The sequence below is a fragment of the Microcebus murinus genome, chromosome 23 (genome assembly GCF_040939455.1).
Source record: "Microcebus murinus isolate Inina chromosome 23, M.murinus_Inina_mat1.0, whole genome shotgun sequence".
Lineage (NCBI taxonomy): Eukaryota > Metazoa > Chordata > Mammalia > Primates > Cheirogaleidae > Microcebus > Microcebus murinus.
In genome coordinates this window covers 6,485,535-6,629,713 of record NC_134126.1, presented here as the reverse complement: position 1 = coordinate 6,629,713, position 144,179 = coordinate 6,485,535, and the positions used below count along the sequence as shown (strand labels likewise).

At 35.1% G+C, this 144,179-nt stretch overlaps 1 long non-coding RNA gene across 1 annotated transcript; it reads right to left on the bottom strand.

Moving 5' to 3' along the window:
• Positions 1-47,134: 47,134 nt before the first annotated feature.
• LOC105856704 (uncharacterized) lies at positions 47,135-138,014 on the bottom strand. Its single transcript, XR_012914471.1, has 5 exons — positions 137,975-138,014; positions 125,175-125,274; positions 52,272-52,332; positions 47,887-48,072; positions 47,135-47,376 (listed from the first exon to the last, which is right to left on the bottom strand). It is a non-coding gene; the product is annotated as an uncharacterized LOC105856704 (long non-coding RNA).
• Positions 138,015-144,179: the final 6,165 nt, after the last annotated feature.

The window sequence follows — 144,179 nt, the reverse complement described above, 5'->3', positions numbered from 1 at the left end:
CTGTAGTGCACTCTACTCAGAGACAGACAGAGAATTCAGTGAAATGTAGTTCGACCAAGTCAAATTGACATATTACAAAGTCACCACGCTAGTACGGAGTTAAAGAACACACTGAAGCAGAAAAGGAGGAAAAAAGTTAAAAAAATAAAAAAGAAAAGAAAACACTAAAGTAAAGAAGTAATGATGAGACCTTCCTTAGAGTCTAAGAAGAATAAATTCCCTTTTCCCAAAAGTTGAACATAATATTTGACTCATACAGAGTCAAATGATCTCTACCCAGTCAGGGGTCAATTAATTCCATGTGTCACCAAACTTAGCTCATGTTTGTTTGCTTGTGTTTTTGTTTGTTTGTTTGTTTTGTTTTGTTTTCAGAAGAAGTGAGATAAAAAGGGGTAAACAAAAGAAGGTCTAAATTGTAGTGTATGATTTTGAATTTTTTCTATTTCAGATTTTTATAATTTATTATTAAAATGATTCTATTACCATCAAGTTCATAAAGAGATAGCAGTTTGACAAAGTTCTGTAAGGACACCAACTAAACATGTTATTGAATGTATGTAATTATAATAAAATTTGACTTACAAACAGATAAATTAAGCCAACCACTGTTTTATTTTTTAATTCAAATTTGTTTTTGTATCCCCAATATTATTCTTTTACTATCATGAAATAAAAAAATGTATCACATATGGAAAACTATTAGTTTTTTATACTGGAAATAAATGATTCTCAAGACCAAACAATTAAAAAAAAATCTCTTCCTTTTCTTCTAGTTTCGAATAGATTCCAATTTAATCGTACTCAACAGATTGGCAGAGAGCATTAAGCAGACACATTCTTAAGAATATTCAGCCCCGACCATGTTTTTTTGCTGTGATAATTACAACTGGGTATAGCAATAGAATGGTTAGCTTGAGGCTCAATCAAATAAACTGACTCATATTCTGCTCTCTAGGTAATAACACTGTTGTTTGATTCTCTTTCTTGCAAAAGCTTGACTACTAACAAAACAGTATTATTTTTCTCATAATGTGTTCTATCTTCAAGACTAAATTTACCATTAAAAAACATTTCCCAATTTAAAAAAAAATTATGATTTCCAGGAAATGGCCACAATTAAAGTTGAAAGGACAGAGATTCAGTTCCATATTCCCCAGAGAGATTGAAACCTACTTTTACTGAACATGAAATGACAGTGAAGACTGTGCTAAGACTGGCCACTCACACGGTAAATGGAAGCTTTACATTCCTCTCACCAGGGATTGAATTAATATGGGGGATGAAACAGGGCAAGATGATGAAGCGAAAAAGTAGAGGTTAAATCACTAATCTGCTACTTAAAACCATGAAGATTAGTTTCTTCATGACTTGTGGGACAATGGTTAGGGCGCTAGAGAAAAAACCCTTAAACCATTAGAATGGATTATCCCATTCCTTTATAAATTGACAAAACAGCCAAACTTTATTGCTTCTTTCTTTGACTTCAAGCTCCAGTAATAATTAAAGATAGCTATTGTTAAAAGGATAATCATAGCATAGATGAATTTTATAATATTATGGGTAGAGTTTCTTAGTGCACTGAATTTTATTTCTGTTACTTAATCATATATACCATAATTCTTGGTATTAATTTGAAACTAAGAAATTTGTATTATTGCACATTTTTGCCCATGAGGCAATTTCTTTGCATTGAATAATACAGTCTAGTGAAGACTGATTTTCTAGAAAAAAATTAGTTTATTTAAAAGTAGAAAAACAAATCTATTAAATTTCATCTATTACAATTAACACAAAAAGTTACTTTGTGAACAATAAGAATTTCCATAGTTTTCTTTAACAGGGATAAGAATGGTTTTTATATTTTTACCGGTAAGATGCTTTTTAATTCCTGATATATCCCTGATATACCTGAGTTTATTTAAATATTAGAATTTTGTCTATAAAAAAGCAGTAACTTTTGATGGAATCAGAATAATTCTTATATTGTTTAATTTGAATAATTAATATGAGACACTTGTTACTTATTTTTCTTGGTTATTACCTAGTTAAGAACAAGGGAAAAGGAAGATGTCATCTTGGTTTTGAGGAAAATAGCAAACTGGATAATTCTCAAAAGCAGAATTTTGAGGACAAAGAACAGGTTGCAAGACAATAAATATAGTATGCTATCTTTTTTTGAAGCTTAAATTAATGCAAGAGACCTTATATTGTTTAATTATGGAAACAGTTTAGTGAACTAGAATTATAAACACAAAATCAAAGAAGGAGTGAAATGAAGTTGGGAAAAGTAATTGGAGGTTTCAACATTATTTAATGACATATTAGTTTTTATTATATTTTACATAATTGTTTTTCAGATTTAAGAAATTTTCATAGTAGGTTTTTGTTGTTTCTTTTCTTTCTTTTCCTTTTTTAAATAGACACCTGCAAGAATTTTCTAACTGTGCAATTAGAAATCAATAACAATTCTCATTTCTGACCTTAACCACAAGTTCACAAAACTTCTTTGAGGTTTGATCATTCCCTACAAAACTCATTGAAAGCTGTTGTATTAAAATCAGCCAGGGAAAAGGCATATAGGGAGGAGTCCAGAAAAAACACCAGATGTGGAGCTTTCGTTGTCCTCTCTCTGTGGAGTCACAGACATCTGACTTTCACAGCACCAATGTGAGGCAACGCCCCTGAAGTCGCCAACTAGAGAAGCTCACCTGAGCCTTGGTATTCAGAGTCTTTCTTATTCAGAGTCCTTATTAGACTCCAAATAGGCCCAACTGGCTATCCACCTGGCTGCTCAATTTCCAGAGTGTCAGGAGATCTAACAGGTATCAGGAGACTCAAAAACCACATCCTAAATCACATCATTGCTATCTGGCTAGCCCAGGGCCCTCAGCAAAGAAAGATACTCCTAGTGGGTATGACATTTCTAGGGCTTAGTGACTACCTACCAGAAGCCCAGGACAAAGGCTAGACCTTTCTCAGGGCAAAGTGAAATTAATTCTTAACTACACAGCATCTCATCAGAACAACAAATAACTTATAAATTCCCTGGGTGGTTGACTATGGGTAAGTTTAAATTTCTGGAATTTTTCAATGTTCATAATGAGCATATATTCTTTTTGTAGTAGAGAAAAAAGACCTTTTAGAAAAAGAGAGAACGTTACGTAATTTTGACATTGGTCATCAGTTGTCATCTATTGAGAAACACTAGTCTAAGGCCTTTTGGCCTGTGGCTTTTGCACCAGTATTAATAATCAAAGACTTTACTTTTGGATGTCATTATCTGCATGAAATACTTCCAGAATTTACTCTTTTAACAGACACTTAGTGATTTAGGTACTGGCTTTATAGAAAGGAATGTATCTATTTGAATGAGGAAAAATTAAAAATGGATTTGATTTTTTAATATAAAATTAAGCTGTGCATAGCCATTACATTTTAATTTTCTTTTTTATCAATCCTATGATTTCTTGATATTTTTAATAAGATTCTTCTAAAGGGCAAGTAATGTTTTTCTACCTGCTTTTTTCCCTCTTTTTTCTTTCTTCTTTTTCTAATTACTCCCTCTGCATCTCTGTGTGTGTGTGTGTGTGTGTGTGTCTGTGTGTGTGTGTGTGTGTGTGTGTGTGTCTGTGTTTCTAATTCACGTACATTAGTCTTTACAGCATGGAAAGTAATATCTCAAGGGCTGATTCGTTGCTCCACTCTTAGTAGATTCAAATCTTAATTAGAAAATGCATTCATTGGTCTTCTGCACCAAAGAAGACAACAGGAAAAAAAAAGGAGTTGGAAAAGTAAAACTTGTAGGTAATGACTGATAGGCCAGAATCATTCAGTTTGGAATTTGAGATATTACATAAACTGGTATTTTCTTGGGATCAAGTACATTTATAAATAACTTTTATGGACCAAAGAGTTACTAAAAATATATTCTACATTTTTTTTGTTGTTGCTACTGTTGTTTTGTTTGACTAAATCATGTCAAATATTTATATATTTATCACAATGAAAAAAATAGTTCATTGCCCTCCTCAACTTGACATTATCATGTGATGCTTCTTGGGTGTCTCTGTATGTGAATAAAAAGAAGATAATCACGTTTTGCCTTTCCCAGATGCTAGAACAATAAAGAAGCAGCATGACATATTGCCCTCAGTAAATACGTTAAATATTGAACTGAGGTGCTAAAATTTCTTTCTCTTGAGTACTTAAAAATCCATGATAAATTTAAATGGCTTGAAAGATTTGTAAGTCTCTTTGGATGAAGGAAGGACTAAAGACCTCTTGAGGTATCTTCTACAATCTCCTATCTTTGGAAAATCTATGATATACTAGGAAAAGTGAAGTAGAGAGGAAAATTGATAGGGAACAAGGGTGCAGAATTTAAACTAGTAGATTTCAACAGGCAATTTAACACTGTGCTGATAAATTCTTGTAGGCATTTGCAATTCATCAGGGATTTTGTAAGAAAAAAGCCCTTGTATGTTCTTTGAGGGTTCCTGGTGCAATACAAATAAATCTCTTTAAGATTTTTTGGGCCCAAGGTAAAAAGGACAAGTGTGTTGACTTGGATCGTGGATCTTCTTATAGAAGAAAGAAAAATATTAAAGTAGGAACTACTATCTCCTAAGAGTTGCCCAGTAAATATCTGTCAAACAGAATAAAAGAATAGAATAGCATAGAACTGAATTAAATTGACTGTTACTTGTGAAGTCATTCAAATTGTATTCTGCATAAGATCAACTGTCTCTTCTTGGCTTTTTGAATATGTCTTGTAGTTTCTACAAAGTGTGGAATATGCTGTTAATATATATCATAGTTCATACTAAATATGTTGGGGTTTTTTGAATAACATTAATTCAAAGTGTACATAGAGAAAAATACAAAAGCAATTATAAAGCTAGTAAATGTGCCTTGAGATATTTTCTTAAAACTTAGTGCCAAAAAGTAAAACTGCAAGCCTATAAATTTTGTTCTTAGATGCTTAATGTAGACCCAGCTGATTATAGATAGCTACTATGTTATTCTTGAATTCAGTTACTCAACTTATTAAAGTTATCTCAGAAACAGGTTAAGTGGAATAACAGGATAATAAATTTTATGAACAAAAATATAATATTTTCAATGGATACCATAATTAAATTTTAAAGAAGAAAATATAAAACAGGAATATATCATGCAATTTGTTAAATATTTCAGAACCATTATTTTATAATAAAAGTAAATTTTTTTAAACTAAACAATTATATATTGTGCCTACTCTTGGTAATTTACTGTAGTACTTTTTAAGCATTCAGGAATAAAAGATAAAGTTTTATCTTTTATTTATTCAATTATATAAAAATCAGTCCTTGAGAATACAATAAAAGACAATCAGTTTCTTATCAAGAAGCTTACATTTGAGAACCGCAAACTCACAGCACAAAGCACCCTGTCCCCTACCCTTCACACACACACACACACACACACACACACACACACACACACACACACTCTAAGAGACCAGGTTTTACCGTAGATATATAGGTTCTGTGTCCCTAAGATAACCCCAGCTCCTTAAAAATGTCTTTCTGAGAAAGCTGAATGTTGCCAAAATAATTTACTATTTATTCCAGCCAATACCTGACTGTAGGCCACTGACCTCCCTTTTCTTACAGCATTTACTCTAGCAAACTTGCAATTATAAATCTGTTCTCTGCCCCTATAAGGTGTAAATCTTCTATAACCCAGAAATGTCGTCCTCAAGGTCCTGGGAGCCATCCCTTTGAAATGTAGTCATCTAGGGGAATAAAGGGTTCTCTCTCCTAATCTCTGTGAGACTATTAGAGGACAACTTCAATAAGGGACAATTAGCAAGCACAGATGGCCTAATTACATTGACCAACCTCTCCTTACCTCTAACGTCCAGCATTTTAACTTTTACTCCTGTCAATGTCTAAAATGCTTCCTGGCCTTTGTTTCTGTGGATTGAGTTCAGTTTATATGGCAGTCTCTCTCCTCTACTGCAGCAGTCAGAATAAAATCTCTCTTACTAGTTTTAATAAATGTCTGGCTTTGTTTTTCTTTGGCACAATTCATTGGGCTAAATAGACATTAACAAACCAACCTATATAATGCCATAACTACACTGGTAAGAAATGCTTATTTTGAAAATGACAGGGCGTTATAGTGTAGAGTCAAAGAAGTACTTTTCTGTGTTAGATTCACCAAAGAGGTGATGCAGGAGTTGAAACATTAAGAAGGAGAGAAATTTTATAAATAGGTGGATGAATATTTTTCTAGGCATAAAGAAATAAAATAGACAAGAGACTTTAGTATGCCAGGAATGATAGATGATCGTGTGCCTTGAGCATAGACAGAAAAGGGGCACAGTTAGCCTGGATATCTTAAGTGGGAATCAGATCATAAAGCACCTTCTTGGTCATTGATGGAGTTTCTATTTTATTATGAATGTTTCATAAACCATTGAGAGGAAGAAGTGTAGAGAGGATAAATCATTTCATCTTCAAATTTTCACAGTAGGCCCAGTGTGCAGAAATGCGTGGAAAGAGAACAAATAAATAAGCACAAAGATAGTTTGGAGATACATATTTTTTTATTTTTGTTTTTGTTTTTGGCCAAGAAATTTCAATTGACTATTCAGGGAAAGGAAAGGATAACATTTAAGATATTTCTAAAGTTTCTAACTTTCATAACTGAAGAGATGGTTATTCCAATTCTTGAGATGTAGAAAAAGTTTAGCTTTCAAGGGACGAGAAAATAAAGCGTCCAATTTTGGATAGGCTAAGTTTAGAAGTCTATGAGCTATCCAAGTGGAAATATCAGTAGCTCAGTGAAAATATCTTGGCGGGAGCTCTACATGTTAAAGTGTATGGATGGCATTTAAGTGAATGAGATCATTCTCAAGTGTTAACAGAGAAAAGAAATAGAGAAAAGGACACCTATTATCTGAGGATCTGAATAATTTAGAGAAGAGAGACGCTAGAAAAGACCGGAACAGGTAGTCAGTGAGGCAGGAGGAATACCTGAAGAGGAAACCTCTACAAAGGTCTGGAGCAGATTTCTAAGACTGAGCACACAGTCACCTCTGTCAAATTCTACTAACTAGTCAAATACAACAAGAATTTAGAAATATGCATTGAATTTGATTAAAGCAGTAATAATCAATGACCTTGGTAAAAGCAATTTCACTGGAGTTGTGGACACTTCACAGACGGTGAAGATTGGGAGAGTAACTAGGAAGGGTGTTGTAGCAATGTATTTTTTGCAGACTATTGTAACCTGAAAACCTCACATAACAAATACTTAGGAATATCACAAATTGTTACTTTTTACATTATTTATCACTGTTGGCAAAAAGAAATCAAATGCCAGAAAAAAAATACAGAACTGAATACCGGAGAGGAGAGTTCATGTTCTAGTTATGTAGTAGGGTACAAAGTTGAGAAAAGGAGAAATATACTATTTTTGTAATTACAGAGTTGCCTTTTAATGTTACATTGAAACACACCTGCCATTTTTTTGCATGACTGTGGAGTATCTCTTTATCTTCCCTAATTTCTTTTTTCTTCTTCTGTTTTACTTTCAGAAAGAGCTATTGTGAATTCTGAACTTTTTTCAGAAGACCTCTGTGTCATTACACTAGTAAAGACAGTCCTTATTTATGGCCTGGACAATATGATAGTCTCCTACCTACTCCTACTGCCAATGTTCATCATTATGCACTTTCTTAAACCGAGGTCTCCCTTTTGCCTAAACCCCACTGTAACACCATCACACCCAGCTTAAAATGGATTTGCTCATGAGGCGGCTCCTGCCCATTCCTGCAAGTCTCAACTCCCTTAATCTCACTGTGGCATCTGTGATAATAATTTTATATGTCCACTTCACTGGGTCATGGGATGCCCAGATAGCTGGTAAAACACCACTTCCAAGTATGTGAGTAAGGGTGTTTTCAGAAGAGGTTTGCATTTCCATCAGTAGTCTGAGTAAAGATCTCCTTCATCAGTGTGGGCAGAAATAATCCAATCCATTGAGGGTCCAAATAGAACCAAAAGTCAGAGAAAGAGTGAATTTCCCCTCTCTGTTTGAACTGGAACATCCATCTTCTCCTGTCTTCGGTATCAGAGCTAATGGGTTTGGGGACTTCAGATCCAGTGGTCCTCAACCTTTTTGGTACCAGGAACCAGTTTTGTGGAAGATAATTTTTCCATGGACAGAGGGTGGGTTGGTGGGATGGCCTGGATTGGGGAAGGGTAGTGCAGAGTTCAGATGGTGACACAAGGCCCATTTTCTAACAGGCCATGGACCATGGTGTGGGGGTTGGGGACCACAGAATTACACTGCCAGTTTTCCTGGCTCTCCAGTCCACAGGGAGCAGACTGTGGGACTGCCCAGCCACTATAACCATGCAAGTCAATTCCCATAATCAATCAATGTATCTGTCTGTCTATCTATCTATCTATCTGATCTCCTATTGGTTCTGTTTTTCTGGAGAAGCCTAACATAGTATCTCATCCAGTCATATTAAACCATTCTCTAATATCAGAATCATTTTATGTCACTGTTCTGTTTGCTCCTCATGCTGTATTGTCTTCTTGTAAAGTTTGTCTGCAGCTAGTCCATCCAATAATCAGTTTCACTTCTTCATAATTCATTATTAACCTTTAATTACTTCATTTTAAAATATTTTTCTGACACTGATTTCTTCCTCTTGAAGGTTAAATCCTCTTCTCTTCTTAATGACTAAGGCCCTTTTGTTATAGTAACACTTATCACACTTTGTAATGTTAAATTACGCAAGTAAACTATTGCTTCCTTCAAAATAAGATATGTTCTTTTGGGTACAACAGATTATAATAAATTCTGAACAAATGTTAAATGAATAACTAGTATTCACTTGAAAAATCTGTTACTTAAAAAATGTTTGTTAGAATATTGATTTAAAAAAATGTTCAGCATTTGTTCATTCATTATATGTATATGTCAAATTGGTCTCAGTTGAAATCATTGTCTTGTGTCATTCAGTTATTCTTAAGTCTATATTTGTTTCAAGCAATCCTTAAAGGTATTTCTGTTTTGTTACAGCATTTCAATTCACTTGTAAATTCACTTTTATCTGTTTGGAAACCTTTGGTTGAAGTTAGAGACATTACATAGTTTTAAACAATAAGAGAAATCCACTGATAACAAAATTGGAATTCTGACAAGGAATATGTTCAAATGCTGTTGGATCAAATTTTTCAAGATGAAAAAATATTAGTCAATCTTCGGGGTGGGGGGTTCATTGATATAAATCGAATCACATGTCAATTCCTGTTGCCAGAGGCACATAATGAAATAGTTGGCTTAGGTGTGGTTTCTGAACAAAGTGATTCAGAGGGAGATGGGGTTAGAATCATGAGGGACCAACTTTGCAGCTGAGTCCTAACCTCTAGTGGTTCTAAGTAACACCCTTACTCTAAGCCAAAAAGAGAGGTTGGGAATTTTATCAAAGAGATATTACAATGTCTACTACACCTAAGACTTTTTACTTCATTCTAGATACTTACACACATATGTAAGTGCATGTATATTTTGTTTTTTAAATACATATTTAAAATTTATCAAAGATCAAAATGCACCTGCATTATTAAAAAACAACAGTTTTAAAACACAACTGATGCCTTGTTATTTCTTTTTGAGATTACTATAAAAGAAAAATTATGTTTATTAAACAAAAAACAAAATTGAATTGCACGTGTTTTTTATCATGTGGATGATTGGCAAATTAATCTTAGGAAAATAAAACATATACTTTTTAAAATATAAAATACTTAATTTTAACATGTTCCCCAGTTTTGTGTAAGTGGTTAACACATTACTAACATAAAGTTGGTAATAAAGCAACTGTGAAAAGAAAGCAGCTACAAGGTAAAGTCATGTGTTTGCTTGGGAATGACTGATTATTTATTGCAAAACGTTGACTATTGTATATAAAGTAATACAAGTAAAACCTAAGTTTTACTTAATATTTTACTTTTGTTGTGCAGTTTTTCTTTCAAATGATAATAAGATTCCTCTTATATTTAATTTGAAAATGAAAGATTATTAAGAATTCAAAAGCCAAGTATTATAAGATAAGAATTAGATCAATAAAATACATAAAATTGAATGTGTTTTTATTTGAGATCTTTTGATAATTTGTCTCTGCCAAGTAAATTTGTTTGTTGTGTTAGTAGCAAAGATAGGTTATTATAAAATAATTATTTTACAGAAAATCTACTTTCCCAATAAACTACAAAGCACCAAAAAAAATCAATTTATGCTTTATAAAATAATATTATCATTTTATAGTGATTTATAATTTACAAAGCACATTCAAAATAGGACCTTATTTTCTTGTAAAATCACAGAAAAAGAGGTATTTTTATTCATATATATGAATAAGAAAACTGAAAATCATAGTGATTAAATTATGCATGTGAGATAACAATAATAGAAAGCAGAGCCAGAACCTAAGTTTAAACTATTGATTCTTCATCTTGGGCTCTTTCTAACCCTTTATGACACCAATTTAGATCTCTGAAGAGGATTTATTTTAGTATCACAGACAAGATTACTAGAAAAATTGGGGATGACACTAATAGAGATAAGATGCTGGCTTCTTTAATGGTGGTGTAGGTAGGGAAGGACAAGCGAATACAGCAAATACAAAATGTCAGAGGTATGAATAAAAGGGAGTGAAGATTATTGCAGGTGGATCTAGGGAGTACAGAGCAATTAAACCAATAACTCCCACATGCTTAATCATAAATTCTACCACTAGGGAGCCCATGCTAGTTCAGCAGAGAACAAAACAAGTGATTTCACTTCTGTAGAATTTCTTTGTAACTTGGCTTTCCATTAGATATGAGTTTCATGAAGGATGGGGATTTAAGAGACCATCACTAAGATAATGTGAAACTATTATAATATCTGATTTGAAACGGTTAAAAGGTGATGTACGTTAAACACTTATGATCAGAATATAATATTTAATACTTTAATCTCATGAGGAATGCTTTGCAATCCTTTGCAAAAGGATATTCCTAAGAAAGTGACCCTTTCTTCCAAGTAGAGAAAGATAAATGCTGTAGATCTGGCGGTAGTAGAAATAGGGTCCTGAAAGAATATAAACATATTCAAGTAGTGAAGATAAGTTTGAGTACAAAATTGCATACATGTATTTTTCAAGCAAAAGAAGTAATTAAAAACAGACATTTGGTGTCTCCTAGTTGTGAAGGATTCCTAGGACAAAAATCAAGGAGAAGCCTAGTAAATTTCCACTAGATTTGTGTAAGAGTGAGAACATCCAGATAATAATGAACAGGGTCATGACTTGAGCAAATACAACAGTCAGAATTTCTCATCCAAATTCAATTCGTAGGTCAATTCACATACCCTGAACCCCTGTAATAACATAGAGGTTAAGCACCCTTTAAAAAGAAATTTATAGTTATTTTACAAGTAGCCTTTGTGAATCTCCTTCCTAACCTTCTTTAAAGAGACATCACATCATTTAAGATAACAGTACCAGGATTTCCTTTTCTCCACATCCTTTCCAACATTTGTAATTATATTTTGCCTTTTTGATCAACGCCATTCTATCAGATGTGAAGCACACTGTGGGCTTATTTTGCATTTACCTAATGATTAGGGATGCTAAGTATTTTTTCACAGATCTGTCGGCCATTTGTATGTCTTCTTTTGAGAAATGTCTGGTCAGGTCCTGATATGGTTTGGATGTTTGGCTCCTCCAAATATCACGCTGAAATCTGATCCCCAGTAATGAAGGTGAGGCTGGGGGGAGGTGTTTGGATGATGGGAGCAGATCCCTCATGAATGTCTTGGTCCCCTCCTCATAGTAATGAGTGAGTTCTTCTTGTATGAGTTCACCCAAGAGCTGGTTGTTTAAAAGCAGCTGGCATCTCCTACTTTCTTTCTTGCTCCTTCTCTCGTCATGTGACATATCTGCTCCCCCTTCACCTTCCACCTTGATTCGAAGTTCCTCAAGCCCACCAGGCACTGGCATCATGCTTATACAGTCTGAATAACTGTAAGCCAAACAAATCTTTTTTCTTTATAAATTACTCAGCCTCAAGTATCCCTTTATAGTAATGCAAAATGGACTAACACAAGCCTTTTGCCGATTTGTAATTAGATTATTTCTTTTCTTGCTACTGAGTTGTTTTAATTTTTTATATATATTGGATGTTAACTCCTTTTTGCATGCATAGTTTGAAAATATTTTCTCCCATTCTGTAGGTTGTTTCTTCACTTTGTTAATAATTTTCTTTCCTGAGCAGAAGTATTTAGTTTAATACTATCCCATTTGTCTATTTTTGCTTATGTTGCCTGTGCTATCCAGGTCATATCCAAAATATTGTTCCCAGAACAATGTTGTGGAGCTTTCCACCCCACAATTTTTTGAGCAGCTTTACAGTTTCAGACTTATGTTTAAGTATTTAATTAATTTTGAGTAGATTTTTTATCATGTATGAGATAAGGAACCAATTTCATTATTCTGTATGTGGATAGCCTGTTTTCCCAAAATAGTTTGTTGAAAATACTGTCCTTTCTCCATTGTCCTTAGCATATTGTTGGTGGGAATGTAAATTAGTACATCCATACAGAAAATGTTATGGAATTTCCTCAAAACACTAAAAATAGAACTACCATATAATTCAGTAATTCCACTTCTCAGTATATCCAAAGGAATTGAAATCAATATGTTGAAAGGTAACCTACACTTCTATGTTCATTGCAGCATTATTCACAATAGCCAAGATAAGGAATCAACCAATTTACATATGTTGTTCTATATATGGTCTTTTTCTTGGAGCAATTTAATATCACACTTTTTACCTCCTATGTAGCAATGATCTGGAGAACTCTTTCTTACTCTTACAAAAAGATGTTTGCTTTTATGTGACAAGAAGAGCAGTATACCTTTGTGATCATAACTCTCAAATGCATCAACTCTGCAGCATTGGTCCACATTAAGACTGAAGTGTCTATGGGACATTTTTTTTTATTTATTGCATTGATGATTTCATGCTGAAATATAGTTTAGAAAGTATAGCTATCTAGGTTGCTTGAAAATATACAAATGTAGGTATATATGTATAATTATCAGGAAATAAAATGCCCATTCAATTAATTTATCAGTAGCAGTAATTTGAGAAATGTTAGGATATTTCCTCCAAGAAAAAGAGCAAGTTATTGTCCCTTATATCTCTGATGTATCTCTTATATCGCTGATAAAGCCAATATAATTGTTGGGTCTGTAGTCTTTGGAGAAAATATAGATCACATTTGGGTTTGTACTTCGACCTAATGACCAGGTGAACTTGCCCAGGAGTGGGGAACCTGCAGCCTCAAAGGCCATATGTGGCTCTCCAGATCCCCAAGTGCGGCTCCTCCACCGAATTCAAACTTCACAGAACAAATGCTGAAAATCTGGATTCAGTCAAAAGACTGCACTCAAGGATTCAGAAGGCCACGTGTGGCCCCAAGGCCCCAAGGCTTCTAAGACCCTGCTGATGCTCAGCCTAAAGTATCTATGGTGATCGTGAACTCTGCACAGTCGATAGATAGCTCTGTAATCCACAGAGTTTTGTAACAGAATTATGTTTTCTTGAGCTGTTGATTTTTTGGGAAGTAACCCTTAGCGTCTGCAAAGGCATAATGCTGCTCATGGGATTTCAGGTAACTAGGAAAGCTGAGGTCTTCATAAACTTTGTATTATCTGATTGATCTAGCGTGTCTCCACTGCGTACCAGACTGTCAGGAAGGGCTGTGCCTCACACCACAAGAAACAAAAGGGCAAGGGTTTGCTTTTCCCTTTCTCTAGGCCTTAAGAATGTACACGTGACCTAGGCTCAGCAAATTAGATGTTCGACCCATGTCCCAGAGACTCTAATGGCATTGCTCATGGTGGTGGCACACAATGTCATCATGGCAGGGACACTGGGAGGTCAGTGGCAGTGGGGTCAGGGTGACAGGAGGGAGTACCAGGAATGCATCCTATCGGGTGCTCCTGAGCACATGGCCTTGGCTCTGTCGTACCTGGAGCCTAGTCTCCCTTAGGTCTGTCACTTTTCTACGCTTTGTTCTCCTGTCTTATTTTTATACCAATAATTACCCAGTCTTATTGATACGTATCCATCCTCTGCTACGTATCCAAGTTTAGGTGCTACTGCTTCAATCCAGTAATCCTAACTGAAATGCCACTTTTTCTAGCCCAATCTCATGTCACATGTGCTTTCACTTTATGTCAGACTCCATTTCCTTATTTCGCTGTATTCTTATTTCAGTCTTTTTGTACTTGCTATTCCCCTTTTCCAAAATAATGTTATTATCTTCTCACTTCACCTAATAAATCAAACTAATTTTCAAATTTCAACTAAATTTGAGCCAAGGCTTAGCATCCTGGACCTCTCCTTTCTCATACTTCTCACTGTTGCAATTTAAATTTTTTTCTATTAATGGTTAAGTATTCAGTGAGACTATAAATTTTATTAGGATACAATTATCTTTTTTCCACAATAATATCCCCAGAATATGACAGTATTTTATACAGAGAAAGCACTCAATGAAAACTTGTTGAATAAATAAATGACTAAATCAATGTAAAAATACATACATATATTTATTCTCAATCTACAAGGTAAGATGTGTAATTTATTCTCTTATTGTTCACTTACTCTCAATGAATATCTTTTTGTGGCTATAAATCCAGAGTTAAAGATCTCCTTTGTATTATTTCATGTGGATGAACTCATCTGCCTGTTAAAGTCAAGCTGATAGCAGCCATGGCAGTAAAAATCTATTAAAGAGGAACAATTAAAAATTTTCCTTCTCCAGAGTCGTTCAAAACTCTGCTCTCTTCTCCTGTTTCATCAAGGTGAGGAGCAGCGCTAATCAGAGCAAAGGCAGCCCTGGACCACTGTTATAGGAAGAATAGAAATGAATGTTTCTTGTACTAAATGTCTCTCAACTGGTCTTTGCAGGTATTTGGATGCAGGGATATATCTTAGTTACTTTTCCCATGTGGGTTTTTCCTTCTTTACTTGGAATTTCTTAAATAGTCAAAAAGGTAAAAGGGTATAAGTCACCTCTTCCTTTTGGGAGAAAACATCTCTCCCACCACCTTTGAAACCATTTTATACATTAAGTGGGTCCAAAAGGTTAAAGAGAGGTATCTAGTTTAATTATTTCAAGCTTTCTTCTGTTTAAATAGCACAAGTATGTTAGTTTGCCTATGAATCAAATCAGCCCTCCAGGGAAGAAGACCAGGCAGAGCTCAAAGGTCCATGTTAAACAAAAATTTAAAAAAGCACATTAATTTCTTGGCATGGCCCTTCCATTGGGAATTTTTGATGATTATAGGCAATTTTCAGGGGAGGGGTGCCGCGCTGACTATCTCAGCCACACACGTTTAAGTGGCATGTGACGAGTAAGAAGTCTCATTATCATCCCTACAACTCATTATGAAGCCATTTTTCTCTTCATAAAGTACTTACCAACAGATGCAAAATTAAGAAGATATTAAAAAAGACTTCAGTAGACCATAAGTATAACAAATTATTGGGAAACAATGAAATTATCAAAGAAAAATAAGAATGCAGCATTAACCCTAATTTCTATCTGAACAAATTAGATCCATTTCAAAGTATGAGTTAAACCTACTTTTGATTTGTTTGGGTGTGTATGTTTTGTTTTGCTTTTTATTTTTGTTATCCTACTTACTTAACTCTTCCTCTCAGATATAACTTGAACACTATATACTTTTCAATATCTCCAAGCCAATTAAATAAGCTACATTCAGAAATGAGAAGGCCAAAAGGAGAAAAAATAGAGTACTGATAAGGGACTGTTGCAAAATAAGTTTTAAAAGGAGAATATCCTTTACAAAATGAGTTTATATTTTATTATACCTTGTTGCCTGTAGATTTTCTATAACAGGATATATCATTTTAATTGATTTGACACCAACAACTGTTTATTCAACCCAGTTATAGAAAAGCTATTGATATGTTTTAATCAATTTACATATTAAAAGTTATTTTTAACTGCAAATGCCAACTTCTGTTTTTGCAAACTTCTCACTCTACATTCCTTTTCCTTTTATTCTCACTTAAGGCTTCTTCCCCTATTTCCTTCTCACTATGCTTACCCACCTTTCTTCTTATGACCTATAATTTCTTCCTGTGTCTATGTCTCTATTTACCTTCTCCTCTACCATCTCTTTCTCCTCCTCTCTCACTCTTATACTCTTTCTCCTTAACTATTCATTTTTTCCCTATTCTACTTTTTAAGAGTTGCATCTCCTTTTCTAATTTTCAAGAGAGGAAGAGTATGAATTATTTGGGGATAGAGTGCCAAGAAAAAAAAACCTTTAACCTCTCCTCACCTGAAAATAATTGAAAATCTCCAAGAAATGACATTATTTGAATTGTATTCTATATTGAGGTTTATGTTAAGGTCAAAAATCTTGGCTGAAATTTTTCTAGCTTAAAGCAGGAGAATGAAAATGCCAACCTGCCTCATGTCTTTGCTTTGAATGTAATCTTAACTTGCTTACTTTTAGGATGTTTGAATTATCTGATATAAGTTTCTAATTAGAATGTCCCAAGTGTGATACATTTTTGAATGTGTAAAATCATCTCCATTTCCTGGCATTAAATTAAAACCATCTCTGCCTGTAAGTGTCATCCCCTCCTTCCTACAATAGACAACATATTTGATTATAATCTAGGGACAATTTTCCTAACATCAAACCTAGAAATGGAGGTTATATCATCATCTACTATGTCACATTTACATTCTGAAGCCTTTTCAGACAGCTGTTTATAGAATATAAATTTGAACAAAAAAAATCTTAGGTCACTACTTGTATTTTAATGTTTTGATTACTACTTCTATTCCATAGTGATAGAAAAACTTCATTTCACATAAGTTTCATAGCATTAATAACCACTAACTTTTGTCATATAGTGCAGGCTTAAGTACCTTCATACATAGTATATATATATATATATATATATATATATATATATATATATATATAGTTTTATGATATTCATAGGTCTCTAGAAAAGCTAAGAATGAATACCACAAGTACTAACTTGGGCTCAATCATAATATCAGGGTGCAGAAGCTCCAAACAAATTCATTGCAACCTATTTCAGTGAACCAGGATTTAAACAAAACTAGATTGAACACAGACAATGATTTTAACCATCTCTCTGCCACCTCTAATATATACTTCCACATCCATTACCAACACCACCATCAATAGAATTATACCCTAAAAGTGGGAATGATTGTATGTACTTCCAAGCAAGTAAAATATGAACATAATATATATAATATTAGTTTAGTTATTATAATCTTATATTATAAAATAATTTTAATACATTTATTTAAGGACCTAGATCTAGAAATATGGAGTATAAAAGAATTCTTTCATTCTGCAAAAATCTTGAATTTTAAGATAAAAATCTAAATAGTATAGCAATTATGTATATTGTCTCAGAAGCATCCTTTATAAAATGGTCCCTAGAAACAATACAAACAAACCTCAAAAATAACTTCATTCTCAAACATAAAAATGAGTAAGCATTTTCTGAAGAAGTTGGAGGTAAATTATGATGCAAACCTTGGAGGTGGACATTTAATTTACAAGTTATACCATGGTTAAGTTATTTAGTTACTGTAAGTATGGGTTTCCTTATCACTAAAACTGGGTCCATAATATCTAATTTGGACGTGCTTTGAGAATTAAATACAATATCTGTAGAGCATACGAAAGCAACAGAGCAAAAAAAAAATACTATCCATTAAGATAATGATTTTATTATGATGAATTCTATCACATCAACTGAAAAAAACTTCAAGATTTTTAATAAATCAGGAAATGAAGGAGTTAAGTCAGTGCCTAACTAAGTTACATACACACAAAACGTGATCAAGTTAAAATTTTTCTGATGTCTGATAACAAAATTGATTTCTGAAAACATCTATGAAATTTGAAAATAATCACCATATTAAGGTGAATGTGACAATTTATACCAAAGTGTGAGTGCATTAAAAATGAGACAAAAACATAAATTTGTTTTCAGATTATGATGAGAATATTTCTTAGAAATATTTTTAAAACTCATAAATGGATTTATGGCAAAGCTCTATATTTACAAAGGCTTTTCCAAGGATTAGGGTAGAATGCTGATAACCAATATGATATAGTGTAAAAGTCACCATAGTCTATGCTTATCACAATATTGAGAATTCTGAATTAAATCCAATTTTTCTAATAGAGTGAATTAGACATATAGCAAATAGATTAAATTTTCTTCTTTGTCCTACATTTGCTCTGACTGTATAGTGACATACACTAAGAAACATGTTTCTCTGAGTGTAATCAGTTTTTATACCTACATATAGAATGTATCTCACTAATACATTCTGTTTGTAACAACACTAGTTAAAAGGAAAAAAAGCTGCTAAATGTTTATGAATTTCAGTGAAACCTATGGAATCATGGCATAGAAAAACTTCAGTGCTCCAGCTCCTGAAATCGTTGCAGCATTTCTGGGTCAATTTAGCTCTCTTAGATGGACAAGTCAGAATCATCTAAGAACCGGGCTCCGGTTCTTAGTAGGCTAAGACTCTGGGAAATTTTCACATGTTACACTTATGTAAAGAAGTAAAAAGCTGTTGATCTTCTGAGTTGACCACGTGTTCTAGACACAAAGAATAATGATGACTAAAGCAGTGAATTAAAACACACACACACACACACAACAGTTAACATTAAACAAAATAAAAAATATAAACTTAATGAACATTTAAAGGTAAAATATAGCATGACAAATAGTAATAAATGCTATGCAGGAAAAAATAAAAGGGGCCAGGGAATACATTGTGGTGACGTATTATAATCTAAAAATGGTGATTATACAAGTCGTTGATGAAGGCAATACTTGAGTGAAGCCCCCATGGAGAAAAGGAATTGAGGAGGGAGATACATGGGAGGAAGGCCAGGGCTCGAATCTAGTGGCCATCAAGGGCAAAGGCTCCCGGTGTGGGCTGAGCCGAGACAGTCTGAGAAGCTGAACAGTCTGAGGCCAGTGTGACTGGACTGAAGGGAAGGAAAGCAAGAGAGGCTGGCGTGGCTTGGGGTGATGGCTACTGAAGGGTTTGCGGATGCTGCTCGAGCGGGCAAGACTGACACATAGATTTGGTGGAATGAAACCCTTATTTACAGCCACCCAGTCAGGAGCACGGGTAACACAATTATTTGCGACTGGCATCTGAAGGAGGAGCTGGCGTTTTCCGGAACTGAGTCCTCAAACTGAGGGGTCTCACACGGCGTCCAGCCAGCGTCAGACGGAAAGGCAGTGGAGGCCCGGCGGGCGCCCTCTGCAGCCGGTGGCTCGCTCCACCTGGGCGCCGTCCTCTGTGTTGGCCGGAGTGGCATGAGAGCACAGGGAAAATAAGTTTGTTCTTTCCTCACGGTATGTTTCTGCACTATAACTAGCTATAATTATAGTAATATAATTATGTATATAACCTCTTCATAGCCACAGTTATATTTGCACTATTGAAATTACCACACAAATATCTTGACAGCACATAAACATGCAACGTAAGCCACATTAAGTTCATAATGTTCCTTCCAAACCTACTCTCTCAGTAAATAAAATGGACATTGACATAGAAAATCCTGTTTATCTATTTCAGCATCCATTCTCTTAATCACCTTTAAGACAAGAACCCAGAATTCAGTACGGCTCATTCTTGTTCTCATTTCCCTAGCCTCCTTTTCAGCTAGCTTGGCAATGGGACTACATTTTGGCAAATTAGGTGTAAGCAGTAGTGTTGTGTCAACCTGACTGCTCAGAGCGAGCCCATTCAGCCTGCACTTCTGCTGTTACTTCATGTCCCTGCAATATGGATGTTATAAATAAGGTTCTTGGACTGGTTTCTTAAACTATGTGGTGGAAGCTTGAATATTGAAACATCATACTAGGGTGCTGGAGCAGAAAGATGGGAAATCTGATTTACTGATATTAATGATATTGTAAAGCCACTATGCCAGGGGGCTGCCTTCCTCATAATTAATTTTATGTGATAGAAAAATAAACATTTCTCTTTTTAAGCAATTTTATATGAATGTTTATGTCATAATGAGATGAACTTATTTAAGAGATTGAATCATTTTTACTGGTCCATGTTTAGAATAATCTTTTATTTAATTTTATTTAATTTTCATTTTTTTATTTCATGTTACAGAAGGACAAATATTTGTCTACATAAATTGCTTTTGTATCATTTGATTCAAATTTATAAGGTGCTCATGCCCCAGATAGTGTGAATTTACCCATACCCTCCTCCTCTCCCACCTGCTTGATTTCCAATGATTGTTTTTTATATATTGGTCGATTTTTTTATTCTGACTTAATTCACCCCATCCAGTTCTAGCAATTAGCCTCCATGTTGAAAGAGAAACAATCACTGACTTTCTGCTTCCAGACAGAGCAGCAGGTAAAGAATCCCAAGAAGATCATGGCAGTTTTTATGAGTCAAGGCAAAGATCAAGGATCAGGAAATCTAAGGTAGCTGGAAATTTCCAGGCCTGCAAAAAGGCAGGACACAGACAGTAAAAAAGGCCCAGAATGCAACATCGTGGTCTGCTTGTATCTTTGCTGAAAACTAAGACATAAATGTGTTGGTAAAATTCCATAGTATCAATCACAGAGAAAAAAAGGGAACTGTGTAGGACTGGGATGCATTTAAGATCCTATAAGCCATAGTGACTCTTCTTTGATTACTTATGCCTGTAGTAGAAAAGTGGAAAAGAAAGACCTTTAGTGGTAGGGCTAAATAATTGTCAGAGTAGAAGTTATGCTAGACCTGCACACACAAAAAATAAGCTGATTAACTAGACTTAAAAGAATACTACTGAACCACATGTAATTCAACATAAGTATTTGGAAAAATTTGATATACTGATTAAAAAAAATAACTGTCAACCTTTATCTTATACTCTACATACAAAAATTAAATACCAATCCAACATGGACCTAACTATAACCAATAAAACTATAAAATATAGAAATAAAAAATAAAATACAGAAATTTTCTGCAAAATAGGAGCAGAAAAATATTTCTTACACAATAAACACAAAAATAAAAAATGAAATATTGATAAAATGAATTTTATTAAAATTAAAGACTTCTCAAAAAGTGACCATTAAGCAAGCTGCAGAATGGAAATAAAAATGTTTCTTCATTTTTTTTCTTTTTTTCCCTTTCTTTTTTTTTTTTAAATTTTTATTTATTTATTTTTTTTTCCCAAATTCTGTGGGTACAAATATTGTTAGGGTTACATATCTTGCCCCTGCCTCCCTCCCCACCCCGCTCTGCCAGAGCTCCAAGCGTGTTTAGTCTTCAAGTGGTGCATCCTGCACCCACCATGAAAGCGTGTACCCTTTCCCTCCTCCAACCTTCCACCTGTTCACATCCCATTTTTTTTTAGACATTTTGGTTACAGTGTGTTTCTTTGCCTCTCCCTAAAAAGGGATACAGGTAATCCTTTCCCCCCTACAATGCTCATCACATCCTTAAGATGTGGGACTCCCCCCCACCAGATCCCTGTTGAACACTACAATTATTTGAACACCATAGTTTTAGGCTGTCAGTACCAATTTGATGGCGAGTAGATGTGTAGCCCATTTTCCAGGTCTTATGTTGTCTCGCTTTGTATTACAGGCTTAAGCTTAATCCATGATAGCATAAATGGTGTTAGTTCACTATCGTTTCTTAGGATTGAGTAATATTCCGTTGTGAGTATAAACCACATTTTAGTTATCCATTCATGAATTGACGGGCACTTGGGTAGTTTCCATGACCGTGCAATAGTGAATTGTGCTGCTATAAACATTTGGGTGCAAATGTCTTTATAATAGATTGAATTATGTTCTTTTGGATAGATGCCCAACAATGCTATTGCTGGATCATTGCTGGTATTCTATTTCTAGTTGTTTGAGGTATCTCCAAATTCTTTTCCACAAGGTTGCACTAATTTGCAGTCCCACCAGCAGTGTAAGAGTGTTCCTGTCTCTCCGCATCCTCACCAGCATTTGTTGTTTTGGGATTTCTTGATACAGGCCATTCTCCCTGGGGTTAGGTGGTATCTAATTGTGGTTTTGATTTTCATTTCTCTAATGATTAGAGATGTTGAACATTTTTTTATATGTTTGCATGCCATTATTCTGTCTTCTTTGGAGAAGTTTCTGTTCATTTCCATTGCCCATTTCTTGATGGGGTTGTTTGATTTTTTCTTGCTTATTCTTTTAAGTTCTAGATAGATTCTTGTTATTAGACCTTTATCGGAAGTATAGAGAGCAAATATTTTCTCCCATTCTGTGGGTTGTCTATTTGCTCTAATAATCGTTTCCTTGGCAGTGCAGAAACTTTTAATTTGATCAGATCCCATTTGTTTATTTTAGCTGTGGCAGTGATTGCCTTGGGGGTCTTCCTCATAAATTCTTTGCCTACACCAATATCTGATAGGGTTTTCCCAACATCTTCTTTTAGAATTATTAAAGTTTCATGTCTTAGATTTAGGTCTGTTTTCCATCTTGAGTGAATTTTTATGAGGGGTGAGAGGTTGGGGTCATGATTTGCTCTTCTGCATATTGCTAACCAGTTTTTCCAGCACCATTTATTGAAGAGAGAATCTTTTCCCCATAGTATATTTTTGTCTGCTTTATAAAAGATTAGGTTACCATATACAGATGGTTTGATCTCTGGAATCTCAGATCTATTCCAGATATCGATGTTTCTGTTCTTGTGCCAATACCAGGCAGATTTTACTATTACTGCCTTATAGTACAGCTTAAAGTCAGGAAGACTGATCCCTCTCAGTTTGTTTTTCTTACTTAAGATTGCTTTGGCTATGCATGGTTTTCTCTGGTTCCATACAAAGCAAAGGATTATTTTTTCTAGATCTGTAAAGAATGCTGGTGGAATTTTGATGGGAATTGCATTGATTCTGTAGATCACCTTAGGTAATATGGAGATTTTAACAATATTGATTCTTCCTAGCCATGAGCATGGTAGATTTTTTCATCTGTTTAAATCATCTGAAATTTCTTTTTTTAGTGTTTCATAGTTCTCCTTATATAAATCTTTCGTATCTCTCATTAGATATACTCCTAGATATTTAATTTTCTTTGGAGCTATAGTAAAGGATATTGCATTTTTTATTTGAGTTTCTGCTTGATGGTTTTTGGCATATATGAATGCTTCTGATTTGTGTATATTGATTTTATACCCTGAAACTTTACTGAATTCAATTATCAGATCTAGGAGTCTCTTGCATGAGTCCATGGGGTTTTCTAGATATAATATCATATCATCAGCCAAGAGTGACAGTTTGATCTCTTCTGACCCAACTTGGATGCCCTTCATACCCCTCTCATGCTTGATTGCTATAGCTAAGACTTCGAGTACTATGTTGAATAGGAGGGGAGAAAATGGGCATCCTTGTCTAGTTCCAGTTTGAAGCGGGAATTATTTCAATTTTTCCCCATTTAGAATGATGTTAGCCGTTGGTTTGTCATAGATGGATTTGATAAATTTAAGGTATGGGCCATCTATGCCCATTTTGTTAAGGGTTTTTATCATAAAGGTATATTGGACTTTATCAAATGCTTTTTCTGCATCTATTGACAGAATCATATGGTCTTTGTTCTAGGCTTTATTTATAAAGTGGATTGCATTTATACACTTGTGTATGTTTAACCAGCCTTGCATGCCAGGAATAAACTCCACTTGGTCATGGTGAATTAATTTTTTGATGTGCTGCTGAATTCTATTTGCTAAAATTTTGTTTAGGATTTTTGCATCTATATTCATGAGGGATATTGGTCTATAATTTTCTTTTTTTGTTGCATCCTTTCCTGCCTTTGGTATCAAGGTGATATTGGCTTTATAGAATGAGTTAGGAAGGGTACCATCCTTCTCAATGGCGTGGAATAGTTTCTGTAGTATAGGTATGAGTTCATCCTTGAATGTTGGGTAGAACTCCGGGGTGTAGCCATCTGGCCCGGGGCTTTTATGTTTGGAGAGGTTTTTAATTACTGCTTCAATTCCTGAGCTTGTGATTGGTCTGTTCAGGAACTCATTTCCCTCCTGGGTGAACTTAGGGAGGTTGTGTGATTCCAGGATTCTGTCCATTTCATCTTCATTCTGTAGTTTTTGGGCATATAGATTTCTATAGTAGTCAAACATAATGTTTTGTATTTCTGTGGAGTCTGTTGTGGTCTCTCCTTTTTCATTTCTTATTGAGGTTATTAGAGTCCTTTCCCTTTGAGTTCTTGTCAACCTAGACAGAGGGCTGTCAATTTTGTTGATCTTTTCGAAAAACCAGCTTCTGGTTTTGTTGATCTTCCATATAGTTCTCTTATTCTCCATTTCATTTAGTTGAGCTTTGATCTTAGATATCTCTTTTCTTCTGCCAGGATTGGAATTGGTTTGCTCTTCTTTTCCAATTCCTTGAGTCTATTCATTAGGTTGTCAGTGTCTAATCTTTCTGTTTTTTGGATGTGAACATTTATTGCTATTAGTTTTCCTCTCAGATATGCTTTTGCTGTATCCCAAAGGTTTTGGTAAGATGTGGCTCCATTGTCATTTTGTTCAAAGAAATTCTTGATTTCCCTCTGAATTGTTTCCTTGACCTAATAGTCATTCAACAGTAGGTTGTTTAGTTTCCATGACTTAGTGATGTGGTGTGTATTTCTGTTAGAGTTGAACTTTAATTTTATACCACTATGGTCAGAGAAGACACAGGGTATTATTCTTATTTTCTTGAATTTTTTGAGATCTGCTTTGCGGCCTAGTATGTGATCAATTTTTGAGAAGGATCCATGGGCTGCTAAGAAGAATGTAAATTCAACTTTATTTGGGTGAAATGTTCTATATAGATCTGTCAGACCTTTTTGTTCAATATCTTTGTTTAAGTCCCTTATTTCTTTACTTAATTTATGTTTGGAGCATCTATCCAGTTCATTTAGTAGTGTAATGAAGTCCCCTGCTACTATGGCAGTATTGTTTAGGGTGGTATTTAGCTCCGACAAGGTTTGTTTTATGTAATTGGGTGCTCCTGCATTGGGAGCATAAATATTAAGAATTGTTAGGTCTTCTTGTTGGATCTTCCCTTTCACCATTATGAAGTGGCCTTCTTTATCCTTTTTAACTTTTGTTACTTTAAAACTAACGCAAATAATATAGCAACCCCTGCTTTCTTTTGACTTCCATTTGCTTGGATGATAGTTTTCATCCCTTGATCATCAGCCGGGAGGCATCTTTATGGTTAAGGTGTGTTGCCTGTAGACAGCAAATACTAGGCTTGTGGAATTTTATCCACTCTGCCAGCCTATGTCTCTTCAGAGGACAGTTAAAACCATTTACATTTATTGAGAGGATTGAAATTGGAGGAAGATTTCCATTCATATTGATGAGTGAAGTCCTATTGCTTTGACTTAGAGATTGAGTCATCATGAAGTTCGAGATCTAAACTTTAATTCTTTGTGGATTTCATTTTGAATAGTGTCTATTGCCCTGTTCACTGTGGAAGGCAGACCTGAGAATTTCCTGTAGTACAGATCTGGTCTTTACATATTCCTTCAGCAATTGCTTGTCTGAGAAGGATTTTATTTCACCCTCATAGATGAAACTTAAATTTTGCCAGATAAAGTATTCTAGGTTGGGCTCTGTTCTGTTTTAGAAGATTAAGGATAGGCACCCACTCCCTCCTGGCTTGTAAGGTTTCAGATGAGAAGTCTGTGGTTAGTCTGATAGGCTTTCCTTTGTAGGTTATTTGTTGTTTACACCTTGCTGTACGAAGGATTGCTTCTTTCACATTTACTTTGGTCAACTTATTAACCACATGATGAGGCGATTTCCTATTCGCATTGTGTCTTCCAGGAATTCTGTGCACTTCTTGAATTTGGATATCCAGATTTCTAGCTAGGCCTGGCATATTTTCCTCCAGTATGCCATAGAATAAGTTTTCCAACCCTTGTGAGTGTTCCTCTTCCCTTTCTGGAATGCCAATCATTCTGAGGTTTGACGTTTTTACAAAATCCCATACTTCCTGTAAGCTTTGATCTTGTCTCTTGTTTCTGTGTACTCTTTCTTCCTCTGATTTGTTTAGCATGTAGATCTAATCTTCAAGCTCTGAGATTCTTTCCTCAGCATGATCTATCCTGGTTTTGAGGCTTTCCACTGTGTTGTGGAGTTCCTTGAATGTTTCCTTCATTGCTAGAATTTCTGCTTGGTTTCTCTGAATTACTTCTATATCTTTGGAGAATTTTTCATTCATTTCCTGGATTGTTCTTATGGTTTCTCTATGTTGGGATTCTATTTTCTCTTCGATTCCGTTGAGCTTTCTAACAATCCATATTCTGAATTCTTCCTCTGTTAGTTTAATCATATCATGTAAGTTGGTGTCCGTTGATAGAGAATGATTATTTTCTTTTGGAGGTGACTTTTCTCTCTGATATTTCATGGTCCCTGAAGTTTTTCACTGGTTCTTCCTCATCTGGATACTTTGTTGAAGACCAGAGGTACTGGAAGTCAATTATAAACTGTGTACTTGAGTTCCAAAGGAATGATCCTTGGGAGACCTGAGGAGGATGTGTTCTGCTCGTGTATCACCTTTCCCAAGGGTTCTTCGAGTCCTCAGGGCTAGCAGCCTCCTTCACTTATCTGCCTTGCTACGACAGGCTCTACTCTCTGGGCACAGAACACCAACCACTGAGTGCAGCGAGATACCCCTCAGGTTCAAACTTGTGAGAAAGCTGCCGAACAAAGCACCACTCTCAAATTTCCACCCTTATAAATTCAGCTTTCAAGGCCACTTGCCCAGTTAGGGCAGGGGGGAAGACTGAGTTTACTACCAGGGCCACCCTCTGCAGTGTTTTCACACTAAGAAGCGGCTCAGTGGAGCAGGGAAGCAGCTGTTGGGTTCAGACCCTCTCCCACTTGCTTCTGCTTCAGCGGAGCTCTGGGAGCTCAACAAGTTGCCTTCTCTGGAGGCCCGAAAAGATCAGCCAGTTTAGGGTGGAAGAGGTGCAAGGGAAACACTTGAGCACTGCCCACCACAGCTTCTCCAAGCTTCAGGGCAGTGTGGCAGTGCTAGGAAGTGGCTGCAGGGTTTGGACCCTTTCTTCTCCTGCTACTGGTTCAGTGGGGTTCTGGCGGTTAAGAGAGGTGCTTTCTCCAGCCACTTGAAGAGTTTGTCTGGTTTAGGGTAGTAGGGATGCCTGGCAAACTTCTCCAGCGCCGTCCTCCACAACTTCTCCAAGCTGTGGGGGAAGAATAGCGGGGCAAGAGAGCGGGTGCAGAGCTGGGCCCTTCTCCCTACCCACTTCAGAGGTGCTGTGGGCTTGATAGGCTGCCCTCTGCTGAAGCAGGAACAGATCAGCTGGTTTGGGATCCTGGGGAAGCCCAGAAAATGCCTCCCGAGCTGATCTGCCCCAAGGAAGCTGAGAGAACCTCTCCCGTGCGACTCTGGGCGGAGTCTCCAAGCCACAGGGGCTGGGTGGCGGAGCGAGGGAGCAGGCACAGAACTGGGTCCTTCTCCCCACCCACTACCACTTCAACAGGGCTGTGGGCTCAACGGGCTGTCGTCCCCTGAAGCAGAAACAGTTCAGCTGGCCCTGGGCCCAGGGGAAGCCTGGAGCTCCCTGCGGAGTCTGCAAGCCAGCGGGGCTGGGAGTGGGGGCAGGGTTCAGACCCTTCCTGCGCTCCCCACTGCTTCAGCGGGCGCTGCCTAGAGTTCTACATGCTGCCTGTTTCAGACGCCTCTCCGCACCGCTCATCTGCCCAGGTCGCTACCTCCCACCAACCTCAGGCAGGTCTCTGCCTGCGTGGGCGTGGGGACCAGTGGGGAAGGGATCATCTCCCTGTGTGGGGGAGAAGGGGTGCCTCCTCCGGCCAGCAGGTGGGGCGGCTGGCGCACGCGCAGGCTCCCTCCCCACTGTACTTCTGAGTCCCTGGGTTTTGTGAAAGAATTTCGGTTCACCTTTAATTGTTGTCCACGATTTCCATATCCCAGTGTCTCTTTGCAGTTCTGCGAGTCTGCTCCAGAGTAGGTGCAGGTGGTCCGCGTGTGGTCGTCTGTCCTCTTCACCCCTCACCCCGAGAGCCGAGGGTCAAGAGGTCAGCCCTAATCCACCATTTTTCCAGCTTGGAGTCGTTTTTCCCTTTCATCATATTTCTAATCTATACATCTCTGATAAAAAAATTTTATGCAGGCTATATAAAGAACTATTGTATCTCAATAATAATAAGACAAAAATAATTTAAAGTATGGGCAGAATATTTGAATAGAAAATTCAGAAAAGATGAATAATTGTCTAATACACATAGAAAAAATACTCAACATCATTAGTCATTAGGAAAATGCCAATTAAAAAATACATAAAGATACCTCTACAATTGCACTAGAATGTCAAACATTTGAAAGAGTGACAGTTCCAAGCTTTAAAGATGATTGGAGTAACTGAAACTCTCTTGCATTGCAAGTGACAAGGTAAAATCACTTTGAATCACTTTGAAAGACATTTTAGTAGTTTATAAAACTAAGCATACACTTAACGTATGGCCCAGCAATTTCACTCCTGGCCGTTTACTCAAGAGAAAAGAAAACATATTTCTACATGAAGGCTTTTAAACAAAATTTTAAAGCAACTTTATGTATAGTAGCTCAAAACCAGAAACAACTCAAAATCATAGACAACTCAAGTATCTGTCAACTAGTGAATAAACAAATTTGATATATTCACATAATTTAATACCTCTTTGCAATAATTATGCAACAACAGAAGTAAATGTCAAAGACTATATAATAAGTGAATAAAAGCTATACACAAAAGAATGTATACTATATGATGACATTTATATGAAACTCTAGAAAAGACAAACATAATTTATAGTGGCAGTTAGCAGATTATTCTTGCCTGGGTTACGAGTATAAGGTAGAGATTGACTAGAAACGGGCACAAGGAAAGTTTTTGGGATAATGTGTTTTATATTATTAACATGGATTATTGATATACTTAAATACATGTGTATACATTCATCAAACCTCAATTTACACTTAAAATGGGTACATATTATTATTATATAAATTACACCTCATTAAAATGAATCTAAAAAAAAAACAAGATTAAGCTGTGACTTTCTTTTTCTTCAAAGTTTAGCCAAATTTGACCTTCTATGTGAATCACTGTTTGATTTCCATAGGCCAGGGACATAATTATCTTTGTATTCTTGCATCACACGAGTTTCTTGATTATGACATATATCATATACAAAGCATCTATGTCATGATAGTGCTCAACACAATAGATACTGAATATATGGCTTCTTAATAATTATTTTTATATTGTTTCCTAGGTACATAAACTAATTGGGAATTAATATAAGGATACATTTGGCATTTTGGAAAATGAGAATCTCATATACATAGCTAGACAAACCTGTTAACACTCTGCAAAACCAAAAAGGAATTAGAATAGAGTTGGCCTCAGATAAAGACAGGTGTTTAGAGAATCACTCAGACTTGTAAAAAGCTATATGGATCATAAATATGAACTCCTTGCAGGGTATTTCCTTTCTTTTTTTTTATTATTATTTTTATTTTTATTTTTTTTTGAGACAAAGTCTCGCTTGTTGCCCAGGCTAGAGTGAGTGCCGTGGCGTCAGCCTAGCTCACAGCAACCTCAAACTCCTGGGCTCAAGCAATCCTTCTGCCTCAGCCTCTCGAGTAGCTGGGACTACAGGCATGCACCACCGTGCCCGGCTAATTTATATATATATATATATATATATATATTAGTTGGCCAATTAATTTCTTTCTATTTATAGTAGAGATGGGGTCTTGCTCTTGCTCAGGCTGGTTTCGAACTCCTGACCTCGAGCAATCTGCCCGCCTCGGCCTCCCAGAGTGCTAGGATTACAGGCTTGAGCCACTACGCCCGGCCAGGGTATTTCCTTTCTTTGTGTCTGCTCCTTACCATTTGAAGATTGTATTTTCTTGTATACTTGGAAAGAGAACGCATATGATTATCCAATTAAGTATATCTTAATTTGACTAGAACATTTCAAAACAAGTGATCTTAGAGGTGAGTGGAAAAACTGTGGATTGGCTGCTTTGAGTTCAGTTGTGTTTCCTCAGTCCATCCAGCTGGCTTGGATTGGTACAATGATTCAAGATATGCCATCAATTCTTATGATTCTCATGGGGTATGCTGACTCTGCTTTCTCCCCTGTGCAGGATATTTTCTGTTTTTCCCGTGCAGGACACTTCATATTTCCTCCCTGTGCGGGACACTTCCTGTATCTCTCTTAAGGCAGGCACACTTCCTGTTTCTCTCCTGAGACAGGCACACTTCTTGTTTCTCTCCTGAGACAGGCTCACTTCCTGTTTTTCCCCTGCTCAGGACACTTTCTGTTTCCTCTGTGTACAGGGTACTTCCCATTTTTCCTCTGTGCAGAACACTTCCTGTTTCTCTCTTGGGATAGGCTGATTTACTCTTTTTCTCCTGCACTGGACACTTCCTGTTTCTCTCCTAAGGCAGGCTTACTTCCTGTTTCTCCCCTGTTCAGGACACTTCCTGTTTCTACCATGTGCAGGACACTTTCCGTTTCCTCCCTGTACAGGACACTTGCTGTTTATCTCCTGGGACAGGCTCACTTCCTGTTTTTGTCCCATGCTGGATGCTTCCTGTTTCTCTCCTAAGGCAGGCGCACTTTCTGTTTCTCTCCTGAAACAGGCTCACTGCCTGTTTTCCCCCTGTAAAGGACACTTCCTGTTTCTCTCCTAAGGCAGGCACACTTCCTGTGGACAGGACTACACAGTTCCTCAAATAACCTTGTTTCATTCAACATTGTTTTCTTTATAACGTTTATGAAAAAAAATCAATTCCAGGCCAGGGCCCCAGGCTGTGTGCAGTTTGCATATTCTTCCCATATCTGCATGGGTTTTCTCTGAGTACTCTGGTTTCCTCCCACATCCCAAAGATGTGCACATTAGGTTTATTGGCATGTCTAGATGGTCCTAGTCTGAGAGTGTGTTTGTGAGACAGAGTGTGTGTGTGTGTGTGGGCATGTATGTGTGTTTGAGTGTTAGTGAATACACTGTATTATGAAATGGCATCCAGGGTCAATGAACTAGAATAATTGGGTCAATAATTATCTTACTTGGTTTTTTTTTTTTTTTTTTTGAGACAGAGTCTCGCTTTGTTGCCCAGGCTAGAGTGAGTGCCGTGGCGTCAGCCTAGTCAGCCTAGCTCACAGCAACCTCAAACTCCTGGGCTCCAGTGATCCTTCTGCCTCAGCCTCCCGGGTAGCTGGGACTACAGGCATGCACCACCATGCCCGGCTAATTTTTTTATATATATATCAGTTGGCCAATTAATTTCTTTCTATTTATAGTAGAGACGGGGTCTCGCTCTTGCTCAGGCTGGTTTTGAACTCCTGACCTTGAGCAATCCGCCCGCCTCGGCCTCCCAAGAGGTAGGATTACAGGCGTGAGCCACAGCGCCCGGCCATCTTACTTGTTTTTATTAATCTTTCTTAAATGTATGGATAGCTCACTTTTATTTCAATGTTTAATGGTAGAAGTGTTTTGGACTTTCTTTAGACATTTGTTGAGTTTTTGTGACCAGAAATATGCCTTAGGAACTGAACTCTTGTTTGTATCAATTAGCCTATGGTAACATTGATCTCACTGTGCTTGATGATGTTGAGTGATGGCTTACTGTATATGGTTCAGAAGCATCCTTAGAAATATCAGATACTATGAATAAATTGTTTGGTACAAAATCATGACCAGAAGGAAGGAAGAGAAGAGGAAAGAAACCAACATATTATTATATGATTGATTTGCCTGTGATGACTTAAACAATATGAATAACTCATGAAAATTGAAAACTAGGTTATTCTTCCATTTACATATAGTACATTAAATATATTGAAATAATAAGGTATAATAAATGAATAATAAAATAGTGTAATTGACATTCACCTAATGCAGTTATCTATTATATAGATGTGTATGGTATATAGTTGCATAGGTTTATAATTTATGTTCTTGATCATTTTATAGTATTAATTGATATTGTTTGTCTTCCAAATAATTTTTAATTGATTGAATTATCGTCAACATTATTTTAGTTTAGTTTTACATGGTGGCTATCTTTCAAGATAAACATAACATACATCAATTGTAATAATATCAAACCATGGCTATTTTAGAGCAAAATGTTATGTGTGTCTTAATGTAGATAGGTATATTTTAAATGGTTATTTGCATGGTAATGAGAATATGTTGGCATAATTGCTATGCTACAATGAAGAGAAAAGTTAATCTTAATTAAAAAGGATGGATATATAACCTGCCGTATTTATTTCTATTGCACCACTAATATTATAGTTTCCTAGACTTAGCATTCATCAGATTTTACTTATTTATTTTTTCTATAGAGAGCCTATACAAGTGAAATGAAAAGCTGATCACAGCTTCTACCATGTACAAAACATCTGTGATTATTGCCGCTATGGAGCTGATGGACCATAAAGCATGATGCTTTTGAAAAGCCAAACATAAAGCAGAGCTGTTAAAATGTATCACACCATGTTGCAGATTAGAATAGTGCTAAAATTGTACACTGTTTCATATGATATTTCACAGATGCCACAACAATTAGGCCAAGTGCCCCCAAAAAGAATTTGTTAGGTTCAAAAAAAACAGCCCCTCATAATTAAAATCACTCATTTGACATTTTACACAAAACCCAGGGGCAACTGATTTTTATGGGAAGGAGAGGCATCGACTGACTTATACATTCCTTTCATGCTTCAAGAAGATCTGGTGAAAGGAATGGAGAACAATCTTAGAAGCCCAACAAACTTGGCTTCAGATTCCTGACTGTACAGAACTGAGTAGTTATGAAATTTCTTGGAGGTTAACTTCCTTGGAAACGAGTATAGAGGGTTGATATGAAGATTTAATATATGATGTCAGGAACATTACAAATATTTTATATGATACCATAGGACTGAACTATAGGAATTAGAATATTCTAGCAGTTGCAATTGAGGATGGTGCATAGTATAACACAGGTGAAAGGTTTTCTGTTTGGCTGTTGTTGTTTTTTAATGAAGACTTATGCCAATTTTGGAATTCTTAGATTTTTTGCAGGCATCTAAAAGTAAAACTGAATGCATTCATATATTTGTCATTAATAAAGAGAAAGATGATATTTGAAATAAACAATAACAATCTGGCTGGGTGTGGTGGCTCATGCCTGTAATCCAGCATTCTGGGAGGCCAAGGCGGGAGGATCGCTTGAGGTCAGGAATTCAAGACCAGCCTGAGCAAGAGCAAGACCCTGTCTATACCAAAAATAAAAAAAATTAGACAGGTGTGGTGGTGGGTGCCTGTAGTCCCACTTGTACTCAGCCTGTACTCAGGAGAGTGAGACAAGATAATTGCTTGAGTCCAGGAGTTTGAGGTTGCTATGAGCTGGGCCGATGCCACAGCACTCTAGCCCAGGTGACAGAGCAAGACTCTGTCTCAAAGAAAAAGTAAAAAAAAAAAATAAATAATTTTTGTTATTTAACATAATTATATTCTCATTACATTTTTTTTAAAAATCTCCAGTAGAAATGTTTTACTTGAATATTTTTTAATTTATGAATCTATTACACATATTGTGTTATATATTATCCTTGACATATTTGGATTATCCCTACTGGCCATTTTATGCTCTCCAGATCCTGTCTTCATTCTGGGAGGCCCCAACTCCACGTGTATAGAAGATTCACTATCCCGTGTCTCATGTCTTTTATTTCTTCATCTTTGGTGATTTTCATATCACTCCACTTCAGCCATATTTTTTCATAGTCACTGTACTAATTCCTTGCAGCTGATATAATAAATTACTACAGTGTTTGTGGCTTAAAGCAACAGAAAATTTTCCCTCACCGTCCTGGAGTCCAGAAGTCCAAAATCAAGGTGTTGGCAGGGCTGAACTCCCTCTGAATCCTCCCGAGGACTATCCTTCCTTGCCCATCCACCTTCTGGGAGCTCCAGGCATCCTTGGCTTGTGGCGACATGATTCTACTCTCTGCCTCTGTCTTCACGGGACCTTCTTTTCCCTGTGTGTCTCCCTGTGTGTCTCTTACAAAACCACTCGTCATTGGATTTAGAGCCCATTGGATAAACGAGGATGATCTCATCTTGGGATCTTTAATTACATCTGCAGTGGCTTTTTCCCCAAATAAAGTCACATTCGCAGCTTGGTGGGGTTAGGATATGAACCTATCTTTCAGGGAGGGGGCAATATTCAACCTCTTACAGTCACCGACTCAATTTGCTCATCAGCCATGGCCTTTCTTATTTCTACTTTTTCCGTATTTTACTCCCATAAAATAGGCTCCCTCACAAGGCTATCCAGTCACTTTTTCTCTCACACACTGTCAGATAGTCCCTAGATTCATTTTCTTTCTCAGCAAACTAAAACTTTATGATTCATAACATAAACTGTTTTCCTATAAAAAGCCCCTTTCATCATGACATTACAAATGCTTAGCAAATCCCTGACCTTAAAACAACTCAACCAACTACTCTGATCTGCTCACAAGATTCTCAGAGCTGTTAGATGAAAGCAAATGCATGTGCACACACACGCACGCACACGCGCACACGCACATGAGCACACACAGACACACACACATGAACACAGAGACACATACACACACCCACACACGGACACATACACACATACACACCCCACTGCCTGCTTATAAACTCATGACCTCTAGTGCAACCAGGTTACCAGTACTTTGTGGTGATCTATGTATATTTTCCTAATTAGAGCTTTTAACCTACACACATTCGTTTTAAACTTCTTCATTGTTTTTCAAATATGTTATTGTACAATCTCCTCATTCCTTTTCATTGGTCATTTGCAACAACATGGATGGAATTGGAGAACATTATGTTCAGTGAAATAAGTCAAACACAGAAACACAAATTTTGCATATTCTCACTCAAACATGAGAGCTAGATATTAAACCAATTGATCTCCTTGAGACAGACAATAGAATGATGGTTAGCAGAGGCTGGAAAGGGTCATGGGGAGGGGAGGATGCAGTGGGGATGGTTAATAGGAATAAAAATATAGTTAGATAGTTATATAGAATGAACAATATTAATAGCATAACAAACTGACTATAGTTAACAATAAGTTACGGTATATTTTAAAATAACTAAAACAGTGTAGTTGGAACATTTCTAACAGAAAGAAATGATAAATACTTGAGGAAATGGATGCTCTAATTATCCTGATTTGATTATTACACATTGTATATCTGTATGGAAACATCACATGTACCCTATAAATTTATACAAATATTATGTACTCATAGTAGTTAAAAATAACAAATTAATTTAACAAAACAAAATGAACACTCTCATCTTCCTTGAATGAGACCTGTTATGCTAATGTAACTATTCCAGTTGCAGTGGTGGTGCAGGTACCCTTTTACCTTTTACTACAACCTGGGCTTTCCACCTCATGGAGTGTTTGGAGACCAAGAATTAACCCAAGTTTCAACAATTCACTAGATGGGCTCACAAGATTCGGTATATGATTGGATTCATTGTTATAATTTGCTGCAGAGGAAAGGATACAAAGGAAAATCAGTAAAGGGAAAAGGTGAATGAGGCAAAATTCAGAGGAAACCAGGCACGCATTTCTAGGAGTCCTTTGGCAGTGAAGTTATACAGGCTACCCTTAGTTCCACTAGCAATGAGTTGTGGCAGCATGTGTGATATATAATCTGCCAAGGAAGCTTGTTGGGGACTCAGTGCTAAATGTTTTTATTGGGGCTGGTCACATAGGCACTCTCTGCCTAGCATGGATCAAAATTTCAGGCTCCCAGAAGAAAGCAGGTGTTCAGCATAAACCATATTGTTTGCACAAAGAGCTTTAGGCATAGTGAGCTACTCTGATTAGCTCTAAAAATGGCAGAAACGCCACTGAAATCCACATTCTCTGATGCCAGCCAGGGATCACCCTTGTAAACAGATCTGTGTAAGGACTGCAATTTCAGGCCTTCCCTTTTCTGCACGTGTGGGCTTCGGCCTTCTATTATTTGGAAGCCTTACCCTTTATATATTAGTTCCTTTCTTTCCTGTGTTTTCCTACTTCTGCATCCTGTTCCTCCCTCCTTGAACATTCCAAACATCACTCAAGCAATCAGGTCTCTCACACCTTAGAACAAAAAGAAAAAAATAAAACTTCCCCCAACTCATGTTTTCCACGAGTTACCATACTGTCACTATCTTCATCTGTACATATAAAAATGTTGAGAGAATTCTCAACCCTGAATCGTTCACTCTCCACTTAACTCTCATCCATCCAACCCCTGTCCAACTCTGTTCTTAAACACAGCACTGCAATCATTTCAACATGAATCATCCACTGATGCTCCCGTTGCCAGAGAAACCCAAATCCTCCTCATGTTGATGTGGTAGCAGCAGGTGAACTGCTGACTTTGCATTCCCTTGAGATTGTTTTGTTTTTCTCCTATCTCTCCGGTCTCTCTTCGGGCTTCTCTTACTCTGTCCTCCCCTAAGTGTTGGTGTGGCACAGGCTTTGCCCCAGTCTACTTTCCACCTCGTTTAGTTGCCAGGCCATTCTTTGTTCTCCGTAGACAAAACATTGCCTTCTCCCTCAAATGTAGGTGAACATATCTCCGATTGATTTAAAAAATGTAATTAATCTAAACTTCTCAAGTGATAAAAATATTTATTAGAAAGCTATTAAAATATATTTGGTAAAGGGGCATGCCCTTATGTGAAAAAAATCTGCATTAAGATTAGACATTCCCCAGCCAAATCCATTAAGTAACTGCCAGAGGAATTGGTCTCTGTCCATTTCTGGGATCTCATCCAAACATCTGATTAATCAGGTTCTGTTTGCCAAGCTTTGTGCTAGCCACTGGTGGCCGACACATTTAATTGCTTACACAGTACTCTTCTCCCTTTTCACCTTATGAGCAGTAGGATTTCAGAGCGATTATGCAGATTCTGTACCACACAACTCCTGGAAGCATCGTGTGCAACAAGGTAACTGGGAATGGGGTCTTGATTTTGTTTAAGGCAATAATAAACCTAGCTCAAGGCCTAAACAAATGAACTCATCAATCAATATTTTGGAAGCTCCCCAGATGATTCTAATGCCTTCCAAAGTTAAAAACCACTGTCAAAGCTTAGCATGATCATATGGTTCCTCAGTTTCATAAATTTTTGTATAGCTAGAAGTGACCAACTAGGACCAAGTCTAAAAATAAGCTGTCTAGATGATGTTCTAAAAGAAACTGGTGCTTTCTTGATTAAGAAAATGCAAACTGGTGGAATGACTCTTGCCTGTAGTCTTTCTGTGTCCTATCGATGCAGATGTGATGTTTGGAACTGGAACAGTTATCTCGAAACCACTGGACAGTAAGTGTCACGACTAAAACCAGTGCACTAAGGATGGAAGAGCAGAGAGGTGGGAAAAGCCTGTGTCCTTGGTTGCATTTCCACGCAGCCAGACAAACCCTCTCTTTAAACTCCCTGTGTAGGAAATAGAAACCCTTTCTTTACGCCACTATTAATTATGAGTTGTATTATTTGCACCTTGGAAGAATCATTACTTGGTTCTTACCATGGATTTCCTCCTCAGGTATTAGTTGGTATAAAGTGGAGAAATCCCCTATTGATAGAGACTCCATTCTTTATCAATGCTACAGGCAGGAAAGTAGCCATCAGTTGTCATCAGGTTACACAAAAAGAGACATGTTGCAAACAGCATGGCCTTTGATTTTCAGCAGTATTGTCAGGCTACGGGCTCTAAAATGTTGGTGTTTTTTGTGCTCAGGGCCGAAAAATGACCAGACATACTGAAGTTCGGCAAGCAAGAAAATGAGGTTTATTGAGGAGGGAAAGATAGCATGACAGTGCAAGAGCAAGATGTAGGTTTACAGAGTGAGATACAGACGCCACAGGTGATGACTGGACACAGTGTCACAGCAAAGAGAAAGCCAAAGGAAGGCTTGGTTCTGGTCTCAGTCTTGTTTTATAGCATCCACATACGGACCTCCCGCGGCCTAGACGTCACTATGGAACCACTTTGACTGGGCAGTTGGGAGTTATATGACCAAGTCTTACTGTGCATGCGGATCTTCCTGGAGCCTTTCTGAACGCTGGCTGCTCTGGGGCACTTTCCAGACTATTATAGCTGTGCTGCTTGGCCTGTGGGCTAGAGAGTCCTCTGCATCCTTTTGCCATTGGCGTGCTAAGTTCTGATTGGCAGGTTCATAGGGTGTTCCCCCCTCCCCCAGGTGTGGCAGTCACTTGGGACAGGATTCATGTGGGGCGGCACCTTTGTCCCTAGGAGACCCCAAGCCCGTCACTATCTACCTAACAGTGTGAACCGAAGCAGCCTCCTAACTGGAAATATATACTATATCCAGGGATTCTCATGAATAGCAGAATTAATAATAGTAATAAAGGAATAGCCAGTATTTATTGAGCACTTGCATGTACCAGTTATATGCTGGACATTTCACATGAATTATTTCCATCTAATACTGACAACCACCCATTTTGTCATTTTTTTTTCATTAGAGATATAAAGATACAAAGGCTTGGAAAGAATAAAATTAGCTTGCCCATGGCTTGACAGCTGGTAAGTGCCGTAATCAGAATTTGACTTCAGATAGTTTGGATTCATAGGCTATATTCTTAATCATTAAGAAATTGTATGTCCTTATTTAGCACAGACTTATTTCATAAATTCTAGAACAATAAACAGTTAGGTACTAGACATTTCCACTGACAATATCATAGAGGAGTTAAAAGAAATATACGTAACACAAAGCTAAGCCTCCTATTTTGGAGGACAAAATGGTTCTAACATTCATACATTTGTCTGAGTAAGAAATTTTTGTCAGCCTGTTTTCCCACATATTGACTCCTCACATCTAGTCAATCATGCAGTTACATAGACTAATGATTTTTGTTTTTTCATATGATTATATAATAGGTCATAAAATCATTTGAGTAGGTAATACTCCATATTTTTAATAAAATACAATAAAAATTAAAATAAACACATATATTACTGTCTGAAACGTTTTTCTGATTTACCTATGTGAATGAGTGTGTGTGTATGTGTAGTGAGACATGATATTAAATGTGTTTTCTACTTTGAGTTGTGATCAAAAATGTTTAAAAAGATTTTGTCAATGATATCTCCTAAATAACTCTTTAATACATCAATTCTTTCTTTCATTTAAATTTCTCCTCTCCTGTTTCAGTATCTCCTAAATTTTTCAGACTTTCTAAATATTCTCACCACCTCTACGATTTCCACTGAAACTCATTTTCTGCACTATGACTCTGATTAGCGTTATTTCCTCTCTCTCTTTCTCTTTCTTTCTTTCTTTCTTTCTTTCTTTCTTTCTTTCTTTCTTTCTTTCTTTCTTTCTTTCTTTCTTTCTTTCTTTCTTTCTTTCTTTCTTTCTTTCTTTCTTTCTTTCTTTCTTTCTTTCTTTCTTTCTTTCTTTCTTTCTTTCTTTCTTTCTCTCGGGGATTGGGGGCAGTATACAGTTCTTGCTACGTCTCCCGGTCTGGTCTCCAACTCCTGGGCCCTTGTGACCCATTCATCGCAGCCCCCTGAGTAGCTGGGATTATAGGGACAAGCCACCACACCCAGCATCCTGATTATTAATTGTTTTCAAAGGCAAAAATCAAACAATATTGCACCTTTGCTTAAGACTACTCAGTATTTTTTTTACATTGGCCTTAAGATTAAGTTGAAATTACTTAACATGGCATATAATGAATGCTTTTTAAGTTCCAGAAACTTCTTACCTCTCCAATCTAATCTCTCATCCTCATTACATATGATCTGGTCACAGTGAACTATTTTCAGTTGGCTAAACTCACTCTCCAACTTCTCTGCTTTTTAAAGACAATACTGCTAAGTAGTGAGAAATAGCTAATGATTTTGTTTGCTATGTGATTATTTCATCTGCCTAAAATACTCTTTCTTTTTTTTTTTTTTGTCATCCTTTCCTCTTTTGATTAACTACCACTCAAAGTACATCTGGTTTCTTCTTCCTGTAAGCCCTTTCTAGGCATTTTAAAAAAAGTTTACCTTCTTGGGTTTCACAGCATCCAAAGCTCCTTACAAGCTCACATAATGCCTACATGAACTTTAGAAAAAGATGCTCCCTGTTTATTCAGCTCATTTGAGCACATAACTTAAAGAGCAGATAGCATCTTGCCTATGGATAAATACCCTTCACAATTTCACTCGCGTGCACGCGCGCACACACACACACACACACACACACACACACACACCCCTGACGGCATAAGGCCCCCAACACAGCCTTCACCACAGTAACCTGCCGTCGCTTGTTCGTCTGGGTGCCTCACTGGGCAGCACGACACTAAACGGAAAGCTTTGCGAGGCCTGTTCCTCGTGGCATCACCACTGCCGCCCGCAGTTCCTGGCACAGTGTGGATCTCGTCCTTCATTCATCAAACTCGAAGGGAGCATCTTTCACATGCCAGCCGGGCTCAGGGCACTGGGAATACAAAGCTGAGCAAAACAATCGGTATTCATGCTCTCAGCGAGCTTACCTTTTAGTGGAGGGTGTAAAGAAAAAATGTAGTCTATGTGACTCAAATCAAAGTTAAAGGCTTGATTTACCTGCTATAAATTCAAGGAGCAGCTAAAAGCTAGGTAATTTCCTGAGCAAAAGCCTGTTTGAAGTTTTATAGGACAAGCAAAAGAGAAAGTGTGTGCCATTGTGGTTTGACCCAGGTTGCTGCAGTTTTCCTCATCCAAACGTGCTGGCAACTTCCAGATTGTTCCACTTGTGTGCCCTTTGTTTGAGATTATTGGTGTGATCTCAAAATAATTTCTTCAAGAGCTGTTTTTAAAGGCTTTGTAGTTTGTCTTTTAGTCGAGGTTCAAGGGTAGAAAAGGTAGCAAAATAAAATAAAATAAAACAAAAGAAAGAAAGGAAAAGAGGGAGGGAAAAGGAGAAGACATGCTTATTTCACACCTGCTTTGATTCTTTACACACAATAATAATTAACATTGTTCTAAGTGTATTACAAAATCATTTCATTTTTGTGCTAAGTGCTTTATAAAATCTGATCATTGAATACAACAGCCTCATCAGAAAGGTTACAGATGAGGAGACTGAGTCATAGAGAGGCTAATTAACCTGTCCAGGGCTTCATAGCTAGAAAGTTACAGAACCAGGTTTTGAGAAAAAAATACGTTCTTACTCATTATGATTGCTACTTCCCAATAACAATTTCTTGAAAAAATGAATAACAAGCGTATTTCCCTTAGAAGGTAGAAACAAACTTTTCTAGAAACCCACAATGCGAATCAGGTATTTTACTGCCAACCTAGTTTTAAGAAGCTGATCTGAGCACTGCTGCATGGAATCCACTTAGTATTCATGATTTGAGGACTTATTCCAATCTCCCTAGGATTCCTCTCTCAAAGACTATCTCAGGAATACTAATATAAATGAGAATTATTTTATATCTTCTAGCTTAAAATGGAAAGCATAATACTATATAAATAAAATATTATGGATAGCACTTTATTGAACATAAAAGCAATTGTTCTGTTTTATTATATCATTAATAGACATTTAAGTTTCCTGCTTGAAGAAAAAATGTTAAATGAAGTAGCAATATTTGAGTTTAATTGTAATGCAAAATATGCTTTCACTTCAGTAAAATGTAAGTTAACGAGCCTGGTTCTTTCTTTCCTGTTCTTAGGGAATCTATCTTCAGAGGCTATGGACTCCTTCTTAGTTTGATATAAAGATTAAGAAGACATCACTGCATTCTGAATTTAGGGTGTGACGGCACAATGCATCCACTGAACTTGCTATGTAATATAGTAGAAAGTAAGGAGGAAATCTAAATTCTAGTTTTAGTTTTTCTATTTGCTTGATGTTACTTAGGCAAGAAAATTGACTTTATTTCCTCTTCTGAAAATATACAAATAATAATTCCTTTACCTGTATCTTAGGATGTTGAAAATCCTCTGTTGGATGTGAAAGAGTCTTTTACACTCTAATAGTGTTATGATTATACACACACATAAAATTATACACATGCATATAAAATTACAAAATTAGACCTCTCTCCACTATTAGGTACCTGCCTTCAGGAATGTCTTCTAACCATTTTGTATCTAGTCTTCTCATTTATAAAGTAAATATATCGTCTAGATTATGATAACTACTAACGTTATTTTGACCTTTAACTTCCCAGGTATACAAATAAGAGGACCACATAAATCTGAGTACCAACACTCGGGCAAGAGATTGCTTGGTTCGCTGGGCCCATTCCGCCTGCTGGTCCCTCTGTCTCCCACCAGGCTCTGTACTAACTTATAACTCAATATTTTCCCATTTCAGTGATTCTCTCACAAGTGTTAGAATCATTCAAAAAGATGAATTTGACAATATAATTTCTTTTAAATTCTTTCACAGCTAAATTTTCTACCACAAAGAAAAGCTCAGTTTTTTTTTTTCAGTAGGGCATTAAGAACCTTTCATATTATGCATACATTTCCAGTATCACCTACTACAATTTTCTAACCTAAGAACTTGAGGTAAAATTTTTTAGGGCCTTATAGGCCATAGTAAAAAAAGTTTGTTTCAATTCTAAGACAGCTGAGAAGCAATTGGAAGTCTAGGAGTAAAATCATTCTCATATTAATTTTAAAAATTCCTTTTGCTGCCATGTGACAATTGGATTACTGCAGAAATAAGGGGAAAAAAACAGAAAAAGGTAGAAGCAATTTAATAATCCAGTTTAAAGTTTTTGTGGTTTGCAATAAGGCAGTGATAGAAGAGATGAAAAATGTAGACAGATTGAAGATATACTTTAGTAAAGTACTTGTCAGAACTTGATTTTACATTGAATGTCGGATAATAACTAGAAAATTGTTTTGAGCATCTGGAAAGATGGTAGTGCCATTTATAGGAAGAGATTAAGGAACTTTTATATTTGTCATGTGGAGTTTGAGGTATCTAGTAGACATAAAATAGAACTTTTAAGTGGACAGTTCAAGTTCACTCTAAAGATCAAGTGAGAGATGGAAGACGGAGAGGCAGGAAAATATAGAAGGCATTTAAAGTCATTGAAATACAGTGGGGTCACTGAAGGAGAGTACACAGATGATGAATAGATGAAGGCTCGAGACCAAGCCCTGGGGTACTCTAAAATTTATTTCAGGAAGAGGAGGAGGCAGAGCTGACAAAGAAAACCTAAAATGATTGGCCACTGTGATAATGGAAAAAAAAAAATCAGAATATTGGATGACACAGTAGCTGTATTAGTTCCCTATTGGTGTTGTGACATATTTCTACAAACTTAGAGGCTTAAAGTGGCATAACTATATTCTGTCACATTTCTGGAGGTCAGCAGTCTAAAATGGGTTGCCAGGGCTGCATTCTTTCCAAAAGTTCTAGGGAAAATCCATTGCCTTGTCTTTTCCAGTTTCTAGAGGCTTCTGGAATTCATTGGCTCATGGCTCTGCATCACCTTGACCTCTTCTTCGATTGTCACATCTCCTTCTCTGATCCTCCTGCATCTTCTCAGAGGATTCATGTGATTACATTGGGATTGGAAAATACAGGGTAATCTCTCCTTCTCAAAATGCTAATCTTAATCACATCTGCAACGTCATTTTTGACATGTAAATTAACATATTTACTAACATATTTCTAATATTAATACACGGACATTTTTGGTGATGGTCAGGACATTATTCAGCCTACCACAGTTACAAAGAGATTCAAATGTGTCATGAGGAGAGACTGTGGTCAACTATGTTAAATATTGCAGAGATGTTGAGTTTAATAAAGACAGAGAAATGACTGGCAACGTAGGGGTCCTGGTTAAGTTTGACAATTACTTTTTCAGCACTTCATTCTAATGAATCAAAAAATAATTGGAAAGTGAGAAGGTAAATACAGTGAGCATAGAAAATTATTTTAAGATGTTATGGTGAACTAATACCTTTTGTAAAAACCTGGATAGAACTGGAGACTATCCTTCTAAGTGAAGTATCACAACAATGGAAAAACAAACACCACATGTACTCATTATTAAATTGGAACTAACTGATCAACACTCATGTGCACATATGGTAGTAAAACTCATGAAAATCAAGCAGGTGAGAGTAGGGAGGAGCGGTTGGGTAATTCACATCTAACCAGTACAATGTTCACTAGCTGGGTGACGGACACATTTGTAACTTTGGCTCAGACTGTAAAAAGCATGCCATGTAACCAAAACACTTGCACCCCCATAATATTCTGAATTTTTTTAAAGAAAATTATTTTAAGATGTTTTGTTAGGAAAGAGAATAGAGAAATGATAATTGGAAGAAGAGATAGAGTTAAATAAAAGCCTGTTTTAAAGATGAAAGTTACTAGATGCTCTTCATATGCAAATATACATGATCTAATAAAGATGAAATGTTTTGTGATGTAAATGAGGAATAAATAAATGCAGAAGTGACAGCCAGGAGAAGAAAAGAGAAAGGATCAGGGTTATAATTCGGTAATTGGACAGGTTAATTTTTAAAGATCAGAGACACTTTATTTCTTTTATCCATAAAAGCAGCAAAGACAGAAAGCCCTTCGAGATGCAGAGTCCTAAGAACTTGGTGGTTGGAAGATAAGTTCATTCCATTTATATGCATGCTTTTTTCTCAATCAATTTTAAGATGACATCTTCAGCTAGGGTTTTACAGATGGGTTTAATTCTGGGCAGAAAACATATGTAATAGAACAACATTCTCAGATATCACATGAGATATTAAGTGACATTCCTGAGCTGTGTCCTGAGTATTCACTTGAATGTGTGGCCATTATTTTAAAGTTAAACAAGTCAGCTTGTTTATTTTTTACATGATTTTTCTCCTCCCATATTCAGTTGCCTGTATGCAGGCATTGATAAATTTTATCACTGAATTTAACCAAAGTTGTCTTTTTAAATGAAGAGTATTATGGAGGGAAAATGGGGAAAATAAGGTAATGGATTTCTGTGGATATATAGTGTCCATGTGTTGATTAAGCCCCACATCTCATCTGTAGAGAAGCCTCAACACTATATGCCAAATAAAGCTCAAACTCATTCTCTTCTCTCTATCTGCCTTCACCACCATTTTAATCCGAATTTAGCATTAAGTCTCACTTGGATTACATCAAAAGCAACATAATCTGCATTTTTTGTATCCATTTTCCATTGCAGACAAAACAGAAATGAGCTAATAATTCATCCTGCCCTCCTCCTATGCCCATCAGAAAAAGCCTCAAATTATTCCTCATTGCAATTAGAAAAATGACAAAAACAATTACATGTGCCTTTAATGCTCTAAATATTTTGATCTGTTCACACTAATGGCATATAATTCCTTTCTTCCTCTTGCTATCTCAGTATATCCAGCCATCCTGAAATTTCAAATTATTTTAGTTCCTCAAACAGTCCAAATTCCACAAGGCCTTAATGATGATGTTTCTTTCTTCAGAAACACAATTCATTTCTCTCTTTGCCTAATCAACCCTTACTCAGTTCTCAGATCCCAGCTGTACCTTGACAGCCTTACAGAAGACATCTGTGACATTGCATGTTGTGATATTGTGACATAGTAAGAAATACATATTTGGTCTTCATCTCTGGTTCCTGGCACAAGAGATTTTAAAACCTTTGGTATTTCCTGAGTGATAGAGGTGAGGGGATTATATTTTATTATTCATAATAAGCTCCTTTCACACACAGCTGAGTTTATGCTAATAAAGTGACTTGGTGGGTTCCTCCATAGCTTCAGGACAGGAATTGGTCCTCAGAGGAATCACTGATATGAGCAGAAGTTGAAACTTTCAGCCTCATACCAGACTTCCATGAATGGGAGAGGTGCTGAAGATTGAGTTAATAAACAATGCTGAAGGATTGAATTAATCATGCCCATGTACTAGAACTTTCATAAAAGCCCTATATGAGGAGGCTCAAAGAGCTTCCTAGTTAATGAGTTTGCTGGGGTACTGGCAGGGTGGTGCGTCCAGGGGGGGCATGAAGCTCCACACACCACCTACCTCCATACCTTAGCCTGTGCATCTCTTCCTTTTGGCTGCCCCTGACTTATGTCCTGTACATTAGAATGATACACCAAATATAATTATTTTCCTGAGTTTTCTGAGATTTTCTAGGAAATTATCAAACCTGAGGAGGAAGTTGTGGGAAGCAACCCCCACTGCCCCGCCCTCACCAATGACTTTATAGCCAGTTAGTCACAAGTATAAGTGGCCCAGACTTGTTTTTGGCATCTGCACTGGGAACTGTTATGTGGGCCTCAGCTCTTAAACTATAGGGTCAGCACTAATCTAAGTAGTTAGTGTCAGAATTGAATTACATGTGCATGTGTATTTGTACATAGACACATATAATCGTGTGTATGTAATCAGCAGATATTTAGAGATATACGTGAGAGATATTATTTGTTCTTGATAACCTGTGTGATTTGATTTACTTTGAAAGAAGCCTTTACAGGGAAAGGAAATTTGTGAATATTTGTTCTAATTCTGCTCCTAACGAGGTCCATTTATTCTGAGCAATATACGATTTGATACACTGAGAGGACAGCCCTCCAGCAGCTCTTCAAGGCGCTATATTGTCATTCCATATCACATTCTCAGCCCATCTGTTCTTCGCCTTTTGGATTCTAAGCAACTGCGCACAGCCAATTGCAATATCCTATAGCATCCTGGAGTTCCTAATCAGTTAATCAGTTTATGTTTATAAACATATAACAGACTTCATGTCACATCACCAAATTATTTAAAACAACTAAGCCAAAATGAAATATGGCTAAATGACTGCTCATTAAAAGGACACACATAAACCTTAAATATTTTAGTGTCACCACTATAATTTTAATGAAAATTCAGATGAAGTTAGAGTTGAAAAATATTGTCACAACTCAAAACTTTTCCTTTTCTTCTTAGCTGTCAATATAAGCCAACTGCTTTTAATGATGTTATGATATTGGGTTTGATCTGGTTTTTGAATTAATGCCTCATTATCTTGAAGCCTGGAAGTGAACATGTCTCATAGCAATGAGCCTCAATACAGGGCTGACTTCCTTCCAGAAGTTAGGAATCAGAGTCCTGCCGAAAGAGTACATTCTGTTTAGTATTTGATCCAGACAGGGAAAAGACATGAAGAAATAAAATATGAAAAGAAAGACCAAAGGACACAGGAAGAGAGGGAGGGAACAAAAGAGGGAGACAGGTAGGAAGAAAACAAAGGACAGTAGGAAGACAGCAAAATGGCGTATGTTTCTGGATTATAACTTGCAAAAGTATTAACTATGCAGTGTTAATATTTTAGTCTTTAGGTTCCTAGCACCTTGCCGAGAACAGATAGGCCCTACAGAAATTATCTTGACTTGATTAGGTCAAACAGCCTTGAGGGCTAAAAGAAATGCCCCCTTTCCTTCCTGTTACCAAGTGAGATTTTCTTTTCCCTTTACCTGTTGCTAGTCTTAGCACTGAGTGCTTTTTCACTGTACTAATTCTGTTGTTATGTTATAGAGTGCCCCAAAACTTAGTATTTGAAGATAACAAGTATGGATTACTTCATAGTTTCTGAGAGTATGAGTATCCGGTGTGTCTTACCTGGGTGGTTGGGTTTAGGGTCCCTTATGAGGTTGCAGTCAAGCCACTGACCAGGACTGAGGCCATCTGAAGCCCTTGCTGGGATCGGAAGGATCTGCCTTCATCCCCACATCTGTGGCTGCTGGCAGGAGGCTGCTTCTCCACGTGAGTCATCCCACAGGCCTCCACGGCACTGTGGCTGGCCTCCTTCACAGGGAGTGATCAGGGGAGACAGAGGAAGAGAGAGCTTGCCCAGTAAAGAAGCTCAGTGTCTTGTATAAACTAATCTCAGAAATAACATTTCATCACTTGCTCTGTATTCTACCGGTGGCACAGAAGTCCCTGGCACAGTGTGGGAGGGGAGCCAATCGGGGCCGTACTGAGTCTGGCCACTGTAGTGTGATGGCCTCGGCCCCCAGTGATTCATGCCTGCTCCCCATGCAAAGGCACTCACCCTTCCCAAAAGAGCAAAAGCGTCATCATCGCATTGCAGTATCGACTGGAACCTGCAGTAGGTTTCATTGATCTATGGGGAAATAGATATATAGAGACAGAGACAAAAACTACACCCACAAACCTCTTCTAGGTAAGCCCTTCTCTACCTTGAGCTTGAAAGACAATGCCCTTAAATTGACTTTCCACAAGCCCTATTGTTTGATTGATAAGCTCTGTGAGTTGTTCCCTTAAATTCTTTAAAGGGAGTTTGTCTAACTGAACAACACTCTGAAATATCACTGTTGACTATTCTAAAGTATTAACAAAGAATTTGTATAAGTCATACTCTTGGTTTTATATTCAGACCATGCTTTTCATATAGTAATCTGGATTCAGTTTTTGCTCAAAATGAAATTTTTAATTTTAGCATTATTTGTCACTGAGTGAAACTGATTTTTTCTTTTTTTAAAATTTTTAATTATTATGGGTACATAATAGTTGTATATAATTATGGGGCACATCTGATGTTTTGATACAGGCATACAATGTGAATTAATCAAGTCAGGATAATTGGGGTATCCACCACTTCAGGCATTTATCATTTCTTTGTGTTAGGAATGTTCCAATTCCACTCTTTTAGTTATTTTAAAGTATATCCTAACTTATTGTTGACCATAGTCACTTTGTGGTGCTATAAAATACTGCTCACTTTAACTATATTTTTGTAACCATTAACTATCTCCACTTTCCCCTGTCCCTGCTATCCTTCTCAGTCTCTGGTAACCATCATTCTGCTCTTGTCTCCGTGAGATCAATTGTTTTTAATACTTAGCTTCTTCATTTGGGTGGGAGCATGCGAGAATTGTCTTTCTGTGCTTGGCTTATTTCACTTAACATTACGTTCTAATTTTCAAAGCCATAATTCTTAGCTCCTTCATGTTTAAAAGGCCTTCCTTAGGTTTTTCTCTTTACTCTCACATTTTAGTACAAACACCAAGAAAAAAGTAGGCAGTAGCTTCAACACTCTAGCTAGGAATGTTCCTAGCTAGATCACCCAGTTCATTTTATACATTTTCTGTTTTCACCATACAGCAGGCAAGAGTGTTGCTGACTTCTCTGCTACCATATAAAAGGAATTTCCTTTCTTCCCTTTTCCAAAGTTTCTTTACATTCTTAAATTCTCAGTGTCAGCCTCTTCAAAGTCCAAAATCCTTCTAAGGACTGTTCAAAGCAATTTAGACTTTCACTAACACTTCTCTTAAAGTCCTTCCAGCTATTTCTCAGTGCACATTTCCAATGTTGCTCCCACTCTAAGGCATTCGCTATAATAGCACCATATCAAAACTCATCTATTACTGAATAACAGATTATACTGAATTTTAGCAGCTGAAAACAAAATCATTTATTGTGTGTATTAATTTTCTGGTGCTGCCATAACAAATCACCACAAACTGGGTGGCTTAAGACAACAACAATTTAATCTCTCATAGTTCTGGAGTTCAGAAGTCCAAAATCAAGGTTTCAACAGGGTTGACGCCTTCTGTAAGATCTGACAGAGAATCCATTCCACACCTCGCTCCTACCTTCTGGTGTCTTCTGGCAACACTTGATGTTCCTTACCTTGTGAACGCATCACTCAGATCTCTGCTTGCATCTTCACACTGCCTTCTTCTATGCTTGCCTTTCTTCCTTCTTTTGTCTCTTATCTCATAAGGACTTATGGAATTTAGGGCTTACCCTAATTTAGAATGACTTTATCTCAAAATTCTTAACTCAATTACCTTTCCAAACATCCTTTGTCCAAATAATGTCACATTCTTAAGTTCCAGGAGTATATCTTTTGGAAGCCACCATTTAACCCACTACATAGATAGAATAGAATAGATCTATGTTTTATCTGGGTATTTCTGGTCTCTCTTGAGTTTGAATGAAGTTTTCTGCTGGGATTGCCGTCATCTAAAAACTTGATGTTCAAGCTGGCACATATAACTGTTGGAAGAAGGCTACATTTGCTCACCGTGTAGGTATCTCCAAAGGACTACTTATGGCATGACAGCCAGTTTCAGGCAGAGTAAGTATTTCCAGAGAGAGAAAGAAAGAGAGAGACTAACTTGCCTTTTATATCCTAACATGGCATCATTTTTCAGATTTTCCGTGGTCATGCTTGCCAATGTTTATCATCAGTGCCATGTAAGAGGAGGCACAACATGAGTGTAAATGTCAGGAAGTGGGGATCTTTGGGGGCTACCAAACCCATCCTTATGTTCATTCCAGATCGAGTTCCAATTTTCCCTGCTACTGTTTTAAAACAGTTTAAATATTCTGATAATTCATGACATAGTTATCAAAGTTCAAGATACTGAACCAGTAAGAGGGACCTAAAATGTTTGAAACTACTCATCACTCAGGAAAGAATTTAATAGCATATTATATAGTCCTTGGACCATAGAAACAATTTAATAAATGTTAACATAGTATACCATCTCCCCAAACTTTCTCTACCCTCTTACTAAGGAGCCCACTTCATCTCAGCCCCCTTTCTAATGACACAATATCTGAAATATTTTATATCTTCATTTAAATGGAATAAAGCAGAATAGGCATTAAGCCTGAAGTTGTCTAAAATGAAGCTAGTTCTTGATTAAAATCTCTGTGGAAGACAGAACCAAAATTATTAACAGATGTCTATATTTTTTCTGTGATATATAAAAGGTATATATGTGCATATATGATTATATGATAAGGGAGATATATGTGTCTATATTTATTTATTGATATCCAATTTATACCTATCTGCCCATATATATATATCTGTCTATCTATATATAAATGAATGAGGAAAGCAAGTAGCTAGTTTAGAAACCACAACCTGGGAAAGAAGAAAGTAAGAAACATTGAGTAATATTTAAAAGAACAAAAATGCAAAGGTGCTTATATATTGTTAAGAGGCTAATTTAATTTAATTCAACAAATTAAATCTTTGACATTTATGATACTATAGAAACTTGAATTTGAATAGTTTTGCATCATGGTTTGTTTCTGATACTTTCTCTTTCTTATTATATTTCTATCTGAGTAGAGCACACACGCATGCATACACACTCACAGACACACCACACCACAATTTAACAGAACTGAAAATTTCTTATTACTTTCTTCCAGAATTTAAGAAAGCAGGAATCAAGCTGTGAGGTATCATTCCATTCCTCAGTTAATCAATTTGGAAAAAGAAAACCACTGAGAAGAAGGCAAGTTATTCTCTGACATTGATGGGGGGGATATTTCATAAGGGTTCCAGCTGAGAAAAATCATCCTTTTTCAGAATCAACATTTAAGGATCTTCTCCTTCTGTAGTTTCTTATTTATGCATTTATTTGAGACTCTAACATTGCCCTAACTAGACCTAATTCCAAAATAACTTTCTAATACAGCTCTTGGTAACTATACCAATGTTTGAATGAGAAAAGTCCTTATTCTAATAATGTAGCAGGTGATTAATTGTGTGGAGAAAAGAATAACAGCAGGAGGAGATATTTACATTCCACCAAAGAAAGAAACATACAAAAGTTCTCCAATGGCATTGGAAATTTTTATTGCTGATTTTTATTGCTCAGACTCACTCTACTATCATTGTTCTATTTTGTCTCATCTATACTTTTAATGAGGCATATGTTGGTAAAAATATTATGCAAATAGGAACTTTAAATAAAATGAGACTTCTGTCAAGAAGAATAAGAAGAATAGAGAAACAAAGAAAAAGAAGGAAGAAAGGGAAGAATTGAGGTAGGAAGGGAGAAAGAAACATACATGAAATACATTCAGCTTTCTGTCTTCAGATTCAGCCACATGCAGACTGACGCTGAACTATACCACAGGACACCATGGAAAGTTAAACCCCAGGAAAGGCACAGACCCCAATTCCCACGCTAAAGATACAAGTCACTCATCAGTAGCTCAATTCCAAGTCTCACCATCTCTCCTTTTTAGATGAGAAATCAAGTTTTCCCTTCCTTTGGTCCTCACTCTTTTCACCTGAAGGAAACAAGAGAACTGTCTTCAGAGAAGTGGAGACAATTCGCTTAAGCCCTATTGTCTATGATAGCAATGAAGGCTGGGTGGAACTAAATCTTGAGAGCAATCTAAACAATACAGTAATCATAATGCACCTATATATAATTGTAATGCACATATAATCGACTGGATTAATAAGGAAATCTGTGAAGTGGTTGTGGGAGGAGCACAGTAGTATAAAGGTAGTAGGAGAACCTCTAAGCTTATTAATTTTTCTCTTGTTTCACACCAGGAAATTCACAGGTGTGGCGCACACTGTCTGGGGGGTGGGCACACTTGAAGCTCCTACTCCTGCAGCGCAAAGACAGTTTATGTAACCAGAGCTTTTGTATCCTGGCAATAGTCTGAAATAAAAACAAACAAACAAAAGAACACCAATATGATACTCTTTCTGTTTTAACATCAATAATAATTTAAGAAAATGTTAAATAGATCATTTAAAATAATAAACATAACTGCCTGAAGAACAGTTTAAATACTTTTAATGTAACAAAGGAAAAAGAAGAAAAATTAATAAAATAGCATGCTAATGAATGGAAAACATAAAAATAAGATAACAGAAACAACTCAACCATACATTTGAAAAACTCACTTATAAATAAACAAAAACAGCAACAAAATCTGGCTTGGAGTTACATGATAGAAATATGTACATCAAAGCAACTTAATAAGCTTGAAAGCAAAAAGATGGACACACACACCCTAAATAAATTCATTCAAAGTAAAATGTTATGATATTAATATTATGTAATATGAAATTAAGGCTACTAGCAAAATAAATAATAAAGTTAAAAATAATAAAGATGTTTAAAAATAATGAAGGGGAAAGTTCTCAGTAAAGTTAAGATGTCTTGAAAGTGAAGCACAAGCAAGATTCATAGACTTCAACATTTTAAAACTGAAGACAAATTTCAAATTTATTTTTCTAAAAATAATAGAAGAAAATGTATATAATATTTTGTTGCTTAGAATATAAAGGATTGTACTTTTAAATTATGACTCTAAAACCAGAAGACCAAAATATACATGTTTAACCTACTCATGAAAGAATTTTACATTTTATAAGAATATGATGAAATTTTGTACATCTCTGGTGAGCAAAGATTCAAATGGTTGTCATTAATTACCATTTATTTATAAGATGGCAGGGAAACAACAATCCACACATTATTGTGATATTATAAGTGGTTCTAACATTTTGGACAATTTGCCAGTTTTTGACTTAGCAATTTTATTTCTTGGAATTGACACTACTGCTCCCCTCACCTACGGTGGGCTGAATAATGAATGGCCTCCCAAGATACCCACAGCCTCGTCCCTGGAATCTATGAATGCTAATTTGTGTGGGGAAAAGGACTTTACAGATGCAAATTAAGATTAAAAAGGATCTTGAGATGAGAGTTTGTCGGGGTTATCTGGATGTACCTTAAACATAATCAGCAGCAGCCTTATAACATGGAGGCAGCAGATTTGCCTAGAGAAACAGAGAAGACAGGACCGCAGAGGTGGAGGTCAGGAGTCAAGGAATGCTCTGGTCACCTGCAAAGCCAGCGGGGAGCTCTCCAGAGCCTCTGCAAGGAGCAGAGTTTGCTGACACCTTCATTTCAGCCTCATGAGACTCGTCAGTTCAAACTTCTGACCTCCAGAACTATAAAGAGAACAAATTTGTGTTTTAAGCTACTAAATTTGTCTTAATCTGTTGTAGCGGCAATAGTAAATAAATATGTCATCCAAAACATTAAAGAAATGAAAGTAGAACTCCTTTTCTTACTGAACCTTTTTCTAATGAAAAAAACAAATCCCAAAACAACCTGAATATCAATCAAGAAGAAATCAGTAAAATAGAGAATAGAAAAATAATACAGAAAATCAGTGAAACCAAAAGCTGGCTTAATGAGATTAGTTGAAATTCATAAAATTCTAGCCAGACTCATCAGGAAAAAAAGTTATAAGACACAAATTGCCAATCTTAGGAGTGATACGGGTAACATTACTACAGAATATACTGATAGTAAATGAATAAAAGGGAATATTATAAACAAATTTGTCACAATAAATTCAACCACTTAGATGAAATGGGTCAATTCCCCAAAATATAAAACTATACAAGACTCACTCATCAACAAATACATTCTCTGAGTAACACTGTATCTATTGAAGTAATTGAAATTATAGTAAACAAACAAAAAAAACTTCCCCTAAAAGAAAATTCCAGGTACAGATCACAGATGGTTTCACTGGTGAATTTTGTCAAATATTTAAGGAATGTAATATCAATTCCACACAAACTCTTCCGGAAAATAAAAATATCTTTCTGAGTATTGTACCAGATCCCTCACATATTAAGGCATCTCTCCCCCTGGCTGCGGAAGATGTCCCTAAGCCCTGTGGGAGCCTCGGGACTTGTTTGGCCTGCTGGGTTTTGATGATTCTTCCTTATCCCTAGGGAGGTCCCCACCATGGATGTTCAGGTTAGTGTTCAGCCAGAAAAGTGAAGGATTCTCTCTGCAGATCTCTAAACTTCTGTCTCTTTACAGCTCCTTCTTCTCCAAACTCCACCCTCTGTCTCCATGACTGAGCAGGACTTTGGACTTCAGTTGAAGGGCTTCCTCCCTGCATGTGACATGGAACTTTCCTCGAGCCAGCGCGCTAGGGCATCAGGGAGCTAGTCTGAGCTTACTTCCATTTTTCAGATATCATAGCCCTATGGAGCCTATTTTCCAGTGTCCGAAAGAGTGTTGTTTAATATATTTTCTCTACTCTTCTAGTTGTTTACAACAGGAGTTCGATTCCTATAGCTGATAACCCTTCATGGGTCAAAGCAGAAATCTCATGAAGTTTTAAGAAATGAAGGTTAGGGAATGAGAAACCATGATAAAAGATGCATGGCCCTTTTTATTTAAGTTGTTATAGATTTAAGAGAACATTTTAAAGAGAAAATCTAGTCTCAAAATTCTAGAAAATGAATAACATTGATATGATGAAAGCCCCTGGCAAAGCTGAACTTACCAGGTAGGGCTCTGTTTACAACTATCCAAATGTTTTTACTCGACTAGACTATCTGAATTTGTTATTAAAGTTTATAATTAGAAACTTTTTAGAAGGCAGGATAAATGAATATTATACTGATAGAATATCTATCTGTATATATATTAATGTTTCCTACTAAAATAATTTTTTAAATGTATCAAATAAATGTTTGACTGAAAGAACAAATATAACAGATATTTTCAGATATTATTTTTACAGCTAGAGGCTTTCTGTATTTAAGTATACCCTAGATTAAAACTGTAAAATGTGAAGGAGAAATAAAATCTTTCTAAGGGTAGTGTTCTCACAGTGCCAATTTTTAAAACATTTTATATCTATTGTACTGACTAAATGAGTTGTGCTGCTTTAGTATTCAAAGCCGTAAGTTATATTCTATTTATCTTCCTGAGAAAATTCACTGTGCTAAATGTCCTTTACATATGGCCCTAAATTAGAAACAATGGTTATAAATACTAACAGTCACAAGGAACATAATGAGCCTTCTTTTCTACAAGAATGCCATCCTGGGATCACTTGATATTAGAAAAGAAAATTTTATATGACATTTGGAAATACCCAGCAACAGAATGATCTTAATTTAACTCATTCTTTTTCATTTATGTTTCTATATGTGTATCTATCTATCTAATCTTTATGTCTATGTACATCATCTCTCTGGACTATTTAATAGCATATCCTATCTATCATTCCATTTCACCTGTGACCACTTCAGTGTGCATTTCTAACAGATGTTTTTTGTTTCTGAATGAAAACCACAATATCATTTTTACATCTAACAAAAATTAACAATTTCTTAATATAATCTGATTATACATTTCCCAGTTATTTACTTAAGTTTCATTTTTAGTTTATTTTTTCCAAAACAAGGTTCACTATGTCATTTGTTAATATTTCTCTGAAGTCCCTTTTAATCCTACCTGTGTCTGCATCTGGAGGAGTGCAGGGCTCAGATCCTTGTTTTAATAAACATAACATATATATCTTGAAAATCATTCAATTTCAGCATATAAGAAGTTTCCCTGTTATTTTTATTTTTATCTTTTGAACCACTTCAGTGAGGTATGATTGACATGTAAAAAGCTGTAGATATTTAATTTACACATGTAAATGACTCTGGGGACAAGTATACCCTGTGAAACCATCACAACTACCAAGGCCATGACATATCCATCACCTCCCATTGTTTCCCTCCACCCCCTTTATTATTACTGATGTGTGTGTGCATGTGTATGTGTGTATTAAGAACATCTTTTGTAAAGTCTACCCTCTAAACAAATTTGAAGTATATAATACAGCATTGTCAGCTGTATGCGCTATGCAGTATAGCAGTCCTCCAGGACTTATTTATCTTACAAAACTGAAACTTCGTACCCTTTACCCATCACATCCCCATTTCCTCCTCCCCATCCAGCCCCTGGCAACCACCCCTCTCTATTTCTATGACTTTGACTATTTTAGATTCCATACGTGTGAGATCATATAGTATTTGTCTTTCTATGTCTGCCTTATTTTACATAACAAAATGCCCTCCAGGTCCATCTATGTTGTCACAATGGTAGGATTTCCTTCTATTTTAAGACTGAATAATAATCCACTATATGTATATAACACACTTTCTTTATCCATCAATTCTTTGACAGGCGTTTAGGCTGTGTACATATCTTGACTATTGCGAATAATGCTGCAATGAACATGGAAGTGCAACTATGTCTTTGAGATTATGATTTCAATTCCTTTGAATATATACTTAGACTGGGATTCCTGCATCCTTCTATTTTAAAATTTTTTATTAATATTCATACTATTTTACCTGCTGCACCATTTTAAATTCCTACCAACAGTGTACAAGGGTTTCCTGTTTTTCCACATCCTTACCAATATTTATCTCTTCTTTTGTTGTTAGTAATAACTATTCTAACAAGTGTGAAGTGGTATGTTTTTGTAGTTTTAATTTGAATTTCTCAAATAATTAATGATATTTACCCCTCTTCCATATATATGTTGACCATTTGTATGTCTTCTTTGGAGAAATATCTGTTTTAGACTCGTTTGCCCAATTTGAATTTGGATTTATTTATTTATTTATTTACCTATTGAGTTGGGGGAATTTCTTATATATTTTGGATATGAAACCCTTATAAGGTATATGGTTTGCAAATATTTTCTCTCATTCCATAAGCTGCCTTTTCATTTTTTGAATATTTTATTTCTTATACAGAAGCTTGTCAGTCTGGTGCAGTTACCCTTGTTTTTTTCTGTTTTTATTGCCTGTGTTTTGGTGCCTTATCCAAAAAAAATCATTTCAAGGCCAATGTCATGGATCTTACCATCTACATTTTCTTTTAGAAGTTTTATAGTTTCAAGTTTTACAAGTATCATCTTTAATTCATTTTGGGTTGATTTTTGCATATGGTATAAAATAAGGATCCAAGCTAATTCTTTTGTATGTGGATATTCAATTTCCATAACAGCATCTATGAAGGAGACTATCCTTTCTCCATTGTGTATTCTTGGTGATTTGTCAAAATTTTTTTGGCTTTATATGTATGGGTCTATTTCTGGGCTTTTCTATTCTGTTCCATTCGTCCATGTATTTGTTTATAGATTACTATCATACTATTTTGGAGACTATAGTTTTGTAATATAGTATGGAAATCAATAAGCATGATACCTCCAATTTTGTTCTTCTTGCTCAAGATTACTTTAGCTATTTGCAGTCTTTTGTGATTCCATATGAATTTTAGGATTAATTTTTCTATTTCTATGAAATAGAAAATAGCCATTGGAATTTTGAGAGGGACCACATTTAATTCTAACAGCATCCTCTTTTAAAGATATTTATATTTGGGTAGAAGGTTAGGAAGAATAAAACATATACAGAAATTAGCCTTAATGCTTTAATCATGGTAGCTCTGATGGGAGCCACACTTGCAAATTTTCTCTCTATACAAAAGCATATTGGAGATTCTCTATGCTTATACATTTCAAAGAAAACATTTTGAAATACTAATTACTTGTCATTCACTTATTATGAAGAGAATTAGACTTGAAAGAGTAGAAATTTATTGAGAAAGAAAGAGTAGTATTTTACTTTTGACTTCCAAAAGAGACTCTTGAATCCTATATCAGAAAGAAAAATTGGGAAATCCATTTTTGTTTTGTTTTGTAAAAACAAGATATGCTTTACAGAACAAGGTTCTTTAAAAAACATGGTAGAATGTAAATGTTTTGCAAAGAAACTAGAGGAAAACCCAAGCTGACCCATCTCTCCTGGACACCGAATAAATTTCATGTAAGCTGTGTGATGAAGAGAAAAATCGAATAAGGTATGAACACATAGAAGGCAGGAATAACCTTAGACAAGGAAACTGGAGCAGGGAGATCCTAATGGGGAAAATTAATGTAGGAAATTGTGGAGAGTGAAACCTTTTCAACTATATGCAGCATCGATGTATCAAAATCACATCAAGGCGTGGCCCAGAACCAACGGACACCAGCCCCAGGCCCCTGCACAAGAACAAGCTGAGGATGGCGGAGTTACGATCACTATTCCAACCACACATCACCTGAGCTGAGAATTACCATTCTCATTACTGTTTGATGAGACTTTTCTTCTACACTGCTTCATAGTTATCACCAATGGATTGTCCTGTAGGAGTAAAATTTACTGATGCCCAGTGACTTAGCTGAGATTAAGTGAACTGCTCCAAGTGGAAATTTCCTTCTCAATGGTCCCACAGCCTTAAAAAAGACTATAGGTTCCATTGTGCTTAAAGAGGTGGGTGTATGAGGAGGAAGGGTCTCTAACAGTCCCTGCACTTAGATAACTCTGGACAGTTGAAACCCACTCCAATTTCAAATGCAAATCAGTTAGTGACAGGCTGATCTGTCCCTCCCCACTGGCCTGTAGACCCCACTCATCCCTGCTCTTCCACACAGACCCCTCACAGGCAGCAAACTGACCTATCTATTCTCTTTAGTTTTAGTAACAGAAATCCCTTGCTTCTGATACAATGACCATCTGAGCTATACTAATTTCACTTACTTTTGAAACTGAAAGCCCCATCCAGCCTCCCTCAACTCTTCCATGCTTTAACAACTTGGCAGTCACAGGGATGGTAATAATTAATGAAATGTATGATGTTATATATGTCTGAGAATATTAACTGGGGTTTGGTAGAAATAAGTAATGACATTCCATCACAAATCCAAAATCAAATTGAAGTTAGAGGTGAAATTCTGTCACTATTAGTGTCTCTCTATATTTGGTATTGATACTATTGTTTCAGACTATAAATTAAGGTGCATGCTTTTTATATAATTCAATATCCCACTCTTTGTATGGGAATACCTGGTGAACTAGAGCAATAAACCATTACCTTTGAGATGATTTTCATCCCAGGAGATTGTTGTGTAACACAGAACATTAATTATAGCTACTAAGAAGGGAAAGACAAGTGTCCATCAAACTCTCAGGCTGGGAATAATTATCAGGATTGTCAGGTAAGGTCTCATAGAGAAAAGCTTTCTAGAATCTCTTTTTTAATTTTCCAAAACATAGAGGAGCCAAAGGAAACTTAGTATATGGTTTTGCCATTTTATCTGGAATGTGTGTAACAGAAAGTTGAATGATTACATGTAAACTTGTATTAATTTAGCTTAGTATTTAGGAATACAGAATTTGTAGTTTAATAAACCAAAGTTAGAATCTAAGCTCCATTAATTAACTTCAGACAATGAAGTAGACATTTGTTTACCTACTGAACAAATAATCCTATTTTTCCTTGATAAGGAAAATTCTATTTATGTAATTAGATATAACATTAGTCCCAGTGCTCTAGAAGCAGAGCCTAAGGCAAAGATTAAAATATATATTTACTGGATGCAAGTCAGGGAGGTAAGTATGAGAACAAAGATGAAGTAAGGTCATGAAAGATCAAAAGATCAAAAGCTATTTGGTATTTTGGCAGCAGTGGTGGCTGCTTCATAGGAAGCCTTGGAGGGGTTACAATAGGTGCTAAATTTCTTTGAGGATTCTCTGGTAAATTGGCAAGGGAAATTCACCTTAGAGAAGTTCACTGTAGGGAAAAGGAAGATTTGTCTATTTCATTCCCTCCTAACTTCCTTCTCTCATATCTCGCTAAAGTTTACGTAATGAGGAGCTAAATTCTCCATGTTTCTGGATTTTATCTTGAGGCTTCTCAGCAGCTGCTGTGGAAGCCAAGCTCCATATTTTATCATAACCTAAAAGTGGAAGAATGACAAGAAAGGAGGAGAGCACTGATCAAGGGGAAGAAAGAAGAAGGTGGATGAGGGAATCTGAGGAGGAGCAAGGGATTTTCCAACACAGAGGCATTGTGCCAAACCCAGTAATGATACGTGGCTAACGTAGCCTTGATCCTAGTCATTCATCATAGCTTCCTTAACATTTGGTAGCGATTGGTTTAGGGATAGGCAAGCCATACTAGGAGTGTTTTGGAAAATATTTTTCTTTCTAATTTAAAAAGGAATATGAGCAAGAAGAATCCATACTGTTTTGCCTTTACTTTGAATGCCTATATTAGACCAAATTTAGAATGTATGAAGAGGGGGCAGAGCATCGTATTTAAGGGCAGGAGATTTGGTTCACATTCTGGCTTTGCCACGTACTGTGACTTAAGTAAGTTGCTTAAGCTACCTGAGCCTCATTTTCTTCATCTGTAAAATAATAGAGACAATAATGTATCTCATGATATTATAATGAGGATTCAATAAGTTAACATATACAAATTTTTCAGAATATAGTTAGTAAACAATGACAGTTATTTATTTGATTATACAAATACACTCTCTGTAATTCCCTGTTTATAGGTGCAACTTAATTTACCTCATTGGATACTGGGTAAATTAATCCTCATTAGAAAGATCCGTGGAGGACCTCAGCGTTGCTCAAAATATGAGGCACTAATGAGTGACCTCAAATACTTGAGAAGAAAAAATTATCTGTAAAGGTAAGTAGTTCATCCTCTATTCTCTAAAAAGAGGACAGGAATATTTAAAGGATTTTGAATCTTTCAAAACAAAAAATCTTATGAATCCAAGTTTTTATGTTTTTTCCTTATTTCTTTTGCTAAGTTATTGATTTGAAGCTTTTTGAAAAGTAATCTGCTCCTCTCTGAACTTACCTTTCCTGAGTAAAATTCATAGCCTAATGAAAAATATTGCTAAATGTTACCTCTCTGAATCATCCCATCTTACCTACTGGTTGTGTCCTATTTATTCTCATTAGACATTTCAAAATTTTGGTAGATTTATGTCTTAGGTAAAGACTTTAGAAAATAAGTTATTTTACTCACCTATTTATTTCCCCTGTAGCTTTCTGCCTTTTGCTCTCTGCTGCTTCAATGTTATCAGGAATATTGCTTATTCATATTTTAGCATTTTCACTTAAACTCATATTCAGCTTCATTTCATATTATTAAAATGGAATTTAATAGTTTCCTACAACATATATTGTTCTTTAATAAAAAAATTTCACACATCCTCTTTTAAGGGCACAGATGAATATCAGTCTGCCCACTACTGTCTCCTCTCATTGTCTTTTTAAATTTTTTTTTTTAATTTTAGCATATTATGGAGGTACAAGTGTTAAAGTTACATATATTGCTCATGCCCCCCTCCCCCCTCGAATAAGAGCTTCAAGCTTATCCATCCCCTAAACGTTGCACATCTCACTCATTGTGTTTGTATATTCCATCCCCTCCCCCACCACCCGCCCGCCACCCGACAAATGTTATTCCCATATGTCCACTTAGGTGTTGATCCATTAATACCAATTTGCTGGTGAGTACATGTGGTGCTGGTTTTTCCATTCTAGAGATACTTCACTTAGTATCCTACGTGGAACGTACTCCGATAGCAACTATCATCATCACCAGTTTTTTAAACAGTAATTCTCCATTTATTCTGAGTGGATTCCTTCTTAAAAGAATGCCTTGATTATTGCTATTACCAAGACAGTTTGAGTAACCACATACTTCTAAATGGATTTTCTATTCTAATTAAAATGTTTCAAGACCACACATACTTCAATCTTTTGATAAAGGAAAAACATCATCTGCAAAGCCAAGATGTTTAAGCTAATGGTAACACTATTGTACAATTTTTTGTGATGATTAAGGTGATTAACTATATGATGCACCTTTTAAGAAGAAATCTGGGTCTTGAAAGTTTATTTGACATTTTGTTTCATCTTTAAAAAAACTATGATTGTTGATATTTTAAGGGAAAATGTACAAGATTTGTTTGATTTCCTTGTTCAAAAATGACCAAGCATTTACTTCTATGTATTATGATTCTGAGCTTTTGTGTTTAATTATGAAATGTAAATAAGCAATGAGAGCACTTGCTGAACTTGAGGGAAATTATGAATAGGCACTGTAACATGCATTATTATTTTAAAGCAGTAGGTAAAGGGAGTGGAGAGGGGAGGCTTCTTAGGATGATTTGGATTATATACTCAACTAATTTTTTTCTGTTACATAATTTCTATCTCTGCAGATTTTGCAATCTTCTTTGGGGCTTCTCAGAACATTTTTTTCTGGTCTTGTCAACTTAGTTATTCCATTGATTTTTGACAATTCATTCCAGAGCAATTAATTATTCTTGATAATTAATCTCTCCAGTTACAGTAAGTTTCACACAAAAGCTGTATCTTCCCCCATAGACTTTTGCAAATACGTTTATTCTAGCAGGCATTACATTGTTCTTTGCTTAAAAATCTGCCCTTCCTACTGCTTAAAAGCAAGTACTCTTTATATTCTTCTCTATAAAACTGGATCTTAAGTGTGATATTCAGAAACGTTTTGAAAAATGGCAGAGTACCAGAGCAAAATTATTTAAACAAAAAGGAAGTGTACTGATTTTCATAAGTGAAAATTCCAGGGTTATGTCTGATTTGAGATAAAACTGAGTCAAGTGTGCAAAAATTATTTTATTAAGGTATTATCTTACTTTACCTTATCCCCACCACCACCATTATATTCTCAAGCATGGCCTTCTGCTCATAAACCTCTAGATTTAACTCTGAATTGCTTAGGCTAACCTACAGGCAATACGAATCTGCCATCTCAGTTATTTAGACAAAACTGTTAAAATTGCAACTCATTGTCTCTACTGAGGTCAAATGCTTATAATAAGCACTCACTATGGCCAAGAGCATGAAATATATTGATTGATTTCAGCACAGGTCTAGTGTCTTCTCTTTGAACATCTAGTTGAGTCACTTGAGATCTGTTAGAGTTCTTAGCTGCAGGTAAAATAACCCACTTTGAAAGATTAAGCAGGAAAGAGTTTATTTGGTATTAGTAAGAAGCTTATAAAATACTGATCAAGCCCTAGGCTGAGCTCCCAGAAATGATGCAATATGTACAGCTCAAAACTGTTCCAGCAAGAGCCCCGGCACTGCTGCCAACACCTCGGCCTCAGTCACCGGCCCCACCGGCTCCCTCCAGAGCCGCACACCGGCCCCCGCCACCCCTGCTCGGCTGGTTTCTAAACATCAGTCCCGAGAAGGTGCATTTGACCAATGGCTCCTAAACGGCATGTCTGCCCCCTGTCACACAGGAGCGAGGAAGAAAAATCTCTTTGGTTATTATCGTAGTCTCTCTGTGCTACTATAACAATACCTGAGACTGGGTAATTTATAATGGAGAGATATTTATTGATTCAATATCCAATATCAAGGTGCCAGCCTGCTCTGAGAGCCTTCTTTCTGTGTCGTCACATGCAAAAGGTAGACAGACAGTCAACAGTGCAAAATAGGGCTGAACTCACCCTTTTAAAAATGGCACCAATCCAACAGAGGAGCGTGGAGCCCTCTTGAAGGCCCTGCCTCTTAGTACTGTTACAGTGGACATTGAATTTCAACATGAGTTTTGGAGATGGCCAACATGCAACCGTAGCAGTTATAAATTGAGAAGGCAGAATGAACACTATAAAGAAATATTGAGATGTTCAGAGGCTATTAAGAGATACAGGACAATTGTGAGTCACACGTGTACATCTCTTCCCAAACACAGATTGTCATTAAGGAAGATTACAACTTAAGGAAAAACATGCTCCTGCTATGTTTATTTGAAAGGGGGTAACCAGTGAATGAATGATAAATAAAATTGTACACAAAAATATAAAAAAGTGTACTTTTTTGTCTCAGTACTCAACCTTAAGTAAATATATGATGCAATATCTGTTAGCTGAATAAATGAATGAATGAACAAAACATTTTTCAATAAAAACTACATACAGTATATATGTAAAGAAGTACCAGATATTTCTACATACAGCTTTAGAGCACAAAATAAGAAACAAAGAAATGACATTATTGACATAAGTTGTGACATCTATAGGACAGAAAGAACATTTTGGGGTATTATCAGCATATTTAAACATGAAGAATGTTACGAAGCATATTAAAATCACTCAAAATTTGTGATAATAATTCCAGAATGCTAAATTTCAATATGAACTTTTCTGGCTCATTAAATAGAGGAAATGATATAAGTTATGAATGTAAGGAAATCAGTAACCTCACTTACTATAGAAAATTAAAATCCAGATCCCTAATGTTGCACAACCAGCTATTAATGATTTGCCCAATATGGGAGCTGAAATCTGGAGCATATGTTGATTCCTTACACTGTAAAATTACAACGGACTTCAATCCCCAGCCTTTGAATGTATCCCCAGGAAGCAGAAGTACTAATAAAATTATAGGGACAAAATGACATCCTCAAGGACAAAAATGGGTTGGCAGGAAGTGGGACTTAGTTCTCTTATCATGAAACTTTTTTCTTTTTTTGCATTAAGTCTGAGTAGTAGCACTGACGTAGGGTCCAGGGGAAAGGGCGCATGAGGGAGGATTTTGCTTAAAATCTGGTCGTGGGGAATAAAAGTAAACACTTTCTTCCCATGTGATCACACAATAGAACTATTTAGCATAACAACCTTCCTGGAAGGTGTTCTTGACCTTAATGAATCAAGCAAGGTCAAGTGGGGACCAGACAGGATTAGTGCTATGGTAGTGAGTGGTGTTAAAATAGTTCCTTTGTGACCTTTCTACTTTAGATGATAGAACAGAAAGTTCACAGAGGCTTTTCTTCTCTCTGCATTTTTTAGTTCTATTCACCATGTAACAAATTAGATGCTTATTTTCAAATTCCACTTAACAAAAATGAGCTGAGCATATATCCTGTGAGAGAAAAAGAATGGTTGTACTAGGTATTTGGATTGGGTACTAATCCTGGATAGAAGATTTCAATGAAGATCACACAAAAGGCACTTTAAACATATTGATCCTTTCAAAATTTTTTACATTTACCCCAAAACAAGAAAAACAGGATGGTTGATGAACTTGAATCAGAAATGAAATTGATACTTAGCCATTTTCATAGTTAATTTAAGAATCACTTTAATTTTACTTTCACTAAATAAGTTATCAGTATTTCTGAAAGAGAGTTTCACATTATCATCATAAAATAATATGCAAATAAAACGTTCCATATTCAATTAAGATTGGAGGGGGAAAAGCACATTATATAATCTTCCTTCATGCATACAACATAACCTACACATTAAATTTTGTGTGAATTTTTGGTAACAAAAATATATTTAGACAAAATATGTTGTGCTTCTTTCACATAAAAATATTTTTGTCTACCTAACTTTACAAGATTCATTCATTTAACATAATTTATTGTGGGTATAAAATGTGAAAACTCAGTGACATGAGTAGCAAAAAATACTTGAAGATTTTATTTATTTATGATGTACATTTAGAAGAAAAGCCACTTATAGCTAAACTTTATTAAACTATTAATACTATATGCTCTCATATAGTTTATAAGTTATACAATGTCTTTCAATGAAAGCTGTTGATGAAGGGAAATTACTAGGGTTCCATAGTTCAAATTTATCAATTCCTGTAAGTGTTTTGTTTTCACCATAGCAGGCTTTGATGCAGTCACATAAAGTTATACAGTCACATTTTTCTGAAGAAATCTTTTAAAGTGTTTATACTTGACAAATAAATTTCACTAAAAAGAAACCAATTAACCAAAACATTTTTTCACCTTTTAAAAGTCATTAGTGATTTTTTCCCCAACGAGAACATCTCTCTTGAAATTATTTTTTGATTGAGTGATTCAAATCAAAATATTAAACACTCTGGTGGATATAGAAGCAGTATTGTATACTAGCATTTTTAAACTTAAATATAGTATAATAAAATTTAAATTAAAGTTTCCAATGGTGCATTTACTTTAGCTTTCATGAGATTTTGTTGATGTCAAATAAATACCAATGAATTCCCCAAATCATATCTGAATATATAACAATAGTTATGTTTAAGTATTAGTTAAAATCACTTGAGGTTTTCAATGATTATTATAAAACTTAGAATTTTTGAGTGTTATTGTCAATATGATGCAGTACATAGAGCACAGTGAGACTTGGGGTCTTCTAACTGACTGGACCAAAACAAATGTTATCTTATTCTGGAGCCAGAACATCAAATTATTCAAATAAATCCCAAATTTTTGTATTAAAAGAGAAAACTTTGGCAAATTTAAAGACAAATATTGAAAATAACTACCAATTACTGCTGACTATGGAATTTGTGAAATCCATTCTCGTTTATCTCAAGGTGTTCTCAAAACTCCAATCCTGAACAAAACAGAGAAAGACACTGAAGACAGAATCCCTCTATATTTGGGCTGTCTGAGCTGGACGTGTTTTGTAGCATTAAATATGCTTTTACTTTTAAAATATACCCCAACCATGCATCTTGTAAGGTTAACTGTTAATATTGAGGGACCATAGCTAAATGTTCAACATCGCAAATAATTAATTCAATAATTTGATTTCACTAGAAAATACACTACCCATTAAATAGCACAATTTTCACATTTCTGTTGAAATGTAATTGTGACAGCTTAATTTTCAGGAAGTTCCATATGACCGTAGGAAGCACCAAGCTCACTGATTTATTAGATGTTATGCTACTACCAAATAGAATTGATAATGCAACAAAAACGCATGATCCTGCTTCCTGAAGAGCTCAAATCTGCAGAAAATTTGAGGAAGCTGCATGTACACATACATACATGTATGTACACACACATACATGCACACACACACACAGCTCCCCAATATAGGAATGATGGAATAAGGCCACTTTGGAGTTGCAGGCTAACTAAGCTGCTTTATCTCCTGCAAGAAGAAATGTTTTTCTACCTACTGTTCTTTAAACATGTTATTTCCTCTGCTGGGAAGATTTTCCTCATCTCTCATAATTCTAAAGCTCCCCAAATATGCCAATTTTCACTTAGAAAATTCCAGTTTACCCTCAAGTTTTCAATTTGGTTATCATTGCCTCCAAACGCTACTTTTCAATCCCTCAAATCCCCTCTGTGTTTGCAGAGCACTACGGCCCCTAGGATAGCAGTTATTGCTTCTGTTTTAACATCCCCCTCTCTATTCTGTCCTAGTTTTGTATCCTGAACACTAGACTGTAAGCCCTGTAAATGTTGGAGTCTTGGGTGCTATGTTCACGTGCACTCAGAGCTTAATTTCACGTTCAGTGAATGAATGTCTGTCTGTATGGTCAAAGTAAATAGACTAGAGCTAGGTGTGGTGACACACACCTGTAACCTCAGATATTCTGAGGCTGAATTAGGTTTCCTTGAGCCTATGAGTTTGAGATGAGCATGGACAACATAGTTAGACCCCCATCTCAATTTAAAACAAAATAAAATGAAAGGACTAGAAAGACCAAGGCTGAAACAACAGAAGTATAATGGTAAGTGAAACCAGTCTGTATAATCCTTTTAGCTAACTTAAGGGCTAAGATTTCTTATAAAGGTTATAAAACTAAACTTTTTAAAAGATGAGTATTGTCTGGATACTTTTAAAAGCTTCACCAACTTTTGTACACAAAGAGACTGGATTACTTACATTTTAAAACGTTAAAAATCACTTATTAAAGAGCAATAATTTTCACTATATTCACTTATGATAATGAAAATTTATGTTGCCATAACCACACTGGGCCACCAAAAGGTCAAATAGTGTTTTACAAAAAGTGATTCAATTTTTTAAAAAGATAGGCTAGAAGAACTGCAAATCTACTTATAATAAATGAAATATATATGTGTATATATATGTTTGTGCATATATACATATATAATCTGTAAAAATTAATTATATTTAACTATATTAACATATGGCTAATGTTGAAAAATGACCCTGAGTATAAATAATATTAGCTTAGAGTATATTGACCATTGTTCCACATATAATTTTATGGTAATGTTTGCTGTGTTTAATGAATTATTATATTGTAGAAAACTTACTGCTCCTGCTGCTAGTCAACCCTCTCCATTTTTGCTAATTAGTTTTAACTTTAATTTTAATCATGTAATTTACTACTAATTCCTACTTTTTTGTCTCTGTTGATTTTCTCATTTTAGTTTGCACATTTTTCTTAATTCATACACATTGTGAAATAATTTTTACAAAAAGAGGATAAAAGGCCATATACATTATTTTTAAAAAGCTTATTAAATGTTGGCTTCCACAAAGTCACTTGAGATGCAGTACATAATTTTACATATATTGACATTGATAAGATGAAATTATGTTTTAGAATTATAATTTTTTAAATGATTTTTGAAATATTTTGGATCTTTTGAGATTTCTTTTGACATTTTAAGTGATGGAAAATATTAAGCTATTGAAAATGATTTAAATTTTTTGAAAAGTCACATTAAGTTAAGATGAGTTACATGGTAACATAATTTTAAACTCCCTCAGTTGTCTCAATCACATGTATACACACACGGAAACACACACACTCATACTTACTCATGATCAGCAGCAATAGCAAATATGGTTAGAGAGGATTATATTTGAGTTTGAACAGATAGCAAACTCTAAACTAAAAGCAATATGAAAAGAAAAAATATAAAAATGTTTAAGCAAATGTAGCACCATATGACATGGTTCCCATGGTAATTAATTTTTGTGATAATTATATATATGATTTTTTAAATCTAAAAATAAAACAAGTTTTATTTATCTTAGCATACCTCATATATTTATCCATTTTTAACTTTGATTTTCCTGATCATTTAAAGAAATGAAACAACTCTACAAACATATTTTAATTATTATCTTAAATAAATCTCTTCTGCCCCTATTTGGATACCTTTGATTCCATTTTCCTGTCGGATTGCTGTAGCCAAGACTTCCAGCACTATGTTGAACAGAAGTAGAGATAGTAGGCAGCCTTGTCTGGTTCCGGTTCTAAGTGGGAATGCTTTCAGTTTTTCCCCATTCAGTATGATGTTGGCTATGGGTCTGTCATAAATGGCTTGTATCATTTTTAGGTATGTCCCTTCTATGCCTATTTTCTTCAGTGTTCGTATCATGAAAGGGTGTTGAATTTTGTCAAAAGCTTTTTCTGCATCTATTGAAAGAATCATGTGGTCTTTGTTTTTGCTTCTGTTTATGTGGTGAATTGCATTTATAGATTTACGTATGTTGAACCATCCCTGCATCCCTGGGATGAAGCCCACTTGGTCGTGGTGGATTATTTTTTTGATAAGTGTCTGGATTCGGTTAGCTAAGATTTTGTTGAAAATTTTTGCATCTATATTCATTAGGGATATTGGTCTGTAGTTTTCTTTTTTTGTTGCATCCTTTCCTGGTTTTGGTATCAGAGTAATATTCGCTTCATAAAAGGTGTCGGGGAGGTTTCCGTTCTTCTCGATGTTGTGGAATAGTTTCTGCAAGATAGGTACTAGTTCTTCTTTGTAAGTATGGTAAAATTCAGGTGTGAAGCCATCTGGACCGGGACTTTTCTTTTTAGGGAGATTTTTAATTGCTGTTTCTATTTCAGCTGTTGAGATTGGTCTGTTCAGGGAATCTATTTCTTCCTGGTTGAGCCTAGGGAGGCTGTGTGTTTCTAGAAATTTGTCCATTTCCTCCACATTTTCCAGTTTGTGTGCATAAAGATTTTTGTAGTATTCATAAATTGTATCTTGTATCTCTTTGGGATCAGTTGTGAGATCAAACTTTCACTGTTTGCTGATGATATGATATTGTATCTAGAAAACCCCAAGGATTCAACCAAGAAACTCCTGGAACTGATCAATGAATTTAGTAAAGTCTCAGGATACAAAATTAATACACAGAAATCAGAGGCATTCATATACGCCAACAACAATCTAATTGAGAACCAAATCAAAGACTCAATTCCCTTCACAATAGCAACAAAGAAATTAAAGTACCTAGGAATATATTTAACCAAAGAGGTAAAAGACCTCTACAGGGAGAACTATGAAAAACTGAGGAAGGAAATAGCAGAGGATGTAAACAGATGGAAATCCATACCATGCTCGTGGATCGGCAGACTCAATATCATCAAAATGTCTATACTACCCAAACTGATCTACAGATTCAATGCAATACCTATTAAAATCCCATCAGCATTCTTCACAGATATAGAAAAAATAATTTTACGCTTCGTATGGAACCAAAGAAGACCCCGAATATCAAGAGCAATTCTAGGCAACAAAAACAAAATGGGAGGCATTAATATGCCAGATATCAAACTATACTACAAAGCTGTAGTAATTAAAACAATATGGTATTGGCACAAAAACAGGAATATTGACCAGTGGAACAGATGTGAGAATCCTGATATAAAACCATCCTCATATAGCCATCGCATCTTTGACAAAGCAGACAAAAACATACGCTGGGGAAAAGAATCCCTCTTCAATAAATGGTGCTGGGAAAACTGGATAGCCACCTGTAGAAGGCTAAAACAGGACCCACACCTTTCACCTCTCACAAAAACCAACTCACGCTGGATAACAGACTTAAACCTAAGATATGAAACTATTAGAACTCTAGAGGAAAAAGTTGGAAACACTCTCCTAGACATCGGCCTGGGCAAAGAGTTTATGAAGAAGTCCCCAAAGGCAATCACAGCAGCAACAAAAATAAATAAATGGGACATGATCAAACTACAAAGCTTCTGCACAGCCAAAGAAATAGTCATGAAAGTAAACAGACAACCTACAGAATGGGAGAAAATTTTTGCATCCTATGCATCCGATAAGGGACTGATAACTAGAATATACTTAGAACTCACGAAAATTAGGAAGAAAAAATCAAATAACCCCATTAAAAAGTGGGCAAAGGACTTGAACAGAAATTTTTCTAAAGAAGACAGAAGAATGGCCAACAAACATATGAAGAAATGCTCAACATCTCTAATCATCAGGGAAATGCAAATCAAAACCACAATGAGATATCACTTAACCCCAGTGAGAATGGCCTTTATCAAAAAATCTCCAAACAATAAATGCTGGCGTGGTTGCGGAGAGAGAGGAACACTCCTACACTGCTGGTGGGACTGCAAACTAGTTCAACCTCTGTGGAAAGCAATATGGAGATACCTTAAAGCGATACAAGTGAATCTACCATTTGATCCAGCAATCCCATTGCTGGGCATCTACCCAAATGATCCAGTGACACGCTACAAAAAAGACACCTGCACTTGAATGTTTATAGCAGCACAATTCATAATTGCAAGGCTGTGGAAACAGCCCAAGTGCCCATCAATCAAAGAATGGATTAATAAAATGTGGTATATGTACACCATGGAGTACTATTCAGCTCTAAGAAACAATGGTGATATAGCACACCTTATATTTTCCTGGTTAGAGCTGGAACCCATACTACTAAGTGAAGTATCCCAAGAATGGAAAAACAAGCACCAGATATATTCTCCAGCAAACTGGTATTAACTGAGTAGCACCTAAGTGGACACATAGGTGCTACAGTAATAGGGTATTGGGGAAGGGGGGGTGGGGGGAGGGGGGCGGGTATATACATACATAGTGAGTGAGATGTGCACCATCTGGGGGATGGTCATGATGGAGACTCAGACTTTTGGGGGGAGGGGGGGGAAATGGGCATTTATTGAAACCTTAAAATCTGTACCCCCATAATATACCAAAATAAAAAAAATAATTAAAAAAAAAATAAAAAAAAATAAATCTATCTCTCTTTCCTTCTTCTCAAATGTGGCTAGCTGAACTCAGTTGGCTATGGAACATTTAGCCTAATATCAGGCATTAAATAGATATTTTTATGACACTGCTGTGGCACAGCTGACTTTGTCCCTTTGTACAAATATGTGCCCATCTCAAGCTTGTTATCTTATAGTATTCACACTAAACAAATTATTTCATTTAATTCAGTGGTCCCCTAAGGAGGGTTGCTTGTTCTTCACTACAAAGAAAAAAAAGAGAAAGAAAGAGAAATAAATGAAGAGAGTAATTTAAAAAGTTGGAAATATCTATAATATCATCAGGTTATAAAGATCCTTACTTAAAAAACACAGGAAGAATATTTGAAGATAACAAGATTCCCAAATATTCTTGAATAATGTAAAATGTGGATATTGATCCCATTCCTTGCCTTTTACTATTTTTTACAGTAATTTCAAAAGCTACAGGTAAAATATTCCTGGCCACCCAATAGATATTCCTATTGTATAATATCAACTCAGAATTTTATGGAAGATAAAATTAAATTAAATTTTATAGTATTAAGAGCACTCTAAAACTATAAAAAACATAATACGTCATGCCCTAAATCCTTCTGAAATAAAAATGGGCATAAAGACTATGTTAAAAATCCAAATGCTTTGAACATCATACCAGAAAGTATTCTATTTTTTCTAGTTCTTCAAATCTAACATTTGAACATGACTGCTGCTGTTCCACTCAAGCTTTAGAAAGTATGTCCATAAACTACAGAGCTACTGGACATTGACAAAAATTTACTTTCCCAGGGCAACTAGCAAATTGTGTGTAAAATTATTTTAAGAGTTTTTTCTTAATATCTCTACTAATTAACAGTTAAGTTAATTTAGTATCTAATGCATGCCAGGGATTGTTCCAAACACTGGGGAGAAAAAGATAAACAAGACACACATAGAATTTAAAATGAACATACTTGTACTAATTATAAATGTGATGAAATGAAACCTTTGAGATAATGGAGGGACATAAACAGGTTTGCAGAGGCATGAAGGAACAGTGAATAAATATAAAAATGTTTTCAAGGATAAAAATGGTTCTTTTCAGGAACCAAAATATGATCTATATAATGGAAGCATGTAAAAAAGGGGAAAAGTTGTACATGAAGAAGGCGCAGAATTACATAGTGTTCAGATCATATAGAGCTTGCTAACATTTGCTGGTATTTTTAGATTGTTTTCTCAATAGGAGGTTAATAACAAGTCATTGGACAACATTTTGGCAGATCATGATGGCAAGACTTATGTTTAATCTCTGGCCTCTGTGGTATGGGATTGGGGTAAAAGTGTTATAAACGGAAGTTAGATTGTAATAGATTGGGAAGAAAATGGGGGTTGTGTAAATGGATGTAGGACAGAAGCAGTGTTTCTGAAACATTCACTAGATAACAAACTTCAATTAGTGAAGATTTAGGAAGGATTTCCCAGAAATACGAGTGCACTGTAAGCTATTCGCAGTGACCCTAGAACTGGCTGTATGGATGAGTGGGAGAAGCTGTGATGGATGGGACAGACACGATTTTACGTAGTGGGACCATGAAAACCTAACCCTCAAGTGCAAGATGAAGGGAGAACTTATTCATGAAGAATGCATGCAAAGGGGAGAGCCTAGCTTAAAGGCAGAAAAGGACAAAGATGACTTGGAATAGTAATATATTTAACAATAATTTAAAAGCAAAATAATGATCCAGAACAGAATAAATAGGTCCCAGGATAAATTAATTAACAAATCTTTGTGAAAATATTCTGAAACAGGCGCCCACTTAATTCTCTTCACAAGATGAGGAAACTTGGGATCAATCCCTCAATTACTTTTCCAAAGTTTTGTCAGGAAAGCAAAAGCTAGGATAACAACCCATAAATCCTGTCTTGTTCAAAATTTGTTGGCAAATTTGGAACTGTAATTAATTTCTAACCAAAGACATACAACTGATGCTTGTTCTTATAAAAGTTTTACTAAAACCAAGGTGTTCCAAAATGGAGTTTACTAATTAGTGTTCCTTCTCTGAACCTTATTTTGTCATTATTAAGAGGCAATTTAAAGTGAATTCCCATAATTTTAACATGGATTAGGGCTAAGTAACATTAATGAAAAGTGTATTGAAGTTTATGTATATTCTTAGTAATAATGACATTTATGTTCAATGACAATATGGCTTTTAACATTTAATTCCAATCCAATTTTAAATTGCATTTCTTTGACTGGTGAGTGTTTCAACTCACAAAAATTTACAAAATTTTCTCAGTCTATTAATATTAATTTCCCAAACTATAAATATTAGAAATGTATTTTGTTTTCCTTTTCCTCATTAGAGATTTCAGCTTTTATTGTATTTAGTTGAGTAAACTAAAACTCTGCATGATGCTAGCACTCTGATTAGAGGTAAAATGACACTTCTGATTAGGGAAGAGATGATGCTGATGGAACCCTTCTATGTGCATTTCATTGGGTAAACCTCAGGAGAGAGAAAAACAATGTTGATTCAGGAAAGGGTTCAGACTGATTGAACAGTTAGAATTAGTTTGTTCAGCACATCCTCCAGAGATGTAAGTTATGTCGTGAGCCTGATTCACAAAGTAACAAAGAGGACCCACTGAGCAGCGCTAATGTGCAAGTGCGGTGAAAAAGCAGCTTTATGGGAGGCAACATTACGTATCATCCACTCCTTCTCAAGCTCAATCATGTAGGGCAAATGGGTATAGAATTCTCAAGTATTGTTTAATGTGGAAATAGAGTGAGATTGATTTTCAGTGGAAATATTTTGGGCCAAAGGCAAAGCATAGAACATTGCATAGAAAATACAAATATTAAATGATGAAACAAGAAAAAATGTTCAAACAGAAATTAAAATGTACATATTACTGTCTTCTTTAATTATAATCACTAGACTCTTCTGCTTTTTCATATATAATTATTATTCAATGTATAATTTTATTTCTTAAAAGAAATAGGAATATTATACATTTCAGGAAGAATTATCTTCTATATGGCCATTCCTATAGGAGATGACGCTTCTCAAAATCATTAGTATATCCTAATCGTTTTATTTCATTATATTAAAATCTTTAGTTTCTGACACTTTCACACACTTCCTTTCTGTCATTTAACAAAATTTTACCTCAGCGATTTCATTTCTTTAATCTCACTAATGTATATTAGTAACTGATGATAGATTACAGGACAATGGTGTTTTTAGGGAGCGTTAGTAGCTGTTCTATGATGGACAAGGCAATGTGTGTGTGGGACTCGTCTATCTGTGAGATACATAATGCCTAATACCTCTGAGAATTATTTAATTAAAGAATCCCATTTAATTTGCTGAACTATTTTTTCTCATATTATTTAATCATGAAACACTCCACTCCCATCTCCTCCTCCTTGCCACAAGTTACCGATTAACATCTTGCTGAAGGACATTTATCAGGATATTATTGTGGGGAAAATCTAGTTTCAAGTATTATCCCTTCTAGACATCACAGCTTTAGATGAGGAGAATACCTCAAAATTAAGTAAATGGGAAAGGAATTTTTAATTATTCAGCCTCTGCTACATGCCGGATGCTGTGATGAGTACACTTTGTGCCACCATCGTTAAGAAAAGGGTGCTTTAGCCACTTGGTGTGGCCCTCATGGCCGGGACACCTGGCCCGCGGCGGCGCGCACGGTCCGCACGGGGTCCGCGCTGCGCACTGACGCGGCCGTTTCGCTCGTGTGTGATGAGGAAAGCTCGAAAGCACTGAAAGAAAGCTTGTTCTACTTCACAGGCAGCCTTACTTGTCATGTAAATCAGAATAGGTAACATATACATATGTTTTCATTACGTTATTTTTAAATGTTCACAATTTTATTTTGATAAGTGAAAAATTAGGAAAGTCAAGTTTTGTTATTAACGCTAAGGTCGACGCTGGGCTGCGCGCGTTCAGCCTGGCTGTCGACTCTAGTCAACGCTCATACTGAAGTGGTTAAAAAGTCCACTCTGGCTTAGAGATATAGAGAGCAGGAAAGGGCGCTGTCTCCATGTTTCAAATAAGGGAAAACAATGAAAACAACTTTTCTTGAACCCATCAAAGAGCTGAGGTTGCAGGACAAATAGTTAAACCAAAATATGGAGTGGGATTTTCACCTGCAGTTAGAAACCGGACCAGAGCGTTTACTCACCTAGAAAATACATCATGGAATGTCATAAAAGCCAAGGAGAGTTGCCAAGGGCGCGATGTGGGCTGGTGTGGAAGCGTGAGCCATGGGGCTGAGACTGGGCAGGGGTTCACAGCACCTGACAGAATTTCCCTTCAGGAGCGCCTCCGGGTGCTCACATGGAAGAAGACACAGATTTCTGAGACGCTTCCCCCAGGTGCTGGCTGGGGGAAGAAATAGCAGCCACTACCCAAATCCTCCCAGACCAAACTCGACGATTTCCTCTGAAATAATTTGAAGAAGAGAGAGCAAGAAAAACTGTACCTCAAGAATTCTAGTAGAAGTTCATTGTATTGGGCAGAGAAGAATTTCTAAATAAACAAGCCAGTGTCTGTGAGAGGAGTAGAGTGTCTACCCTGGGGAAAGAACTGGGCCCAGCACTGCATCTGGGGGAGGGAGGGATGTTGACGCCCTCGCCCCTGACATCCAGGCTCAGTTAGCCAAACGCTAGGTTAATCAGATCATCAGAGGACACTCCCCCCACCCCTCCACTGCACTGAGAAGCATCAAGTAAAGGAACAGTGGAATAGAACTGAAAGGGCTTCAAAAGACACATTCTTCTTAGAAGCACTACAAAGGGAAGACCAAAACCCAAGTGGGAAGACTCAAGGTCAACTGGATTTAGACTCCAAGCCAAACACCTTGACAATTAGCCTGTACTAGAACCCAAGGAATAGCTAAGGGAATTTCAAACCTCCTAGGCACTAAGGGTACCATGACTCTAACAAACTTTAAACTCAGAACAACTTCTCCCAGATGAACACAAACCCTCACATAAAAGACCTTGTGAAAGGAAAAGAAGCAGTGAATTGGAAGATGGGTTCATAGAAAGCAACTTAACTGAAATGCAAATAGGAAAAGAAGTAATACACACACACACACACACACACACAAATGCACAAACACAGCCACCATTGCCTTTGTGGTATCTTGGCCAACAGGGTGTGGAAATTGTCAGACGAATGTAGAACCTAAAGAATTCTAAAAGAAAACTAACTTGGACTCTTGAAAATTGTACTGTTGGAGAACCATTCTAGATTAACAACAGATTATACAACCAAATGTAATAAATGCCTTAATGATAAGATCTTGATAAAGAGATGAAAGAAAGTGAGAAACAGAGGGTGGAAGAGGAAAGAAGATTGGTGAAATTAACCAAACATTATATGGGTATTCTTTTATTCTTTATATTTTTCTGTAGGGTTGACAATTTTTAAAACATAAAGAGAAAAAAACATTACTTGTTTTCTTTTTCCTGCTCTTCTTCCTATATAACTTCTAGCTCTATGTCAGTCTCATAGCAGGAGATCAAATAAATTACTGCTTAATGAATAAATGAATGTGTGAATGAATAATATACAGTTTGCTCTGGGATCCCACAGTAAAAAGAAAATATTTATATTGGATCATTCTTTCCCTATACTATCAAGGAATGAAAGCATAATTTTTGAGAATACTTTTTTAATTCATACTCAGATATCTCAAAATTTCAAAAACCCATAGTTATTTTAAATGACATAAATAAATATTTACTTCATGGATTTTAAATCCAGTAAACAATATTAGTTCTTACTTTGCTTTTCAAGTTTTCATAAAAGCAGATAGTCATTAGCTAATATTAATGTCCAGGATATTTTGTATATACACTATGTATGGAATTAATTAGAATTAAACAATTGATCAATGATTCAATTAATCCAGATTACAATTTAGGAAAAATTATTTCCAGTAAAGTTTATACATCAAAAAAGAATTTAAAGATAGTTACATAAATTAGCCCCTGGAAATATAAACTAGTATTTTAGAAGAGCCTTGATAGTTTTAGATATTAGTTGGAAGTGAGCGCAAACCAGAAGTCAAGAAGGAGGGAGGACAATTTTGAAAATGTTGTGTAGGAGGTGAAAGAGAGTGGGTGGAACCTAAAACTGAGAAGTAGAAAGTACTGTGTCCCTGAAATATTTTTGTTTCAAAGAAAGCCCCTTTTACTATAATTATACTGCTGGATACTTACTACTTTCTAGAAAGTTATAAGAATTTAAAATGGTTGTGTAACTTCACTGTAACAGATGAGACAATTTCAGGAAACTTGATTAAATTCTACTCCTTACACATAAGTTGTACAAAGGTAAGTTCTTAGTGATTTTGTATACAACAAAACTGCTCCGATATTTTTATTCATTTTTAAGTATGACTTTTATTCCTTTTTTTCTTTCTTTTGGCTTATCCTTCTCCATATAACATGTTTTTGTTGGTGTTTGTTTTATTTTGGTTTGTTCTTATTTGTGTGGGATTTGTTTTTTGTTGTCATTAGATTTCCATGCAATTAATAGCTCTGATACCAATCAACCATTTACACGTTAATATGTCATTCCGCATTATACATAAAATTGACTGAAGTGTTAGGTGGTTGGGGCAATTAAGCTCTTTCAATGTGCTGAAATGAAATGTCTTAGAATATAGGACATTCATTCTAAAGAATTATTGTAATTCATTGCCATTTATTTTGAAATGATATTTTAATGATACCAGTATCAACACAGTAAGCATGTTTATTTTACTATTTTGTTTTATTTTGTTTTTTACCATTTGGAAGCAATTTTATTTGAGTTTTGTATGTATGTGCCAACATCCTCATAACACTTTATAAATGCATGTGCTTTACCTGCAGCTTTTAATGAGGACTGATTCTGTTCACAGCAGCCATCTCAGAACATCAGTCCAAGGGATTGTGTTTGACACACCAAGCTGTTAAATTTTCCTATCATTTATGTGTGTTTTTTAAAGCACTGCCTGTGGCTTTACTGTTCATTATTAAAAGAAAAGCACTCTCAGAATTTCAATTGGTTTCTTCTGCCTGAATACCAATTAAAACCTGTTTAATATAACAGTGAAAATGCACTCCAATTCATCACTTTGTTTGTAACAGAATGTCTTAGTTCTAATAACTCTCTGTTTGTATAAACTAAAATATTTATTAGAATATTACTCAATTCTGTAGAATTATATCTGGTTAAGACAAAAAAATTAAATTAGTCAAGCTATAGAAATTAGCTGTCTAACCAACAAAGAATCAACACTAAGTCCATCCTTTGTCCTAATTAGAATTGTGTGAGGTGGCAGTGAGTCATGAACTTGATCTTAAAGACATTGGGGAAATTCATTGCTATATTATTCTTTGTTGAAGAAGGGAGATAACAAAAAGGATATTAATAAAGAATTCCATGAAACCCCATTATAAAATGTGGCAATTAAAAGAGAAAATAAAAAAAATAACAATAAAGGAATTTTAGAAAAATGTTATTTACTTTGCTTTTAAAAGGTAGATCAAGATAACTAAAAAAAATCAGTGCCTAGCTAGTAATAGTACAACTCAAAAAAATACTGAAAACCTTATATACTAGTTAATGCAATATAAAAATGGGAAATATATCAATGTATAATATATCGACATAGATGATACACTAATAAAATTTTGGTATGTGCATGGAGAAGATAAAAATAAGTTTTAAAAACCCTCAAAACCAGCAATGTAAAGCACTTCTATTTTAACTTTTCTGGACTTTTATTTTAGGATAAACTCCTAAAATCATTCCATATAAAGGTTAAATTTTCTAAAAATAATCCAAGAAAATGATTATGTATTTCATATGCAAATGAGCATAACTTGCTAAACAGCAAAATCCATTAACGTAGTAAGCAAAAACATTTTTACTCGGTGGCTATAATTATTGGACTTTGACGGAAAAATAGACATTGCAGATATTAAAAAAAACAAACAAACTGGATTAACTGAGAAAAATCTTTTAAGCCCTGCTGTATCTGGATTTTGACTTGAGCAAATGAATAGCACTGTTTGCTGAGATCAGAAGACTTGGTAGAGACACAGATTTGGGAGCAGGTCTAAGAGGTATGAATATTTTGTTTTAGCCATGTTACAGTTGATTGCCCTTTAAGTGTGAAATAGAAGGCTTCCAGTAAGCTGATGGACATAAAATACAGAGCTCTGAGGAGAGGTCAGGGTTGAAGTCACCTGTGTGGGACTTAACAGTAGGTAAGCTAAAATCAAAAGCTGTAAGACTGGAGCAGATCTCCTAGGATATTGAGTAAGAGAAAGACTAAAGATGAGAAAATGGTGGCTAAGGAATGAGCTCAGAGCTAATCTACCACTCGTTAGGAAGCAGAGGAAGAGCCAGAAAAAGAGATAGAACAAACTAGAAAAGAATAGAGTCACAAACAAAACAAGACATGAAAAGGTTTTAAGAAAAAAGACAGAATTAAATTTGTTAAATGCTGCTAAGACTTCACAATAAGGACAAAAATAACACAATGCTGGATTTGGAACAAGTGTTGGTGGCCAGACAGGAAGAGACTCTGCAGAGCTGTGGGCACTGAAGCCAAACTGGAATGACATAAAGAGAATATGATTGGTAAGAAAATGGAGACTGTTGCTATACAAAACTCTTAAGAGTCATTTGCTTTGAAGGACAATAGAAAAAAAGGGACAATGGCTAGAAGTTAATTTGAGATAAACTAATAATTATTTAAGAGATGAGATACAAAGGAGGTTCCTGTGCTTACCAAAATATTCCAAGTCCAAAAGGAACAAGTTACAACATTTAAAAGCGAGAGAGAGAGAGATTTAATAAACACAGAAACAAAGCCTATTCATTAGAAAATATTCAAAGCCATATAAAGGTAGGGGATATTCTGTAAAGATAACTCTAACAGTCAGTCCATTAATGTAAACTTTGCTACTAGCTTTGATACAAAAATAACCAGCTTCAACTGAAATAGTATGGAGTCAGAACACTAGGTCTCAGCAGCAAAGCCTGACTTGGCCAAGGCACACAATGACCTGTAACTAGCACGACCACCGTAGACAACTCTTTAGCTACCTCTGGCCAACAGCTTCATCAACACCTTAGACAGAATTTGCAATAAACCACACTCTTTGCACTGTACTCTGCATTATTTGTATGCTACTTAGTAAAGTATATGCAATTAATGTTTATCTCTATTTATTATTTTGCTGCCTTTTAAATGAATCATAAGAAAATAATTTCTACAGGAATTTTTAAGGAAAGATATATGAATCAATAGTCACATTCCTTCTTTTATTCTGTGATTTGTTTGTTGTTGCTGTTTTTCATTGTTTCTACAGTATTTGTTATCTCATTGAAAGTTTTTCTTCATGTGTGTAGTTTTATTGGTTAAAATATAATAACAATACTTGGTACATAGTCCAATACTTCCTTTTTTAAAACATTGGGAGTTCCTACTGTAATCAAGAAAGGTGATAGAAAATGTGCTTGGATATTTGAAACTTGCTAGAAGAATCACTTCAGACACATGTCTCATCTTTTGCTCACCATTTCCTTTAGTTTCCACAGTGTTTATCTTATGCAACTAAACTTCTGTCTCATTCTCTCCACATAGCAACTGAACTCAGACATTTCTCTGATGCTTAACAGATACTTCCATAAGATATTTGATGGTGTAAGTCTTAAAAGTGAACAAGCAGGGGGAAAAAAGCACAATAAATAAATGAACATACTGTATTTTTCCTGTTCATTGAGTCTTACTTTCCTGTGCCCGTTTCACATTTTTAAAAGATGCCATGACTTTTCAGGTATTAAAAAGCATTCTTATTTTTTGAGGATTAAATATTTGAATCCAGCTTAAGAACAGTTCAAGCCTTACCGACAACACCAAATGCTGACAGGGATGTGCAGCAACAGAAACTTTCACTCATTGCTGGTGGGAATGCAAAATGGTACAGTCACTTTGGAAGACAACTTGACAGTTTCTTACAAAACTAAACATACCCTTAACATACAATGCAGAAGTTTTGATTCTTAAAATTTTCTCAAGCGAATTGAAAACTTATGTCTACACAAAAAATATTCACATATGTTTATAGCAGCTTATTCACAGTCTTCAAAGCATGGAGGCAGTCCTTAGTAAGTGAATAGATGAATGAACTCTGGTATATCCAGACAATGGAATATTACTCAGCACTAAAAAATAAATGAGCTATTAAGCAATGAAAACACATGGAGGAATCTTAAATTCTTATTACTCAGTGAAAGAAGTCAGGCCAAAAAGGGGTACATACTGTATATTCCAACTGTAGGCATTCTAGAAAAGGCAAAACTGTGGAGACAGTAAAAACATCATGGTTGGCGGGGTCTGGGAGAAGGGAGGGAAGTATAGGCAAAGCACAGAGGAATATTAGGGCAATGAAATTACAATAGTCCTCCCTTAGGTGCTGTTTTGTCTCCTGCTATTTTAGTTAACCACAGTCAAAAATATTAAATGGAAAATTCCAGAAATAAAAAAATTCATAAATTTTGAATTGCACACCATTCTTAATAGCACAATGAAATCTCATGCCCTCCTGCCCCATCCTGCGTGGGACATGAATCATCCCTTTGTGCAGCATACACATGCTGTATATACTACGCACACACAAGTCACTTAGTTATCCAATGACTGCCATGGTATCAAAGTGCTTATGTTCAAGTCACCCTATTTTTCTTAATGACACCACTCAAATGCAAGAGTACTGTTCATAATTTATAAATTAAACTTTATCACGGGTATAAAAATAAGAAAAACATAGTATATATAAGGTTTAGTACTATCTATGGTTTCAGGCATCTACTGGGGAACTTTGAACACATACGCTGTGGATAAGGGAATACTACTGTATTTGATACTGTCATGGTAAATATATTTCATTATATGTTTGTCAAAACCTGTATAATGTACAGCATCACAGTAAACCCTAACATCTAAAGTGGACTTTGGATGATAGTGAAGTGCCAATATAGGTTCATCACTTGTAACAGATACACTACTCTGCATGGGATGTCAAGAGTGGATGAGGCTGTGGGGGGAGGCAGGGAGCATACGGGAAATCTCTGTACTCCCCATTATACTACAAATCCTGGTAACGTAGCAAAACACTTTTAACTAAACTTTTGAAATAATTGTAAATTCACAAGCAGTTGTAAGAAATAATACAGATCAATTCTTTGCATCCTCCACTCCGTTTTCCCTCATGATAACACCTTGCAAACTACAGTCCTCTATCACAATCAGGACATTCACATGTATCTATTCAAAATACAAAATGTTTTCATCATAGGGATTACTTACAGATTGTTACAGGGTAGGAACTTTGTTTTTAGATTAGATTAGATTAGATTAGATGCAGGTTCTTTCTATACTACTTTTAAGGATGCCATCTGCCGTTTTAGAGCCACACCCACTTCCCTTCCATGCCTGCCACCTCCTTAAGCCCTTGCAAAAACTAATCTGTTCTTTATTTATATAATTTTGTCATTTCAAGATTGTTGGGTAGATAGGATCATTTGGTATGTACCATTTTGAGATCAACTTTTTTTGGTCACTCAGAGTAATGCTCTCGAGACCTATCCAAGTTGTGGTGTGTATCAGTCATCATTTCTTTTCATTGCTGAGGAGTATTTCATGATATGGATATACCAGGTTGTTTAGCCTGATATGGATGTCCCAGTTTGTTCGCTTGTTGAAGGACTTTTGGATTGTTTCAAGTTTCAGGATATCAAGACTAAAGCTGCTATAAGTATAAAAAATAATTTAATCCTTTGTCAAACCTAAAGATTCTTGTCCCACAGTTCAAGCCTAATCCAGGTACAAAAACCTGTAGCAGGAAGGTGCTATGGTGAATTTCCACCCACTTTGCAACTTTACTTCCTCTCCATTTGGTGGCCTGGGAGCAATTAGGGAGGGGGTGATAATGATTTGAAGACACGTTCTTATAGATCAAAATTCTTATATCTGGTTTTGTATATTCTGTGGGGGACATGCTGGTTTCCTCAGGGTGGAGGGAACTCTTTGAGAGTCTTCAGAAAATTCCCTAACTGGAGTCCCCAATTCGAATGTCCTTGATTTCAGAGATTCACTCTCCAGGTACTTCTCTTCAGACAGCACCCCTGACACAGATCATCTCTGTGAAGGCCACATCCTCAGGGCATGCTGCGCCATGAGGAGTGTCCTTTCAATGTGGTTTAAGGTCAGTTTTCTATTGCTTGCTTTGAAACATGGGAAAAATTAGTTTCTCTTACAGGACACTAGAAATAGTTGTCCATGTGCTAAACTTCTCTCTTCCCTCTGTTAAAAGAAGCAGCTGCAACTGACATGACTTTATTTTATTTTATTTTTTGATGCAAGATAGCATAGAACGCAAGTCCTTTGAATGATTCCTTGGAAGTCTATTGCCCATCGCACAGCAGCTGGAGTTAGGCAGAGAACACCCACTTTGGGGACACAGAGAATTCTGACAACTTGCTTCAAAGGAATTCTCATCCAAAGATTTATTATTTTGGTCCCCTACTTTTCTCACATATGGAATGGATTGAGTAATGGGCTGGTGTTGGCAGAAATAGATTTGAAAACCTCAATTTACAATTCCTGAATAGATCATCTGGAATGTAGCATGCAATGGTAACCGATTATTATCCTCAGCTTTGGGGCCTCAGTTAAAGGTTTAGAGAAAATAAGTTTCATTTAACAACCTATTCCATTAACATGCCAGATTTTGCTTTTTCACCATATAAAGTAAAAGTTACATTCAAATGCCATTTTCTAGAAATGAAACCTTGTTCAGGAGAGAGATTAGATATTTGCTTTCTTATACACACTATATGACATATAGTTTGTTCAATGTTTTTAGAAATGTTTCTCATTGATTTCGCTCCTATATAATTGATTAGTAAATATTATTTTTTCATGTTTCCCATGGTTAAGAAATAATTTAAAATGAATAATTATATATTTTTTCTAATGCTGAAGATGCTGCTAAAAAAGAAAAATCAAACCAATGCATGGATTTGTTATAAAATCGACTCAATTTCTACAAACAAAAGATAAAATGGACAGTGTTACTATTTATAAATATATTTATATATTTTGATATATTTAAATTTTTAAAGAATATAGGTTTGCATATGCAAAGAACTGTTATATTGAATTTCATTTTATTTTTTGAACACTCATTTTGTGATGGTTGAGAACTCATTTAAAAATACAAAAAATTATATTATCTACTATCTGCATTTGCTGTCTTAAAATTTGAGCTATTCTGACCAAATCATAGGAATTCACAATAATCTAAAGTATTCTTATATGAAATATAAAAATCTAGAAACAAGTATTAAAATGTCAATAGATGAGACACCAAATATTAGTTTTTTTCCTAATGATAGAGATTTTCGGATTTAAATGGAATGCCAAATGAAGTCAAATTACTTTCTTTTCTAGATTATGGTCATATCACAAATAAACTTTTTGTGAGAAAGTAAATAAAATTTGATCATTCCTTCTAATCATATATAATAAGATTAAGCTATTTTAAATAGTAACAAAGGAATTATTTAGCCTATTAGAAGTTAATTTAGAAAATTGTCTGTGTATGTTCTCAAATTCAGACACTTTGTTCAGATCATAAGTAACCTCAAATTTAAGACAAAGTGAGAGTTTTCCCTCAGCAGTGCCCAACACTGTTCTGCTTGTCGAGTCACCTGTGTTGATAGTGATGCTGAAATAATAGAGGTCATAGGGCTATAATTTTATTGTTATGTTTACAAGAGCTGTGCATCTGTTGAGCAATCTTTCCTTATATTGTGTGTGTTCTATTCTTGTAAAAATCTTATCTTACACTGACAGACATGTTCCTTACCTTCTTTATTTGATTTGAAAACCTTTTCATCCTGTCTCTTTTGTTTAATGGCTCAGTGCTCTAAAACAGCTTGAGACTAAAAACCTTGAACAAAGTGTGCATGGTGCATAAATCCACTAATAGCCATGGTTCTCCAGAAAGACAGAACCAATAGGAGATAGATAAATAGATGAGAGAGAGAGAGATGAGAGGGGGTTATTAGGGGAATTGACTCCCATGATTACTGAGGCTAAGATGTCCCCGGACAGGCTGTCAGCAAGCCTGAGACCCCGGATGCCAGTAGCAGACTCAGTCCTATTTCAAAAGCTGAGACCACAGGGGACTGCTGGTGTAGGTCCCGGAGTCCAGAGGCCAAAGAGCCTGGAGTTCTGATGTCGCAGGGCAGGCAAAAGAGAGTATATCCCAGGGCCTGGAAAGAGAGAAAAATTCACTTTTCCTCTGATTTTGTTTTAACGAGGCCCCCAGCTGACTGGATGGTGCTTGCCCACATTGAGGGGAGATCTTCCCTGTTTAGTCCACACAGACTCACACCAGTCTTCTCCAAACACATCCTCAGAGACACACTCCAAAATAATGCTTTACTATCTTTATAGGTATTCCTTAATCCTATCAAGTCGACACCTAAAATTAACCATCACAAATAACATACAAGATATTTTCACAATAATAGGCAAAAATGTAGTTTGAATGTATAATGGGGAATTGTAGTCCTGAGAGAATATGATTTTTTCTATTTATATATTTAACAATTAAATACATCCATTTTTCCATTTCAATCATTAAAAATTTGTGTTCCCAAAATAATTTCAGTAGAGTCTCTCTGTATGCCTAACTATATCTTGAGAAATTTTAACGCTAGTGATAAAAGTCAATATATAGATTTTTACATGCATGAGAAGGATACACACATACACATATATGGATGAATATATGTGTGTGTGTGTGTGTGTGTATATATATATATATATATATATATATATATATGCAGTTGTCCCTCAGTATCCATGTAAGTTGGTTCTAGAACCCCCCTTGGATATCGATATCTGCAGATGCTCAAGTTTTCACATAAAATGGCATAGTATTTTCATGTAAACTACACACATGCCCCTGTATGTTTAAAATCATCTCTAGATTACTTATAATACCTAATACAATGTAAATGCTAAATATAAATAGTTTTTATACCACATTATTTGTATTGTTTTTATTGTTATATTATTATTTTTCATTATTATTTTTTTCAAATATTTTTGATTCATGGTTGGTTGAATCATCAGATGGGGAACCCATAGATATGTAGGATCTACTATATGTATATATCTGTGTGTGTGTGTGTATATATATATACACACACTCAATATATGCTCAAAAATATGGGTGTGTATATGTGTATATACATATATACATGTATCTACATATATATATGTACTAATTTCATGATATTCTTAATGACATTTCAACATATCTCTGCTTTTTAACATAGAAATTTATTTACTAGCTTAAATAATGATGCAATAGTGAGTCATTTAAACCCCAAATAAGCTATCATAAATAGATATCCAATCAAAAGTTAGCCTACTTACACTAAAAGCCCGGATTTTACCACTATATAATATATCCATGTAACAAAACCACTTTTATCCTGTAAATCTATTGAAATAATAATTTAAAAAAAGGTTAACCTGCTTATGCAGATAAAAGTTAAATGACTTTAACTAGGTAATAGAACTTCCAAAGAAAGAATGAATATTCTCAAGATTTTTTAAGGAAAAATATTTATTTATATAACATTTATTTTTTATTTTTTATTTCAGCATATTATGGAAGTACAAATGTTTAGTTTACACATATTGCCTTTGCCCCACCTGAATCAAACCTTCAAGTGTGTCCATCCCCCAGACAGTGCCCACCATATCCATCAGGTGTGAATACACCCAGCCCCTCCTCCCTCCTCCCATCTTCCAGACACCTGATGAATGTTATTACTATATGTGCACTTCAGTGTTTATCAGTTAATACCAATTTGATGGTGAGTACATGTGGTGCTTGTTTTTCCATTTTTGTGATACTTCACTTAGGACAATGGGTTCCAGCTCTATCCAGGATAATACAAGAGCTGCTAGATCACCATCATTTCATGTGGCTGAGTAGAACTCCATGACATACATATACCACATTTTATTAATCCATTCATGTACTGATGGGCACTTGGGTTGTTTCCACATCTTTGTAATTGTGAATTTTTCCTTTGGGTAGATGCCCAGTAACAGGATTGCTGGATCAAAAGATAGCATATTCTCAAGATTAAAGCAAAAAAATCATAATTTAAAACAAAGGAGGCTATGATATAATGGTAAAAAAGTCAATTCATCATTAAGAGAGATCATTAGCAATGTTTGTGCACTTTATAAAAAAGCCTCAAAAACTGATAGAAAATTAGGTGAAAAATACAAGCACAATCATGGTGATAAATTTTATTTCCTTGAGTAAATGATAGAATAAAAGAAACAAAATAACAAATATGAAGATTTAAGCAATAGAATCAATAGGCTTTTTGTATGGATCATATTTGAAAGACTGGATCAAAAGCTTCAGAATACACATGCTTTTCAAGCATACACAGACAATGTATTTAAAAATAAACTCCAAAGTAAGACATATTATCAATAAAGTACACATATCACTCCATAAAATATAATAAACAGGATTCTCAATGATAAAAATGTTAAGTATTCTATATAAAAACAGGAACCAAATATCAATGCCTGCTTCTCTTGATCATTTACTACAATACTTAGCTAGAATTGTAAGGCAAAATTTAAAGCCAAACAGCTATTTGGAGATAAGGTTGCTGATCACAGATGTCAGCTGCTTCTTAGAAAGAAGGAAAAGTTTTAGATGAAGGAAAAGTTTTAGAAAAACAAACAAGCAAACAAAAACGCAGTTCTGGTGTAAATCTGAGGAAAATGTGGCAGAACCTACCAGAGATTTCACGGGAAGAAGCTGCAAAGCAGCACAACAAGAAGGGGCAAAGTATCAGCAGAAATCAACCCCCAAGAGGCTGGGAGTCTAGCAAAAAGGGTACCTGGAATGGTCTGTTTCTTCCTCCCTCACAGCTCTGGCAGTCCACGGCTCCTGAGCTGCTGGAGAGACTTTCCACCCTCACAAGACCAAAAGCTGCTGCCACCAGTGGACTGGGAGCTTCTTGAAGACAAAGCATCAGGCTGCCAGTGTCCTTGGGGTGCTTTGTGTTTTCAGAGACCCAAGCTGGGATGGCAGGTGCCATATTGACTCTCCACCCACTGTATGCCTTTGTCTTCCTCACAGAGATTCTGCCTCTCAGTTTTGTTTTGCCCATTCCCACACAAATATTTCCCAACTCCAGCCCAGACTGCAGGAGCCACAGGGGCTGGGGGTCCCAGGGGATCTGTGTGACCTCAGAGCCTGGATGTTCCAGGCAGGTTGCTTTCCAGGGGGTGGGACAGAGATGACCAAAGTGCTAGCTAGCCTGGGAGGAGACTTTTGATGCCTACAAAGACAGCTAACTTGCTGGCTTTTGTGGAGCCTGAGGACAGGCTCACCTGATCCAGCCTTACCCAGCCTCACTCCCCCACCTGCCTCCACTGTGGTGGAGAATAAGGACTGACCTGGAAGTTCCAGGACTCTACTCACCACCTATGGCATTTCAGTGCTTCCCTGAGGGACTAGAGCCACTACAGGTCCCAAAAACAACACTGAATTCAGCTGATTGTTTCTAGCAAGTGTCCCTACTGGCAAGAAGGTAAATTTGCACAGCTCTTTACAATATTAACTAACTCAATCATACATGGTGTATTTGATTCTTACCCACAAGCACAACCTACTGTCTCAAAGATTAAACCAGGTTTGCCAATACAATTCACACTGTTAAGAAGACCACAGGGCTTGGGAAAGAGAAAGAATTTCAAAGACCTCCATCTGTCTTCATCAACAAGAGACAGGGAATCTGCTCACACACATAGCTCTCCACTGCTCTAGCCTACAAACAGCTAGCAACTTAGAAAACCACCACGCTATATATAACCAAGGCATCCATCCAGAACCTAGACTACCATCAAAGCACCCACAAGCAAAGCCAAAGGTTCTTATCCAACATATGCTACAGTCACACCCTTATGGGTGAGGGAAAGCCCCATCTAAATGAAAAAAAAAATCCAAAACAAGAGGCAACAGCTGCTCTAGATGAGAAAGAATCAGCATAAGAACTTGGAGTATGAAAAAATAGAGCAAAAGGATACCTTAACAGGGATACAACGGTCCTCTAGCAATGCATATCAACCAAAATAAAAATATTGAAATGACAGATAAAAAATTCCAAATATGGATTATAAGGAAGCTCAATGAAATCCAAAAGAAAATTAAAAATCAACTCAAAGAAACCAGAAAAATGATTCAGGAAATGGATGAAAAATTTAATAAAGACATAGATATATGGAAAAAAAGAACTTTTGTAAATAAAACATTCATTTAAGGAAATATAAAACACTGTGGAAGGCTTTAAGAATAGACTAGACAAGGCAGAGAAAATAGACAACCTGCAGAATGGGAGAAAATATTTCCAAACTATACATCCACTATAGAACTAATATCCAGAATCTACAAAGAACTCAAACAAATCAGTAAGAAAAAAACAAACACTCCATTAAAAAGTGAGCAAAAGATATGAACAAAAACTTTCAAAGAAGATAGACAAATGGCCAACAAACATATGAAAAAAAAATGCTCAACATCACTAATTTTCAGGGGAATGCAAATTAAAGCCACAATGTGATATCACCTTACCCCTGTTAGAATGGCTTTTAAAACGTCTAAAAACAAGAGATGATGGCATGGATCAGAGAGAAAAGAAACTTATAAGCTGTTGATGGGACTGAAAATTAGTACAACCTCTGGGGAAAACATTATGGAGATTTCTCAAAGAACTAAAAGTAGACCTACCATCCAATCCAGCAATCCCACTACTGGATATTTACCCAAAGGAAAAGAAATCATTTTATCTTTTTGCTGTACTCAAATGTTTATTGCAGCACAATTCAAAATTACAAATATGAGGAATCAACTCAAGTGCTCATCAATTCATGAGTGGATTGACAAAATTTGGTATATGTATACCATGGAATACTACTCAGCCATAAAAAAGAATGAATGAATGCCTTTTGCAACAATTTCGATGGAACTGGAGACCATTATCATAAGTAAAGTATCCCAAGAATAGAAAACCAAACACCACATATGTACTTGTTTTATTAATAAATTGGAACTACCTGATTAGCACACATGTGCACAGAGGGAAGTAAAACTTGGTGTGAATCAAGCAGGGGGGAGGGTGGTAGATGGGATAGGTGTAAACCTACCTAATGTGTACAATGAACACTATATGGATGATGGGCATGCTTATAGCTGTGACTGAAGCATTACAAAGTGGTCCAGGTAATCAAAAACATTTTTACCCCCGTAATATTTTAAAATAATAAATAAAGACAGTTGAGACAGTTGGTTAAACGCAAAAGTAAGCAAAATAAAACAAAAACCCTGGTAAGTGCTGAAGAGAAAAAAATTCATTGTTCATAATTTTTTATAGTCTACACATAATCTAAAAATAATTAAAATATATGAGGTTAGTGAAGTTGCTGGCTGTAAGATTAATGTATAAAAATCAAGTAGATTTCTGTACATCAAACAAAGATTTCAAAATTCAAATTTAGAAAGGTGACATTTTTAGTATATCAACATATATAAAAGCACATAGGAATAAATCCAAAAAAAATACTTAAGTCTTAAAAAGAAAAAAAATTAAATTGTTTTAGGCATTAACTAAGGCACATTTAAAAGAGACAATCAGTGTTCATGGTTTGAAAGACTACATTATAAATACAACAGTTTGCCCAAAATTGATCAAATATTCAATGTAGTCACTTTCAAGTTCCCACCAGCTATTTACTCTCTTTTTTTGTATTTGATTTAGTTCAAAAACTTGAGAGGTTTATTATACATTGTATACAAAAATACAAAAGTTCAAGAACAGACGAGACATTTAGAGAACTCAGAGGGGAGAATTGCTATATCATATAAAAAGATAAAATAAAAATTATATAATTTAGCATATTGTGGTATTGCCACAAGATAAGTATTTAATAGAATAAGAAAACAGAATGGAGATCCCCTCAAAGCTATGCATATATCGATACCAGATAAATGATAACAATCACAGGTTACTGTGAGAAGCATTAAGGATGTTATTACGACTGTTTTCTATATTTAAAAAAATTGATGATTTGGCTATTTTTGTATGTGTACCCTCATACTTGTCTCTGGCCTTCTCTCCTTCTTGGTTTCCTGGAGAAGCTAACTTCCAGAACTGACATACATGGGCTTCCATGCCCTCTGGTTTGGGTGAGGTCCAGCCAATGGCCAGCATAGCAGGAGATCAGAAGGTAGTAGGAGGGAAAGCCTTTCTCCTTGGTGGCAGAGCCTTATTGCCTCAGAAACGTTTGTTTCTCTGAGATGACAGTGCCTACAGGGTGGCCCCTTTTTCTTAAGTGAACACCAGAGTCCTTCACATTAGAGGTGACAAAGACTCACACAAACTGCTAAAATCTGTGTGCTTAAATTTTCCTCTTTTTTTTTTTCCTTTAACTCTATTTACACCTCTGTAAAAAGGCTCTTAATTAAGGCCTTTTCTCAAATCCAGAATCTGGCTACATGGTTTTTGTTGTTGTTGTTGTTTTTTATGTTTGACTGCTCACAGCTTTCATGCTTACTGCTCCTTCTTTGCCTTGTGCCCCATATCTGAAAAGCTGATAAGAAAGCTGGGCTCTCACTTTTTTGATGCTGGCAGGAATTAAAACCATGAACTCCCTGCTCATGTGTGAAAAATCTTACTCTAGCCCCACCAACCACAATAAAAACCCCAAGCCATTCTCCTTTCCCTACTGTCTGAAGCCATTTCAGACCTGTTTGGAAGGTCTGTTCTCCTTCCCAACAAGCCTCATTATATAGGTCGTAAGTATTTTTATGCTCTCTTGCTATGTATGTGGCATCATCAGTCTCAAGTTCTAAACCAAATTTTGGTTGGGGGATTCATCCTGATATGACAAAGTTGCCACAATAATTGGCACTACGAGTAGGGTGCCTAGATAATGGTCACCATCACTATCTTTCCTTGCTCTGGCTTGCTAACTGGCTCTGCCGCCTGAAGGCAAGCATGCATGGAGCTACTGCCTGCTGGTTGGCTTGTCCTTTGAACTGTGCTGCTTTGTGTTGCATTGTTGTGTCCTACTGAGCCTCTGTTATAGATTGAGCTGACTTAAGTCAGACATTTCTGTATTTGGCATTTAGGAACAGATAGATGGGATTAGAACTCTCCTTCAAGTGACCGTGGGTCATTTGTCTCAGTCCAGACCTATCCATGTGTCCTAAAATGAAGTTGTGACTGATACCATGCTCAGGAGAAAGACTGTGATGAATTGATTGTATGCCTTAACTAAGCATTGACCCTTGATCTACACAGAACTGAGAAGAAAGACCTCCTGTGGGAGATATGAACTCATCAGGGTTTTATCTTATGAAAGAGAAGTCTAGGAAGTTAAGAAAAAAAAAAAGAAAAAAGGAGAATAAAGTAGCCATTATGTGGTATGCCAAGGTCCACACTTCTAAGAACGTGAGGCTTTTCAGGTTTCTTAAATATCTCTGCTGCTGCTGCTGCTACTATGCTTTAGCTGTAGCAAAGATCCTCATCTTCTCAGTTAAAAGGAAAGCCATTCATGGCACCCCTGTGGCACATGTAAACCCAATTATACTGTAGGGTAATTAATCTCTATAAAGCAATCACTTCCATGGAAAGGTTTGTTAATTCTGACGATACTGATTTGATAATTTTTGGAGGAGGAAATTTATAAATATAAGCATGGTAGAGTTGTTCTCTACCCTTAAATTTATCCAGTGGATAAAATAAACAAACATTAAAAAGAAAGGAAGAAGGGAAAGAAAGAAGGAAAGAAAGAGAGAAGAAACAAAGGAAGGATGAATATTGAGTACAGGGAGAGAAGACAAAATAACAAACTGAAAGGAAGTTCCACAATATGATCCAATTGGAAATCTAACATTTAATACAAGAATTTATGCAATACAGATGTTGGAATAAGTGGTCACCCACACACATTCACTCACAACAGCAAGAATTCTGCACCCCTCAAAGAAAGAAGTCTCTCTGGGGAAGCTTCAGAACTCAGGTAGGAGGCTATGAGACCCCGCTAAAGCCCAAGACCTAGGAGGGTCAATTTGACAGCACAGACCTGTACCCAGGTGATAGATTTGCTAGTAATGCTATTGATTACCAGCCTGGAAACAGCCCCATTCCCCAAGGGGTTTGGCTCCAGCCCTATTTGGCCTTGAGCTGGCAACTGAAACCATCAGCCAAGGAGGTCTTGAAGAATCATGCACACCAGTGCCTTGGTGGAGAGGCGTAACTGCCTGCTGACAACACTCTTAGCAGTGGACCTGAAAGTTGCCCTGTGGTTTGACTCTAGCCCTGCTTAGCTGCACTTCCACTTTAGTACTGCTTGCCCAAGGATCCAGAGGAAGACTTCCCCATATTTTGCAACCTAGGAGTTACCCATTTGTCTGAGCCTCTATGATGGGCTTGAGAGCCTCCATCTCACAGTACATCCTGAAATGGCCCAATTTCTGCTCTAACCCCTATTGTTGCAGTTAGAGAACTATACTACCTGAGCAAGGAACTGCTGGAAACTGCAAGAAACTGTCTGAGCCACCAGAGCAAAGTCACTAGTCTTCATCTCACAGAAGATCCTTCAGGAGCCTAGTCTCATCTCCAGCCTCTCTTATTTAACTACCGATATTGTCTCATTTGTGCAGAGAACTAATGGTTGCTGTGCCCATAAGGACCACCAGAACAGGCTTCTGGGATTGAGTCCCTGATCCACTTTCCCATACAGCCCAGGTAACTGCCATGGGTCATCTCCATCTCCATCTAGCCTGAGGCATAATGACAACCTGGGGGCCCTTGCAAGACTCATAGTGAACCTGGGCTTAGGGCACTCTCTAGTGCTAAAATAGCTTCAGCAGTCATAGGCTTGAGTAATGCAAGCCAGTCTACTTAGAACTTCTGGGCAGGCATAAACAAAACTAGCCTCAGAAGATTGGAATAAAAACCCAATCCTTATATGTACAACCATTGGAATAAGTTCACAAGCATCAAGATCAAGCAGAGAAATCTGACTCACAAAAAGGAAAAAAATAAGGTGCCAGTGACTGACCCTAAAATGAGGGAAATGTATGAGCTGTCAGACAAAGAATTCAAAATAGCTGTTTTAAGGAAGCTCAATGATCTTCAATAAAACACAGAAAACCAGTTAAGAAATTTATCATAGAAAATGAAATAATTATAATTTAAAAAGTCAAACAACAGTCCTGGAGCTGAACACAGTGAATAAAATAAAATAATAAAATTAAAAAAAAATACAAAACAGTACATGAACAATAAAGGAAAGAATCTGTGAATTCAAAGACAGGTTATATGAAAATATACAATCAGATAAAAAAAGGAATGAAAAATTATGGCAAAAATGTACATGATTTATGGGATAACATTTAAAACGAAAGTATGTGGGTCATTGGCATTCAGGAGGGAGTATAAACAAAAGAGTAGAAAGTTTATTTTTTTAAAAAAAATAGCAGACAACTTTTGAGACCTGGAAAAACATACAAATATCCAGGTACAAGAAGGTCAAAGATCATCAATCAGGTTCAATCCAAATAAGACTACTCAAGACATGGTATAATCAAATTTTCAAAGGTGAAAGACAAAGAGAAGATCTTGAAAGCAGCAAGAAAAAAGAAGTAACTTATAAAAGACTCACAATATTCCTGCCAGCAGACTTCTCAGCAGAAACCTTACAAGCCAGGAAAGAATGGGTTAATATATTCAAAGTGAAGAAGGAAAATAAAACCTGGCAACCAAAAATACTGGAACCAGCAAAACTATCTCAAAGAAAAGAAAAGATAAAGACTTTCTCAGAAGAAACAAAAGCTGAGGGAGTTCTTCACCACCAGGACTGACTTACAAGAAATGCTGAAGGGAGTTTTTCAAGCTGAAAGAAAAGTATGTTGATAAGTAATACAAAAACATCTGAAGGTGTAGATCTCACAGGTAAAAGTAAATACATGGTCAAATTCAGAATAATAATGTAATAGTGGGGTCTAAGACATTTATATCCATAGTATGAAGGATAAAAGACAAACTATTAAAATTAATACTAACTGCAATCATTAAGATATATGTAATGTAAAAAAAGATATAAATCGTGACATCAATAATTCAAAACGGGGAAGGAGTGTAGAGGGTTTGGGGGGAGGTTGTTGGTTTTTTATGTAACAAAGTTATGTGGTTATCTTCTTAATGTAACCAGTGATAACTAGGCAGTGCTTTTTCCAATCTTTAGCATAACCACAAAGAAAAAGCTTATAATTGATGCAATAAAAATAAAAAAACCGTGAATCAAAATAAAATCTTAGAGAAAATCACTTAACCACAAGAGAAGACAATAATAGAAGAAGAAAGGAAGTATATACAAAACAGCTAAAAAAAAAATTTAAAATTTAAAAAATGAAAGTAGTAAGCTCTTATCTATTAGTAATTATCTTGAATGTCAATGGATGAAACAACACATACAGTGGCCAAATGGATATTGAAACAAAACCCAACTTTATGGTACTTACCAGAGATTCACTTCACCTTTAAGAATATGCATAGAATAAAAATGAAAGCTATAAAAAGATATTTCATGTAAATGGCAACCAAGAATGAGCAGGAGTAACTGTACTTAGATCAAATGGTAATGCAAAAACTATGGAAACAGTCAAGAAAAGTCATTAAATAATGATACAAGTATCTACAATTGGAAAAATATATGTACTCAATCTCAGAGCACCTAAATATATAAAGCAAAATATTAATAGGTATAAAGGGAGAGATAGTCTATAATACAATAATAATAAGAGATTTCAACACCCCACTTTCAGCAATGAACAGATCATCCAGACAGAAAATCAACAAAGAAACATGAGATTTAAACTGCACTCTAGATCAAATGGACCTAACAAACAGTTACAGAACATTCTACCCAACAACTGAAGAATGCACTTTGTCTCAGCAGCTCAAGGAACAGTGTCTAGGATAGATAATATGTTAGGCCACAAAACTAATATTAACAGATTTAAGAAAATTGAAATCATTTCAAGCACCTTTTCTTATTGTAATGTATAAAACTAGAAATCAATAACAGAAGAACCTTTGGAAACTAAATACATGGAAATAAACAAGGTCCTGAACAGCTAATAGGTCAATGAAAAAATTAAAGAGAAATTTTAAATTTCTTGAAAGAACTGAAAATGGAAATATAAACTAGCAAAACCAATGGGATACAGAAAAAGTAGTTCTAATAGGGAGGTTTATACCAATTAACACCTACATCAAAAATGAAGATCACAAATAAACACTCTAATGGTATACCTCAATAAACTAGAAAACTAAGAATAAACTGAACCCAAAATTGGTAGAAGGAAGGAAATAACTCACAACAGAAATAAAATAGAGGCTAGAAAAGCAATTCAAAATATCAACTAAATGGATTTTTTTAAAAGATAAACATTTGCCTAGACTAAGGAAAAAAAAGAGAAAATTCAAATAAATATAATTAGGAATGAAAAAGGGGATGTTACACCTAATATCACAGAAATACAAAGGATCACAAGAAACTATTATCAACAATTACATGACAAAAAATTGTATAACCTAGAAAAAAACAGATCAATTTCTGGAGGCATACAACTGACTAATATTGAACTATGAAGGAATAAAAAAAAATTGATCAGATCAATAATTAGTAAGGAGATTGTATCAATAGTAAAAAGTCTCCCATCAAAGAAAAGTTCAGGATGTGATGAGTTCACCGCTAAATTCTACCAAATATTTTAAGAAGGACTAAAACCAATTTTTCTTGAACTAGTTCAAAAAACATTGAAAAAGAGGGAATTTTTCCAAAGTCATTCTGCAAGGCCAGCATTATCCCAACAAGGACACAACAATAACAACGAAAATTACAGGTAGATATCCCTGATGAACATACATGCAAAAATCCTCAACAAAATGTTAGCAAACCAAATTAAACAGCACATTAAAAGATCATTTACTATGACCAAGAGGGATTTATTCCAGGGATAAAAGGATGTTTCAACATATGCAAATCAATAAATGTGATACATCACATTAACAGAATGAAGGACAAAAAAACATATCTCTATAAACATAGAAAAAGTATTTAACAAAATCCATCATCCTTTCTAATAACAAATTTCTCAGCAAATTAGGAATAGAAGAAATGTACCATAACAAAGGCTCTGTCACAAAACAACCTCTAATATAATGCTGAATATAAGGCAAAGTTGAAAGCTTTCCTTTTAAAATATGGAACAAGATAGAGATTCCCACTTTCACTGGTTGTATTCAATCTAGTACTAGAAGTCCTAGCCAGAGCAATTAGGCAAGAGAAAGAAATAAAAGACATCCGAATTGGAAATAAAGAAGTTAAACCATCTTTGTTTGTAGGTGACATGATCTTATATATAAAAAATCCTAAAGACTGCACTTAAAAATTGTTAAAATTAATAAATAAATTTTGCAAGTTTGTAGGATACAAAATCAACCTAGAAGAATCAGTAGCATTTCTATATGCTAATAGCAAACTGTCTGAAAATAATTCAAGAAAGCAGTCTCATTTACAATAGGTAAATATATATATATATATATATATATATATATATATATATATATATAACATAGGAATAAATTTAAGCAAGAAAGTAAAAGATCTCTATAGTTAAAACTATGTAATATTAACAGAAGAAATTGAAGAAGGTACAATTAAATGAAAAGATATCTCACCTTCATGGTTTTGAAGAATTAATATTGTTAAAATGTCTATACTATCCAAAGCAATCTACAGAGTCAATAAAATCCCTATCAAAATACCAATTACATTCTTCACAGAAATTTTTTGAAAAATGAAAATATTTATGGAACCACTAAAAATCTCAAATAGTCAAAGCAATCTTGAGCAAAAAGAACAAAGCTGGGGGGAGGCATCACAGTATCTGACTTCAAAATATACTACAACGCTATAGTAACCAAATCAGTATGGTAATGGCATAAAAAAGACATACAGACCAATGAAAGAAAATGGAAAGCACAGAAACAAATCTATTGCATTTATTTACAGACAACCAACTTTGACAAAAATGGCAAGAACATACATTGGGGGAAAAAACAGTATCTTCAATAAATAGTGAAGGGAAAACTTCATATCAACATGCAGAAGCATAAAATCAGATACTTATCTTCTATCATATATAAAAATTAACTCAAAAAAGATTGAAGACTTAAATGTGAGATTGAAACTATGAAACTACTAGAAGAAAACATAGAGAAAAGCATAATAACCTTGGTCTGGGCAAGAATTTTTGGATAAAACTTCAAAAGCATAGGCAACAAAAGCAAAAATGACAAATAAGATGGCAATGAATTAAAAATATTCTTCACGCAAAGGAAACAATGAAGAGAGTGAAGAATCAAACTACAGAATGAAAGACTATATTTGCAATCTATACATCTGATGAGGGGTTAATAGCCAAAATATATAAGGGATTCAAACAACTCAATAGCAAAACAAAAAAAAAATCTGATTTTAAAAAGGGCCAAAGACCTAAATAGACATTTCTCAAAAGAAAGCAAATAGCCAAGAGGTGTAGGAAAACATGCTTAAGATCACTAGTCATCAGGAAAGTGCAAATTAATACCACAATGCGAAATCACCTCACTCCAGTTAGAATAGCTATTTTCAAAAAAAAAGACAACAGATAAGTGTTGAAAGGATGTGGAGAAAAGGGGACCCTGGTACATTGTTGATGGGAATGGAAATTAGTTCAGCCATTATGGAAAGCAGTATGGACGGTTCCACAAAAATCCAAAAATAGAGCTACCATATGATTCAGTCAGTTTTCCACTACTGAGTATAAATCCAAAGGAAATAAAACCAGTGTGTTGAAGAGACATCTGCAATTCTATGTTTAGTGTAGCACTATTTACAACAACCAATATTTAAAATCAACCTAAGTGTCCATCAACAGATGAATGAATAAAGAAATGTATACATACACAATGGAATACTTCTCAGCCATAAAAAGAAATGAAATCCTGTCTTTTATTACAATGTGGATGAACCTACAGTACATTACTTTATGTGAAATTAGCGAGGTACAGAAAGACGAACACTGAATGATCTCCCAAAAATAGTTGATCTCACAAGAGTGGAGTAGAACAGTTGTTGCCAGAGGCTGGGGAGGGGAGGGGGCCAATGTGGAGAGGATGGCCAACAGGTACGATGCTGCAATTAGATAGGACAAATAAGTTCTGGTGCTCTATTGCATAGTAGGGTGACTATATTTAACAACAATGTATTATACTTTTTTAAAAAGCTAATGGAGAGGATTTTGATGGTTCTCATCACAAAGAAATAACAAATGTTTAAGGTACTGAACATGTGAATTACCCTAATTTAATTACTATACAATGCATACAATTAATATACAATTTAAATATTATACAATAATTTAATTATTATATAATGAATTACCCTAGTTTAATTATTATACAATACAATAATTTAATTAATATACAATCATTATACAATTATAGATCAACATATCATATTGTACCTTATTAATATGTACAATTATTATGTGTCCATCAACAATAAACATAAAACTTAAAAAAATAAAATAAACAATAAAAAGATAAAAGGTCACAAATTGGCTTTTTTCCCTTTACAGCATAGGTTGTAGATTTAATGCCAGAATCTGCTGAAGTGCATCAACTGACAAACCATCATGGACTTAATCAATACTGGGGATGAAATTAAAGTTATACTTAGGGACCTCATTCATTTAAACAAAACATTGCCTATTAATCTTAGGGGAGTCACAGCACGTAAAATATAGGACAATGGCTATGCCTCACCTGAACTATTTCTTGCCTAAGTTCCCCATGGTCATATCACCTACTGACCTTAAATATCCCATAGTGCTTATGAACATTATACTCTAATGAGTAATAAAGTGAAAATAGTCTTTGGCTGTTAAAAATTGGCATGAAAAATGGGATCCAAGGATAATTCCCTAAATTAAAATAGCTAATATACACCATGCAAATTAAAACAGGGCTTTCAAGAATTAAATTTTATTATACAAGGCCTAAATAGAGAAGAAGTAATTATCTCCCCACTGGTTACCAATTTAACAATCCACTTTGGCCTATTCTTAAACTTGGAAATAATCAACAATACTTCCTGATAGATTACTGAAATCTTCATACTGGTCTCCCATCTATTAAGGCCCCCATATCCAATGTTATGGAATTTGCTAACTCAATCCAATCAGCACTCATTAAGTATTTTGCTGTTATGGACTTGGCTAATATGCTCTACTTAGTGTCTATGTTAGCAGCCTCTCAGATGCAGATTGCTTTCACCTCTGAAGGGTCACAACACACCTTTACTCATGGGATACCTCAGCAACTTTGCCACTGTACGCAGACTTTGTAAGCAAGAAATTAACTGCATCCAGTTTTCCCCAGGACCATAGATGGGGCATTGCATTGATGACAACTTCGTTCAAGGACAGTCATTTGGCACTCTCATTTGGAACATACACATACTCACAAAAGAGTTCATAAAGAGGGGCTGAGCCATTGAACCACACATAGTGCAGGGACTCTCCTTAGGTTAAATATATGAAAATCATTTAGTAAACTAAGAGTGACTCCATCCTAAAAAATATCAAGAAACAGTTATTGACCCTTTCAGCAGTTCACAATTTTAAAACACCCCCCCCCATTTTTAAGCCTTTTTGTGTTCTAGAGGCAACACTTTCTTCATTTACAATATTGTTTGCAAATTGGTGCACCTCCAGCAAATAGTTCTAGAATTTATTCAAATTGCAATATAACTGATCATCCTATTAGTGCCTCTCCGAGATTTCTTGACTTTAAAGACATAGCCACTTAGGGTCATGTCTCTTGGAAATTTTGGACACCCATTTATGCCTTAAGTTGTCCATGAATTTCTTATTTAAGAAACTACCCTAATTGGTCCAGCATTATACCACATTAGAGTGATAATTGCTGTCCACATACTGAGCTCTCCCCTGGCATAAGAGGATACAGGTTCTGAGACCATGGACCTCCATACTCAGTTTCTTATTATGTTTTGAGTCATAGAAGCAGCACCCCTCAGCTCAGCTTGGATACTTAGGCCTCCCTGTGACCAGATGTGCCCAATGCCGGCCCTTCTGAAACACCCCATGCAAGAGGGCATGGCTTCCCTTGTCCTCAGTCCTTTGTTAGATGCCATGGTTCTGGAAAAGGTCACCGCCTCCCAGATCATTTAGTTACCTAAGTAACTACTTGGGATCAACTGTCTACACAACAATGAGAGTTTACACACTTTAAGGATGGAGTTTCCACTATACACATGATGGAGCTCTCTGGATAGCTACTGCTTTTCATACTTTAATAGAGATGTCTCTGATAAAGGACAGCACCCAAAACTCAGCACAATTGGCCAAAATTCAGACAAAAATCTTAGTATTGGATGCCCTGGCCAACAATCAGCCCCATTTGCACATTGTTACAGAGTAAAAGAGTAAAGAACGCTGGGAATCTCTTGTCTCACATATACTCAAAAGGATAAAGATAATGCATGTCTGTGTATTAGAACACAGTATGAGCCCTCAGCAGGACACTCTTTATATACTGTGTTTCCTCAAAAATAAGACAGAGTCTTATATTTATTTTTCCTCAAGAAGACACCCTTGGGCTTATTTTCAGGGGATGTTTTTTTCGGTACAACAATCTACATTTATTCAAATATAGTTAAGTTGTCTTCTTCTGGAACATCATCATAACTTTCCAAACCCTGAATTCCATCCTGAATTTCTTGTGACTCTATTTCCTTTAGAACCACTGGCCCCAATCTCTCATGTCAAGCAATAGAGCGCTCATGGGGCAGATGAGAAGGGCTGCTCGTCTTCTTTATCGCTCCACGACCAAATGCACAGGTTGTGCAGATACTCTGCGTAGCCACACCCATCACTAGGTCTTATTTTCCGGGTAGGGCTTCTATTGCACAAATACTTAGAAATCCTGCTGGGGCTTATTTTATGGGTAGGCCTTATTTTCGGGAAAACACGGTACTTCATTGTTCCAAACATCATGGTAGTGGCCACATCGCTCATTTCACTTCTCAGAAAACGTGATGCTGGGCTCTTGAACAATCATTTTACCGAACTTTCATCTTCCTTTTGCAGGCCTCATAGAGCAACATATTGGCTTATTTAAATAAGTTCAAATTCAATTAAATAAACTACAGTAACTCTTAGTTATCAGACATTAGAATAGAATTGAAGAAAAGAGTCTGACTCCATGCCTTGATATTTGATTGCTGACACTTTGTTAAGTCTCATCCCTTCTCTATTCCCCTTGTGTTTTTCAGATTTCCTTGAAAGAGTAAATCTGTAAATGAGTTGTAGCAAATGGAACTCAAATTAATATGCACCACTTCTAGAGCCTGTCCTTAAAAATCTGCCACATTTGATTTACCTTGATTGTCCACTTACTTTGCCTTCATGCAAGCAAATATGTCGATATTGAAAATAAATTTTTGAACATTTCAGATCCAGAAAATTGAAAGAATCTGGATTCCACATGTAATTGCTTAGAGGAAAGGCATCACCAACCAGAAGTACTTGGAATTCACGAGTGAGAAATTAATGCCTATTGCTTCAATCCATAGATATTTAGGATATTTAGATATTTAGGATCCATTAGATATTTTAGGATTTGCTTGTTATAGCAACTAGCATCATTTTAAAAACACACTGCACAATTCCATATAAAGTTTAAAAACAAGTAAATCAAAGCAATATACTGTTTTGTAGTAAATATATAGGAGATAAATTATGAAGAAATCAAGGCGTGATTAACACAAATATTAGGATTGTTGTTACCTATGTCAGGGAGGGGCAAGGATGTGATTAAGTAGTTGTACTCAGGCTATTCATTTTGTTAGTATTTAAACAGTGCATATACATTAAATACACTCTTTTGTAGGTAGACCATAGTTCACAATATACATTGGCAATGACCTTATATTAGCTAAGATATATAATCTATAAGCTAAGTATGAAACAGTACTGTAGTTTGAAAATTAAAGTTTTAGTTAACAGGAACTTGGCATTGACATAAAATATAAGGACAGGGGTGCTGTAGTATGATGGAAATAACAGCTTCTCAAGGCAGAACCTCTCACATCTGGAAACACTGCTACATCTCATACACTGGCTGACACAGAAGGCTGACAGCTGTGAATGGGACCTGCGGCAGCACGTGGTCCCTCAGTAGGCAGAGGCTTTGATGATCGAGCCCAAACTGCAAGATAATTTATGGTACTAGAGGTACCTGTGGTAAGAGAAGTTGCTCCACAGGGTTTATGGCAATTCAGCATGGACAAAACACATTATAGACACTTAGGCTTCTTGTGTAAGACTATGTCATTTTCATTGGAGAATTACACTTTTTTTTTGAAAGAATAACTCCTGGTATGCTCTTGGGGTTTAATAGAGATGGAGCACCTGAAGACAAAACCTCAAGTGACCATGTGGTTAAAACTACTCATCGCGAGATGGGTTTTGGCAAGATCGCTAAGTCAGACTGGTACGTAGGCCCATCAGAACACCAGGATTAGGCAGAAGGGATACAACTAGAATCAGGAAGAGTAGGGTCAGGGGCACAAATAGGCTACAAGTGTAGGTGGCCTAGATGCCCATGTCATCTGTCACAGAAGAGGCACCTAAAGAATTAAATAAAGAGAATGACTTGGTTATCATCAGCCAGCCTCTGCCGGTGGCTACCACGTTACTGGCACAATGTGTAGCTCACGCATAGGGCTCTGCTCAAGAATTATCTAGCCGTTATTATTGAGTTATTAAACCGAATTATCGCTTCAAGAATTATCTAGCCATTACTTCCAGTGAGAAATGTCAAACTCGTCAGCAACAGAGACCAATGCTGAGTCCCCAGTATGGCACCACCCTTTAAGGAGACCAACCAGCCACCTGATGGCAAGTTGACTACATTGGACTCCTTGTGTCACCAGCAGCAATTCATTTTACTTTAATTGACACATACTTACGGTATGGATTTGCTTTTTGTACTCATAGATCTACAGCCAGAATCACTATCTGAGGGCAAATGTGTGTAATATATTGTCATGGAATTCTACGTAATATTTCAAAATATTGCTTTTGTTTAAGAAAATCACTTTATAGTAAAGGAGGTAAAGTAGTGGATGCATGACAATGGATTTCACTAATCTTAACTCATGCCATATCACTTAAAAGCTGTTGTCCTCATGGAGCAATGATATGGCCTATAGAAGAAAGAGTTACGATGCCATGTGTCATCCTCAGGAGCAGCTCACGTCCAGTGACTGCTGATGAGAAATTGTCAAGTCTGGCCTTCTTTGATAAATTGGTAGATCCTGGTGGTCCATCCCAGCTTCAGATTTTCCTCACTGGGTTGGCTGAGGCCTTTGTTGTGATTGCATCTCAACCTAACACCTTCCTCAGCCTAATGCTGATTCTTTACTACACAAATGTATACCTTGGAGGCCTCCACAATACAGATCCTGAATGCCCATCCCTATGGCAGTCTGCTTCATAGACAATCAGCTCAGAATAGTGGTCAGGCCTTTGCAAATTACACTTTGTTACAGAATCTGAAAATTGATTAATGCAAATATCCAAAGTAGCAACTGAAGAACCAAAAATTGTTACATAGTGATGCTCTCAAAAAGTCTCTGAACTAAAAAAAAAAAAAAAAAAAAAACCTAAAAAGAAAAGAGAATAGTGCAGAAACTCCTTACATCACAAACATCAAGTGCTATACATTTGAGGATGAGGTGTCTATATTCAATGAGATACCTTAAATGAACAAGCAGCCCAGCATTTGGTATAAAAAAATAAAATGGTTAACTTTCACATTGCCTATTACTTAAAAAAAAACAAAAAACAAAAAACTTCTGATGTTGAGTTAATATTAACTCTGTTAACTTCTGAGTACTAGTAAAGGCCACCCTACTAATGACTTGTACCCAGGTTGTTGCTGTTTATGTTACATGCTCCCTAGATATAGGTAGCTTATGAAAGAGATTTGAAAATATAGTAGTAACATTTTATGGAAATGAGATATATATTTTAAATTTTAAGATGGTCATATCTTCTTTTCACATAATCCACCATAGAGAGTATATCTGAGAAATCATTTTGCTTATTTTTGTTGTTTTTATTTTAATTGACAAAATGATTCATATTTATGGTATACCATATGATATTTTGACATGTATAAATTCTGGAAAAATTAAATCATGATAATTAACATATCCATTTTGCTTTTTAGAAAAAGCTGTAAAACATTCCATAACACATCATTTAAAAAAAAATTTGTCTGTCTACAAATATTTCTTAATTTGTGCTATTTTTTTAATAAAATTAGACCAGTTAAAGTTCATCTGTGAAATTCACTTATCTAACATTCGTCACAAAATATTGTGACAAAAATTAAGTAAACATTACACCATGAAATATGACAATAAACAACCAAAGAATGATAGTGTCAAGTAGAGTAACACGGCTTGAATTCCCTGCCAGCAGCAAAAGAATGAGACCCAAGCTTCCTTCACAACTCTCCCAGATGTAGGGTAGAAAGTGACAGGGAAATATTGGGCTTTGAAAGTCATCAGCAAACATCAAAAACTGAGTCACAGGCTTTAATACTCCCTTCCACCAGATAAAACTCCTTATCAATCTCACTATACTGAAACTAGCAGGTCTTTTAAGCATGTCCTGCTCTAATACATTTACAGGTATAAAGTACTTTTTTATTTGCTTGTTTGTTTTTCAAATGAAAACCAAGCATTCCAACAATATCAGACCTTCTTCAAACTTTGAATTTTCTCAAAATCATTTTTATTCTCTTTTAAGGGGAAAAAATCCTGTGCAATGCTTTTTATTAGTAGCAGCTTTATTAGTTTAAAAATATGCAGTTAACATTCAACATCTGAGAAAAATTCTGTAGGGCAATGCATGCATATATTTTTCTAAGAAAATAACCTTCTGATAAAAAAGAAGTAAGGTTAAAAAAAAGTAAAATCTGAAGCAGTGCTCTAAAATCCAATAGTTCAAAATAAATAACCTAAAGATTTATCTGACTTCAACACATTCATGCAAGAGAATGTCAAGGAATATCAGATTCAAAGAAGGCATATTTCTGGTTTTGATAGAGGACGATGAGTTTACCTTCAAGACTTTAATTCTTTTCTGTGAATCTATACAGATGTGCCCAACCCAATTTAGAGTTCAACATACACAGCATGCAATTACCTGTGAACATCAAATTCCAAATAAGTTTTGAATTTCAAACTTGTCAGTATACTTACCTGGTACTTTATGAGAAATATTAGGATTTTGCATTTGAAAAATGATTCACATAAGTAATTTTCTTCCTATTTAGAACTTTGTAAAAAGTAATTATTGACTTAGAATAGAGACTGATATTTATTTGCTGCTTTGGAACTATTTTTCTCATTAAATAATCCTGTATGACTCAACAAGAGTATCAGTGATGGAACTTAAACTTGACACTGAGTGTTTAGATATATGAATTAAGGATAATGTCACTGTGATAAATGATGACTCATAGTACGTGTCTCTCAGTAAAGTGAAATAACCTATTTCAAAGCTAAGTGATAGATCCAGGTAAGAATGGTAAGAATTCTTTGGAAAAAAAGGAAGAAAAGAGGATGTTAAGCTCTCAACAACATGTAAACTCCATGGGGAAATTTCTCTTTTCTATTCACTTTTCCTTCTCCTCTTCTCCTTCTCAGCTTCTATACCTCAATAAATATGAATAATGGATTAATGAGCAACGGATGTTTCACATATGGGATCATAATTTCCATTATTTGAACCTGCAGAGTAATCAAGTAGGATCAACATGAATAAAAGGAGATGATGACATTTATACTTCCTCCCAGTCAGAAACTAGCATTTGGTTATGATTCGTGAACAGTTAGCTCAGAAGATATGTCTAATTAGATATTTGTGGAAGGGGGTTTGACTATGAGTAAGTATTAAACTTATTAAAGCTAATACTAATACAGTTTATTTGTAGATAAACTCATCTAATGTGTAAAAATCGTGGGGTGGCTTAACTAGACAGTCTAGTCCTTCTGTACATTTCTGTATTATCCTACCATCTAACTCAGAGGTGGGAAAACTTTTCATGTTGGAAGGCTGCATTAATTCAGTTGTAATCAAATAAGGCCATATTCAAGAAATTTCAATTAGATATACTTAAATATGTATATTATTTTGTAAAAATCTAACTACTCTGCACTTAATAATTTCAAAAAATTAAAACGATTTATTAATTTTAAAGTTAACTAGCCTTTTAATGGCTTTATTGTGTCTGCTTTTTGTAGGAAAGCATTTGACTAGTTGGTTGCAGCATGTAAGTCCACGGTTCCAGTTGATCGTCTAGATGGATATCAATCATTTGTGACTGTAAGGGCATCTTGGTTTGGGTTAGGTAGAAGAATGTAGATTCACAGCAATAAGCAAGAAAGCATTTGTCAGGCATGTTGCCAAAGGTGTGGGTATTCTATTGCATTTTTCCATATTTCAATTGGATATTAGTATCAAACAATGACTTTAAAAATGTCATCTACTGACAATGACTTTAAAAATGTCATCTACTGAGAGCTCAATCAATTCCATCTGTAGTTCTTTAGGTGCCTCGGTGATATCAGCTGGTGAAGCTGAGATGCTAATTTGAATGTGACGACATGATTCTCAAAGTCAATATGCCTTTCATTGTATTCTGCAATTAATAAGTCTATAACAGCTGTGTGTTCTTCAAATAATTCACATATATTATCCTGCTTAGCAATGACCTTTGCTAACTAGGGAAAATGTTCATCTGAAATTTCCTTTTGAAGAAGTATTTTGAATAAAGATAGCTGTTTTTGAAATGCTTGGATGTTTTTGCCACATATATATAGACTTAGTTTTACCTTGCAAAGAAATATTCAAGTCATTTTGATTTGACATGAAAACACACATTTCATGCTGCATTTATATAGAAATCTTCTTTTAACAATTTACATTGCTAATTCTGTTCTTCATAAAATTTAATTATCTGTTCTTGCAGAGATAAAATTTTGGCTAACTCCTGTTCTTGTGATAGCCAACACACTTTACAATGATACAGCAAATCCACACTGAATACCTCATGGTTCAATTTTATCATGTTACAAAACTGACAATCCTGTGGTACATTTGCACAAATATAATCAACAGTACTTATAACTTGTTATGAAGTGTCACTTATAATAGTAGCTTTAGCACAGAGATTTTGTGGATGCAAGATACAATGAAAAGAAATGAGAGCATTTGGATGTGTTAATATATTTTTTTAATCTGGGCAGTAAACCTTTGTGCTTTCCTGTCATGGAAGGTGCATCGCCTGCACATACACTCACTAAATTTACCAAATTCAGTCCAACTTTACTACTACATTTATCTTGAAAATTGTTGAAGACATCTGTTCCCCATGTTCTGTTTACATGAGTGCCCAAAGTGAGTAACTCTTCATAACAAAGAAGATCTTCTCTTATGACCTGAATGAAGTATAAAACCTGTGCCAAGTTGGTAGTATCAGTTGATTCATCCAAAGAGATTGAATAATATATATTTTCCTTTTGAAGTATTGTATGAAGTTGTTTTGTTAAGTTGAAGGCTAATTCATGATACCCACCATTATGGTTCTCCTTAAAAGAGGCAATTGTCTATACTTCAAAATGTTATTGGGTTCTAAGCATCCTACAATTTCAACAATGCATTCTTTACTGAACATCTTCTGTTTTTTTCCTGAGTACACAAGATACTTTATAAGTTACTTCAGTAACTTTATAAGTTACTTCAGTTATTTCCAGGTCTTATTAATGCTTGAAAGAATTGTCTTTGCTTTTGCTTTTCATCTTTTAATTTCTGCAATACAACCTTTTGTGCCTTTCCTTCTAATTTAAAATATTTATGGTCCTTGTAAGTGTTATAATGCTGATGAACATTGAATTTGTTTAATATTGATATCACACTATCACAAAGCAAGTAAATCATCTTATGTTTAGCAGAAACAAGATAATATTGCGATTCCTAAACCTCATTTAAAAATCTTTTTGCTTCCTTCAGCATTCTCTTGGTCTTCTTTGACTTGATGGGCTATTAAGCAGACAGAATTTAAAAATACTGTCACACTGTGCAACTATTCACAAATTCCACTTCAAACAGAAACACAATGCCCCGTTGTCAAAAGCTAATAAGAGACTGGCGTACTCAACTCCCGTAAACTCTTGCCAACCAGCCTCGTGTATTAGTGGCACCAGTCAGGTGGGGAAGTTAGAACTTAATCATAAGTATAGCAGCTGTCAATTTATCCCTATGGGTTACTAAGATTCCAATTGTGCTAGTCAATCTGGCAGGATTATTTCATTAAAACTTATTTTAATCTTTGGTATTTGAAATATGTTCATTTTTAAAATAAATAAAAATATAAAATATGAACAAAGATGTATTAATAAAAATAAAAAGATTTGTTCTGTAAAAATTGGATTTAGTCAAAAGGCCATACTTAAGGACCTAGAAGGCCACATGTGGCCTTAAGGCCACAGGTTCCCCAGCCCTGATTAACTCATATTAAATCTCCTGAGCATCTCTGAAGGTCACGACTTTGCACTAGAAACTGCAGCAAAGAATCGCAAAAATGAAAACTATATAGTCTCACAGTCACTGGTTTAATCATTTAGTTGAAGATTAAAATATGTCCATAATCAATTATAGCACAAGACAGAAAAATGTCCGACTTCAGAGAGAAATCAGTGTTCAAAAGTTAAGTAGATCTATATTTAAATATCATTCATCACAAACAATATTCCAAACCATATAAAACCTCTGTTTTAAGCTTTAACATGGTGAGTTGCACCAATACTCTTTCAGAATTCCTATTTATAATTAAAAAAATATGTTTTTCTATAAAACTATCCTGTTAATGGTAATTTCTTAATCTAGTTTCTAAATTAAAAAGTTGAAATTTTTTTTCCATTAGTAATGAAAAAAATAGAAAAAAGTGTGTTTTAATATTATTTAGACAAAACAAATGGCAAAAAAGGAATGCATTTATATTTATTCCCACCCTTGAATTTATAATCATCTATTATGAATGCTAAGTTTATGAAATATGAATTTAAGCTCAAATATTAGTTATTTACTTATCTGAAATTATTCACATAAATATTAATGATGCCATCAATTTCTAACCATATTTTCTGTAGAAAAATAAATTAATGCCTTTTTTAGAATCCCTGCCATCATCGGGCCCCTCACCTCATTTCTCACATTCTTTACCTAATAAAACCATTTTTCATTGAGATTAACTGTTGATCTCCAAAGTGTCATGTTTATCCACTTGTGTGCTTTTTTTGTACATGTACTTTTATGTGATTAAAATATGCATAACCTAAACATTTGTACCCCCATAATATGCTGAAATTAAAAAAAATACCCTGCCTTTTGTCTTTACAATCTGAAAAATCTTATTTATCCTTTACAAAGTCTGGCTCAGATGCTATGCATTCATATTAAGAGTTCTAATCCTTCATTGTAGAATTCTTCACTACTCTTTTCTATGTGTGTCATGGTCTGTTAATTCTGCTAGTCTAGGCCTAAACTTTCTGCTTGATGGGTAGTTTATTGTGTTTCTCCTTAAGAGCACAGACAAACTTGTATTCACATTTATATTCTTAGACTGTTTCATTGAGCTTAATATGTAATTGATACATTTGGTGAATTTAAGTCCTGTGTAACTTTTGAAATGTAGACACTTCCTTTATCCTCTTGGGAAAATACTATGTCAGAGCCTGGCTGAGCTGGGAGAAAGAGTAGTCAAAGCAACAAATTGAAACTGCAAGAGTTAAGAGTTTGATTTCCTACTGTGATGGTGTAAGCAAGAGTGCAAGTTGTGGAAAGTATCCCTCCCCTTGTTCCATCTTTCCCGTGAAGCCGCCAGCCCGCAGAGGATCCCATAGATAAGCACAGACTTAGGGGCCATCTGACTGCTGAGGGAGCTTGGCACAAAAGGCTCCAACAATGGGACATGATCAAACTAAAAGGCTTCTGCACAGCCAAAGAAACAGTCATGAAAGTAAACAGATAACCTACAGAATGGGAGAAAATTTTGCATCTACGCATCCAATAAGGGGCTGATAACTAGAATATACTTAGAACTCATGAAAATCAGCAAGAAAAAATCAATAACCCTATTAAAAAGTGGGCAAAGGACTTGAACAGAAACTTTTCTAAAGAAGACAGAAGAATGGCCAACAAGCATATGAAAAAATGCTCAACATCTCTAATCATCAGGGAAATGCAAATCAAACCCACAATGAGATATCACTTAACTCCAGTGAGAATGGCCTTTATCAAAAAGTCTTCAAATAACAAATGCTGGCGTGGATGCGGAGAAAGAGGAACACTCCTACACTGCTGGTGGGACTGCAAACTAGTTCAACCTCTGTGGAAAGCAATATGGAGATACCTTAAAGTGATACAAGTGAATCTACCATTTGATCCAACAATCCTATTACTGGGCATTTACCCAAAAGATCCAATGACACTCTACAAAAAAGACATCTGCACTCGAATGTTTATAGCAACACAATTCATTATCGCAAGGCTGTGCAAACAGCCCAGATGCCCATCAATCCAAGAATGGATTAATAAAATGTGGTATATGTATACCATGGAGTACTATCCAGCTCTAAGAAACAACGGTGATATAGCACATCTTATATTTTCCTGGTTAGAGCTGGAACCCATACTACTAAGTGAAGTATCCCAAGAATGGAAAAACAAGCACCACATATACTCACCAGCAAACTGGTATTAACTGAGCAGCACCTAAGTGGACACATAGGTGCTACAGTAATAGGGTATTGGGCAGGTGGGAGGGGGGAGGGGGGCGGGTATATACATACATAATAAGTGAGATGTGCACCATCTGGGGAATGGTCATGATGGAGACTCAGACTTTTGGGGGGAGGGAGGAAGGGCATTTATTGAAACCTTAAAATCTGTATCCCCATGATATGCCGAAATAAAAAAATATATATAATTGCAAAAAAAAATAAAATAAATAAACCAAAAAAAAAAAAAGACTCCAACAGTTGTTTGGACCCTGAGGTGGTGGAGGGGAATGGATGGGGAGTGTGCTGGATGGGGAGGTCCCGGGTACTGAGTCACTGAGTAGGAGGGGGAAGTGTCTTCAAGTTTGCCCCCTTCTCTCTCCTTAAGGAGGCCTTGGCTGAGGCACTTCAGAGACTTCTGCCAAGAACTCAGACAAAGAGACTTAGAAATGAAGCCACCAGCCGGGATGCAAATATAGGAAGAACATGACTGTCCAGGGGCCTGAAACTTTGATTAGGACTCTCTTCACGGACTGTTGCACAGTAGCTGTGCCCCAGGTCTGCTCTAGGGGAGGTGGCTTTCCCCATGAGGCCTTCCAGGTAAAGCTTTGTGACTGCCTATGGTCGGGCCTGAAAGACCATGGGTAGGTTTTAACCAGGAGCTGGACTTCGTATACTGTCCTTAATATTCCGATAATATTATGCATGCTGACACTTAAGATTTTTAGTTTCCTGGCATGTGATATATTTCAATAAAAAACACAGTTGATAATACCAAGTGTTGGTGAGATTGTACAACAGAAATTGTTACATATAAATATGATTATATATTTACCACCATTTTTGAAAAATTGTTCCACAGCTTCTACTAAAGGTAAATAAATGTATATGTACTATATGCTTGAATTAAAATTTTTTAGGTATAAAATAAATTCATTCACTAATCCAATTGTTTTTTATCTCAACTGTTACAGAGAAAAAGACTAATCTATCCAGTCAAGATATAAACAATGCAGCAGTAGTCAAATACTAATAGCACATTAATGAGAATAATATTCTAAGAAAAGAAAATTAAACTGCATAAAATAAAGAGGAAAGACATTATAAGTGGCTATAGAGAGGAAATATGTGGGTGAGATAAGAGAGGGCACTCACAGGTGACAGTTGTCTTTTTGAAAATAGGAATACTGATTGAGAGTGAAAAGAAAAGAAGAAAAACATCCTAGAATTAGTCATTTACACATATACAATCATAGCATGTAGAAATTTTATTATTTTAGAAGTATCTTATTTTAAAAATTGTTCAACTTTCCATAATTTTTTAGGAAACAGAAAAACAACCCAATAAAAACAAAATTTTAAATTACAGTTACATATATAAAAGAAAAAACAAGTTTGTATAATATAGCAAAATATGATATTTTTGGTGTGAGAGGAATAAAGTTTTAAATAGTTCTGATGAAGCTTTGCTTAACTAGATTTAAAAAGTAAACCACATTGTTTGTTGAGACATGCATTTCTATAGGATGATACACTTTGCGAAGTTGACACAATAATTCTTTATGCTTAACTGACTATTGATCCAGGTGATGTGGGTATAAAGGGATGGGAAAGAGAGGGGCAGAAATTGACATTCATACATTGTTTGTCATGATTTTGTAGGGATTTGTGAGACTTTTCTCACAAATCCCAGAACTTTGAGGAAAACTTTTACTGAGAAAATTAAAAGCATTTTCTACCTTTAACTATAGAACTGTGAGCTTCTCTACAGGATTGAGTCATTGTCAAATTGAGAAACACTAGGGAACATAAAACTGTTTAATGGATGAATAACCTAATGATTGGTGCACCAATGTGCAAAAAGATTTTGGGGGCAGAGACACTTTGATTCCAAAGGTCTTTCTCTGGCCCCTTGCATGGCTCACCTAGTCACTGACAGTATAGAAACTGTGATCTCTTGGACAATTACTACACATTTCAACAGAGGAAATAAGCACACGAATCATTCAAGTAAAAGGTCATAAAATAGCAATGAAAGGATCAAAAGCCTCCATTGTTTCTGCAATATCTCATCCCACATCCCTTCATTAGCAATACGGCCAGTAAGGAAAGGCTATTAAATGGTGCAATTTGGCTCTTTATTCTCCCATGGTTGAACTAGTAGAAAAATCAAGCTAAAGTTTGAAGGTTCATAATGTACTCTGGGAATAGTTATTTGTCACACATTTGTCATGGAAGAGTTATTCCTTTAAGAACCATTTAGTTTATAATTGCAACCATATTCAGCTCAATTCCTTCAAAGCTGTTTCACTGATCACTGGAAATAAGTCAGCACTTCTGGAGGGGCATTAACTCTTTGACCATCATGGCCATTTAATGCTGGACATTAACAGTTCACTAAATAGTACCCTAGAGTTATGAAAGAACCAAAGTGGAATCCACTGGAAGGAAATATTAATAGCTATTGTCTTAGTCCATTTAGTGTGGCTATAACAGAATACCTGAGGCTGGGTAATTTAGAAAGAAAAGAGGTTTATTTGGCTCATGATTCTGGTGGCTGTAAAGTTCAAGACTGGGCAGTTTCATCTGTTGAAGCCCTCAGACTGTTTCAACTCACTGTGCAAAGTGAACAGGGAGCAGGTATGTGCAAAAAGATCACACGGCAAGAGAGGAAGCAAGAGAGAGGAAAAAAGGAAGCCAGACTCTTCTTAAAAACCTGTTCTTGTGGGAATTATTCCATTCCCAGGAGAGCAAGAACCCATTCAGCCCTGTGGGAGGGTATTAATCTATTTATGAGGGATTCACCTCCATGATCTAAGAACTTCCCACAAGGTCCCACCACTTACACTGCTACACTTGGGGATGATATTTCAACATAAGTTTTGGCAGGGACAAATCACATCCAAATCATAGCACTGGTCATAAATTACTTCCTTCATTTCAAAAAAAAAATATATATGTATATATATATTTATAAAACTAGGAATCAATAATAGATAGGTAGTTAGAAAATCCCCAAATATTTGAAGATAAAACAATACACTCCAAAATAACGCCTGTTAAAAAGAATTCCCAACAGAAGTTTAGAACCATTTTGAAATAACGAAAATCAAAATTCAATTTATGAAAATTAGTGTGATGCAGTGAAAGCGGTGCTTTGAGGCAATTGACAGCATTTAATGCATATAGTAGTAAAGAAGAAATATAAAAATCAATTATCCAAGCTTACACTTTAGGAAACTAGAAGAAAAAAGAACACTACAATTCCTGAGCAAGTAAACAAAATAATAAAAATTAAAGAAGAAATCAATGAAATTAACTGATAATAGATAACTGATCATAGACTTTAATAATTTCTGTAAACCATTTACCTTTTCCATATTCTACTGGGTAGAAGCAAGTCGTAGATTCCACCATTTCTCAGAAAGAGAAAATCATAAAATTATGTGGGTCATTGAGGATTTTCTTAGAATTCTTCCTAACATACTCAGAAAAGAATTTATATGAAACATTTTAATATTCAAATTAATCAAAAATATGAATATATGAAACCATAATGTCAAAGCCACTTTTAGTCCATTTCATGCCTGAAGCTCAAAAGCAAGAGTAACATCCATTCAAATATTATTAATGCCCTTGACTTTAAGCGTGTACCCAGAGAAATAATCAAATCTTAACTCAATGCTTACAAACAATTCTCACCATGGAAAGGAACCATAGTGACTTCTACTTTTTAAGAAAAAATGAATAAGAACCTCCCTATCCTAGTGTTTTGTGTTTCTTTTTTTTTTGTCTTGCATTTTGATATTATATAGGTATCCTTATAGTTTTGATCTTTCCATAACTTTTCAGAATGATCCCCTCTGCATTTGTAGAAAGAGTATAGCATTTAAAAAGCATGACAGGAAACATGGTCCTCAATTATTAACAAATATATGTGGTATTTATTTTCTTCAGATGAAATGTAAACATTATGAAGGCAGACTATTCTGCAAGTAGACAGATCATGCAGGAGTAATGGGGCTTTAAATACATGAGTGCAATGAAAATTTATATGAAGTTAAAAAATGACAAATTCACTAAAATTATAATATTAAGCAATAGTATAGATAAACTCAAGACATGAACACACAAGTTGGAAAAGAATTATTCTGATTTTGTTCATCTTTGAGATTCTTCCCAAGATTTTGCACTTCATGGCTATGTGTGGTGGAACTAATGATTGTTTACAAAATAAACTTTAAAAAGTCAAGCAAATTTACCAGTAATTTAGATGAATAATAATTATAATGATGCTTAGCATAATTATTTTTTGCTACAATTTTCCTGCCAAAAAACTACTCTAATAATTTTTCAAAACTAGCATATTGTATTAATAATATCTCCAAATTAAATAAGTATGCATTACTAACATTTATGCAAAAATAATATTTTGAAACAAAATGTGATATTTTAGATTAGAACATAAAATTTCCTTTTAAATGTGTTTTTAAAAGTAGAAAATTAAGAATGTGCTGCAGAATTTATAAGCTGGGAAATTTGAGATACTATCATATTAATTGGTGGTGGTTATGAAAAGCTATACATAGTAATTTAAGCAATATAATTTTAGACAATCTCAGAATGGTGAAAAATAACATAGTAATTTAATGAATGTTAAAAAAAGTTAAGTATGACAAAGAGAACATCACGATTTAATTATTTGTTTCCTTTTCTCCACATCATTTCAAAATGATTTAGGAAGAATCCGATGAAAGTCTGACAATAGAAGAATAAAACCATCTGCTGGAAAGAAACCATTCGGCATAACATAATTAGCAGGGGCTTCTACTTATTCTGTTCACTGATGTGTCCTGTGGGATAGATCTATAGTTCTTACATTTGTTTTTGCCTCTGGCCTTGATTACATTCTCAAACATATTGAAGACCCCCAAATGCTTCTTTTGAAGATTGTGTGTGTGTGTTTTTATATATGCATTTATAGTATCAGAAATGAAAACTAAGACATTTTTAAATATCTATTTATTAATTCATTTAAATAACAATGAACCTACCACATGATAATATAAATAACATATTCTTATGAAAGATATTGTATTTTACAAAACTAAAAAAAATAGCGAAAAGAACGACATTGTTTTACCTTTTCTCAAATATCTTAATGTGAGACTAAATAAAAGATACCTAATTAAAGAATACCTGTTTTCACATGTTCAGCTGCTTCTGATTTCAATCTGCTCTATTATTTTTGTTGAAGCAGGTAAAGAGAATATATATCCATATAGTTGTATAGTTGGGAAAGGGGGGAGTCTTTAAGAGCCTTTACAGATAATTTTCAATTTTCCTTGAATCTACAGCAAAACTCTCCAACTAGTAGTTTTTAAAAGTTGCTATGTGAGAGATGAAACCATGTTGACTAACTTTTCTTACTACATTACATTTAAAACAGTTGGTATATCTCAAACTTTTTCCCATGTGTTATTTTGAAACACCATGCATTCATCTTTAGAACTTGATTTACTGAATTATGAAGATCTTCCAAAGGTGAACATAGTTTATCATTACGCAATATGAAAAAAATCATACGTGCTAATATCAACCTCAATCATATCAGAAAAGTCTGTAACTGCCAGGGAGATGTCAAGCTCACTTTGGCAAATACAAGCTTTCTAATATTATAATTTTGCCTTAAAAATGAAAATTTTATTATTGGCAATAAATACTGTGGGTTGTTTTTCTTTCAGTAACAGGGTTAGATTGTTTATTTTTCAAAAGGTGTCTGTTAAATACTCAATGTTTAAAAAACCATTGTTTTCTGTCACTTGTTCTTTGCAGAAGGAACACTGTTTCATGGAACACATGGCTAATTCATCTCCTAACAAAAACAATCACACAAAAGTCCTCCCTCAAGATAACTGTCCTACTTTGGTATGTAGCAGAAGTTAATTAAGTTTATATCCCATTTCATTACCAAGAATATAAGAAGATATGTATTGTTGGATCAAGATTTAGTAATATTATTTATTTGTGATTCATCAAGCACATTCTTTTTAAAAGCTGACTTTTTCTATTTCCTTTCTTTCTTTTTGTCTTCTCTGTATGTTCACATGTAGTATTGAATATATTGACTCCTAGTTTAGTTTGGTGCTATTGAGTCATACTAAGCTCCCAGCAATTTTACCTACCATTACTCTTGAACTATCAGCGAAAAGGTCAACACAGTTGTTCCAGGATAACATGAGATTCAAAAAATGGATTCAAAATTTTCATGTGTATTTATTTCCAAACATTCACAAACAATGTGTTTTTCATTTATTGATTGGCATTATTTCCAGATAAATAAAAGTAAAACAGCAAGTCCAGTCATGTCTGTAGATTTATTTCTTTATAAGAAAAAGTACTATTCTGCAGATTGGATATTAACTCATATTCATAGTAGACTTTTAATTCCACTTGTTATACTATCACTAGAAAGTAGAAATGCTATAATTTTGTTTATTGACTTTTTATCCAATAGGCATTTGGCAATGACATCTGCACGAGGCTTCATTTCACAGCTATTTTATGTGTTTCTCCAGCCAATGCAAAATGATAATATATCCTCTAAGATACTCTAGTAGATTTTTATTTTTAGTTTGAAAAGCTGTAACAATCAATTTTTGTTTTTAAATATCTCATCATATCTACATTTAAAATACTCAATTCCTTTCAATTTAAGTACTGAATAGAGTCATCTCAAAATGACCCACAAATTAACTTGGCAATACAATATTATTCAAAAATGCTCTTTTGCATGATACATAATACACTGTTATTAACTCTCTAAAGCTGAGAAAGAGCTCTCATCAGTTTAGTTTCTTATTTAAAGTTTTGTCCCATGTGTTTAGAATGGATTCCAAAGAATAGATTGTTTTACATAAGTCAAAGAATACCAGAGTGTTAGTTCCACCTTTTCTCAACTTGAATAGATAGATAGTGCAGCTGTAGATTGAAGGGGTCAAGTCCTCTAATCATAGTTTTAGCAACCAATTCCTAAATATGCAAAAAATATAAATAAAATTTATTTTAATAATAAGATATTAAATTCTAAAATAATAACCTATTAGGATAAAATTTTACAATTTAGAAAGTTTTTTTTCTTTTTTCATAAATAAACTTCTGGCAAAATAAATCAACAAAATTCATTTTTCTGTGTTTTAATGTAGGCATAAAGAAAATTTAGGAATTTAAAAATAATTCATTGGAAGATAATGAGGTTCCAAAGATCATAGCAGTTACAATAAAAGATAAATAGAAAGAATGCAGAAAAAGTTCTGAGAACCAACTAATTCCAAAAAATGCACATACTTATACTCTAGAGCCACTGTCTTAGAAAATTAGGGAACACAAAGGAGTACACAAATGTCACAGTGGTGACATCATCACAGATTACGTAGCCTCTGAAAAAATCCTCTGTATGCTAATGATAAAAAGAGAAAGAAAAAGGCAAATAATGTCAGTATTCTTATGAACATAATTTTGACATTATAAAACCTTCAAGGGACTCTGGATAACACTTGGAAATCTACTGGCCTAAAAATGTGCCAGATGTACGGATTGCTCAAGGTCAGGAGTTCAAAACCAGCCTGAGCGAGACCCCGTCTCTACTATAAAAATAGAAAGAAATTAATTGGCCAACTAATATATATATATATAAAAAATTAGCCGGGCATGGTGGCGCATGCCTGTAGTCCCAGCAACTCGGGAGGCTGAGGCAGTAGGATTGCTTAAGCCCAGGAGTTTGAGGTTGCTGTGAGCTAGGCTGACGCCACGGCACTCACTCTAGCCTAGGCAAGAAAGCGAGACTCTGTCTCAAAAAAAAAAAAAAATTAAAAAAAAAAAATGTGCCAGATGTATACTGGCACTAAAAAATAGTTGTTGCATAAATTAAGGAAAGAATATTCCTTATTATAAATTATATTTTTCACACTATATAGATTAAAGTATCTAGTAAAGTTTTATAAATATTAATTTGCAATTTTCTTATTTACTTCAAATTATGGAGTTTAACATATATATTTTAAAGATTATATATTTTTGCAAATTTCTTCTATAGGAGAAACATACATCATATGCTTTTTCTTTAGTATAAAATAAAGCAGTCATTAAAATACAGATTCATTGTCTCTCATATTTTTAAGCCTGAAGTCATTAGATAAAAGTAAAATTGCTGTCGGCATAAGTGAATGACTTGAGTGCGTTATTTCTTATACTCTACAATTTTACAGTAATGAGTAATTTATATTAATATCTTTGAGTTTGGGAAGCATTTGCACAGATCTCATAAATGCGGTAGAATGAACTCATATAGTCAAGTCATTTGTTTGGTGATTTAGTACTGTTAACTACTAATAAGCCACTTCAGATTCTGATTACTTATTCTTCTATGACAAGATGATCACATGGCTTCTAGGTGCAGAAGCATCTGTACACATGTTTAGGCGTTGATGACAGTGAAGGGTCTATTCTAGTCATGAGATCCATGAGGCCAAAGCCTTGTCTAGCTAACTCATCATTGTTCCAGTACTAGCATAGTGCCAAACGTGTAAGTGCCCACGATGAGTATTTTCATATCAATGAATAAATTTTCACTCATTAAATTGCAAAGTAGTCATTTTTCATAGGATGGGCTAACGTAGAATATTCTTTTTTTTACTGTGTCAAATCTTTTGATGTAGTGTGCTCAATTTTTATAAGACGCTTAAACAAATGCCATTGAATAATTACAGGCAACATTTTCATTCAGTATATTTAAATCAAAATGGCTTACACTGTTTTTACTGTGGAAAATAAAAAAATATACAGTTTTGATAATTTTTTTAATATTTAACAGATAAAGGAATTTAGTATTGGAACTGAAAATATGTAATATAACTAATTTGTAAAGACATAGTTTTTTATATGCTTAATTATCTTTTGTTTGTAGAAAACTGATATTAATATTCCCTCCATAGTAGGAGGAAGTGATTTAGGTATCAAATTAGCTAATTAAAATAAAGAAAGTAGCATCGGCCAGATATGAAAGTGTATGTCTATGATACAGAGAATCTTGTTTTATCTTCCTGGGTATCAGTAACTATCTCTGTGACCTTGGGCATGTTATTTGCCACAAGTAATCTTCTGATCAATAGCATTTGGGGCAGAGAGATAAGAAATATTTGTTTCTTCTTCACACAGATAATTGGATTTTACTTGATGAGCCACTGAAATATCAGGTAAATAAGCATCAGACTGGGATTTAACCTCTGAGAGTGATGTTTTAATTGTTTATTAAAGGAGGACAAGCCTATTTACTGCTTTTGAAGAGTTCTCATGATACTCAAATTAGCCCTTGGAAACTTGCTTACACTTAAGAATTCTAACATACTATTAATTATTTAGAAGATATTCAGAAAACTATGGCATGTATCACACATATGACCAAACTGCCAGCTAATTGTAAAACATTTCAGACACTAGAAATAAGTTAATCTATTTCTTTGACTAAAATAATTAAAGTAAAATAATTGTTTATTTCACATACCCACATAAGAAAAGGTAAATTATTACCATGTTGCCATTTATCCTATAGTTAGAGACATAGCACTTTCAATGTCGCTTCAAAATGACACATTAACACCTACCACATTAACACCTGTTTAATTTTTACTTAAAAAATAATATAGATTTTTTAAGTAAAAATTAAACAACCTAGAAACTTTGAAAAGAATAGGTACTCAGTAGATAATAAACTTTGTTAAATAGAAAGGAATGTTGCAGAACCATAGAGAACATCCTACACAAAATATGCCTGACTTTTAATATTTTGAATAATATTCAACTCAGATTATAAAGATGTTTCACATCCAGAAGTCCCTGAAGCTATTTGGACAAGCTTATGATCTGCATAGAGTAACTCTTGAATATTTTCCAAAATAATATGTAAATGGGGGTCAGGAGTCTCTCTTCACCACCCAACATAACCAGCAGTTTCTATTGCCCAGAGACAATAATTAATTTCCCTTACTTAAAAATATTCTTCCATGCTCAAAATGTATGGAATTCTTGTTTCCTGTTTGATAATTAACATAGGAGATAATTTCTTTTTACTATATGACATTGAGAAGCCATAAAATTCTAAACAGTAAGGTAGAAGTTAGATTTGAATTGTCATTTTATGCACACCCTCCCAAAACATAATAACAAAAATATATCCCAAACCTATATAGATTATGTCATAGTTAAAGGATGATTATTAATGTGTGGGGGAAATTGTTACTATCATTTTTAATCATATAACAAAAAACTGCAAGAAAAATATTGCCAAATTTAGATGACACCCAAGCCAACACTTAGTATTACCAATTCATTTTAATTTTATTTGCTCTAGTGGGTGTTAGTGGTACCTCACTGTAGATTAAATTTGCATTCCCATAAAAAAATAATATTTTAATCATTTTTCCATGTGTTCATGAGAATTTTACAATGTTCATTTAGTGAAGTATCTTTTCAAATATTTTGTGAATTTATTATTTTGGTGTTTGGCTTATTGAGCTGTAAAAATTGTTGATATGTTTTGGGAACAAATCCATTGTCAGACATTTGTATTATAATGTTTCTTCTCCTGAGTTTTACCTAATTCTTTCCTTAATGGTGACTCTTAAAGAAAAAAATTTAATTATTATGAACTCTAAATTATAAGCTATATATTACAATTATGAACTTTAAAAATAATTAAATTTTTTTTATAATTCATGTTTCTGTACCCTAAGAATCTTTGCCTAACCCAAGGTCATAACTAATTTCTCCACATTCTACAACCTGTTCTGAATTAATTTTGCATATGACTTTACATTTTTTTCTTCTTTCCTAACTTAATAATTTGATGCTATAAATTTCCTTTAAAACACTTATTTAGCTAGACTATCACATGTTGATGTATTGTGTACCCATTTTCATTGAGTTCAAAATACTTTCTAATTTTTCTTATCTACTTTTTAATTCCCTAAATATTTGTCGATTTTTAAAATTTATTGTTTTGTTGATACATAATAATTGTTCAAATTTATGAACATAAATGTAGTATTTTGATATATGCATATGATGTGCAATTATCAAATTAGGGTATTTGGGATATCCACCACCTTGAAAATCATATCTTTATCATATCTTTGTGTTGGGAACATTTCAGATCTTCTCTTCTATTTTATTTTATTTATTTTTTTTTCTTTTTTTTAGTAGTACGTATCAGTGTAATATTTTAATATATACAATGTATTGCTGTTAACTATAGCCACCTCACTGTGCTATCAAACATTCAAACTTATTCCTTCATCTAACTGTATATTTGTACTCATTAACCATCCCTTCTTCATGTCCCCTCCCTTTTCAGCCTCTGATAACCATCATTCTACTCTCTTACCTCCATGAGATGGACTTTTTTAGATCCCACATATGATATTTATCTTTCCGTGTCTGGCTTATTTTAGTTAAGGTAATGATCTCAGGTTACATCCATGTTGCTGCAAATGACAAGATATCATTTTTTTGGTGGTCAAATACTATGCCATTTTGTATAGATATACGTTTTCTTTATCCATTCATCCATTGATGGACACTTAGGTTGATTCCAAATCTTGGCTATTGTGAATAGTGCTGCAATAAGCATGGGGAGGGGGGATCCATTTGATATATTTCTTTCCCTTCATCTGGACAAATACCCAGTAGTGGGGTGCTAGATTGTAAGTCAGGTCTATTTTTAGGTTTTTGAGAAACCTCCATACTGCTTTCTCTAATGGCTGTACTAATTTACATCCCCAGGAACAATATATAAGGGCATCCTTACCAGTATTCCTTATTTTTTGTCTTTTAGATAAATGCCATTCTTGATGGCTCACGCCTGTAATCCTAGCACTCTGGGAGGCCGAGGCTGGCGGATCATTTTAGCTCAAGAGTTTGAGACCAGCCTGAGCAAGAGCGACTCCATCTCTACGACAAATAGAAAGAAATTAATTGGCCAACTAAAAATATTTATAAAAAAAATTAGCCGGGCATGGTGGCGCATGCCTATAGTCCCAGCTACTTGGGAGGCTGAGGCAGGAGGATCGCTTGAGCCCAGGAGTTTGAGGTTGCTGTGAGCTAGGTTGAAGCCACGGCGCTCAGCCCAGGCAACAGAGCGAGACTCTGTCAAAAAATAATAATTGCCATTCTGACAGGGGTAAGATGATATATCTCAATGTGGTTTCGAGGTGTATCTCCCTGATGATTAGTGATGTTGAGCATGTATTTATTTTTTTATATATCCGCTGGCTATCTGTGTAGCTTCTTCCGAGAATGTGCGTTCTTGCCGGTGGGGAGCGAAGGCTGTGGAGATGCAGGGGCTCTTGGCCCCCGCCGTGGGATGCAGTCTGGTGGCGGCTCTCACTAGCACTACCCGGCAGCTGCCTCAGTCTGGGGCTGCGCGCCCGTCCGCTTTCCGGAACGTCGCGCTACCCGGCCGGACAGCCGCTAGCTTCAAGGCCCGCGCGGCTGCGTACTCCGCGGACGCACGCGGAGCGCTGGGAGCCTCCTGCCGCGGTCCCACCTGAGGAGCTTCTCGCGCTCTGCCCCTCCCCCTGCCGGCCGCAGGGGCTTCCTGCCGCTTCCGGCTGAACTGAGCGCTTTCCGGTGCCCCACCCAGCGCGGGATTGCCGGTTGGCTGCCTTTCCTCCCTCTCTGTGGAGGAGGCATGGGCGGTACCTAGTCAGCCCCCTGGCCATTCGTAGATATTTCAAGGTATATTTTTCGGTTTTTTGCTTTTTTTTTTTTATCATTCAAACTTTATTTACAATAAAATTAAACAGTCTTTATGGGCTTAAATGTAGCAGACATCACCTGTGCATAAGCATTATACTTCATTCCTTTAAGATGTGCTTCATCCTCACTCAAGCTGCTGCTGCCCTCTGATTTCTGATCCAATCTACTCTTGATACTCTTCACCATGTAGATAAAGTAGGCAAGGGTCTCTTTCATTCACAGGTATGTTCCTGAAGTGTCGGCTGACAGTTTCTGCTAACTGGGCCTTATTGAAGCCTGGTCTGGTCTGCAACTTGTAGTGTCGTTTATAATGTCGTAGAGTGTTCACCTGCAGTTGGAACAGATCGACCTCAGGAATGTCAGTGTCATGCTCAGGAGAATCTCAGTTGTAGTGAGGAAAACACTTTGCATTTTTCACTATTTTTCAATGTATTGAAATTGTATATGACATATACAATGTACCTTGTGATCTATCTTAATGAATGTTTCATGAGCACTTGAGAAAAATTAGTATTCTTCTGATATTGAGACAAGGCCCTATTTGATAGTGTTCAAATCTATCATTATTGAGAGAAAGTGTTTAACCACTTCAGTACGAGCCTCGACTGTAGTGGACAGCCACAGGTGAACGAGCACAGCGACTTTAGCTGACAGCCGTGATGTGACTTTTCTAATTTTTCATTTATCAAAATAAAATTGAACATTTAAAAATAAGATAATGAAAACATATACATATATGTTACCTATTCTGATTTACATAACAAGTAAGGCTGCCTGTAAAGTAGAACAAGCTTTCAGTGCTTTCAAGCTTTCCTCATCACACAAGAGCGAAAGGGACTGGTCCTCAGTGCGCAGCGCAGACCCCGTGCTGACCGTGAGTGCCGCTGCGGGCCAGGTGTCAGCTGTGAGCACCGTTGGGAAGTGGTTAAATCTGCAATTATAATTTTGGATTTATCCATTTGTTTTTGCAAATTTACCAGATTTTACTTCATGTAAAGCCATTTATCTTTATCAGAGCTCATACTTCTTAAGTAAAAAGATTCATGGCTTTTATAAATTCCCTTATTTCTGAATCTCTTATTAAATAAGTGTTGATTTTTTCATGTTTTGAAAAGTATTATATCCTTCATTTTAAAATCCCATCATCTCTTTATCACTCTATTTGCTGTTCATGGGTAATTTTCTCACATATTTATTTCAATTTATACTTCTGTTCTTTTTTTTTTTTTACTATATTTGATCTGATGTTTAACTGTAGATTTTAACTTCCATAATTATGTATTTTTCTCTTTTGATATTTTATTTTGAAATCTGCTCATTTTTAATTATGATGTTGTTTTAGAGATTTAATCTATATTTGTCTATTTGATTAATTTAAAAATATTTATTTTTTAAGTCTAGTAGCTAAATATATAGGGATCTATTTTCAGTGTTTTAGTGTTTGTTATGTTTCAGTCATAAAAAATATATTTCTTGTGTATTTTTGCAATACTTTATTTTTAATTTTGACATCACCTTAGAAAGAGTGTGCTTTGTGTTGATGAACATTCTGTCTTCACCTGCTCAAGCATTAACCCAAGGGTTTGTCTTACCCTTGTTTTCCTGTGATGCTTCGGAGCAATCACCACCTGGGACCAATTTTATGGTAATTTCTTGACAAGGTAGTTTCTGTTACATAGAGTTCCACACAGGGGACATTTTGAATTTTGTACCTTTTATTATTTTTTATCCAGAATTATAAAAGTTTTGTCCTCTCTCCTTGGCCAATGGCTGCATTTATTAATCCATCTTACCCTGGAATTATATTTTTTAAATGTTCTGGATTTAGCCAAGTTTATCACTGTTCACCTCCCACCTCGTTCTGGCCTAAGTCCGCTACCTACATGGGGATGAAACCTGAGGGATCTGCTGGCAGTTGTCTTGCTGGCAGTCACAGTCGCAGCCCTGAGGAGAGCGAGCGCCCATGGCCCTGCCTCCCAGTGATTGCTCTTTTTGCTTAAGGAAGTTGGCCATTCTTTTTTCTTCTCTTACTGGTTCACCAATGCTTTCAAAATCATTTTTCTGCAGTTTATATAACATTTCTCTTTGGAGTAGGTGATATTTCATATTAATAAAACCAAATATCCAGGAAGTTTTTCATGATAAAATTTCTTTCCCTACAGGTTTGAGTATGTTCTGAAATACTGACCAAAATTTAGGAATTAGAGATGAAAAGAGTAAATTTCAAGTTTAGAGAATACATTTAAAGTGTGGGACAATGCCATGCAGTGTGTGTTCAGTATGCACACCTTTGCTAGAAAAGTGGTTGCTTGAAAAAATTTTGATAGTGTAATATGAAGCTAAAAATTTAGGCAAGTCTAATTTAATAAAAAAGTATTTTTCAAAAGATAAGTAGAAATCAACAGTTTGTTCATACTATTGTTTTATTGATATATTTTTTAAATAGGGAAATTCTATTACTCAATTTGTAATTAAATCAAACCTGAAAACCATTAAACAGATTACTCTGTAGTAGTGTATGTGACGAATGGAAACTTGAGCATTAGGGAAAAGTTGAATCTAGCAAGGGTAATTACTGGATACCTTCAATATTCTCAATACATTTGAGGGAAATAATCGTACCATATGTATAATGATTTGATTTATCCTTGTTTATATTTTTGTTTCAAAATATAAAATTGTACTTAATTTTTACAGCATACATCTTTATTTCAGACTTGAACCCCAGAGGAAGTATTCAGTTACATTAGTCTAACAAAAATAATTCTTTCTGATGCTGAATGAACTGAAAAGAAAAAAAAAAAATAATAATAATTCTGTTTTAAAAGTGAATGTAGCCTTTGCTTTTGAGGTGTTAGCCATAAATTCTTTGCCTAGGCCAAGAGTTTTTCTAGGTCTTCTTCTAGAATTTTTATAGTTTCTAGTTTTACATTTAAGACTTTAGTCTATCTTGAATTAATTTTTGTCCTGGTGAACGATATGAGTCCAGTTTTATTCTTCTGCATATGTCTATCCAATTTTCCTACCACAATTTGTTGACTAAGATATCCTTTTCCCAGTGTATATTTTTGTCTACTTTGTCAAAGATCAGTTGGTTTTAGGTATGTGGTTTTATTTCTGAGTGCTCTATTCTGTTCTGTTAATATATATGTCTATTTGTATATCTGCACGATGTTGTTTTGGTTACCGCAGCCTTGTAGCATAATTTGAAGTCAGGCAACCTGATGCCCTCCAGCTTTGTTCTTTTTGCTTCAGATTGCTTTGGCTCTTCAAATAGTAATGAAAATAAAATCAGACAAATGGAACTTAATTAAAATAAAAGTCTTCTGTACAGCAAAAGAAATAATCAACAGAGTAAATAGCCTATAGAATGGGAGAAAATATTCACAACTATGCATCCAACCAATGCCTATTATTCAGAATCTACAAAAAACTCAAACAACTCAATAGTTCAACTCCATCAAAAAGTAGGCAAAGGACATGAAAACATATTTTGCAAAAGAAGAAATACAGATGTCCAACAAACATATGAAAAAATGCTCAACATTAATAATCATGCAAGAAATTCAAACTAAAATTACAATGAGATACAAGTCAGAATGACCATTATTAAAAAGTCAAAAACCAATAGATACTGGTGAGTATGTGCCACTGTTGGTGGAAATGTAAATTAGTACAAACTCCATGGAAAACAGTGTGGATATTTCTCAAAGAAATAAAAATAGATCTACCATTGGATTCAGCAATCACACTAATAGTTATCTACCCTGAGGGAAAAAAATCATTATATCCAAAAGACACTCATACTATGTTTATCGCAGCACTATTCACAATAGCAATGACATGGAATCAACCTCAGTATTTATCAAGGATGACTGGATAAAGAAAATGTGGTGTCCATATGCCTTGGAATATTACTCAGTCATAAAAAGGATGAAATAATGTCTTTTGCAGCAACATGTATGGAACTGGAGGCCATCATCTTAAGTGAAATAACAGAAGCAGAAATTCAAATACCACATACTTACTTATAAGTGGGAGCTAAACAATGTGTACACATGGTCATAAAAAGTAGAATAATAGGTATTAGACACTTGGAATTATGAGGGGGTAGTGGGATGAAAAATTTTCTACTGAGCATTACATAAACTAATCAGGTGAAAAGCCCAGACTTCACCACTGCATAATATAGCCATGTAGCAAAACTGCACTTGTATCTCCTAAATATAAAAATAATAATAAAAAATAAAGTGTAAAACCAGTAAGGAATGGAACACTAACCAAGTAGTGTAGGATCCAGGAAAGAGAAGAAAATTATACCAGACAATCTAGGGCAAAAAAAGGAAATGGGAAAAAACCTCCAATGTCAAAGGAAAAACAAAAAAGCAAATGTATATTTACTTCAGAAAATAATTCAATAAAACAAAAATTACAAATCATTGTTCTCTTTTATTTATAATAAATAATGCTACTATCTCAGTAAAATCTAAGGAGCCTAACTCATTTTGAGAATCAAAGGATAATTTTACTTTTATGTATATATTTATGTTTCAAATAATATAAATGAACCCTCTAATGTTTAAACAATTTCTCCAGTTAAGTTGAATCCCAAGCTTCTATCACAGTGCAAAAATTTTGTCATTTTGTACCTTAAAATTGAGAGAAAAAACAATATGAGTGTAAATATTTTCCTTATGACTTATTATAAGCTCAAACTTAGTTCATTCATCTTGAGTAATTGAGAGATTCAATCAGTTAAAATTAGTTCAAGGTAATTAATCATCACACAACAGGAGCAATCAGGAGTCAGAATCAGTTTTCCAAGCTGGTAAGAAACAATTTGATTTGAATTAGGGAACAAGTAGATATGAAGTACTTGAATCAAGTTCAGAGCGTAAAAGATTGGAAACATTTTCAAACCAAAACCAAAATCAGGAACACATAAGAAACAATTCAACCATTATTATTACAAGGTCAGAACAATGCTTTTGTGGAGGCAGCAATCACAATGGTCTAGGTTTACAGGACTGGTTTAGAGAAAAAATATCACATACAAAAATAATAGACAAAAATGCCTGAGAATACTATGTCAGCATTTGACAATGACTTTATCTTTCTTTTAATTGAAAATTACTCTTTATGTGTCAAGCTCCTTCAAAAATTCATTAAGCAAAACTTTTTCTTTGCCCTGAAATTTGTTGCAAGAACCCAAATTTGAATATAACTATCATTGCTCATTTTTCATTCAGAATTGCAATTAATATATAGAATTTGGACTTCTTGGAATTATAATTAATTAACTGCTTCTCATGATCAACATTTCAAGATTCCTTGGGAGTCTGCATTTTAAAGAATGAGTTTTAAATAACTTGCAATTCCTTGATCTCAATTCTCCATTCAAATGAAAATAAATTAAACTTCAGCAAATGGAGACCTAAACAATTAAAATTATGTCATAAGATAAAACGTAACTGCTATATGCACAAATTTGGCATATGCCTTTAATGTAAATTTTATTTAATTGAAAGATTAAGTTTTATTACAACAAAAAATTTCTAAAGTAATTCTTACTGTTGCCTATGCAAGATGAGAATTTATCTGTACATACTATTTTCCTAGCCAGTTCATCTCAGTTACATATTTTGCTATTACAGTACACATTCTCATGGCCCATAAAGAAATGGCATAATAACAATAATAATAATACAAGTTAATATAAGGGTTGCTGTGATTCAAATACTATTCTAGACACTTACATGGTTTAGCTCACTAAATTCTCAGAAAAAAACCTTATGGAAGATTTTTCTTCCCATTTTATTAAGGAAGATCCTGAACCACCAAAGAGACTAAGAATTTATTTCAATATTGCCTGGCTCATAAGTGGCATAGCTAGGATTTTAACCCAGGTGATTTGATTCCAAACTTTGTCCACTCCCCTACTGTACTATATTTCCTCTTTTGTTTATAGTGGTATAGAAACTGGCCTGGTATAAAGGCCTCATCTCATCAGAAACTATAACAGCATTACCAACAACTGCAGACAATCAGTGTTACCTATTCGTCTTCTGTATCTCTAGAGATAGATTGCATTTATTTTTATATTTTGTATCAGTTTGATTTATTCTTTTCTTCATGCCCATTCAATTTAAGCACAATACCTGTCTCACAGTAGACACTGAGTAAACAACATTTGCTGAATAGATTGCCCAGAATGCTTGTATGTGTTATGAGCGCAATGTATGTACTGACAGTTCTCGGCACAGACCCAGGATCTGTGCTGCCTGGGCTTACTTCTAGCTCTATCCAGTCACTATTTGTAAGAACTTGGGCAAACTACTTGTCCTTTTTATGTCTCAAATTATCACCTGCATGATGGGAACACAAATAATATCAGCCTCAATTATATTATATAATATATAATATAATATAAATTATATTAAATATGTTTATGTCATATGTTATATTAAATGGCAAATGCATATATTAATAAAATACTTGAACAATGGTTGACAGAGGGAGAGAGAGAAGGAAAGATAAAGGGGGATAGGAGGAAGTTGGGAGAGGAGGGGGAAACAAAAATTAGAAGAGGAAAAATGTGCCATAGATGATAAGTCTTAGTAAATGCAACCATTCAAATTCAAATGCAGCCATTTTTTTTATCTTTTTGGTTTTGTGTTTCTAATTTCTACTAGACTTTGTCAGAGGTGTTCAATTCTTCTTAGCATAGTTTTAAAATTCTCTTATTGGTTCTTGACTTCTACTGTGTATGTATTTTTATTCTTTACCTGATTCTGCTAATGTTGCTCTAAATCAAAGATGCAACCAGCCTATAAGCTACAGACTCAAAAAAGAGAAAGGAAATGATCCTCTTTCATAACATTGTTATCTCAGAAAATTATAAGTGTACTTTTTAACTATCCAGATAACCTTCATTATTAACTGTATATAATTACTAAGCAATAATTCAGAGGATCTAATATTCAATAATGGAAAGTAAAAGAGTAGTTAATTCTATATAACTATTCAAAATGTTTTACTCTTACTATAAAGGATCTACTGTAAGTATCTAATTTGATTTAATAAATATTTGTATAGTGTGTTCTCTCAAGTCAAAGGCACTAATTACTTTAGAGTATTTTATTACATATCTCTATTTTTAATGTGTCTTAAGCTAGTATATCATTATGACGGAAAACTCAAGTGTTTCTAACTGTATTGGACTGGCAGTTTGGACTATGCCATTGACTATGCCAATGACTATGCCATTACCCTAATGTGAAAGTGTGACACTTGTGATCTGTTTACAAACAAAGCCTTTAAAATTTTTTTAATCAAGTTAAAATATATAGAGAGCAGAAAATTCCTTAAATATAATCTATACCCTTCTATAAACTTCTATTTCTTAGACAATTAAGCAAAATAAGCTATCCAATGGCAATTAATATTTGATATAGTTAATTTGAAACACAACAATAATAACAACAAAGAAGGCAAAACCATGTCTAGCTATTGCACATACTATAACAGCAACGAAAGCAAAAGAAAACAAATGAGAACAAAAGGAGACTAGATATATTTTTTTATCCGTATAATAAGTGCATCACATATGTTGTAAAAAAGTAATGATACATCCATTATTTACAAAAGCAGATGACTTTTATATCAATAGAATGAAACAACATGAACTAACCCCATACATTATGGAAGAATAATTTATTGAGATTGCTGCTCTGTTGGCTCTAATATATATAACTTAAAAGTGTTAGACATTAACTCTCAATGTTTAGCCGCCATCCTACAAGGCCAATGTATTCACCTGACTTTATCCTGAAAAAGTATAATATGCTGACAAACATTTCTAGCTTAGATAGAGTCATTTCCTTTAAAAATTTGTAATACAAATTTCAAATATTATTTTGCCTTAGAAGAATAGTGAGTATATTAAAACTGGAAAGCAAACAAATAGCTAGGACCAAAGGAAATTCTAGAAAATATCTATGTTATTTGTGGTAATATGAGACCAAGGGACAGCAACATGACCTAAATTTCTTGTCCCGATAGGAGAAAAAAACTGCCATCCTATTTGTTGTTGTTGTTATTAAAGTAAAATCATATTAAAAAGAAATATTGATGAAACAGAGCTCCCCATTTCTTAAGTATGGGCTGCATATAGTGACTTTTTTCCAAAAAGTACAGTATGGAAAGAATTATAAAAGAATATTTTCACAATGAAGAAATTTGACAAGCATTCCCTCAGCAAGGAATTCAAGGCCAATATCAGCAGTTATAAGTCATGTTCATAATATTAAATATATAGCTTATATATGAAGGGATGAAAATGGCACTTTACTTCCCCGGTCTTCCTTCCGACAACCCATAATCCCAGTCTAATTATGAGAAAAACATCAGAATGGAGGGACATTCTCCAAAATGTCTGACGAGTACTCAAAACTGTCAAGGTCAGCAAATACAAATAAACTCTAAGAAATTGTCACAAGCAGGACAAACCTAAAGAGATTAAATGTAATGTGATATCCTGGAATGCCGGAATAGTAAAATGGAAATTGGGTAAAAACCAAGAAATCTGAAAAAATTAGAGCTGTAGTTAAAAATAATATATTAATATTGGTTAATTAATTATGACCAATGTATCACACTAAGATATTGATATTGGGGGAAATTGGTCAAGTATAATGGCTCATGCCTGTAACTCCAGCACTCTTGGAGGCTAAGGCAGGAGAATCCCTTGAAGCCAGGATTTCAAGATCAGCCTGAGCAAAAGTGAGACCCCATCTCTACAAAAAATAGAAAAATTAACCAGGTGCAGTAGTGTGGGCCCATAGTCCCAGCTACTCAGGAGGCTGAGGCAAGAGGACTACTGGAGTCCAGCAATTTGAGGTTGCTGTGAGGTGTGCTGATGCATTGCACTCTACTCAGGGCAACAGAGCAAGACTCTATTTTAAATATGTTTGTGTGTGTGTGGTGTGTATATATATATGTCATATATATATATATGTCATATATATGGGAAAATTGAGTGCAGGGTATATGAGAAAAACTATTTTTATAACTTTTTAGAAATATAAAACTACTCTAAAAGAAAAAGGTTATTAAAAGCAAAGACGAACATAAAATATAGAAAAAGTTGTAGAGATTGAAATGCAAAGTAACTTGTTAAAATAATTCTAAATATTTCAATAGGGTAACAAACAAAAATAAACTGCATTTTTCAGTTAAAAAACAGAAATTGTCAAATTGACTTAAATTAATCTAGTAATATTTTGTTTTAAGATATAAAGCAAAAATAAGAAGTCTTAAGGTAAAGTAAGAGAAAAATATCTTACCAATTATAAACAAAAGAAAGTTAATATCACTAAATTAATAGTAAAAAATGGATTTTATTGCAATAAGCATATTTTAGAAATAAAAGGAATCATGACAAAGTGATAATATATTTACTTCACTAGGAGAAAACAGCAATTGTGAACATGTATATATCAAGAATATATGAAAAAATTGAGTGACCTACTACAAGAAAATGACAAATAATTATCAGTAGAATGTTTTAACATATATCATTCAAGCATCAAGAACTTTCTTAGAAATAGAGCAAAGATAGAAAAGATTTAAATACCAAAAACAATTGAAAAATCCAACCTAATGAGTGGAAATGTAAGGAATTCTGTATACAACACTTAAAGAATATCAATTTTTCCCAATCAAAAATGAAATATTTATAAAAACATTACTCAATTGACAGAAAGCAAGTTAATCTAAGTTTTATGGAATGGATATCATGTAGAGCATAGAGTTAGAAGTTAATGAAAAATGAAATAGGTTTAATTTTAAAGAATAGAATTTTAAAGATTAAATATAGTACTAAATTAGAAATTAATAAGAAAAAGATAAATATAAATGTACTTATATTATTATAAATTTAAATATGTTTCAAAATAATATATTAGTCAAAGAAAAATCATAGATAGAATTTTTAGATACTTAGTACTAAGTGGCATTTTAAAAAACAAATGGAAACTTTATAGGCAAACTTGTAAGGTGAAGCTACTGAAATCCTTCTCATAAAGATTTCTGCCTAAACACTTACACCTGGAAATATAAAAGGTTAAAAATGAATTACGCATTTGATCCAGCAATCCCACTACTGGGCATCTACCCAAAAGAACAAAGGACACTCTACAATAAAGATACCTGCTCTCAAATGTTTATAGCAGCACAATTCACAATTGCAAAGCCTAGGAAACAACTCAACTGCCCATCAATACACGAGTGGATTAATAAAATGTGGTATATGTATACCATAGAGTACTATTCAGCTCTAAGAAACAACGGTGATATAGCACATCTCCTATTTTCCTGGATAGAGCTGGAACCCATACTACTAAGGGAAGTATCCCAAGAATGGAAAAACAAGCACTACATATACTCACCAGCAAACTGGTATTAACGGATCAACACCTAAGTGGACATATAGGAATAACATTTATTGGGTGTTGGGCAGGTGGGAGGGGGGAGGGGGGGTTGAGAATATACATACATAATGAGTGAGATGTGCACCGTCTGGGGGATGGTCACGCTTAAAGCTCTGACTTGAGGGGAGCAGGGGGCAAGGGCAATATACATAACCTTAAAATTTGTACCCTCATAAAATGCTGAAATAAAAAAATTGAATTACGCTAATGAAGTGAGAAGTTAGGAAAAGAGCAACAACAAAAGAAGCATATAATAAATATAAGATTCAAATCAATGAAATAAAAAACAAGAGTTAGGAACTAGTGTTTCAATCAATGATAGTCTAACAGTTCAGGCTCTATTGGATTAATCTCCTACAGAAAAGAGGTATAAAACTGTACATTATACCAAAAAATGTAAGCAGGTACTTACTGAAGTTTTCACTGAGAGTGAACAGATGCAGGGAGACCTACAAAGAATATACACACAGAGGAGGAGAAAATAGTTCCTTGTGTTTTTGTTGTTGTTGTTATTTTTGTTTTGTTTAGGTTTTATTGCATAGTTTTAGTCTGGGCCTATCTGCAGTTAGCTGGCACATGCCAGATGTTGGTTATGATGCCTAGAAAAATCAAAGTCTTTCTAGCTTGGAGAAAATAAAAATGCCTATATAATCCTGTAATGTACTAAAAAGAAACAAACAAAAAAGACCAAATATTTAAATAATATTTAAATAATTACAAATGTTTAAACAATTAAATGATTAAATTGTTTAATTAATAATCAAGCATTAATTATTTAATAATTAATCAAATAATTATTTAATATTTATTACAAATAATTTATTCATTTTAAATAATTAAAAATGTTTCCACAACAATGATGTTACTAGCTTCAAGCCACAAGTCATCTCAATTATATTAAACTCTTCCAGATAATAGGAAAAAAATAAAAGCTTACTTTCCAGTGCATTTCCATTGTCTTCACATTGAGTAGGCTGAGGAGAAGAAAACAGGAAATGTTGGTCCTGTTGTCTCAGGAGTGGCAGAGGCAGAAGAAAATTCATGTTCTAAGTGGGCCTGTGCAGTTCAAACCAGTGTTGTTCAAGGGGCAGCTGTATATAAAAAGTGTGTTTGTTTGTGTGATCATTTGCTGGTATCTCCAAGTAGACGTCCAAGGGCAGGCTCCCACTCTAGACATGCAGTCCTCAAGCCCTGGGCAGCACACAGGTACTGGTCCGCGGCCTGTTGGGAACCAGGCTGCGCAGCAGGAGTGAGCGGTGAGGGAGAGAAGCTTCCTCTGTATCTACAGCCATTGCCCATGGCTTGCATCACTGCCGGAGCTTCGCCTGGAAACACTGTCTTCCATGAAACCAGTCGCTGTTGCCGAAAATGTCGGAGACTACTGCTCTAGACCATGTGCAGACAAATATTTGTTGGAAAGCATGACTACATTGGTGACCGTTTTAAAATGTTATAGTAAAAAATATGCCTTGATTTTCATTGGCATGTATATATTCTCGTCAGTATCCTCATATGTGTTTGTGTTTATATATGACTTTGAATATTTTATCTTTTCTGATACTTTTGTCTCTTTTAAAATTCTCCACTTCAAGACAAAATTGACTTAAGGGTCATTTAACCCTTAAGATGTTATGCATAAAAAGCAGTCACAAATGCTGAATTCTTCCTGATCATGTTGCTGCCAAAGATTTAATTCTCAGCTCTCGTGTTTGATTTTCTAATAGCTATGGTACAGTACTGCTGAGCTAGTTTTGGATCAATGCCACTGGGACCTCTCTCTCTGCCTTGCGTTCCTGCGTGAAGCATTCTTTACCCTCCTTCTCCAGTTAGCCAGTTAGTAAAACCTTTCTTCCTAATTTCCCATTAAGTATGTGTGTACATATATATGCACACACACACACACACACGCCCTATAAAATTTATTTACATGTTTCTTCAGTTACTTGTTTTTATATTGGCCATTTAGATTAGAGAGTAAACACATTGGTAATAAGACATTTTCTTGGCACAAATATTTTGTGAAATAATAAATGAATGAATTAATGAATAAAACATTTCTAAATTTAAAGAATACATCTGATTTTTCATCCAAAGTTGAATACACTTGTGAGTGACTATGTGAGCCCAATTCAGGAAAACATAAAATTATTTTCAAGCCAATATTTTTAAAGAATATAACTTTTATATGGAAATATATTGCCTGCATTTAATTTGACTTTGTTTTATTTTGAAAAATAATTTACAAATTGAAGACATTCTGCATAGACTAATAGTACAAAACCCTGATCAAAAGCATGCCTTGAAAGAGGCATTCCAATTTAGTGCCTCACTACGTGTTGTTGCCTAGAGCTGTAGATCCATTCAGGGATGTTTTTGAAAAAAGAGATATCTTTTACTACATGCCAAGATGTCAAGGAATTAAGCAATTATTGAAGTATTGGCTTTTTCAGACCCAGAAATAGCTGGGAGTGAGAAGAGCAAAACTCAAGTAATAATCATACTAGTTTAAGCTTGACCTTGATAATGATTTTATTAGATAACTCGACATTATACTCAGTCCTGTTAAAATTTCATGCTGTTGTATAAACTATATTTTAAATATGAATGGACCTTTTATGTACCTTCCTATTGTACTTCTAGCTATACAGTTTCAGCAATTCTTTGATTTAACATCCATTCAGACTGCTAGCAAGTTGTACGCTCTTTCTCTCAAAGGCTTGACCACTGGTCTGTGATACAGAATTAATCAAGAGTTGTTCTCTATCACTATCTGTTTGTACACCTAGCACCAATACAAATGACAAAGTGAAAATGCCATAGACTGGGTAAATAAATGCTTCGTTATGATTTTTCAAAAGACCCATGAAAATGTAAAGTATATTATTATGTTCTTAAAGACAATAAACATAATTCTTTTTTTTAAAGTCATCATGTTGTTGTACATTATCTACTCCAAAAAGTTACTTAGCAAGCCTTTTGGTTTGTTTTGTTTTGTTGCTTTTTAAAACAGGACTTGTAGAGACCACAGCTCTGTATTGGCAAAGTGCTCATGTGTAAAAATCAGTAATTGATTGGTAGTGATAGTTTGCTGTACAATTTGTCAAGAAACAGCAGTAAATAATAAAATTGCCACAATCACTTACATTGTTTTGGGTCCATTTATGTAGTATATGTGCTGTTGAAGTGAGCACATCGGGTCCATTTATGCAATATACTCTTAAGGAATTCTTTTGAATAAGTTTATTTACAAACAAATAAACCCTATTTTTCATGTTTTCATTAAAAGTTAATTTAATTAAATAATTACATAACTGATAAAACCACCAAGATAATAAACATTTTAAGGTTTTAAAACTCTCACTCTATGTATAGTTTTCAGCAATTTCACAAGCATAATTTCCTAGTACACTAATATCATTTAATGTGTGAAATATCTTGTTGTAGTGAGAGAAATCACACACATACACATCCTATAACATGAGGTCACATCAGTAGTATTTTTAGCCAACAGAATAGAAACTTAATGGCAATAAGGTGGCTGCACTCAGCAGGAAGAGACGAGGCCTGTCTGGGTGTGAGTTCCCCATGTTCCCAGGGTTCTAAGGTGGACACACTGCAGCTGGTGACAGTGTCTGGGTAAGAAAGTGACTTGCTGGATATGAACAGCTCAATACTTCTGTACTAACATCATCACTTAAAAATTAAAAAAAAAAAAAAAACACAAAAAACAAAAAAAACCACTATGTGCTTCCTTTAAAAAAACACTTATTGTCACTTCACTCTCCTGTTTCGTAAAACAACCTTAACATTAGCAAAGATGTGTATCCAGTTTAAAGTAGAAACTCAAGTAAAATCAGTGGCCAGGGGACCTTCAACAATATCTTTGGTGCTCAGTTTTCCAGTGTCCAGAAATGCTCATTTTCTTGCAAAATTTTGTCATAAACATATTTTTATGCTACCTCCCAAATTTCATGATTTGTCCTTTTAATGTTAGTAATGGAATAAATGTCAGACCTAATAATTATTAAGAGCTTCAAAATTTTCAGGACATTTTTTAACTAACATCATCACCATTTTATCATCTCAATAATCCAAAATGCATATTTTATTTATATCAAACGAAAGAAGAAATGACAGTGTAGAAAAATTAAGAAAATGTCAGGTTTTAGTACTGCAAAATTTATGTTCTGTATCTGCAATATGGCATTAAAATTTATTATGTCATTCCTATAATATTGGGTATCCATGTTTAGTCTTTTTCAATATCTCACAATCAAGCTTTAAAATTTTCCACATGGAAGAACTGCATATATTTTATATGATTTATTCCTAAGTACTTGCTTTTTAATGCTATTGCAAAGCATGCCTTTTTAAAATTACATTTTCTAGGCCTTTATTGTTTTATTAAAATGCAATTGATGTTTGTAAATTAATATTACAGGTTTTATTTTTCTGTGTTCCAACTAGAAAATTTTTAATTTCTTACTCTTGCCTTATTAAGCTAGCTCCCACAGTAATATATGCTTACAGTGGTATCTCTACCTTGTTTCTGATTTTAAGGAATGCTTTCTATTAAGCTAAAATTGTGTGTTATAGAGTTTTTTCCAATATATACAATTTCTCAGGATATCCGCATCTTTTATTCCCAATTTACTTAATCTTTATCATAAATCTATAATGAGTTCTATAATTTTTGTATATCTGTTGAGGGGTTCAAATTAATATTTTAATGTTTTATTTTCATAAATTAGATTTAAGTGTTTCCTTATATTCTTGTCTTCCAAGTAAATAATCCAATTTCTCTTTTATTACCTTTTATATAGTTGCCTTTTATTGCTAATCTTTTGTTTAGGGTTTTTACATGTTTATTTATAAATGGAATTCACTTACAGACTTTCTCTACTGTTTTGTCCTTATCAAAGGTACATTGCCAAGTGTGCAGTCATCCTTTATGAAGATAAACTTTCACTTAATGAATAATAAATGTTTTTTTCTCTTCCTTACGATTTTCTTAACAATGTTTTCTTTTCTCTAGCTTACTTTATTGTAAGAATACAGTATGTAATACATACACAAAACATGTGTTAATCGACTGTTTATGTTGTCAGTACGCTCCTGGTCAGCAGCGGGCTGCGGGACGTTAGGTTTTGGAGCAGTATGTGGAGGGTCGGCACCTCTGACCCCCTCATCATTCCGGGTCAACTGTCACTGAAAAGTGTTACAAGCAAGAAATATTGGTGGCTATGAAAAATTATAATATTAAGATCTCATTTAGATTAGGGAAAAGGAAAGATCTCTTTGAGGGAGTGTTAATTAAACTGAAATCTAAAGAATAGAGAGGAACTACCTAAAGAAAGTGGTAAAGCAAATTATGTCTCGGTGTGGCTTAAAAAGACAAAACAAAACAAAATAAAAACACATTATAAGTACCACTGAAAATATTATTAAAACATTATCACTTAAAAATAGAATTTAAAGGGAGATTAACAAAAAATGTTTCACTTCACTATAGAGACTACATGCTTTAAGTCCATTAAATTTGAAACTGAATTCGTCAAGTTCAACACTTTTACCCAAGACTGAATTTGAGGAGTTCTCCACTTGACAATCTGATAGTTCCCCTTCTGTTTTCTTTCATTAAAGATCTATTAAACTCCTGAAGAGACAAGAATGTTGTTAAATGTGGAGGAAATGATCCCTGAATCTATAGACTTCACACTTTAGTGTGAGACACAAACAGAAAAATGTGAGGATGTAACTCTGAAGTGGCAATTATATATGGTCAGTGAAATAAGCAGTTGCAAATAAAGTTCTTGGGTTGGCAAGAAAGTTAAGAGCTGATGTTACAGTTCAGAATGGGTATTGCAGTTGAAGATATGGAAACAAATGGCACGCCTTTTCCCAAATTGTGTTATGCAGAGGTACAATGAATGGCCACAACAGGAGCCATTCACCAAATTCCCTTGTCCATTTTCTGGCAAAAATTCTATGTATAATCTTCTAGGCATGACCACAGGTATTAATAACTGCATTAGTCAGGGTCCTCCAGAGAAATAGAAACAATAAGGAACATACATAATATATATACATACACATATACATCTATAGATATAGATATAGATATAGATATAGATATAGAGAGAGGGAGAGAGATTAGCTGTAAAGGATTAGCTTACATGGTCACAGAGGCATGAAGGCTGAGAGGCCCCACAATCTGCTGTCTGTAGACTCAGAGGCCTGGGAAGCCAGGCAGCCAATGGCATCAGTCCAGGCCAAGTCCGAAGGCACTGATCTCCCAGGGCAGGAGAAGATGGATGTCCTGGCTCAAGCAGAAAGCAAATTTTTCTTTTCTCCACTTTTTGTTCTATTCAAACCCTCAACAGACTGTGTGAAGCCCACATGCGTTGATGATGGGAATCACCTTACTCCGTGTGTGGATTCAAATGCTGATATCTAACTGAAACACGCTCACAGACACACCCAGAAATAGTCTTACCAGCTATCTGGGCATCCCTCGGCACCGTCAAGTTGGCACAAAGAATTAGTCATTCCAGTAACTACAAAGGCTTTACCCATCAGGGATCTTGTGGAAAGCTGTCCCCCACCCCCGTCCCCACGGCAGATTTGGTGCATAACAGTCTCTGAAGGAAGTAGTCGTCAAGGACTCAGGCCATTTTGGCCAGCTGTGTTCTGACGTGTACCTGCGTTCCTAACCTAGGCACCTTTGTTCAGAAGCTTCTTTATCAAGATGGCTTTGCATGGGCCTTCCCCAGACACCTCTTTATGGGGGCATAGGTCTTGAAGGCACCTTTCTCTGCTATGAATCAATCCTCCCTTTCTTCTCTTAGACCTTCCCTTTTCTCTTCCCTGGGCTCCCAGATCTATCAAATGTCAGGAGCCTCTGTCTGATGCTCGCTCAGCAGTGCCACATCTGCTCCGTCTGAGCTAACACATCTGAACCTTACCCCATCGTTCTGCGGAAACAAGACAAAATACTGAGGGAGCTGATGCTTGCTCCCTTTGCTTATGAAATTAGTTTTGACTTGTTGCCTTCATCAGCCACTTCAATACCGGGTAGCTCCACTCCCTCGAGGTCAGCTCAGCTCCTGAGTGGTAGCATGTCTTTATAATTAATCAGCTCA